Source organism: Pseudorca crassidens, chromosome 11, assembly GCF_039906515.1.
Source record: "Pseudorca crassidens isolate mPseCra1 chromosome 11, mPseCra1.hap1, whole genome shotgun sequence".
NCBI classification, from domain to species: domain Eukaryota; kingdom Metazoa; phylum Chordata; class Mammalia; order Artiodactyla; family Delphinidae; genus Pseudorca; species Pseudorca crassidens.
The window spans coordinates 43,935,067-44,056,962 of record NC_090306.1 but is presented as its reverse complement, the minus strand read 5'-3'; the positions used below and the strand labels follow the sequence as shown (position 1 = coordinate 44,056,962).

The 121,896-nt window shown below is 37.9% G+C and overlaps 1 protein-coding gene across 6 annotated transcripts; it reads right to left on the bottom strand.

Annotated features, from left to right (window-relative positions):
• Nucleotides 1-6,574: 6,574 nt before the first annotated feature.
• On the bottom strand, nt 6,575-73,056 carry LARP4 (La ribonucleoprotein 4). Of its 6 annotated transcripts, XM_067696515.1 has the most exons (18): nt 72,882-73,046; nt 64,118-64,166; nt 59,112-59,215; nt 55,828-55,975; nt 55,058-55,204; nt 52,275-52,356; nt 48,730-48,866; nt 47,151-47,254; nt 46,165-46,275; nt 45,337-45,390; nt 24,436-24,648; nt 23,799-23,926; nt 19,724-19,933; nt 19,028-19,076; nt 16,320-16,481; nt 12,470-12,594; nt 12,186-12,354; nt 6,575-11,037 (listed from the first exon to the last, which is right to left on the bottom strand). In XM_067696515.1, the coding sequence occupies exons 5-18, from the start codon at nt 55,179-55,181 to the stop codon at nt 10,699-10,701; spliced, it is 2,007 nt and encodes a 668-aa protein (XP_067552616.1). In that variant the 5' UTR covers nt 55,182-55,204; nt 55,828-55,975; nt 59,112-59,215; nt 64,118-64,166; nt 72,882-73,046; the 3' UTR covers nt 6,575-10,698. The 6 variants fall into 6 exon arrangements, with proteins under 6 accessions (XP_067552616.1, XP_067552615.1, XP_067552617.1 ...); XM_067696514.1 differs by lacking the exon at nt 59,112-59,215; XM_067696516.1 differs by lacking the exon at nt 59,112-59,215 and having other exon boundaries at nt 55,828-55,972.
• Between the last annotated feature and the right edge of the window lie 48,840 nt (nt 73,057-121,896).

The window sequence follows — 121,896 nt, the reverse complement described above, 5'->3', positions numbered from 1 at the left end:
AAGTCAAGAAAAATTAAAAAATTTAGAAGAGGAATTTGCCTGAGCAGATATCAAAACATACTAAAAATCAACAAGCCTCAAAACCAAAAAGTCATGAAGGAATACTGATTGTGAATAATGAAAGATAAGACAAACATGCATGTTCTTTAGTGGCAAGACTCATAATTTTTGTCGAGTCAGTTCTCCCAAAATTTCTTGTAAGTACAATGCAATATCCATAAAATCTTCAACAGAACGTTTTGGTTTTTTTTTTTTAACAAAATTTGTTAGGTGATTCTAAAGCTCATATTAAAGGAAAAAATTCACAAGAATGGCCAAACATTCTAAATAAAAAAACTATGGGAACAATTTGTCCTTTCAAATAACAAAATATGCTAAAAAGCTACTGGAGTTAAAATAGGGTGTTATTAGTGCAGGAAGAGGATAGAAGGAATTTGATAAATACTGAAGAAACAGACTTACGCGTAACTAGGAATTTCCTTTATGATAAAGGTGGCACCTCAAATCAAGGAGAAAAGATCAAGTATCTAACAAATTGTTTTTTAACAAATTACTATTTAGAAGAAATAAGAGTGTCACTTCATAATGCACCAAAAGAAACTGAATGTGTTTAAAAGTTAAAATTTAAAGAAAAAAATTAAGGTATTAGAAGAGAGGAAAAATATTTAATAACTTCAGCATAGGCAGGGCTTTCTAAGCAAGTTGTACAGGTGAATGTTGATAGATATGGCCCCCAAAACAATTAAAATGCAAGAAACCATATACAACAGGTGTCCCCAAGCTGCGTGAACCATCCCCCCCACCCCCGCCACAGTCCGTGGAAAAATTGTCTTCCACGAAACCAGTCCCTGGTGTCAAAAAAGGTTGGGGACCGCTGATATAAACGTTAACATTTTTTAAATTACAAATAAGAATGTATTTCCAGTATATTTAACAGACGGTGAAATATCCGCAACATAAAAAAGAGCCCTGGACGTCCCTGGTGGCGCAGAGGTTAAGAATCCGCTTGTCAATGCAGGGGACACGGGTTCGTGCCTTGGTCCTGGAAGATCCCACATGCCGCGGAGCAACTAAGCCCGTGAGCCACAACTACTGAGCCTGCGCTCTAGAGCCCACAAGCCACAGCTACTGAAGCCCGCGCTCTGCAACAAGAGAAGCCACTGCAATGAGAAGCCCGCGCACTGCAATGAGTAGCCCCCACTCGCCGCCGCAACTAGAGAAAGCCCGCGCGCAGCAGCAAAGACCCAACACAGCCAAATATAAATAAGTAAATAAATTATAAAAAACAAACAAAAATAGATTATAAAAAAAGAGCCCTACCAGTAAATAAAAATTGACCACCTAATGAAAAAATAAGTAACAAATAATAAATGGCTAATAAGGATACAAAAACATTTAAAAACTTACCAGCAATCAAAGAAATACAATTTTAGCAATAACAGATAAGAAGTACCTAAATGATATATAGATACTGGGTGTATCCCTTCCCTTGATGGCTGAGGACCATAAGCTACAGAATCATAAAAGCCCAAAACTCTTGAGGGTGATTTGTCCTGTTGTGTGAAAGATTTGGACACTGGGGAGGAGAATTCTTTCCTCATCTGGAAATTGCTGCAAGGACCTCGTAAACCTGTAACTGCTACTGACCAATCTTTCCTGTCACATAGAGAACGCACCTGAGGAAGAAGCCAACATACAGCTAGTGGATTGGGCATGGGAGGGAAAGGTGTGGAAAAAAGGTGAGGGAAGAGGAGAGAAGAGGGATTAGATTAAGATTGATTATGCACTTGGGTCCAGCTCCATCACTGAACGTTTAAAGTAAGCCACTGGCTCCCCTCTACTTATTCTCCAACCTATTCTCAACCCTCTCTTATCAGGCCTCCATTCCTAGTCTATTGAATCAGTTTGGTAATGGTTACCAGTAGCCGTCCAACTGTCAAATCCAATGGACTCGTCATCTCACTTACGTGGCATTTATACTTTACATCTTGAAATTTTCTCCTTTAATTTCTTTAACATCTCTTTCTCCTGCTTCTCTTGTTAGAACATTTAATGCCAGTATTGTTTGGGAACTCCTTTTCCTCTGCCTTCTTTTACATTTTTAAAAAGTGTTTTTACTTGAAAATATTTCCAGGTATAGAGAATTATACCTATGTACCTATCTCACCATCTATTTCTGCTTCAGAACTTTAAAGACATTATAGATACATTTGAAGGCCCTATACATGCATCCCTAGTATTATTTACCTCCCTTCCTCCTTCCCAAAACATGGTTATTTAAAAGGTATCCACCATCTTGCAGCCAGTATCATTCCCAAGTATATTATTACATTTTTATACTTTTACTAGATGTATCCATAAACAATAAATAGTAATTTAAAAACTATAAATAAAAGGTATCAAACTCTATATGTCAATCTAACTTGCTCTTTCAATATTTCTTTTGACACGTAAGAGCTGTTTCCAGTTCATTCACTTTAAGTGATATATAGTATTTCATCACAAGACATACTATAGTACTACTGACTCATCTCCTGCCTCCCTCTTAGACTTGCCTTTGTGAATATATTGGGCCCACCTGGACAATCCAGGAAAACCTCATTCCAAATCTTTAACTTAATGACATCTGCAAAATCCCCTTTGCAGTATCAATAACTTTCACAGGTTCTGGAGATTAGGATGTGGACATCTTTGTGGGAGAGATTATTCAACCTCTCATACTGTTTTAACTACTGCTCCCTTAATTCCAAACATCTTTCTCACCTGGACAATTCCCAAACTATTCACATAGCCACGAGCTTTGTGTTCTCAATTTCGAATATAACCATAATCCTCTCCTTAAGACTTTCGGTGGTTCAGCATTCCCTACAGAATCAAGTGAAGTCATTTTCTTAGCATACAATTGGTCATGATTTGACTGCAAAGTAAATTCAGCTTTTCTCTTGTCGTACTCTACTGAAACCTACACTCCACCCATTCCAAACTATTATACTGAATTTGCCACATGGTCATGCCTCTTTGCCCTTCTTTACTTGCACTCTGTCAGTATGCTGTTCATTCTTCCTTTACCTACCTAGCCAACACATATTGTTCATGAATCCATTTGGAAGTTAATGCCTATCCCCCCAACCCCAGCAGAGCTGACCACCATTGAATGTGTATTTCTAACACCATCAAAACATTCATAACACTTCATAGTAATATTTTGGCTTATAATGCTCCACTCTAGTTATTAAGGGTAGAAATTTCATAATTTTAGCATTCTGTGCACCTAGTGTCTTGGCTTATAGTAGATATGTAAGATCAAAATGGTCATAAATGAAACAATTAAGGTCATGGAGTTAGTGTGTGGGTATTTCTAAGATTTGAATACTGATGGAAAGTGGCATGCTACACAAACAGCCATACATCCACAAGAAAACAAGTGGTGAGACACAATAAAAAATTTTTTTAACTTAGTAAGTTAAATCTGGAATCTTGAAGAGTATGTGCTATTACTCCCTAAATTTTTGGATGAGTAAACAAGCTGAGAGAAAGAAATGATTTGCCTAAATACACCAAGATTAATAACAGAGTTGGCTGTAGCTATGGGAAGACTATAATGTTACTCAGGGTTGGGGGGGATTTGATAGACATTCAAATTTTATAACCTTCTAGCCGTGTTTATGAGTGTGTTACTTCATTTCTAGGACACAGCTGGTTTGCTGAGGCATGTGTGAATTATGTTTTTTAGGGATCTTCACATAGAAAAATGGCAAGTTGATAATAAAATTTTTTTTAGCAGTGATAACAGTCACAACAAGCTTAATGCTTTTAATTCCTCTCCAATCTGACAATTTTATTGGTGAGGACTGGAAACATTAAAACTTGAATGAACTCACATGAGAAGTGCTTAACAGTAGTTGGCATGGAGACTGTCCAGGTGGGAAGAGAGGATGATGATTAGGATTAGGGTAGCAACAATTAAGACAGAAATAGGGGTAGATATAAATTAAATAATTTTTAGCCCTATCCCTAAGTAAGCTGAAAGAAAATGTAATCTAATGAAAATCACCATAATGCTAGAGATGAACTGTTTTTTAGAATTAAACGGAATGATTTTAGTTCGGTATTTCTTTTTGCAGTCCCCCCACCCCCATCTTGCCATTGTTAGGATTATCAGAAATCCTGCAAGAATAAGCATAACCATCTCAAAACCGTACTGATATCTCCCTGCCCACAAAAGGTTCTTTGCCAATGTATTCAATCATAGTGAATGCCACAATCTTCCATCCAGTTCCAAAGTCATAAATTCATGAGTCATTTTCTATGCCTTCCTCTTACCCTCTATATCTAACCCATTCATGTCTTTTCCCCAAATGTTTCTCAAATCTACCACTTTGCTCCAACTGTATCATCACCAGGTAAAATCTATCTCGTCTCATCTGTTCTCCATAATGCACAAATTTCAAACCCAGGAGTCTGGCTCTTAACCTCTTTCTCTGTCCTCAGCTTGGAAGATGGAACAAGGTCCCCCCCATACTGTATCTGCAGGACACTATAATTCTTCCAATGCATCACAAAGATGTACAGTTTGCTCCTTCATCTGGAACACTCTCCTCTGGGCTCACCTAATTAACTCCTACTCCTTCAGATATCTGTCCTCGGTTTCTCAGGAAAGCATTCATCCCTGTATCACACCCCACTCCAACTGCATGGACTCTGCCTGGTTCTGGCTTTCACATTTACTGCTGGTCTAATTTTGCAATTACTTATGATTATTTCATGCTAAGCACCATAAGGGTAGGAATCCAATCTATTTTTTGCTGTCTAGCACAATGCCTGGAACACAGCATGCAATATATACTGGCTAAACAAATACCCCACCCATCACGATTAGGTCCAATGCTAAGTCAATACCCTCAGTTTTGACATGTCGAGGTCATAGTTATTTGTATAGGCAGAATTTGGAATGCAAAAGAGCAAAATTAGAACTTAGATGCATCATTCAAAATAAATATAAAACATACGTTAAAGATAAATAACAGCCTACATAAGGTTATAGGGAGGCTGGAGTTCTACTATGGTTCATTAAGTCTGATACAGCAGGTATGCAGAGGAAACAGGAGAGACGTACAGCAGCTTCAAAGATTTGCAAAACAGCTACCAAAAATGAATTTAAGAGATAACATTTAGGAAGCTTGTTCCTTCCCACAACACCAGAAGAAAATGGAGCATTATGAAGAAAGTGAAAACATCTCAATTCCTTTAAACCCTCATACAAACTAAAGACATCCTTGATAGTTTTCATTCCAGAGATTTTTTAAGGAAATTCAGTCCTCTAGTAGTGTTAAACTTTTTATAAAAACTTCCAGGCATAAAACTGAAATTTAAACTTGGAGACATACTTTGGTTAATATTTTCTAACAAGGCATAAATACATAAAGTATCTCAGTGATAAAAGACTCTTGATAAATCCATTCATTTTTAATACAACTCAAAAGCCTACATAACTAAGTTTATCAATTGGTCATTAGTCCACCTAATACACAATTACAGTGTGTTCCTGATATGGTAAAGAAGAAATTTAAGTTATGCACCTCCTCTCTTGGCCAAATAAACTCACTAACACATTGATAGAAAGCCCTAAGGCTTTGTTAGCATGTTTCCCCTGTAAACCTGTTATTACTGGGATGATTTTGCTCACTGATATCAGCTATCTTCATTAAGATAAATGTTCATTAGCAAAATAAAGGTTTTAGCTGTTGAAAGAGCAATGCTACTAAGTCATCATCAAAGTGAATGTTCACATTAAATGTTACCTTTATATGTATTATTTATAAACACACTCATAACACATAACTTGTGGAATAAATATTTCTGAATATATGAGAATTAGAAAATCTAATTTGAAATTAGCCTATATTTTAAAAGACCTAGATTTCTACTATTCAAGAATAAACTGTGGCATAACAGCTATGTAACACTTCAGGGTTTTTTAGCAATGCTATATTCAATAAAAGTTGAGCTGTCACATTAATTTGCAGATACCAGCTGTTAAAAAAAGCCAGAGATTGCTCAGCTTTTCCATTTTTGCCGTTATCATAGTTTAAAAAAAGATTAAAAGACTCACTTAAATTTCCCAGTAAACCTTCCCTTAAAAAGCTCCCCCAAACCCTTTAGCTCTAGGGTTTGCAATCAAAGATGTGGTTGAAAAGGTAAAGGTAACCAAGGGGCTTTCTCTTGGAAACAGAAGTTTAAAGACCCAGAATTTACACACTCAAATCAGGCCATAATCTGACCCACGAAGGCAAACCCTTAAGCTGCACATTGCCCTGTGATTTTTCTCCCCTTCAATAACTGCTTCTGACACTAAAAGAATTTAAGAAAACCCCAGAATCACAGAGCTGAATCTTCTAGCTCTCTACCCTCACTGTGCAGATGAAATATCACACAATCCATACCCCGCTCCCAAAAACAAAATAATAGCTGAAACCAGAATAGAACTAGAGAGTGGGCAACATAAAAGCTAATCAGAAAGTAAATACAAGTAGCCATTTAGAGATAAGCCACCTGGAGAAAAGGAAACCAGTCCTGCTTTTTAATAATTTTATTTTTTCTAATTTTGTGTTAATTTCCCATAGCACCTTGGCAATGTTGAAAACAAAAATACAAATACAACGATGTACTCATTATAACATAATATGCATGAGCATGTGTCACACCATTTGCGGGGGGGGGGGGGGGGGGGGAGTGGTTTTGACAACAAGAACAAACCTAAGCAATGGACAAGAGAAGCCAGATAACTGGTTCTGACTCCCAACCCCGAACATTTAAGAGATATCACTCACACCTGAATCAGGCAAAAAACAAAACCCAATAATGATGTGGATTGTTTCTTACACTAATCAGTGTTTTGTGCTTCAAAACTGAAAATAAAACCATTTCATTGTATACACAGCCTGTTGATATCTCACTCATACTTTCAGGAACCGTCTACTCAACAATTCACAGCTTTTAAAAATAAAATTGAAACTATTTAATAATTAGGTGGAATTTAAAAAAGAATACACTCTCAACTTGAAAACAAATTCTCTTTCAACTTCTTAAAATGTCCTCAATTAATGAGGACTGAAATGTCTATGTATCTTCTTGAAATCTCAGACTAAATTAGCATACACCAAAAAGCCCAAAGTTAAATTAATGGCCACCAAATTGTAAGGAAATATAAAAACTTAGGAAAGAACACCGTACACTGTAGTTAAGAATTTACAAAAACTCCTCTTTCGCATTTTACCCTTCCTGTAAAAACAAAACAGTACTTTTAAAATATGGTTAATATACATGGCCAACATAAATAACAGACTTAACCCCAGTGCTGCTCAACTGTATCAAAGTAAAACCAATGGACATTTAAGCCAAAAGACTAAATATTTAAGGCCATAACTAATAAAACTATAAAGTGTTCAGTAACTTTTAAATATTAGTCTCTGCTCCAGCAGATGCTAATACTCCCTCATTACGCCTTCTCCAAAGCCAACCTGGTATTTAAAAAGAAAAAGGAATGTACAACAATATTCAAGATACCGTAATTTTAGAAACCAAAAATAAATAAATCTGCATGTCATCTGATCACATGCAAATAGAGCACATAAGATGATAAGAACAATAAAACCATATCACTGAAAGATCTTATCTTCTTCCAAAATCCAGTTGAAAAAAATTTAGATGGATCATTCCTTTGAATGCCAGTGTCTATATTTGCAAAAATGAAATTACTCAGATTAAAGACAGGCCTAGATACCATGAAAACCTTAATTATCTGGATAGAAAATGGAGGCAGGTTTTGCCATATCTCTATCTATATACCTTCTCTGTGAAGTGCAAGGTGATGAACTTGTGTGACTCTTGTTCTCATGCATTTAAGAAGTATGGCAGAAGATCACTGAACCATACACTCAGGATCATTTGTATCTACTTTTACCCTCCAACAACCCAAGGACACGTTAAGTCATAAGGATGAAGAGAACAACTTGACATTTAAATTCCTCGTTCTAAAGAACCAAATAAATAGTTAAACTACAATGAATGCCCGACCCTCATCAGTTACAGAGTAATGCTGGACAAAAAAGCCATCAGTTTCACACAACTCACAGGCATCATTTAGATACAAACCTTAAATCTGATATAATAAAATAAATGCTAAATACATATTGTGAATATATATATTATATATATATATATATACACACACACACACACACATACACCCACACATTATTCTTCCCTATACATCCCATCAAAATGGGAACTATTAGCTGTAATGAGGCAAATTAACTGAAAAACATTATATTTAATATGAAATTTAAAAATGGTCATGTCTTTAAATTTCTACTTTCAATAACACCTTCTGGGAAAAAGCAAGAACACACTTGCTTTCTTGAAAAAGAACTCTTTTCTTGTGTATCAATTAGAACATTTAGTTTTTAGAAGTTGGGTAGACTAACAGCAAGTCATACAAGGATACAAGTAATATAGGCCTATTTCTGTGACACATTGTAAAAAAAAAAAAAGTATTGTTTCATCTAAGTGCAATAATTAAGTTTATAATCCTTACCAAGCGATTTTTGTAAAATGTTTATTCTCTTAAATCCAATACATTCACAGAGTGTTAACACTTTAAACGTTTATCATTTCCACCAGCTGCAGCATTATCTAAGTAAACCAAAATAAGCACTTTTATCATAGATGTAGTCAGTGATTATTAATACTTTTTTTTTTTAAAGGACCTAAACTTCCCCCAAATTTCAGCACAGGTAGTTTTATGGTATGTTTCATTTAGTAGAAAATAGTGAGTAGAAATGAATAGTTTCAAACTGCTTAAATATATCATGTTATCAATCCACCAAATCAAAAGCAATTGCCAAGCTGAATAATAAGTTACAAAGAAATGATAATTCTGGCTTGTACAGAAATGTGCGGTGTTTTCAAAGCTCTGAACAGTTACCTACTAATACAAATCTCCAAAGTTTAACTTAGAGTTGGAAGATGAGTTTCACAGTAATGTAATTTTAACCCTCATTTACATTCATTTTAATATATTACTAAGATGTTTACTCTATGTCACAATGGTGCTTTCCAGTGTTCACAATTTACAGTTTCAATTTGTACATATGTAATTCACTAACATAAGGGACAGTTATTACTATCACAAACTATCCCTAAAAAGAAAACAAAACCCCACCTTACATAGAACTCTGAAAATGGTATGACTTAAAACAGATTAATGCAACATGGTTTTTAATTTTTTAGCCATTTTCTAAACACCAGCATGTAAACTTGCCTATTTAATGTGAGAGCTACAACTTTATTCACTGAGAAATTATATGTTAATTTTAACTATCTTTCTAACCTCAACTCAAAAATTTTGTGACTTGCTGGTTCTGTTTCTGTGAATTCCAAACTGCTTTTTTTTTTTTTTTGAGAAAGGGAAAGAAGGAAGGTGATAAATACATTGTAAACAGAAAAGGTTGTCCCCAAATTAAACCTTTAAAAAGAAATTTCTTTTTACATCTATACTATTTAACACTTTAAGAGTCAGCTACAATGTTTCATCTTTAACACTAACACAAATAAATTACTGTAGGGTCGGTCTGCCCTATCATTCTGGGATCTAAAGTTCTAAATACATGACCAGAAGAGTAAAATACTTTAATGTTCAAGTCAGAAATTTAGAACAGTTATATGATTTGACTAGACTGAGCGAGGCAGCTAGAAACATACAATTCTGTAGGTGATTGGTTATTTTGCTTTGGGGGGTGGATAATCAAAGAACAGAGTAATGAAGAAAGTAACAAAAAAAAAGAAATCGTTTCCTATTTTGGGGGGGGAAGAAAAATCACAGGGCAGCTTAAACCTCTGAGCTCCATTTGACCCACCCCCTCAGATATAACACAAAATTTTAATTTTTCAAATAACCCCCATTCTTTCCTTGAGTATCAAACTGATTGGTAGTCACATCCCCAAGTACAATCAGAGTTTAACAGCTTGTTGAATGAAATATTAGTAAGGTCAAAAAGACAGACTAAATTTCAAACTGGGAAAAAAAAAATCTACTCAAGTATTACATTCAGTTTTCAAATCATTTACTAACATGACAACAGATTTGGCTTCAATCATACTTGCACACACTCACACCACAACAGTCACCCCCAGCCACTGATCTGTTTTGCAACACAAGGCCATATAGGCAGAAATGGCATTCTCCAAGCCAAACTTTAAATAGATTAAAAAAAGTAATTTCTAATTTTACAGAAATGTTTCTTCAAAAAATATTTTCTCTCACTCCCTCATCTCCTATACTGAAGGATGTATAATGTGTTTTTCTCCCAAGCTAAATCTGAACCCTCAAAATTGATTCCAGGCAGAAGATCTCTGCAAATTAAAATCAAAAACAAAAATAGAAAAATTATATTTTTATATATGTATACATATATATATATATTTATACTGATTGGAATCCTCCAGCATTTTAAAATCGCTTTAGAGATGGATTTTGGGATTCTATAGCTCACAACTCCAAAATCCATAATGATTTAAGGATGTACTTTCTCTTGTTTCCTTCCTGGCCACGCCCTCCCCTCCAAAACAGTTCAATATAGCCAGGCTCAAGTTTAATGGGAAGAGAGAGAAGTTTCTGAACAGTTTTTTTGTTTTTGTTTACTTTGGTGATCTGGGTGGCACGTATTGCTCTTTGCCATTACGTCGAGTCACTCCCTGAGGTATAGCCCTATGGCCAAACTGGCGTCTCTGTTCCCTGATTTTTCCAGCTGCTCCCCTGGGAATGGCATTGCCTCGGAAGCCAGAGTAATCCTTACTAGCCCTTGCTTCTGGCTTCTCATGTTGTTTCTCGAAGGACTTCTCAGGAGCTCCATTCTCTTCATTTTTGGTGGGAGATACTGCATTGGAGCGAAGTTCTCGCAGTGGCTGCACAAGAACTGGAGATGGCTCTTTAGGGGGCTTCTGGCACACTTCAGCATAACTTAGCTTCCGAGGTTCCTTTGAAGTAAAGATAAGAAACAAAAACATTTATGGTACATACATATTCTCTAAATAATGAAGTACAGAAAGAATAGTGTTAACCACAAGAAATCAGTAAGTTATCTTGTAGGAAAGGGCACTAGGCAGTCTCTTATACACTGCTATTAAAGTGTACAGGTACAATCTTTAAAAATAAAATTTGTTGAATATAATTAAAAAGTCTTAGCAATTTATGTATGATACAATAATTTCACTTGAGATATTTATTTGAAGGATATACAAGTCAGCAATGTTTATAATGATGCAAAAAAACCTGGAAACCTAAATGGCTAACAAGGAAGAACAGATTAAATTAATAATGGTACATCCACATGATGAAATAAAATGGTTCCATTCTCTCTTCCCTGACTACAAAGAACCCTAAGAGAGATACAAGAATCTCAGCAGAGCAGTTGGAAACCAATAATATAAACTCTTAATTACCTCATCTGAAAAGGAGGAGAATAGGGATGCTGTGAGAATGGGCTAAAGCATAAAAAAAGTCTTTAGTACTGGTCCTAGCATATAGTAGGCATTTCATAAGTGGTAGGTGCTATTCTATTATTATCATCGTTATTATTAAAAGACAAGATAAAATGTTCTTAACCTGGAAAAAAAAAGAGCTGTACCAAAAATGCACTAGTTATATCAATGAATGAAAGACTTATAGGTAAATTCTGTGGCTTTTTTTCCCCTGCTTTTCTATATCTTTCAAATTATAAAAATGATTCTGGAAATTGAATAAAAATGGCAGTGGCTCCTCATGGGTTTCATAGATTTGTTAAGCATTATACAAAAAAGAATTTCAAGAGCCTCAAAGCCTCTATACCCTAGCCCAAAAAAAGGTACAGACATCATAATGAGAAGGAAGCTTCACTTAACCACAATCTGATTGGAAATAAAGCAATCAAAAGAAACAGAATAAACAGTAATTTCTTCATTCCCTCAACAAGGCTAAAATTTCCAATTTCTTCAGAGTGACTTTAAATTCCTTTTTCAATGCGGGCAACCAGCCCCAATTGGGCTATTTCCAAATGACTCTGCTCTAGCAGAGTTATGTGAAAAATAAAATTTCTCATTATTTAACCTATTGTTTTATTCTCGCTAAACTAAATTCATCAAGTTACCTGTAGGGCCACAGCTACAGCTGCACTTATGTTACTATTACATGGTGAAGCAGTATTTGTTCTCGATGGCTTTGCAGTACTCGGGGAAGAAACTGGTATAGTTGTCTGGTTGGGAACATCTTTTTGAACAGTTGAATCCTCTATTAGATCCTTTTCTTGCTGAGTTGTGCTATGGAAAAAAGAACTTGACATTAGGCTTAGTATAGAGCACAAAGAAACACCTGAGAAATGATCAGAAGAAAAAGTAATCTTAATGTGAAAGATCATCTACTTTGAAATTGTACCTTAATGCAGAAAGCTCAGCTGTACATGGAGGACTGGTGCTCATACTGAGTTGCTGGGCAGAGGTGCAGTCTGTCTGTTCATCCTCTGCAGTCACTGGGCAACTAACTCTCAACTCTTCCTTATCCTTAAAGTGGAAACATATTTCAAAATTGAACTTATATAGATACTTCTCCAAAGAAGATAAACAAATGGCCAATAAGCACATGCATGAAAAGCTCAACATAACTGTCCATTAGGGAAATGCAAATCAAACCCACAATGAGAAACCGTTTCACACTCACTAGGATAGCTATAATCAGTAAGACAGACAATAATGAATGTTAGTGATGGTATGTAGATATTGGGACTCTCATACATTGAGGGTGGAAATGTAAAATGATGCAGCCACTTTGCAAAAACAGTCTGGCATGGGGATTCCCTGGTGGCGCAGTGGTTGAGAGTCCGCCTGCTGATGCAGGGGAAACGGGTTCGTGGCCCGGTCCGGGATGATCCCACATGCCGTGGAGCAGCTGGGCCCGTGCGCCATGGCCGCTGAGCCTGCGCTCCGCAACAGGAGAGGCCACAACAGTGAGAGGCCCGCGTACCACAAAAAAAAAAAAAAAAAGTCTGGCAGCTCCTCAAAAAGTTAAATATAGAGTTACCATATGACCCAGCAATTCTGCTTAGTTATAAACCCAAGAGGAAACACGTCTATACAAAAACTTATACACAAATGTTCACAATAACATTATTCATAATAGCCAAAAAGTGAGAACAAGCTAAATATTCAGCTGGTGAGTGGATAAACAAAATGTGGTGTAACTATCCAGTGGAATATTATTGCACAATGAAAGGAATGAAGTACTGATACACACTATGACAAAGAATGACCCTTGAGGACATTATGCTAAGTGAAATAAGACAGTCACAAAAAGACAAATACTGTTTGATTCCACTTATATGAGATACCTAGAGCAGTCAATTTCAGAGACAAAGCAGAATGGTGGTTGCCAGGGCCTGAGAGAAGTGGGGGAATGTGAGCTGCTATTTAATCGGTAAACCATTTTAGTTTTGCAAGATAAAAACAGTTCTGGAGACTGGTTGCACAACAATGTGAATGCATTTAACACTACTTAACTGTACATGCTTAACATGGTTAAGATGATAAATTTTATGTTATGTTCATTTTACCACAAGTAAAAAACGAATATCAAGAAAGAGCCCTAGGGCTTCCCTGGTGGCGCAGTGGTTGAGAGTCCGCCTGCCGATGCAGGGGACACGGGTTTGTGCCCCGGTCTGGGAGGATCCCACATGCCGCGGAGCAGCTGGGCCCGTGAGCCATGGCCGCTGAGCCTGCGCGTCCGCAGCCTGTGCTCCGCAATGGGAGAGGCCACAACAGTGAGAGGCCAGCGTACCAAAAAAAAAAAAAAAAGAAAGAGCCCTAGAAATTAAAATCGACCGACAAAATAAAAATTTCAATAGGTTTTTAGGGGTATGGGATTAAAATGTTTTAAAATTTCAATAGGTTTAAAAGGTAACATTCAGGATAACTCTGTAGAAAATACAGACAGGTACAAAGATAAAAATTAGAAAAACCAAACAAGAAAATCAGAGGTTCAACATACAAGGTCCAATATCAAATTAAGTGTTCATCCCATATTTGTGGGTTGGAATTATAAGAAGTACACTTTATTATTATTCTTTAAAAATGTATCTATGGGGGGCTTCCCTGGTGGCACAGTGGTTGAGAGTCTGCCTGCCGACGCAGGGGACGCAGGTTCGTGCCCCGGTCTGGGAAGATCCCGTATGCCGCGAAGCGGCTGGGCCCGTGAGCCATGGCCGCTGAGCCTGCGCATCCGGAGCCTGTGCTCCGCAGCGGGAGAGGCCACAGCAATGAGAGGCCCACGTACCACAAAAAAGAAAAAAAAAAAAAAAAATGTATCTGTGGGGACTTCCCTGGTGGCGCAGTGGTTAAGAATCCGCCTGCCAATGCAGGGCACACGGGTTCGAGCCCTGGTCCGGGAAGATCCCACATACTGTGGAGTAACTAAGCCCGTGCACCATAACTACTGAGCCTGCGTGCCTAGAGCCCGTGCTCCGCAACAAGAGAAGCCACTACGATAAGAAGGCTGCACACCGCAATGAAGAATAGCCCCTGCTCGCCGCAACTAGAGAAAGCCTGTGCACAGCAACAAAAACCCAATGCAGCCATAAACAAACAAACAAACAAATAAATGTGTCTGTGTATCACACCTCACCAAATCTCAGAAGCCATCAACTTTAAAACACACCATTATTTTATATACTAAGAAAAAACACTGCCACTAAAACTACAATAGTTTTTTAATTATAACACAGCCTGACTTTCATGGGGAAAATGTAATAATAATAATTTTTTTTTTAAAAAAAAGGTCTTAGGGGCTTCCCTGGTGGCGCAGTGGTTGAGAGTCCACCTGCTGATGCAGGGGACACGGGTTTGTGCCCCGGTCCGGGAGGATCCCACATGCTGCGGAGCAGCTGGGCCCGTGAGCCATGGCCGCTGAGCCTGCACGTCCGCAGCCTGTGCTCCGCAACGGGAGAGGCCACAACAGTGAGAGGCCCGTGTATCGGGGAGGGGGGGGGGAAGGTCTTAGAAGTGGTGAAACAATTACAAAATTGCATAATTTTTTTAACAAGGGAAGACAGTGAAATACCTTCAAAATTCTGAGGGAAAATGATTTCTAATAGAGAATTCTACAGAGATAAGCTACTGATCAAGTGTGAGAACAGAAGAACATTTCAGAATGCAAGATCTCAAGAAATTTATACTAAAAACCTTATACAGGAAGCCTGGGAAGATGTGACCCACCATAATTTGGGAAAGTCATACAAGAGTAAGAAAAAGAAGGGATCCACCAAAGAAGAGTAAAGAAAATTCCCAGGATGACAGTGAAGTCCCAGGAACACAGCTGTGCAGAGTATAAGAAAGGAGACATAATAATAATATACCATAAGCCTCAGTTATGGAAAAAAATGATGCAATATTGAGATGTGACATACAAATGATGGCATAGCCTAGTCTAACTGGCAGTGTCTTTTACTTTCTTAGTGACACCAAAATAATGGGGCATCTTGTAATTGATGGCAGCATAGATATGATGAAGTACAATATATTGAGAGGATGAGAAAAGTATATTGGTTTAAGAGAGCTAATCCCTCAGCTTCTAGAATGTAAAGTTAATAGACAACGTCTAAAACTGAAAAATCTAAGAAGGAGCAGTATAAACATGTTAATTAGATATACAGGGATAAATGTCAGGAGAAAAAGCTAGAGTTGAAAGTGGTAGCAGGGGACTACTATTTTTCATTATAAGCCTAGATATACTATGTACATGTACCCTTGAAAATGAAGCTGAATTAGAAACAAAAGGTAGAAAATGAGAAAAATTTGTGGGGCATGAGGATTTAGCATATAAAGAGGTCTACACTTAAAAAAACATTGTAGGATGGGTCATCCCAACCTTTTGACATCAACTCTCCATTTATTTGGAAGACTGAGTTTACCAGAGTAGCTTAGAATTCATTCGCGTTATCACTTAATTATCGATATATGCACTTAAGTGGAAATGACACTTTCCATTCACCTTTCATAAATTAGTTCTACCAAGCTGGGTTGACTGATACAAAGACAGGCAAAGGTGAAGAAACATTTTATTGACCTTGTGTAGCTTTATCACAAATCTTTTCGTAATACTCAGAGTATGCTAAAAACTCATGAATAAACACTATGATAGAAATAAACATTGAGTGCAAATAAACTGTTAAATAACCCTGAAAACAAAGGCAAAAGATTGGTCCCATAAGATAAAGATTGGATGCTTCAGTGTTTACCTTTTCTTTGCAGACACCTTTAACAACATCAGACAACCTACTCTCCAAAACAAGTTCACCTGGCGTTCTTGATGAACTTCCAGGTAAAGGAGGAAAGTTTGAGGCTAATAAGTCAAACTTTGGTGTTGGAGCCTTTGCTTCAGCTGTTGAAGGATGGGGTCTCTAAAAGACACAAATCAAAAAACAGGTTACATGCTCATCTCATTCTCTAATCCTGTACCACAGAAGCTGAAAGCTCTAAGAAACAAACCAAACTCCACCTAATGAAGAGAACTGTTCCTCTATAAATTCCTGGATTCTCATTTTAGTTCTCATTAGTATTGATCAATCTGACCTATCTTTAGTCAGCTCCTTCTATTGGTTCTTTTGCAAACTCTGCCACACTCTTTAAACCTTCTAATCAATCTCCACTATTCTTTGCTTTCTAAATTTGCTATACCCTCTTCCATAACAAAAATAAACACAAAAACCCCTACACTATCTAAATTTGCCATTATTTTTTCTCCTTTTATAGTCTCAAGGGAAAACAATATCCTTCCTTGAAAATCTTTTCATCTTTCTCCTCCACCTACCACTCTCTATACCCTCTGACAAGCCTCTCACTTGTATCTTCTTCTCTACTCCCTCACCGCACCACTAAAATTGCTTTGACAAGTCACCAATGCCTTCTTCCACAATGCAAAATCTGACAGACTTTTTTTTCTGACCTCACTCTAGCATTTGGCATGGTAAACATTCTTTCCGGTGGGAGCTCATTCTTCCATTAGCTTCTGATACCTCTTTTCCTTCATTCTCAGATCTAACAAGCATGTGCTCTTCTCCCCCTGACCACCTCTTTGGATGGTTTTGGTTTCTATATGATTGCCACTCTTTCTCCCTTTCCATACTCTCCCTGTGTGATATCCATTATCCACAGCTTCAACTACTACCTACATGCAAACAACTCTTAAAACAATCTTTTTCACTTTTTGGTGAATTTTTGGCTGCACAACTCTGAAAATTTACCAAAACTCACTAGGCTGTACGCTTTAAATATTTTCAGACCAGATCTTTGCCTGAAACCCAGATATCAATTTGCCTATTAGCTATCTCCACTTGGATTTCTCTTGGATACTTCAAACAACAAAATGAATAATCACATTTTTCAGCCCCACAGCTACTATGTTCCTCAAGTTCCATTCTCGGTCCTTTTTAAAATCACTTACTCTACTGAGAGTCCCCTGCATGATCTCATCTACTCTTGTAACTTTAATTACTACATGTAAGCTTACAAATTCTAAATTGTACCTCTAGCTAAGATCTCCTCACTGCACAAGGGTACCCCCACCCTGCCCTTTGTACTAATAAGAAGCATGCCGGTCTCCTGTTTCTTCAGTCCTACTCTTCAGTCCTCAATCCAGGTATTTTCAACATATTAAACAGACCTCTAACCTAATCTCTCCTCTCCTCAATTGTTCAGGGCCACTTGAGGATTCACATAGACTGCTACAATGGTATCCTAAAAAAGGTGTTGCCTAAAGTCTCAAGGCTGCCATGGTATAGAAAGCTATAAATGAAAACCCAACACTTTTAAAAGGTTCACAGTTTGCCCCAAGGACTATTCTTTTTGTTATAATGCAATATTTTTCTTCTTTGAAAATCTGTACCTTTTCACTGCTTAAACATGTGATATCCGTATACTTATATGTATATGTACACTATATAGTATACTATTAAATACGTATATAATTCACTACTTATACATGTAAAGTGAGTATTATATTTCACATTTATGATATAAATGTAAATTCCAGGCAGGGTTTTCTTCAGACCTCCATGTCTTCCTGTACTATTTTTATTCCTCAACTCCTTTTGACCACAGTTAAGAAATGGGAAACATTCACCATGAACAAACCACACACACAAAAAAAATATGAATAATTTGAAGCTAGGTAAGTGAGGATTCAAATAAGAACCTGCTTAGAACTATAAAAATTTTTTTAAAAATCTCGAAGTGGTTTTACAGGATTGGCAAACATAAGAATCAGCACTAGGTAGAAAACTGCCCCCAAGTAACAATTAATAAATAGTATAACAGTTTCCAACACCATCCAACAGAGCTTTAAAAGTGAATCACATATGCTACCAGACTGGCAAAAAATCATATACCTTGTAAGGCTTATGGATAAACAGAAACTTTTTTTCAAAGAGTGAAAATCAGCACAACCCCTATAGAAAGCCATTAGGCAGCAACTTACTGAACTGTGACTCAGAAATCCCACTTCTAGGGATTCTCCTTCAGATACTACTGCACACATAGGAAGTGATGGTTGTATGAGGTTATCATTGCACTGTCTGTGGCAGCATTGTACAATCAAAAGATTGAACCTCTTTAAATTTCCATTAATAAAGCAATAATTAAACTTTCCATGGAATATTTTCATATATTTTATTTTAAACCATGTGAACAGATTAGGTATTCAAGTAATTTTTTTTAAAAGTGAGCAACACAGGTCAAAGCTCTAACTATATGTGTGCTTTAAGGGTGAGGGGTAGTGATGATGGCGGATATTTCAGGGTAAGAACAGGCTCTAATTATAATCAATATTATAATCAATAAAACAAAAACCCGGAAAGATATACCAGAAGTCAACGCCATAGTAAATCACAGAAGAAAAAAAAAAAATTGAACGTATGTAATTAAAGGTTAAAAAAAACAAAAAACTTACTGGGATCCTTTCATCTTCCCGACGTCTTCGACCTCTGAAGAGAGTTCTCCTTTAAACAATGACAAAAGGGAGTGGGGGTGGGGAAGCAGGTGGGAGGGACAACTCATAAGTTTCTTCAAATGTATACATTCTATCAAAGATGGGTGAACTTCTATTTTAAGTATCTATACTTCCTAAATCTCCTTTATTATTAAAAGATATATTTTCTTCTGAAGAGATCCTGAGCTAATCTACCAAAAACTTCACCTACTACCACCACCACCACTAAGTAAGCTGGGCCCATTTTTATTAGCAGTGCTCCCTCCAAATCAGAAGCATATTAGGGTTCATTTTTTTTGTTTTGTTTAGGAAGGGTAGATAACATATAACCCCATTCCCACAGTTTAGATGTTGCTAGAAATTAAAACTATGATGCAGATGGAATCTTATCTTTCTAAGCTAATCTTTCCTTAGTGAACTGTAAAGAACTTCAGAATAACTTTTATAAACCTCTGACTCAGAGCTATATGGGCATTCTGAATTTCTTAATTATGAAAAACTAGTAACACATATTACATGAATAAAGTATTTATTTAGCATAACTATATACCAATAATTAAATTTAAAAATCACTAGATCGTGGTCTTCAAACATTCATATTATGATTAAAGAATTTTCATATACCTTATTTCCATATTTATTACCATATTTCCTTACCTGCCCCTACCATAGTCCCCATTCTGTTCCATCTGCAAAGTGGGAGTCTCTTTTGGAAGGTAGCTTTGCTCCTGGTGCCCTGTTACTGTAGGGTTATGTCGTTCAGTTGGAAAGTTCCTTGAACCAGATCTGTTCAATGGTCCATCCCCCAATGACACAGAGCCCTCTGTTGAGTGTTCTGAACCACTTGACCTAAAATGAGGCTTCACACTATAAGAAATATAAGACCATATATGTGAAAGGATAAATTAAAATGGAAAATATTTTCTCTTAATGGTAGAGACTCTTAACAGGCCAAGTTAAAAATTGCCTTCTGCTGTATTCTGATTTTCCATAAACTGGGTTGGACACAGAAGCATTGTGTTGTAAAAATGTAAACCCTTTAATGTCTCAGACATATTATTTTTAAAAGGCAAAGAATTTTTACATTAAAAAAAAGCTGTTTGGAGAGATTTGGGAGGTGATCCAAAGTTCTTCAAGATAAGGCTACTTCTACCCCCAAATTTAGGATATAACTAGGATTTTAGCTAATTTCTTTAACACGAACTGCAGTTCTGACACATCTAAATCAGCCAGGCTGGAAGCTTATTGAGTCTATGCCATACATTCTCAATGGGGCAACAATACCCACAAAGGGAGTAAGAACTGGCATACACTACACAAATAGATATACAATAATCTCTAGTATTAAATTTTCATATGGGGGAATTGGGGGAAAAGTCTAAAAAAACTCTTTAGGGGACTGATAATTTTTTTTTAAAGTAAGGAACAGTGGAATATATTAAAATCCCAGCTTCCTACTAAGCATCCCTCTCCAAATGAAATCAGTTGTTCAAAGATCCAACAAAGATGTGAGACCAAAAAACTAGAAAAATATAACGCAACTAATAGCCTGGCATGACTTCATGAATTAAGGTATGGAATCTGGTAAAAAACAAAAAAACAAACCAAACCAAAGACAAAGCAAAACAAAACAAAAACAAAAACCACCTACATCTAACAAAAGTAGCTTTTATCTTGGATGATGGGTATAAGTACCCAACTCTCTTAACAATTTGTAAGCAGATGAAGCTAAGGCAGGGTAAAGGAGAGAGGATGCAGTTTAATCAATAGTGAAAACATCTAAAGTAAGCCCAAGAAACTGAGGACCCTGGCTCTACAGGAGATTAAAAAAGGAAGTATTAGATTTCTATTTAGCCCCTTGCTTGAACTTTATATACTCCATTTTTTTACAGTCTATTTTCATAGTTACAAATTTATAATATTAATAACACACTGTAAATTCCTGGTTCTTTGCATAGGGATTTTAAACCTCATAATTATGAACAATTAAACATTAATTCCAATAGCATCTCCAGCTATCCTACTAACTCTTTGGAGAGTATAACAAATTAGATTACTACTACTAAAACTTAAACATAAAAATTAGGCTATAATGTTGGGCTAAGTCTCATATACAATACTTTTCCAGATAATTACTTATGCGTTACAAAATAGTTTCTGAATAGCAATGAAATTTACAGTATGTCAACTAACACAAACTAATTTACATTATCCATCATATCTGAAAACGACCTCATGAGGTAGATATTGCTGTTTATGTATCTGTTCAGAAACTATCACTCACTGAAATTCTCTCATTGCATTTCAATACACCCAGTAAACAAATTATTAGGTTTAACAGCCCTCAGATCTCATAATCTTACCCTTCACAGAGAGGGACTTAACAATCGCAGTCTTGGCAAAAGAAAAAAGGATGATGAAAGAAAGAAGTGATAAAAGATGTAAAGGAAGAAGGAAAATGACAGAAAGATAAAGTATGAAAAGTAGAAAATTGCCCAGACTTCTGAAAGTTAGTCCTATTCTCTCTCAGTAGGTCTAGTGATCATCACTGGGCTGTTACAAGGTTAATGTAATAAACTGCTCTTGACTGATAACTTAAATAAATAAAAATAAAGGCCTGGCAGTGGTCACTTCTTAGAAGTAAGAAGGAAGCAAGGATTTGGGTTGGTGGTCAAAAGGTTCTAGTTCATCTGCAATATCTGCATTTTTATAAGGAAGTATTCGTGTATTATTTCTGTGACTAAAAATTAACAACCTGTATTGGTCAAACAAACGCAAAAAAATGTACACAAGTAGTTTTGAATAACAAGCAAAATTATACTAAACCTATCCTGTATCTTCAAAACCAGATATATATCCTTATAAGCAAGAATGACTTGGGACTTCCCTGGTGGCGCAGTGGTTAAGACCCTGCGCTCCCAATGCAGGGGGCTTAGTATCGATCCCTCCTCAGGGTACTGGATCCCACATGCATGCCGCAACTAAGGCGCCCACCTCCTGCAACCAAGGAGCCCACCTCCCAAAACTAAGACTGGGTCCATCCATCCATCCATCCATTCAACCAACCAACCAACCAAGTAAGTAAATAAATAAATATACTTTTTTAAAAAAGCAAGAATGACTTGACTGTCATTCTTGGCTTTCTTATTGTATTTTTACCTCTTATTGTATTTTTATCTCTTTTTTTACCTCTTGAAAGCACAGCAGTGCTCTCAAGTGACAATAAAGGAACACCATAAGCCCACTTAATGTATTTTTAAGTCAAGCATTTGCAAACACCAATACTTTTTGTTGTTATTAAAAATTGTTTTTAGTCTCTTATAACCAAGACATCTACTTCACGTAGACGTAACTGTTTAAAGCAAAATTTACCTCTTCAAAGAAACGTGAAATCAACAGATACATATTTTTACAAAGCTACTATTTCTAATCATGAGAAATCTGTATCTCCTCACAAGGGAAGTTATAAACTGTCATTTGTATTAACTCAATTATTATTATTATTATTTTGGGGGGTTCGCGGGCCTCTCACTGTTGTGGCCTCTCCCGTTGCGGAGCACCGGCTCCGGACGTGCAGGCTCAGCGGCCATGGCTCACGGGCTCAGCTGCTCCGCGGCATGTGGGATCCTCCCGGACCGGGGCACAAACCCGTGTCCCCTGCATCGGCAGGCGGACTCCCAACCACTGCGCCACCAGGGAAGCCCACTAACTCAATTATTTTTAAGAAAAAAACTTTACTAGCTATAGTAGAAGAAAAGAAAATGTGCTAATCTCAGGTCTGCTGATGATGAAAAGCCATGTAACCCTAGCAAGGTATTCATCCTCTTCAACTTTCACTTTCTTCAATTCATCTGTAAAATGAATTAAAACTACATCATAACAAACGTCTTTCCAGATTTAAACATTACTGTCTCTGTGTGCACATGGAAATTAAATAATCTTTTTGGAACAACAGGATGGAGGTTAGAGGACAGTGTGTGTTTTTAAAGCTCACTGTACTTCTACTCATATGTCCTAGCAATACTTCAATTTTGCTGTTATTACTGTATCACCAAACTAAGGGTCATCTACAAGAGCACAAGTAATCTTTTGTTTATAAAGAATCCTTTATTCTTACAATATGAAGAGTTCTCATTCGAAACTTCATAAAGCAATTAAGAATGTGTATATGTAGTAAAATTTTCTGTACACTTAAAAATGATCTTCAGGGAATCCCCTGGCAGTCCAGTGGTTAGGACCTGGTGCTTTCACTGCCGTGGGCCCGGGGTTTGATCTGGGGAACTCAGTCAGGGAACTAAGATCCCACAGGCCGCAAGGCAGGGAAAAAAAAAAAAGATATTCAAATGCTTTAACCAATTGTGTCAGTTAAAGTGAGTACATGGCTTCCCTGGTGGTGCAGTGGTTAAGAATCCTGTAGCCAATGCAGGGGACACGGGTTCGTGCCCTGGTCCGGGAAGATCCCACACGCCGCAGAGCAACTAAGCCTGTGCTCCACAACTACTGAGCCCGAGTGCCACAACTACTGAAGCCCACGCGCCTAGAGCCCGTGCTCTGCAACAAGAGAAGCCACTCAATGAGAAGCCTGTGCACCACAACGAAGAGTAGTCCCCGTTTGCCGCAACTAGAGAAAACCTGCGCACAGCAACTGAAGACCCAACACAGCCAAAAATAAAATAACTTAAATAAATTTAAAAATAAATATATAAATTCCAGCTATCGTTTTTTATCTTACCGATTTTTTTGGAATGGTCGACCCATATTCACAGCAGCAGCAGCAGCAGCAGCAGCAGCAGCAGCATTTGTTTTATAAGATCCTGGTGAATTAAAGCCATTCACAAAACTACCATTGGGAAAAGGAGCCTAAAAGAAAATTTTAATGTTTAAAAGCTATTCATAGTAAAGACAAAAACCTGGTGTGAAGGTCATACGAAACTTCTAATGAACTAACCTAGCATCAATTTCTTTGATAAGCCAAAAATAATTTTAAACATTTGCAATACTCACTCCAAGTTATCACTTGAATTACAGAACAAGGAACAACTGGTTCAACACTTAATAAAGAATATTTCTCTCTGAAAAAGTTTCACAAAACTAAAATCATTTTAAATCATTCAGGATTTTTCCAGTCTATTAATTTACCCAGCAACATTTAAAGAATAAAATGATAGGAACCAATAGCTCAACTCTTAGACTTAGTCATATGCATATATTTGATATGGGGGATTAAATATCCTTATCACCATTTACAAGCCAGAAAGTAACCAATATCAACACAAAACAAAATAAAACATGAACTCTAATTCTAGCTGATTTCTTCAAATTTCAGCTTCAGTGAAAAAATTGTATTATTCTGTGAGGATCTCACTTACCAGTGGTGTTTCAAAGTAAGGTGTGGGATTTGGAGACCAAGACTGAGGCACAATACTATAAACAGAGTACTGTTGGTGAGGATTATATACAGGCTGCATAAAGACCGGTGAGGCATACTGTGCTTGAGTTTGAATGGGCGGACTATACATACTAGAATCCATTAATCGATAACCATTCTTAGCAAAAAACGTATTGATGGCTTTTATCCTTGCCTAGAAGCAAGAAGAACACAAAGGATATAATCACAAAGGATAAAGTGTATATTTTCACAAATACATTTGGAACATATTTTCCATGACATTATTTCCATGTACTATAGTTAGTAGAGCAAAAGAAAAGGAAATGATTGATAGCTGTACTTTTAAAAACTTTTACATGGCAAATACAATTAATACAATAAACAAAGTAAAACAGTGAATGTCAAAATATTAAAACTAACTGCAACTTATCACAAGGGGGAAAAAGAAAGGCAAATGGCTCTTATATGAAAAGATGCTAGACCTTGCTCATAAGAGAAATGCAATTAAAATGGGATTAACATTTCTCACTTATAAAATTGGAAAAAGTCTAAAAATTTGACAACATACTCTATTGATAAGGCTGTGGCAAAACAGGTACTCTGATACATTGATGATGGGCATTCAAAACAACACAACCCTTAAAAAGGAAAATTCAGCAATGTCTTCCAAAATATCACATATGCATATTATCATATTCTTATCAACCCCACTTCTAGGAAACTTTACCGCATATACACAGACCAAAAAGAGGTTTTTTAAAAAATGATGCATACGGCTACTCACTGACACTTACTATGATAGGAAGTGGGGGGACGTGGGGGGTGAGGGGGCTCAGACCCACATCTCTCCCAAACACACACTCACACACACGAGACAACCCAAAAGTCCATCAATGATTGAAAACAATGTGGTATATCCAAACAATTATCAGATGTAAGAAAAAACAAAAAAAGAAAGAAACCTGAGGAACTGCTCTAAATATTATAATGGAGTGATTTCCAGAAAATACTATTTAAAAAAAAAAAAGAGGCAATGCAAGGAGAAAGGTATGTAGAGTAAGGTGTTGTTTAGATAAGTTAGATGTGGATATGAAGATATACTTGCATTCATACAGACACGTGAATATGAATTTAATATACTGCTTTAGATATTTTACTTTTAAGCCATGCACACACTGAATAAAATTTTTAAAAATCAGTTTGTAAAAGTTCAATGCAAAATGAACCTAAATGTGTATCCAACTAGAGGAATAACACAGAGAAACTCTAAATGACTTTTGGTATTGTTATTCTGAGACTTCTGTCTCTGATTTTGGATACAGCAAATCATAAATTATATTGGGGTCACTGACATCTGAGATTTTCACGTGGGAGAAAAGAGATGCAGACAGCAACTGAAGAAGTAAAAACCATGTAGCCTGAATTTAAATCGAAAGCATCTATATAAACTCATGATATATACTGTCATTAAAAAAAAAGTATTTAATAGCTCTGTTCAAAGAAAAAGCTTAGAAATAACAAACAATTAGCCAGAAGCACTCCTTGTGCCTAACCAGTGGACTGCAAAACATTACTTTCCCATAAAAGTAACATGGCAACTCCAGAGCCTTGTGACACAAAATGTACAAGAGCCTGGAACATCTTGTCACACTAGAGAGCAAGGAACATTGAAAATTACCATTACAAAAGGACTCAAAGAGGCCGTACTTCATCAGTAAGGACAACGAACACACCAAATATGTTTAAATATTCAAAACCAAAAAATATCTGAATGGTCGTTTTTGAAGGTTGCCAGGGAACCGACACATTATTTTGAAAACTGGTAGTAAAAGCTAGAACCAAGCATTTATCACACATTGTATATATGAGCTGTACCTCAGGGTAATGAAGATGAAGGAAAGCTTTTCTTTATGGAAGTGTTTCAAATAATAAATGGAAAAAAGCACAGAAATAGTACCACTTTGCAACCATTAACAAATCAATATATCTAGTCAATGATCAGCAGCAGCTAGTATAAGAGAGACACACAAAGACAGATACTACATGTTTTTGTTCTCTTTGCTGCTCCAAAATAAAATCTAATTCTGATTAAGCCTCTAGATCTAGCTACCAATTTGCATGAAATACAGAGGTCAGAGGATCGTGTTAAACTACACTCAAGAATATAACTTGGGACTTCCCTGGTGGCACAGTGGTTAAGAATCCGTCTGCCAATGCAGGGGACATGGGTTCGTGCCCTGGTCCTGGAAGATCCCACATGCTGTGGAACAACTAAGCCCATGCACCACAGCTACTGAGCCTGTGCTCTAGAGCCCGCGAGCCACAACTACTGAAGCCCATGCACCGCAACAAGAGAAACCACCGTAATGAGAAGCCCGCGCACCGCAACGAAGAGTAGCCCCCACTCACTGCAACTAGAGAAACTCCACGTGCAGCAATGAAGACCCAACACAGCCAAAAATAAATAAATTTATATTAAAAAAAACTTATTAAAAAAGAGCTCGTTTTTAAAACAAGAAAAGAATATAACTAGTCAATTCAAAAGTGGGCAGAGAACTTGAATAGGTATTTCTCTAAAGAAGATATATAAGTGGCCAATAAGTAGGCGAAGAGATGCTCAACATCACTAATCATTGAAGAAATGCAATTAAAACCACAAAGAGATATCACATCACATTCATTAAAAGAGCTACTATCAAGAAACAGAAAACAGCCAAATGTTGGACAGGATGTGGAGAAACTGGAACCCTTGTGCACTGTTGGTGGGAATATAAAGTGGTATAGCCACTGTGGAAAACAGTATGGAGGTCCCTCGAAAAATTAAAAATAGAATTACCATATGACCCAGCAATTCCACTTCTGGGTATATATGCAAAAGAATTAAAAGCAGAATCTTGAAGAGAAATCTGTATACCGATGTTCATAGCAGCCTTATTCACAAAAGCTAAAATGTGGAAGCAAACCCAAGTGTCCATCAATAGATGAATGGATAAACAAATTGTTGTATATACATACAATGGATTATTCAGGCCTTAGAAAGGAGGGAAATTCTGCAATATGCTACATGGATGAACCTTGAAGACACCATATTAAAGTGAAATAAGCAAGTCACAAGGAGACAAATACTATATGATTCCATTTATATGAGGTAAATGGTCAAAAATCAAAAAGTATGGGCTGAAGGAGGGGAAAGTGGAGAGTTCCTGTTTAATAGGCAGAGTTTCAATTTTACAAGAAAAGAGTTATGAGAATGGATGGTGGTGATGGCTGCACAACAATGTGAATGTGTTTAATATTATGGCACTGATAAATGAAATTAAAATTTAAAATGGTTAAGATGGTAAGTTTTATATATGTGTATTTTAACACAATAAAAAAACACATAGCTAACGAAATGTATAATGTGAGAAACTTTGTAAGACAAATAACAGTGATTTCAAAAACATACTTCCAAAAGTAAAACTAAAGAGGTAGAGGACAAAATCATAAATTGTATTTTATATTTTTATTATTTTGCCGCTCCCCGCAGCTTGTGGGATCTTAGTTCCCTGACCAGGGATCGAACCTGGGGCCCCAGCAGTGAGAATGCCGAGTCCGAACCACTGTACCACCAGGCAATTCCCCAAATCGTAAATTTTAAAAAAGAAAAAAGAGAAAGAAAAAATGTGAATCGGGAAAATGTGAACAGTGCCTGATGTTTAAGAAATTATTGTTTATTTTTCAAAAAGTGTGATAGTAGTGTGGCTATTTTTTTTTAATCCCTTTCTTTTAGAGATACCAGTATTAGTTTATTTACATACAGATGAAATTAAGTTTCAAATTTGCTTCAAAAAACCTGGGGACATCGGGAAGTAGGTGGGATTAAGATGAAACAAGAAGAGCCATGCTCTACTAATTAATCTATTAAAACCAAATAAATATGCTATGGATAAAAGGGAAATAATGTTCTTAAAGACTGAATAAAAGAGGAAATCTCAGCAGAGAAGGAATATATTGTTTAAAATAGAAATGCCAGAACCCAACTTGAAGATGAATTCAAGTCCACAGAAAGTATCCAATCTGAAGAAGAAAGAGATGGAAGAAAAACAGAATCGCAGTGAATCAAGCAATACTACATATGTGTAACTGAAGTCTCAAAAGGAGAGGAGAAAGTGAGGCAGAAAATTTTTTGAAAAACTAGAGGTTGAAATTCCCCCAATTTGGTGAAAAGCATCAATTTACAAACAATAAGTTCAGAACACCCCAAGCAGTATAAATAGAAAACCATAGCTAGACACATTAGAGTCAACCTACTGAAAACCAAAGAGAAAACAAAACAAAAAATATCTTGGCGGCAGGCGGAGAAAAACAACATATATTACAAGAATGACTCACTAGAAAGAACAGAAGCCAGAAAACAATGCAATCTTAAAAGAAGGAAAAAAATTAAAACTATCAACCCAGAATTCTGTATCCATGTACATGTATCAATGTACAGAATTCTGTACCCATCAAAAATGAGTGTGAAATACAAGACAGCTTTAGATGAGGAAAAACTAAGAAAACTCATCCCTGGTGGGCACTGTTATAACATCAAAGGAAGTTCTTTAGCCTGAAAGGAACTAATACCAGGTAGAATTGATCTATGGAGGAAGAGCAATAAAAAATGCGTTCTTGGGCTTCCCTGGTAGCGCAGTGGTTGAGAGTCCGCCTGGCAATGTAGGGGACACGGGTTTGTGCCCCGGTCCGAGAGGACCCCACATGCCGCGGAGCGGCTGGGCCCGTGAGCCATGGCCGCTGAGCCTGCGTGTCCAGAGCCTGTGCTCCGCAACTGGAGAGGCCACAGCAGTGACAGGCCCGCGTACCGCAAAAAAAAAGAAAAAAAAAGCGTTCTTGCTTATTTACAAGAGAAACAAGATAAAATGTGAAGCAACTTATTAGCACACACAATAAATGTTTCACTGGACTCCTTCACAAGCATATCTCTAGGCCAAAGTCTGCAAGGACCCTTGACCTTGGATGTCCACTGCACAAGAGTGAGAGCTCTCCCAAATTATCATGGGTGATTTTTATTAATTTTTGAATCATGAACACTATAATTTTCCAATTAATTGGGCACAAAGATACTATAATAAAATATAGCACTATGGTATAATAGCTTTTATAACTATTTTAAATTTTTGTGAAAAACGTAAATAACTATGATTTAGAGGAAAACACATGCAAAAGCATCTTTACATAAAATAGATAAAATCTAAGAAAAATGATAGGTCTAAATTGGAGTTTAAGCATTTAAAGCCATTTTATTAAAAAAAATTGTCAGAATCTAATTTCACATCAGATTTTAAACTACTTTAAAATAAATAACTCTCCATTAAAAAAATCTTTCTTAGGTTAAGAACAGAATTACTAATATTTATATTTTGTATTTGTATATGCTGTACTATAAAACAGAAATCAGTATGTATTAAATTAATTTACTTCATCAAAGAGCAAGTAGTAAAGAAATCATGTTAATATGCTGCAAGGAGTGTTTACATTCAATACAATATGCTTTATGGATTCAGGAAAGAGATTCTGTATTAGGTAGGGTAGAATACATTACTGTAATGAATATACAAATGATTTAAAAGGCCCAAACACAAAAAAATTACATTTACCTTGTTAATACATTTAACAAAACACGTTTAAGACAAGTACGCCGAAAACTACAAAGCAATGAGTAGAGAAACGAAAAGCCTAGATAAATGGAGATACCATATTAGAGGACTCGATATTAATAAGGTGGCAATCCTCTCAAATTAATGTATAGTGTCAATGCAATCCCAATCAAAATACCAGCAAATATTTTTGTAAAATCGACACACTGATTTGAAAATTTATATGAAAATGTTAATGACTTGGAATACCAAAAATAATTTTGGAAAATCAAAACAAGTTTGAGAACTTACATATTATCTGATTTTGTAACTTATTATAAAGCTACAGTAATCAAAACAGCAGGGAACTGACTTAAGGGACAAACACAGATCAACAGAAAAGAACAGAGTCTAGAAATAGACCCAAGCACATATATGCTTTAATAGTCAACAAAGGAATAGTCTTCAACAAATGGTGCTGGAACAAGTATTATACTTCTTTTAAAAAAAGAATCCTGACTTTTCCTTCCAAAAAACACAAAGTAACTTGATATAGATCATAAGACGTAAATATAAATACTAAAACTATAATACTTCTAGAAGAAATCATGAAAAAAAATACTCATGACATTAGGAGGGGTTGATTTTAGAGAAGACAAAAATAATGAACCCTAAAAGAAAAAGGAGATGAAACAGACTTCATCAAAATTAAAAGTCTACTCTTTAATATACACTGTTAAGAAAGCAAAAGGCAATTCACAAACTAGGGCAAATATATTTGTAATACACATCTGACAAAAAACTTGTAACCAGAATACATAAGGAACGCTTACAAATCAATAATCAGACTAACAACCAAATTTTTAAAGATAGAAAAAAGATTTAAAAAGACAGTTAACTAAAACAGATGTATGGAAAGAACGAAGATGTCTAAGAACAAGTGACTAGATAATCAAATCGCACTACAGGCATACCGTATTTTATTGCACTTTGCTTTATTGTATTTCCCAAATATTGCAGTTTAAAAATTTTTTTTATGTATTTATTTATTATTATTTTTTTTGGCTGCGTCAAGCCTTTGTTCCTGCATGCAGGCTTTCTCTAGTTGCAGCAAGCGGGAGCTACTCTTCATTGCAGTGCGTGGGCTTGTCATTGTGGTGGCTTCTCTTGTTGCAGGGCACAGGCTCTAGGCACGTGGACTTCAGTAGTTGCAGCACACAGGCTCAGAAGTTATGGCTCACTGGCTCTAGAGCACAGGCTCAGCAGTTGTGGCACATGGGCTTAGTTGCTCCACGGCATGTGGGATCTTCCCAGACCTGGGCTCAAACCCATGTCCCCTGCACTGGCAGGCGGATTCTTAACCACTGTGCCACCTGGGAAGTCCCCACACAGTATTTTATTAGTTTCAAGTGTACAAAATACTGTCCAATATTTTTATATCAACAGCATTTAATAACTTTGTGTCTCTGTATGACATTCTGGTAATTCTCGTAATATTTCTCACTTTGTCAAAATTATTATCTTTGTTATGGTGATCTGTGATCTTTGATGTTACTAATGTAATTGTTTTGGGACACCACAAACCATGCCCATATAAGGCAATGAACTTAATCAACAGATGTGTGTTTCTGACTCCACCAATGGGCAGTTCTCCCGTTCTCTATCTCTCCTCGGGCCACCCTATTCCCTGAGACACAACAATATTGAAACTGGGCCAATTTGGCCCTAAAATGGCCTCTAAGTATTCAAGTGAAAGAAAGATTCACATATCTCTCACTTTAAATCAAAAACTAGAAATGATTAAGCTTAGTGAGGAAGGCATGTCAAAAGTCAAGACAGGCTGAAAGCTAGGCCTCTTGTGCCAAACAGTTAAGCCAAGTTGTGCATGCAAAGAAAAAGTTCTTGAAAGAAATGAGAAGGACTACTGCAGTGAACACACGAATGCTAAGAAAGCCAAACAGCCTTATTGCTGATGTGGGAAAGTTTTAGTGATCTGGATAGATGACCAAACCAGTCACAACATTCCCTTAAGCATAAGCCTAATCCAGAGCAAGACTCTCTCTTCAATTCTATGAACGCTGAGAGAGGTGAGGAAGCTGCAGAAGAAAAGTCTGAAGCTAGCAGAGGTTGGTTCATGAGGTTTAAGGAAAGAAGACGTCTCCACAACATCAAAGTACAAGATGAAGCAGCAAGTGCTGATGCAGAAGCTGCAACAAATTATTCAGCAGATCTAGCTAAAATAAGTAATGAAGATTTTCAACGTAGACAAAACAGCTTTATATTGGAAGAAGATGCCATCTAGGACTTTCATAGCTAGAGAGGATAAGCCAATGCCTGGCCTCAAGGCTTCAAAGCTTCAAGGACAGACTGACTCTCTTGTTATGGGCTAATGCAGCTGGTGACTTTAAGTTGAAACCAATGCTCATTAGCCATTCCAAAAATCCTTTGGCCCTTCAGAATTATGCTAAATCTACTCTACCTGTGTTCTGTGAATGAAACAACAAAGCTCAGATGATAGCACAACTGCTGACAACATGGTTTACTAAATATTTTAGGCCTACTATTGAGAACTACTGCTCAGAAAAAAAGATTCCTTTCAAAATATTACTGCTCACTGACAATGCACCTGGTCACCCAAGAGCTCTAATGGAGATGCATGTTAAGATTCACGTTGTTTTCACGCCTGCTAACACAGCTTCCATTCTGCAGCCCATGGATCAAGGAGTAATTTCGACTTTCAAGTCTTATTATTTAAGAAATAGATTTCCTAAGGCTATATAGTAGCTGCCATGGATGACGGATCTGGGCAAAGTCAATCAAAAACCTCTGGAATGGATTCACCCATTCTAGACGCCATTAAGTTCATTCATGATTCATGGAAAGACAAAATACCAACATGAAAAGGAGTTTAGAAGAAGTTGATTCCAACCTTCATGGATAACTGAGCAGTTCAAGACTTCAGTGTAAGAAGTAACTGAAGATGCGGTGGAAATAGCAAGAGAACTAGAATTAGAAGTAGAGCCTGAAGATGGGACTGAATTGCTACCGTCTCATGATGAAACTTAAACAGATGAGGAGTTACTTCTTATAGATGAGGAAAGAAAGTGGTTTCTTGCGATAGAATCTCCTTCTGATGAAGATGCTGGGAAGAATGTTGAAATGACAACAAAGGGTTTAGAATATTACATAAACTTAGTTGTTAAGGCAGTGGCAGGGCTTGAGAGGACTGACTCCAATTTTAAAAGAGGTTCTACTGTGGATAAAATGCTATCAACAGCACTGTGTGCTACAGAGAAATGGTTTGTGAAAGGACAGAATTGATACAGCAAACTTCACTGTTGTCCTATTTTAAGAAACTGCCATGGCCACCCCTACCTTCAGCCACCACCATCCTGATCCATCAGCAGCTATCAACATCAAGGCAAGATCCCCCACTAGCAAAAAGATTACAACTGGTTGAAGACATGGATGATGATTGCCACTTTTTTTTTAGCAATAAAGTATTTTGAAATTAAGGTATGTACATTTTTTGACATAATGCTATTGCACACTTCACAGATTCCAGTAGAGTGTAAATGTAACTTTTATATGCACTGGGAAACCAAAAAATTCGTGTGACTTGCCTTACTGCAGTGGTCTGAAACTGAACCCTCCATACCTCCAAGGTATGCCTGTATATTCCTACACTGGAATACTACTTGGCAATAAAAAAGAGTGTATTACCAATACATGCTACAATACGGTTTACTGAAAATAATTATGGCAAGTGAAAGGAGTCAGGTACAAGAGAGAATATACTATGTGGTTTCATTCATATGAAACTACAGAAGAAAACAAACATATAGCAGCAGAAAGCAGATCAATAATTGCCAACACTGGATGTTGATGAGGGGAGACTGAGTGAGAAACAACAGTGCATAAATTTGCAAAAACTAATAAAAATGTATGCTTCAAATAAGTACATTTTATTGTATGTAAACTATAAGAATGTTGATTAAAAAAGAAAATTTTTCTTAGAGAGGGCCTAGCAAAACTACATTCAAATCCAAAGGCATAAAGAAAAATATCAATCTTGTAATCTTGCTACAACAAAATGGATTTCCACACAAATACCACAAACATAGTAACAATACAAATAGTTAATTTGACAAGAAGATTAAGCTCCTCTAAGAACTCATACAGATCAATAAGAAAATCTTCACAGAAAAATAGTCATGGGGACTTCCCTGGCAGTCCATTGGTTAAGACTCCATGTTTCCACTGCAGGGGGCACAGGTTCAATCCCTGGTCAGGGAACTAAGATCCCACATGTGTAGTGTGGCCAAAAAAAAAAAAAAAAAAGTTGGAAAATCAGAGAATCAACTACAGGAAATTTTAAAGAAATAAAAAATACTGTAGGGACTTCCCTGGTGGCGCAGTGGTTAAGAATCCGCCTGCCAATGCAGGGGACACGTGTTCAAGCCCTGGTCCTGGAAGATCCCACATGCCGTGGAACAACTAAGCCCATGCACCATAGCTACTGAGCCTGTGCTCTAGAGCCCGCGAGCCACGACTACTGAAGCCCGTGCACCTAGAGCCTGTGCTCTGCAACAAGAGAAGCCACCACAGTGAGAAGTCCGTGCACCACAACCAAGAGTAGCCCCCGCTCACCGCAACTGGAGAAAGCCCCCGTGCAGCAATGAAGACTCAACACAGCCAAAAGTAAATAAATAAAATAAATAAATTAAAAAAAATACTGTAAGAGTGTAAATTGGTTCTACCTAATAAGTAAATGGATATACTCTTCGATACAGATAATTTAGTTCTAGGGTATTATCCTAAAGTTATAATTGCATATATAAACAGAAAAACAGTGGTATAACAGCAGAATAGGCTCTATGCGTAGGTACCTCCACTGCATCAATAATTAAGCAAGAAAGAGTGCTTGTACACTTATAACTAGGTGAGTGCTTGACAAAAGGAGAGGCTGCTGATCTTTTCTAAGTGAGCAGTACATAAAAGTAGCTACCATCCCTGCCCCTCAGTAGCTCGTGTTCCTGGAGTGGCTGGCTGGTGCCAAGGCATGTAGTGGGGACTTTGTTCTCCAGAAATTGAGGGTGCACTGTGGTTGGTCTGGTGGATTCCTGAGAAATCAGTGCCCATGCTCGCCTTAGTTTTTATTCACAGCAGCACTGGTGACTGACTTAAAAGGACAAAATCCTTTGCCACCAGCATTACCCTATTCAGAGCCAGACATTTAGGGAAATCTTTTTTAGGTCACATGCCAAATGCAGAGATAATGGAACAGAAATTTCAGTGACCACAAACAACAAGGAATATATATTTTACGAAAATAATTTGGAAAAGTCACAAATGAACAGCTATAGCCCTCAACAAGCAAAGAAATCAGTAATATATGAGGAGCAGGAGAATCAGATTTCCAGAGTTAACACTTTACACTACCTTGGCATGTCTAATTCTCAAAAAAAATTACAAAACACACAAGGAAACAAAAAACTATGGTCCATTCACAGGAAAAACAGAATTTGATAGAAACCATCCTGAGGAAGCTCAGACATTAGAATTACTGGCCAAAGACGTTAAATCAACTATCTTAAGTATACTCAATAAGTAATGAAAACCATGGACAAACCTAATAGCGATCAGGAAAAAGATGTATAAACAAAATGATAAAAGGTAATCAGTACACCTACCCTTCAAGAAATGCTAACGGGAGTTGTTCAAGGTGAAATGAAAAGACACCAAACAATCAAAGCCATAAGAAGAAATAAAGAACACTGGTAATTACATAGGTAAATTTAAAAAATATTATTGTACAGTTGTCCCTTGGTATCCACAGGGGACTGGTTGCAGAACCTAGAAATACAAAGGGCTGACTGCACCTTTGGTATGTGACTCCTCTTTTTTCCTTATATGATTCAAAAGAGAAATGAACAAAACAATATAAAGTGATACCAATGGGCACACATATAAAGATGTAACCTGTGACAATAAGAATATAAAGGGGGATGGACAGAGAAGTACAGAAGCCGAGTATTTGTACACTACTGAAACTAAATTGGTATTATTCAAATGAGGTTGTTATATATTTAAGATGTTAATTGTAACCCCCAAGAGAACCACTAAAAAAAAAACAAAACAAAACTTAAAAGTATACAGAATAGGAAAGGATATCAAAATAGTTACATTACAAAATTTCAAAAAAGGCAATAATGGAGGAATTCAGGGGGAAAAGACATTTAGGACACACAGAAAACAAATACCTAAACGGCAGAAGTATTCCCTACTTATCAGTAAGAACTTTAAATGTAAATGGCTTAAACTCTCCTCTTAAAAGGCAGACACTGGTGGGTTGAAAAAAAAAACAAGATTCATCCATATGCTGTCTATAAGAGATTCCTTTTAGATTCAAAGACATTGAAATTAACAGAACTGAAAAGGGTATTCCAAGCAAACAGTAATCAAAATACAGCTAAGATGACTATATTATTATTATGCAAAACAAAGTCAAAAAAGGTTATCAGAGACAAAGGAGATTATATATTGATAAAAGGTTCAATCCAGCAAAAAGATAAAACAATTATAAACATACATGCATCTACCAAGAGAGCCACAAAATATGTAAAGCAAAAACTGACAGAACTGAAAGGATAGACAGTTCTGCAATAATAGAGACTTCAATAACCCACTTTCAATAATGAATAATAACAAAACAGAAAAGCAATAAACAGGGACTTCCCTGGTGGCACAGTGGTTAAGACTCCATGCTCCCAATGCAGGGGGCCCAGATTCGATCCCTGGTCAGGGAACTAGATCCCACATGCATGCTACAACTTAGAGTTTGCATGCCACAACTAAGGAGCCCTCCTGCCACAACTAAGACCCAATGCAACCAAATAAATAAATGAAATAAAAGCAATAAACAAACAGGGAACTTGAATAACACTACAAACACTGACAGACAGTACTCTAAACACCAGAGTATATATTTTTATCAAGTGTACATGGAACATTCTCTATGAGAGACCAAAACTGGTTTTAATAAATTTCAAAAGACTGATATCTTACAAAGTATCTCCTCTGTCCACAATGGAATGAAACTAGAAATCAATGACAGAAGGAAAACTAGAAAATTCACAAATTAAACAACACACGTTCTTAACCAATGGGTCAAAGATGAAATCGCAAGAGAAATTAGAAAATAATTTGAGATGAATGAACACAAAAACACAACATATCAGAATTTACTGGATGTATTAGCCATAAAAAGGAACAAAACTGGGTCATCTGTAGAGATGTGGATGGACCCAGAGACTGTCATACAGAGTGAAGTCAGTCAGAAAGAGAAAAACAAATATCGTGTGCTTCCCTGGTGGCGCAGTGGTTGAGAATCTGCCTGCCAATGCAGGGGACATGGGTTCAAGCCCTGGTCCGGGAAGATCCCACATGCCGCAGAGCAACTGGGCCCGTGAGCCACAACTACTGAGCCTGTGCGTCTGGAGCCTGTGCTCCGCAACAAGAGAGGCCACAACAGTGAGAGGCCCGCGCACTGCGATGAAGAGTGGCCCCCGCTCGCCACAACTAGAGAAAGCCCTTGCACAGAAACGAAGACCCAACACAGCCAAAAATAAATAAATAAATTTTTTAAAAATCGTATATTAATGCATATATGCAGAATCTAGAAAAATGGTACAGATGAACCAGTTTGCAAGGCAGCAACACAGACACAGATGCAGAGAACATACATATGGACACCAAGGGGGGAAGGGGGGTGGGTTGAACTGGGAGATTGGAATTGACATATATACACTAATATGTATAAAATAGATAACTAATGAGAACCTGCTGTATAGCACAGGGAACTCCACTGTACAGCAGAAATGAAGACAACATTGTAAAACAACTATAACCCAATAAAAAAGAACTTACTGGATGTTATAAAAACAGTGCAAAGAGGGAAACTTATAGCTATAAGCACCTATGTTAACAAAGAATGATCTCAAAGCAATAACCTAAGCTACCACCTAAAAACTAGAAAGAAGCAAACTAAAACCAAAGATAGCAGGAGGAAATAATAAAGATTAGAATGGAGATAAAAAGAACAGAAAAATGACAGAAAAATCAATGAAACTGAACGCTGGTTCTTTGAAAAGATCAAGAAAATGAACAAACCTTTAGCTAGACTGACTAAGAAAGGTTAAAGATTCCAATTCCTAAATCAGAAATGAAAACTAAAATCAGACCCAAATACTGATTTTACAGAAATAAAAAGAATACAAGAGAACAGTGTAAACAAAGGCAGATCAACATGTGGATAACCTAGACGAAACGGACAGATTCCTAGAAACACACAAACTACAAAAACTGACCCGAGAAGGTGGAAATTTGAATAAACCTTTAAGAAGGAGGTTGAATCAGTGATTTTAAAATTTCAAAGAGGCCATATGATCCAGCAATCCCACTCCTGGACATATATCCAGACAAAACTATAATCTGAAAAGATACATGCACCCCTATGTTCATAACAGCACTATTTACAACAGCCAAGACATGGAAACAACCTAAATGCCCATTGACAGATGAATGGATAAAGAAGATGTGACACACACACACACACACACACACACACACGGAACATTACTCAGCCATAAAGAAAGAATGAAATAATGCCATCTGTAGCTACATGGATGGACCTAGAGATTATCACACTAAGTGAAATCAGTCAGAAAGAGAAAGACAAATAGCGTATGATATCACTTATATGTGGAATCTAAAATATGACACAAATGAACTTATCTATGAAACAGAAACAGAGTAATATATGTAGAGAGCAGACTTGTGGTTGCCAAGGGGAGGAGGGGTGAGGGAGGGTTGGATTGGGAGTTTGGGACTAGCAGATGGAAACTATTATATACAGAATGGATAGACAACAAGATTCTATTGTACAGCACAGGGAACTATATTCAATATCCTGTAATAAACCATAATGAAAAAGAAAAGAAAAAAATTTCACCAATCCTTCTCAATTAACACCAATCCTTCTCAAACTCTTCCAAAAAAGTTGAAGAAGAAACACTTCCTAACTCATTCTAAGAGGCCAGTATTACTCTGATAAAACAGACAAAGACACTACAAGGGGGGGTAAAACCTACAGGCCAATATCCCTTATGAATATAGATTTTAAAAATCCACAAAAAAATACATCTTGACCAAGTGGGATTTATTCCAGAAATGGGAGTGGGAGGGTGGGGAGGGAGGATGGGAGGTGGGGTGGTTCAACATAAGAAAATCAATGTAATATGGCACATTAACAGAACAAAGGAAAAACACACATGATCATCTCAATTGATACAGAAAAAGCATTTCAAAGAATTCCACACTTTCAAGGTAAGAATACTCAAACTGGGAAGGGAAGGGAACTTCATCAACATGACAAAGGCCGTATGTGAAAAGCACATAGTTGATATCACACTCAGTGGTAAAAGACTGATGGTTTTTCCCCTAAGATCAAGAACAAGACAAGGATGCCCACTTTTGCCATTTCGCTCAACATAGTATTGGGAGTTCTAGCCAGAGCAATTAGGCAAGAAAAAGTAATAAAAGACATCCAAACTAGAAAGGAGAAGTAAAATGATCTGTTTGTAAATGACATGATCTTACATGTAGAAAATTCTTAAAGAATCAGACCCTCACCCCCACCCCCCAAAAAAGTTAGATCTAATCAACTAGTACAGCAAAGATGCAGGATATAAAATCAACACTCAAAATGGTTGTATTTCTATACACTAGGAATGAACAATCTGAAAAGGAAATTAAGAAAATTCCATCGACAACAATATCAAAAAGAACAAAATACTTAGGAATACATCACCTATACAATGAAAACTATTACAAATTGCTGAAAGAAATGAAAAACCTAAATAAATAGAATGAAACCCATGTTCATGGATTGGAAGACTCAATATTGTTAAGATGACAACAATATTCAAATGATATACAGACTCAGTGTACTATCAAAGCCCCAATGGCATTTGCTTGGAGAAACAGAAAACTCCAACCTAAAATTCATATGAAATTTCAAGTGGCCCTGAATACCCTCAACAGTATTAAAAAAGAACAGTAAAATTGAACAGCTCATACTTCTCGTTTTCAAATCTTACTACAAAGCTACAGTAATTGAAATAGTGTGGTACTGGCATAAAGACAGACATACAGATCAATTAAATGGAAATAGAGAACCCAGAAATAAACCCAGCTCCTCCCATGGACACACCAAATTTACAAGTACTTACAGAACAAGTATCTATGACAACAACCTGAAGACTAGCAGAAAAGATTTTCCACAACTAAAGACATGAAAAAGGAAGCACGAGATGGGTAGAATGGGTGGAAATGAGACATAGTCAGGACCCAAACCCCCTGGTTGGTGACCCACAAACAGGAAGAATATCACAATTGTAGAGTTCCTCCCCCAAGGAGCAAGGGGTCCAAATGCCACATCGGGCTCCCCAGGCTGAGGGTCCTAAAACAAGAAGATGAGGTGCCAGGTCTGGCTTTGAAAATCAGTGGAGCTTGCATACTGGACACTGAGAAGATTGTAGGAAACAGAGAATCTGCTCCTAAAGGGTGGACGCAAAAATCTCACCCACCCAGGACCAGACAGACGGCTACATAGGGGAATTCTACAAAACATTTAATGATGCATTAACACCTATTCTTCTTAAACTATTCCAAAAAATTGAAGGAGGAATGCTTCTGAGCTTATTCTATGAGGCCAGCATCACCTAGATACCAAAACTAGACACAAAAAAAGAAAACTACAGGCCAATATCACTGATGAACATGGATGCTAACATCCTCAACGAAATATTAGCAAACAGGATTCAACAATACATTAAATAGATCACACATCATGATCAAGTAAGATTTATCTCAGGGATCAAGGATGGTTTAATATCTGCAAATAAATCAATATGATATATCACTTTAACAAACTGAACATAAAAATCATATGATCATCTCAACAGATGTAGAAAAAGCTTTTGAAAATTAAACATTTAACATTTATGACAGGTATGTTCCTTATATACCCAATAAGTGGGTATATAAGGAACATACCTCAACATAATAAAGGCTATATATGACAAACCCACAGCCAACATCATACTCAATGGCGAAAAGCTGAAGCATTTCCAGTAAGTTAAGGAACATGACAAGGATGCCCACTCTTGCCATTTTTATTCAATATAGTACTGGAAGTCCTAGCCATAGCAATAACGAGGAAGAGAAATAAAAAGAATTCAAATTGGAAAGGAAGAAGTAAAACTGTCACTGTTTGTAAATGACATGATACTATATACAGAAAAGCCTAAGGATGCTATCAAAAATCTATTAAAATAAATGAATTCAGTACAGCTGTATGATACAAAACTAATACACAGAAATCTGTTGCCCTTCTATACATTAATAATGAACTATCAGAAAGAGGTTTTAAGAAAACAATCCCATTTATAACTGCATCAAAAAATAAAATATCTAACCAAAGAGGTAAATGACTTATCCTCTGAAAACTATAAGGCATTGATGAAAGAAACCAAAGATGACACAAACAAACGAAATGGTACACCATGCTCATGGACTGAAGAATTAATATTGTTAAAATGACCAAACTAAGCAAGGCAATCTACAGATTCAAAGCAATCTCTATCAAAATATCAAGGGCATTTTTCACAGAAATAGAACAGTAATTCTAAACTCTGTATGGATACCAAAAGACCTCAAATACCAAAGCAATCTTGAGGAAGAAAAACAGAGCTGGAGGTACTTCGCTCCCAGATTTCAAACTATATTACAAAGCTTCAATAATCAAATAGTATGGTGCTAGCTCAAAAAGAGACACACAGATCAATGAAACCAAAGAGAGAGCCCAGAAATAAATCCACACATATTTGGCCTATTAATCTATGGCAAAAGAGGCAAGAATAAACAATGGGGAAAAGACAGCCTCTTAAAGAGAGCTGGGAAAACTGGATAGCTACATGCAAAAGAATCAAATTGGACTACATTCTCACACCATATACAAATGGGCAGAGGACCGGAATACAGACTTTTTATTCCCCCAAAGAAGACACACAGATGGCCACAGACAGAAAAGATGCTCCACATCACTAATAATCAGAGGAATGGAAATCAAAACCACAGTGAGATACCACCTCAAAACCGTCAGATGGCTATCATCAAAAAGACAACAAATAACAAGTGTTGGCGAAGATGTGGAGAAAAGGGAACCCTTGTGCACTTGTAGGATTGTAAATTGGTGCAGCCACTATGGAAAAACAGTATGGAGCTTCCTCAAGAAATTAAAAATGGAACTCCTATAGGATCCAGCAATTTCACTTCTGGGTATTTACCCAAGGAAATCAAAACTACTAATTCCAAAAGATATATGCACCCTTATATTCACTGCAGCATTATTTACAACAGCCAAGATATGGAAGCAACCTAAGTCCCCATCAATAGATGAATGGATAAAGAAGATGTGATATATATACACAGTGGAGTATTACTCAGCCATAAAAAAGAAATCTTGCCATTTGTGACAACGTGGATGGATCTAGAGGGTAATTATGCTAAGTGAGGTAAGACAGAGAAAAGCAAATACCACATGATCTCACTTATATGTGGAAACTAAAAAATAAAACAAACAAAACAAAATGAAAACAGACTCATAGATACAGAGAACATTTGGGTAGTTGACGGAGGGAAGGGGGTTGTGGGGCAGGTAAATAGGTGAATGGAATTAAGAGGTACAAGCCTCCAGTTATACAATAAATAAGCCATGGGGATGTAATATACAGCATAAAGAATATGGTCAGGGAGTTTCCTGCTGGTCCAGTGGTTAAGACTCCACGCTCCCAATGTAGGGGGCCCGGGTTTGATCCCTGGTCAGGGAACTAGATCCTGCACGCGTGCCGCAACTAAGAGTCCACGTGCCGCAACTAAGAAGCCTGCATGCCGCAACTAAAGTCCGCATGCCACAATGAAGATCCCACGTGCCCCAACTAAGAGCCAGCACAGCCAAAATAAATGAATGAATGAATGAATGAATATTTTTTAAAAAGAATATGGTTAAATAATATTGTATTAACTTTGCATGGGGACAGATGGTTACTAGACTTAACACGGTGATCATTTCATAATGTATGCAAATGTCAAATCACTATGTAGTATACCTGAAATGAACATAATATTGTACATCAACTATATTTCAATTAAAAGGAAAGGCTAATATTATAAAACCCTTAGAAAACATAGGGGAAACATTTCATGATCTTGGATTTGGCAACAATTTATGAAGTATGGCAACAAAAGCACAGATAACAAAAAAATTAATTGGACTTCATAAAAATTAAAAGCTTTTGAGCCTCAAAGACACTTCAAGAGAGTAAAAAAGATAACCCACAAAATGGGAGAAAATATTTGCAGATCATATATCTCACAAGAGTTTAATATCCAGAATATATAAAGATCTGGTACAGCTCAACAACAAATAACCCAATTTAAAAAATGGTCAAAGGATTTGAACAGACATTTCTCCAAAAAAGACATATAAATGGCAAAGAAGCACATGAAAAGATGCCCGATATCATGTGTCACTAGGAAAACGAAGCAGAAAACCATGATGAGATACCACTTTCTACCCATTAGGATGAGGGCTTTATCCAAAAAGCAAAAATAACAAGTGTTGTTAAGGATGTAGAAAAATTTGAATCCTCCTCCATTGCTGGTGGGAATATAAAAGGATACAACTGCTTTGGAAACAGTTATGCACTCCTCAATATGTTAAACATATAATTATCATGTTACCCAGTAATTCCTAGTATATACCCAAAAGAGTTGAAAGCAGGGACTCAGATAGTTGTGCAGCATTATTCACAGTAATCCAAAGACGGAAGCAACCTAAGCATCCTTCAATAGATAATGAATAAACAAAATGTGGTATATACCTACAATGGAATATTATTCAGCCAATAAAAAGTAATGAAGTTCTGACACATGCTCCACATAGATGAAGCTGGAAAATATTATGCTAAGTGAAATAAGCCAGATACAAAAGGACAAATATTGCATGATTCCATTTATATGTGGTATCTAAAATAGGTAAATTCAGAAAGACAGAGACTAGAAGGGAAGTTACCAGCAGCTGGGAAGAATGGGAAGTTATGGTTTCATGGGTATAGAGTTTCTGGGGATGCTGCAAAGTTCTGGAAATAAATACCGGTGATGGTTGCATAGCAATGTGAATGTACTAAACACCACTGGGTTAGCTGTACACTTAAAAATGGTAAATTGTATGTATGCATATTTTATCACAATAAAAAAAACTTTTAAAGAAACATATGTTACAAATTATTTGTAAATAGAACAACTTAATAATTAAATCACGGAACAATATTAAATGTATACCTGTAACAATGGTGAATGAAAATATCTATTATGAGAAAAGAATAGGCGTGTATATACTATATATTTCCATCATGTAAAGACAGAAAGAAAATTCTTAGATAGGTGCAGAAAAAACTGCTCTCTCTCATCACCTCTAGGGAAAATGACTGGAGGAATCTGGGACAGGGAGATTTAATTAACTTATTTACTATAAATCATTTGACTTTCTTACCACATATAGGTATTACTTTCACACTTAAAATAATGTGGAGGATGGACTGTAAGGAGGGGAAAGCTGAAGGCCTAACAGCTAAAAGGCTATTCCAATTGCTCAAGCCTAAACAATGGTAGTAATGATTGAAAGAAGTTTTGAAGGCAGATTTCATAGGATGTGAGAACAGATTAGACATGTAAACTGTGAGCAAGTGTCATCAACGACAATTTCCTGGTTCCCAAATGGCTATTAATGCAGTGATGCAGTTAATTGAAATGAAAGTACTGAGAATGTTTTCCACCTTTGTTACTAAAAAATTATTCCTGCTCCTAAGAGCAGGATTGAGATCTATGATTATCTTACACATTGTCAATCAGCATCTAACTTAAACTTCATGCTGTCTGAAGTTATACTTCTAGAAGAAACTGCTGTTTACAAAGTATTTTGACATTCTATCACTAATTTCCTGAAATAGCATTTCATATGAGCCAGAAATTTCTTTAAAATCATTATGGGTTTTATAAAATGTTATTCATCTTTGTTTGTTAATAGACAGACAACAAAAACCTTCTTGTCTCATGATGGACTAACAAATGTTTCTTACCATGATTGGCTTGCCCTGAAATGTCTTAACTTCTTCTCTTAAGTATTTAAAAGCCTGTTAACAAAGCAGGAAGGAACTTTCATTAGCATTCAAACATTTCATTAAAGCCATCATTATTCTATCAAGAGAGTTTTGGTAATTGCAACTATCTCTAAACTAAACAATAAAAAATTCTGAAGGTGATCCCATTATGCAGGTGACAGGGAATGAAAAAGTAAAAATTTAAGACTTCAGCTACAGTTCACATTTATTGTATATTAAACTACTATGGATTACTACTGACACATACTCACAAAATTCAAAACAGACCCAAAATATCACTACATATCAATTTTAAAATGGGTTCGGAGGGCCTTCTAAGATGAAGAATTAAAAAAAAAAAATCAGTACAAGGTTTTAAAAGGCTATTATAGAAATTTTTGTTTCAAAGGAATATTACTTTTCTTATCTTTAAATAGGCCATGATAACAATTAAGAGTAAAATCATTATGTCAAAATACCAAGAATCAGAACGGAAGTTATATATATTGCGGGCCTACTCTGTAATAGAAATACTAACTACTGAGTACATAGTCTCTGATCCCCATGTTAATTTAAAAATTGTTAATATTTTTACTGATAGGAAACAAACTGTTCTTAAATTGAAACAAAAAAGCTTTAAGAAGATCATCAAAAAGGAAACCAATTAATAAGCAACACCAAAAAGGTGAACAAGGTTCTCCAAAGTCTTTACAAACATTACTGTAAGCACACATTTTTCTCAATTAAAATATACACTACTGCTTTTATCACCAGGACTTCAAATCAGAAGAAAAGTTTTCTTCTCACCTGCTGTGCATCTGTGTCTGACTGGAAAGTGATATACCAGTTGCTATTGTGTGCAAATTCACAGCTTATCACCTTGGGGCAGTTTTCATTTTTAAACAAAGCTTTTACTTCCTAAAAAAGAAAATCTTCAGTTAACTCTAAAAATATATCAAAAATGGGCATTTTTTTTCCTCTTCATGTCTTTTGGTCTTTTCTATTTCTTTACTTAGTAACTGTTTACGCCTTCTGCCCATTTTTCTGTTGAGTAGAATTATACTCTGAAACAAGAACATGCATAGTTATAGTGCAAATTTTGTGCATGATTTAGGGATGGAAGCTTATTTTATAATCAGCAAAACTGAAGTATTATTTCAATCCTAGTGGCAAGCTAAATTCTGCTTAAGAGTACAATCTTTCCAGTCCTGTCATTGTCCAAAAAAACAGGTGTGGGTGGGTGGGGGGACTGTCCTACATTAACATTTTCTAGGTGCGAAGTATTTTATGCATTTTCATTTACTCCAAATGCTCTGTCTACAACAGTCATAGACATGAACTGTGCACAGATATCTTGTTTTTCATAACTGATTTAATTAAAAACTAAAACTCAAAAAAATATATGGATTTAGAAAAAGATGATTATCAAAACTCAGAGGGACTTCCCTGGTGGCACAGTGGTTAAGAATCTGCCTGCCAATGCAGGGGACATGGGCTCGAGCCCTGGTCCGGGAAGATCCCACATGCTACAGAACAACTAAGCCCGTGTGCCACAACTACTGAAGCCTGCACGCCTAGAGCCTGTGCTCCACAAGAGAAGCCACCACAATGAGAAGCACATGCACCACAACGAAAAGTAGCCCCCACTCGCCGCAACTAGAGAAAGCCTGCGCGCAGCAACGAAGACCCAATGCAGCCAAAAGAATAAACAAAAATAAATAAATCTATTAAAAATTACTGAAAATAAAATAAACAGTTAAGAATATTTAGCTTTAACAATACTAATGATTTACCTCTACTGGTGTTGTTTCTGGAATCTCTCTAAGAATTACAATACAACGCTTATGACTTGGTCTCACTTTCTCGCCCTTCTCATCAACTTGCACCATGGGAGAAGCTGAAATTTTAAAGAAGTTTCATTCAAAAGTGTAAAAATAGTGATATTAATAATTCCATTAAAAAACTATTCATTTCAATTTCCAACTGAATAAATTAGCAGAGGCTAACATCTTAAGTTGTAGAATCAAAGATCACAGTTACAATAAAGTATCTTGAGACTGATATGCAAAGAACATTGTCCAATGTTATTCATTGCACAAATACTCAGTGTACTTATTTTGTGACGTGGCACAGTGCTGGAGTTGAAAAGAAGCCTTTAAGGAGTATACAATATTTATATCTCATAGGGCACTTCCCTGTATACAATTACCAAATTCTTTATTTCAAGTAAAATCAATGTACTGCATTAGCCAAACACTACTCTAGGGAATGTATTGAGCTTTGATATGTGAAAAAATTCTCCTTAAAATTAAAGTCTGAGAAACACTTAAAACCAAGAATTATATATAAATGATTACAATCTTTCTTTCAGATGCTGGTTTTGAGTTAATATAGAATGAAGGTAGTACCACAAGCCAAAACTTTTATTTCTAGTCCCTTCAAAGGATAATATGTCACATCTTCCTGTGCAGGTAAGTAGAGAGAATAAAAGTAGTTGTTAAGGAAGAAGGCCTGTGTATAAGTGCTAGGTTTCAGCCCTTGGAGGTAGGAGATTCTGTCTCTTGGCAAATTCTTTAAATGTTGACAAGACTGGGTCATTTTAAGATCTGGTCAAACCAGATCAAGACTGGTTTGATCTGTACAAACCGATCAGAGATTTCATAAATGTTTTTATCCCTCTGACAATGGAAATCCCTACTCCCATGTAAGTCTACTACTGGACTTGCTTTATTTAACTTTCAAACATTTCAACGAATTTCAAAAAAAAAGTGAAGATCCACCTTTACTCAAGTAGTTAACAAAACCTGTATAAGAGAGGTTACCAAGAAATGCTGATATAAGACACAAACACCACTAAAAATTCTTAAGCCTCAATCTAAAATATAAATTCTTTACCAAACTTTGGAGCAGTGTTTGTCAAACTGCAGGTCGCAACTCTTTTAATAGGTTGTGAAAACAATTTTATAATAAAAGAAATGAACTCATTTCAAGCATTTAGTATTAATCTACTATTAACGTTTCAGTTGTGTGTATGTGTGTATTGGGTTGTGATATAAAGTTTACTTATTACTTTTGTTCAAAAGTTTGAAACAGATTGCTTTACAGGGTGTAATAATGACACATATAGCTTTCTAATAGCCCAGAAAACAGAGGTTTAATTGCTTATACTTGAGTAAATGGGTATCAAGATGAACAACCAAGGTACAGAACTGATATACAAGCTATATATGTACCAGTCAGTAAAAACAGATAAATTATTAGCACAGAATAGCAAAAAATATGGAGTTAAAAACAATTTCCTGCATGATCAGAAGTCAAAAGAATATTTAATCTTTGATTTTAAAAGTAAGCTAAAAGGTACGATTTACATACATCTCAACACTTCAAGAATTAGGTCAGGGTCTGTGGTCAGCTTTTTTATTTCTTCCATGTTGGCAACTGTCCAAATTGGGATGAACTGATCACTGTCCATTTGAGATATCAGGTAAAGATCCTTTGACAAATTTTCTCTGAAAGGAATAAGAGAAGCAACAGTCCTATAAAACAAACAAATCTTAAAAAGCACCTAAAGAAAAGAGATGCCTTATTAACTTTTGTCACTAAACCTAGGAAAACAAAATTATGCTATCAGGAATAACACAGTGAACTATGAAAATACGTAATATACAACAGATACATTCTAACAACTTCTGGAAAGTTTCTGAATCCCCAAATACATTGTGCCCAACAGTTTTGAACAAGGAATTTATGAAATTATATTGATGTGGAAAGAGGCTTAATATTAAAGTATATTACAAAATATTACATACAGTTTTGTTCCATCTTATAAATACCTTAGCACTGATGTTAGAATATGCATATGGAGAAAATTGTAATGTAAACCATGAGTTGGATCATGGAGGATTTTCAGTTTCTTAATGTTTGCATTTTTTAATAGGTATGTTTGACTTTTTATTTAAATTTAAATAATAAAGTTAAAATAATAAATATAAAACATTTTAAATTAAGACAAAAGACTAAGATACATTTTTTAAAAAAGAAGATACAAATGCTCTATCTTACACATAAAATCTTGTTCAACAAACTGAAGGAGAATCAAATTCATGTCTTGTTATTTACATCAAACCTTTGAAGCAGTCTGGTTATAAACAGCTAGAAATCTTTGCTTAAAAGCCACCTTCTCAATGACCACCCTATTCTGAAACCACCCAGGTACTCCTGATTCCCCTCTTCCCTTGCTTATTCCGCTCTACTTTTTTCCTTAGCGCTTATCACCTAACACGCTTCTAAGCTGCTTATTTATTATGTTTATTGTTTTGTCTCCCCCAGTCAGAATACAGGTTCCACAAAGGATCTTTGTCATTCAAAATGACAAAGCCTTAGTACTTGGCAAAGAGTAGGGTCCAGGCCTTTACATTCAAATTATACTAAAATAGAGTAGTAATTACCTTTTTAAGGTTACAATTGTCAACAAGTGGTGGTTATTTGTCTTGGGGGAAAAAAGAATAGAGAGGATACCAGTAACAGTTAAACTCACTTCTTCATAAAAGAAAGAACAGGGCTTCCCTAGTGGCACAGTGGTTAAGAATCCACCTGCCAATGCAGGGATCACGGTTCGAGCCCTGATCCGGGAATACCCCACATGCCGCAGAGCAACTAAGCCCGTGTGCCACAACTACTGAGCCTGCACTCTGGAGCCCACAAACCACAACTACTGAGTCCGTGTGCCACAACTACTGAAGCCTTGGTGCCTAGAGCCTGTGCTCCACAACAAGAGAAGCCACCGCAATGAGAAGCCTGCGTACTGCAACGAAGAGTAGCCTCCGCTCGCCGCAACTAGAGAAAGCCTGCGCACAGCAACGAAGATCCAAAAATAAAATAAATAAATTTATTTATTAAAAAAAAAGGAACATACTAGTCAACCAGATATTCTTTAAGAACTTGAAAATAAGACAACTGTAAACATAATATTGTACAACTAAAAGGCTGTAGCCTAAATCAACTCAGACTTTCAGCCAGTCTCTCCTTATAAAACAGTATGACACACCCTTAAAGAAACTACCTTGTCAGAAGTAAGTCAAATTAATAGATATATAACATCGAGGATTATGACTAATACCTATTATGTTCATGACTAATACCTAATATGTCTTAGTGGCAATTCTACTGAGCTACAAATGGCAATTACCCGGCTGGTTTGAACTGTATCGTAGTTCTGAGTAGGATGTGATAGATCATGATAAGCCAGAGCTCATGCTGCAACAACTAAAAAAACTTGGATAGATTACAAAAAAATCATGTTTTTGGAAATAAAAACTGTAGAAGCTACAAGGACAAAATGAAATTCCAGAAAGATAATCTTTCTTTTCCAAGGATATCTGCAGATCCTGGACCAGAAAGAAACTAGTAGAGCTTTATTTTAGGCAGTTGCACAAGACTGGTATTATGAATTGGAAGCTAAAGGAGCCCCCAATACACAGCTGATTTTCCTCTATATGACATTTACTGAGTTCTAAGGAGGAAGATGGAAGGCTGGGACCCTGAAAGATGGAAGGCTGAAAAAGGAGAGTAAAATCTTTGTGGTCTTGTGGAAGCCCCAGTAGAAGAAGCAACCTTGCATCAAACCTAAGACAGGTCTCCCTGACAAGACATTTGCCAGATTTTGAAGCTGTACAGGGTAAGAGGCTAAAGAGCTCATCTCAAACCTCTGAAGAACAGAACTAAATTTCCCTTGGTGTTTCACGACTGAGGTAACAGAAACCTGCCAACTTCTAAATCAAAAGCCTAAGAAGGTCATGCCTAAGGAACAGAGATAAATCAGAGGTCGATCGAGTCTAATTAAAGTTGCTGCTCAGCCCTGACTCAGCTCAATCCTTAACTGGATTGAAGAAATCAATCTGCTTCTGCTTACCAGAAGAAAGCTCAACTCTTGTCTAGAGAGAAAAATTATGACACTGCAGCTTTCTAGTTTCTTTTATTATGTAGTGCCCAGCATATGTAGTGTCCAAATTATAATCAAAATTTATAAGACATGCAAAAAGCCAGGAAATTGTGACAATCAAGAGAAAAAAACCCTCAAATATAAGCAGACACACAAATGATCCAGCTAGTCGGCAAAGATTTTAAAATAACTATGACAAGTATGGGAGACAAAATGAATTGCATCATAGGCACAACTGACTAGAAGGGTCTTGTTTTCATAAAACTAGGGCCTGTACTAGACTATAAAGGCAAAGAAGAAAAAGGTGGAGAAGAAAAGGGAGATATTCAGGATGAAGAATCAATTAAAACTGAGTCAAGACTGTATTATATGTAAGGAAATAAAGAAGTCTATGATAAAATCCAGGTTTCTAGCTTAAAAAATTGGTTTACTGGTCCTCCTCCAAAAAACAGAAGGTATTACATTTGCACACATATCCAAACTTCTGTTTATTTTGGAAGGGGCAGTTCTACATACTGAAGGTTTATACATCTAAGCTATAAATATACCTACATAACTCTTAATTCTTATCTGTAAATAAGGTATCTTGAAATGTTTGCCTGAAGGAACTCTTTATTTAATAGAAGAAACTGGTAATATAAATTCTATACCCATCCACATCTTATTAAAAATAACTCTATGCTCAAAGATTACAAGAGCAAACTACTAAAAACATAGAGAACCCTAAAAATGAATATGATTATAGGAAAAATATCCAAAAGAAATTTCATTATCTTTCTACTGGGACTAGACCCTTTACATAATCAACTGGAGACCACATCTTTAAATCTAGTTAAGAAATATACTGAAGAATGATACCAAAATACATCACCAAAGGAAATTAAAACCATTTTTCCATTCTATTTCATAGGTATTTCACATCTACTAATCAAACAATTCAAAACGGAGAAAGGTCAGTTTAAAAATGATAGTGTACCGTGAGAAACAGAATTCTAATTGTTTCTTCAAACACTCTTTTAGTTCTTCTGTAGAAATTGCTGAGTTGCTTTCTCCTGATAGTAGAAAACAAGAGGGGAAAAGTTAATATCTAATTACCATAGGTAGTAAACTTTACATATTGTTTTCAGAGTAAGCCACAAAGTATGCACAAATTAAAATCACCAGAAAACTGTATTTTTATTCTTTTTAGAATTCAGATACACACAAGGTCTACCTTTTAACCTATCTATTCTTCTTTCTTTAGACAGATTTCATATCAGTTTTTTTTTTTTTTTTTTTTTTTTTGCGGTACGCGGGCCTCTCACTGTTGTGGCCTCTCCTGTTGCGGAGCACAGGCTCCCGACGCGCAGGCTCAGCGGCCATGGCTCACGGGCCCAGCTGCTCTGCGGCATGTGGGATCTTCCCGGACCGGGGCACGAACCCGCGTCCCCTGCATTGGCAGGCAGACTCTCAACCACTACGCCACCAGGGAAGCCCTCATATCAGTTTTTAAATTACATATTTTATCAAGTAATTAACAAATCATCGGTAATACTAAAAGCACTTGGATACCATATTGTAAAACATTACCCTAAATACTTAAAAAAATGTGATAACTATTTATTCCTTTAATGAAAACTCAAAGAACAAAAGTAATAGTGGGGCTTCCCTGGTGGTGCAGCGGTTGGGAGTCCGCCTGCCGATGCAGGGGACACGGGTTCGTGACCTGGTCATGGGCCCGTGAGCCATGGCTGCTGAGCCTGTGCGTCCGGAGCCTGTGCTCCACAACGGGAGAGGCCACAACAGTGAGAGGCCTGCGTACCACCAAAAAAAAAAAAAAAAAAAAAAAGTAATAGTAATCTAGGGGCTTCCCTGGTGGCGCAGTGGTTAAGAATCCGCCTGCCAATGCAGGGAACACGGGTTTGAGCCCTGGTCCGGGAAGATCCCACATGCCATGGAGCAACTAAGCCCGTGCACCACAACTACTGAGCCTGCGCTTTAGAGCCCGTGAGCCACAACTACTGAGCCCTCAAGCCACAACTACTGAGCCCGTGAGACACAACTACTGAAGCCTGCACGCCTAGAACCTGTGCTCCGCAACAAGAGAAGCCACCGCAGTGAGAAGCCCACGTGCCGCAACTAGAGAAAGCCCACACACAGCAACGAAGACCCAAGGCAGCCAAAAAAACAAATAAATTTATATACATAAACAAAAGTAACAGTAATCTAAATTTGAAGACAGGAACTACACAAAGTGGGATATATATATGGCTCCACATCTGTACTATCGGTAGTAAATCTGATGTTAGTCACACTCCTTAAACCTCTATCTCTTAACAGACTTGTTGTTGCCAAGGGGGAGGTAGGGTAGGGGAGGGATGGATTGGGAGTTTGGGGCTAGTAGATGCAAACTATTATATAAAGAATGGATAAACAAGGTCCTACTGTATAGCACAGGGAACTATATTCAACATTCTGTGATAAAACATAATGGAAAAGAATATAAAAAAGAACGTGTGTGTGTGTGTGTATTACTGAATCCCTTTGCTGTACAGAAATTAACACATTGTAAATCAACTATACTTCAATTAAAAAAAAACCCACTTCTATCTCTTAATACTCTTTTCATTGCTTAATTTTAGAGCACTATATTTTCCTGTAAAGATAAATTTTGTGCATGATTTTACCACTACTTTGTCTTACTACTCAAGATTCAAAATATTAGATATTAAATTAATTTCATTAAAAATGAAATAAGAAGCATTCTATTTCTATGTAGTATATGCAACCCTTCTAATATAAAATTCATCCACCCAAATGCTGGCTAAATGAATAATAACTTCATTTAAGCTTTCAGTGTTATTACAGCAAACTTTTAAAAATACCAGTTGGTTGCCAATTCACTTAAACCAACTCTAAGTTCAAAGTAGCCAGGATAGGTATATTATAACAAGGAGGGAGCAAAACCTAACCACCTTAAATTACTATATGGAAATACCGCCCCATTCTACTTCAGAAATCAACTTACAAGCTGACCGACCTTAGAAATCTAATCCAGATATATATAATAAATAAACTGAGAACAAAGGTTTATATACCTTGACTAATGCCAGGGAACTAAGCAGTGACAGAGATGCCTACTCCCTATTACACTTATTTTCCAAAGAAACCCTTTAGAACTTAGAAAAATAAAGTTAGGTAATCAGGTTCTACAGTCTATCTTTAGTTTCTTTTAAATTTTATCCATTTTAAGTCCAAGCAATTAATAATCCATGCTAATTAAATGAATGTGAAAAAAAACATATCTCACAAGTTGAACTGTAGTAGAACTATGATATAACACAACCTTTTTCTCAAAATTAATCCCTGCAATCTCACATTTATAAATGCATTTCACACTGACAAAAGTGATGGGAAAATTGACAGAACTTGCGTTGATTCCAACTAATAGATCAAGAAACTTGGACTCTGAAAGATTGTAATTTAGGTCTCTTTTTTAACTATATTGACTGTTTTCTCCTTTCATCTCTAATTTCACACTTTCCTTTAATAAGATCTTTAAAATAAACTTTTTTTTTAAATTACAATGTTCATGTTTGGCCATTTGAAAACAGTATTTATAAAAGTCACCTAATATTTCATTAACATAAACTTCTTTTCAAATAATAAAATAGACCAATCAATGCCATGTTTACTAGAACAATGATAAAAAGACTGGAGGGGGAAAAAGACTAGCATACTGCATTCTCATTTTAACAATAAAACCATAAAGTTTACCAGAAACATATATTTGGTAACTCAGATCTTCTGGTCCCAAAATCATTCCATCAGTTGATTCCTCAATGCCTGTAGTAGTTCTTGTGGTTTCACAAGATGAATACATTACTTCATATTCCTTACACATATCATCTGCAAGTTCTCTATTACCTGTATTAAAGAAAACATACTGGAAGTGAATAGTAATTCTTTAAAATCCTATCTTTAGGCACTCTGGGCACAACAAGATTTTAAAGAATTCTAGCAATTGGGAAAATATCCACAAGATTTTAAGTAAGAGTCCAAAGGAGGTAAGTTTGACCATTATGGATAAGCTAAAATGATTAACAACAGCTTAAACTTACATAGTACTATCTATGTATAAGACAGCTTCATGTTCTTTGTTCACTTAATTCTCAGAAAAACCAATGCCAAATTAATTGCTATTGTTAATGTTTTACAGATGAAGGCAACAAGCATGGAGAGGTTAAGTCATTTGCCTAAGATCAAACAGTGAGTAAGTAACACTGGCAATGATGGTAGATCAAAACTAATTTAAAAATACCATATTGTACATGGGTTAAATGCTGAACCCAAAGATACAGCTACTGTCTGAAATTAGTGACAATCCATTCGTACTAGAAATAAACGAGAATGGTATACAAATTACATGTTAAACATTTATAAATATATTTTATCAAATAATCAAAGAATCTATTAAAAGTTCTATAAACTGGTTTGGCCGTATGTTTAACCAAAATGTGATTCAATCTGATGAAATATTTACGACTTACCCTCAGGATGAGACCCTGATGTGGCTGCTGTTTCATGCCAAGAGCTTTCAGTTCCATGAGTTACTGGAGTGGCATCAGTATTTCCTGGAGGTATTTCTTGCCATACTTTGGCATTAGGATTTAAGCCAGTTCCTTTAGATGTTACCTGCTAAATATTAAAAGGATCCATTTGTTAATTTTAAAGGTCAGAGCAGGGTTTCCCTGGTGGCGCAGTGGTTGAGAGTCCGCCTGCCAATGCAGGGGACACGGGTTCATGCCCCGGTCCGGGAAGATCTCACATGCCACGAAGCGGCTAGGCCCGTGAGCCATGGCCGCTGAGCCTGTGCATCCGGAGCCTGTGCTCCGCAACGGGAGAGGCCACAACAGTGAGAGGCTGGCGCACCGCAAAAAAAAAAAAAAAAAAAAAAAGTCAGTGCATTAAAATTATAAATTTAGACAAAACTTTTCCATTACTTAAATGTGAAGAAAATCCCCAATAATATTATGTAATCTAATAATAAATATTAAATAAACAATATTTTAAAGTTTTTGGCTCAACTTGAAAATATAAACCTTTTTAAGCAGATGAACTTGAAATGTTTATATGTAAAATTTAGCTACCTATACAATAAAAACATATTTTTATAAAATACTATTAGTATAGAAATACTGCTTTACCCCAACCTACTTGCAAGTATTGTTAAATTTATTAAAACTATTCACATATCTTTGATGTTAGTGTGCGTTTGAGTACCTAGAACAAATTTTTGAGTTATCTACAGCAATTTTCCACAGTACAATTTTTATTGCCATCTAAGCTGTGATAGAGGGTCTGAATGATTCTGTAAGTGGAAATTTTTTCCCAAGTCAAAAACCGCATTCTGCCTTATGTTACAATGCATTATTTCATTTGTCCTGAAAGTGTATTTTCTTTTTTTTAATTAATTAATTAATTTATTTATTTTTGGCTGCGTTGGGTCTTTGTTGCTGCCTTCAGACTTGCTCTAGTTGCGGCACGCGGGCTTCTCATTGAGGTGGCTTCTCATTGAGGTGGCTTCTCTTGTAGTGGAGCACAGGCTCTAGGCATGCGGGCTCAGTAGTTGTGGCACGCGGGCTCAGTAGTTGTGGCGCACAGGCTTAGTCGCTCCACGGTACGTGGGATCTTACCAGACCAGGGCTCGAACCCGTGTTCCCTGCATTGGCAGGCGGATTCCTAAACACTGCGCCACCAGGGAAGCCCAGAGGATTTGTTTTCTTTCTGCTGGATGACTGCACAGTAAGACTACCAATCTGGTATCACTTAAAATTTTCAACGTGGGTTTCTGGAGAACAAGTAGGGAATTTTAGCCCTACTTTGCATCAAAGAGGATTTGTGGTTAGAATAAGACCCCTCCTTCCACCAACCCAGAGCCAAGGCTAAAGCTGACAAGTTTTCCCTTTTCTCTGAGAAAGCTGTTTTTTCCCCTAGTTTATCTTTTGTCCTGTCTCTAAGCACTGCGATGAAAATCTAAGCTCTGGGCCACTAAGGATCAACAGATGCATTAGGGGCAGGACCTAAGTTTAACATCTGCTTCTTTCTCTGGATTAGTACTTCCTGATTTTTTTGGTCTGAAGATTTCATTTGCTTTCTTACCAGCTTAAAGCGCTGCTTAAAACATAATTTTTAAAAATTAACCACCTTCCCAGTTGTTTTCCAAAATCTCAAATTCATATTTCTTTAAAAGTACCAATACTGTCTTAAGAAAGCTAAATTGGGGACTTCCCTGGTGGCGCAGTGGTTGGGAATCCGCCTGCCAATGCAGGGGACACAGGTTCGAGCCCTGGTCCAGGAGGATCCCACATGCCGCAGAGCAACTAAGCCTGTGCGCCACAGCTGCTAAGCCTGTGCTCTAGAGCCTGTGAGCCACAACTGCTGACGCATGGGCGCCTAGGGGCCATGCTCCGCAGTGGGAGAGGCCACCGCAGTGAGAGGGCCGCCGCGCACCACAACGAAGAGTGGCTCCTGCTCACTGCAACTAGAGAAAGCCCGCGTGCAGCAACGAAAGCCCAATGCAGCCCAAAATAAATAAATAAATAATTTTTTTTAAAAAAAAGCAAAATTGAAGAGAAATTCCAACAATTGAGAGGCAACTATGGTATGACAGACAAAGATCAAGTTCACTCTTCCACCCAGTAACTGTGCAATCACTGACCCCAGTTTCCTTATTTTAAAAAATATAATGGGACTTCCCTGGTGGTGCAGTGGTTAAGCATCCACCTGCCAATGCAGAGGACATGGGTTCAAGCTCTGGTCTGGGAAGATCCCACATGCCGCGGAGTAACTAAGCCTGTGAGCCACAACTACTGAGCCTGAGCTCTAGAGCTCTCAAGCCACAACTACTGAAGCCGGCGCGCCTAGAGCCCGCATGCTCCGCGACAAGAGAAGCCCCAGCAATGAGAAGCCCACGCACCACAGTGAAGAGTAGCCCCTGTTCACCACAACTAGAGAAAGCCTGCGTGCAGCAACAAAGACCCAATACAGCCAAACAAAATAATAATAAATAAATAAAACCTTCATTAGGTAAAAAAAGTAAACAAGCAAGTTTTAAAAATATATATGTGTGTGTGTGTGTATATATATGTATAATGCCTATTCTACCAAAACTCCTTATAGTTTCTACACACCTTGGACACCTAACTTCATGTGTGTTGGTCACTACTTCCTCTTTCCCTCTTGTTATTTGTACATACTTCTATTTTGTTACCACTGTAATAGTTTATTTAAGTAAGTGTTCTTTGCAACCAGGCAGTGGGCTCAATGAAGAAAAGGTAGAAACTGGGTCTTCCTCTTCTATTTCAGCTATTAATATAAAACAGGCCAAGAGTACACTTTCAACTGTCTATTTGAATGGAACAGTAGAGGCATAGGTGCAAAACAAAACAAAGAACCCAACTAATGTTTAACTACTGTATTTACCCTTCTGATGTGCTAGAAAATCAGAGTTGATACAATCTTCCTTGTTTTCATGTGCCTGTTTAAAATGGAAGTCTTACATTGGAGTGGTTCTTGGCTTTTTGATTTCAGGGCTGCTAAAAGCTTTTACAATAAACATCAAAACCAATAACAAAATGTCAAACGTAGCAAGGGAGCAAAAGCATCTTTAAAGTAGCACCAAAGATGAATAACCAAAGCAACATCTTCGCTTAGAGATGTTAATTCACAACTACTTCATATCATTAATTAGCTCAGGGAATAAACAACCAATTTTCTTATAGTACCACCAGGTAGCCCCACCAGGACAGGTACCCAGGTATTATTTAAAAACCTCTAGGTATGTAATTCCTTGGCGCTCCAGTGATTGGGTCTCCACGCTTCCACTGCAGGGGGTAGGGGTTCAATCCCTGGTCGGGAAACTGGGATCCTGAAAGCCTCACGACGTGGCAAAAGAAACAAACAATCAAAAACACCTCTAGGTACCGGTTTTTTCTTTTTTTTTTTAATATTTATTTATTTATTTATTTGGCTGCACCGGGTATTAGTTGTGGCACACGGGATCTTCTTCTCAGCATGCAGGAACTTTAGTTGCAGCATGCACGAACTTTAGTTGCGGCATGCAAACTCTTAGTTGCAGCATGCATGTGGGATCTAGTTCCCTGACCAGGGATCAAACCTGGGCCCCCTGCATTGGAGAGCGGAGCCTTAGCCACTGGACCACCAGGGAAGTCCCTATGTAGCAATTTTAGAATGCAAGTAAACTTTACATTTGCCCCTATGTAGACATGTAAACAGGGCATGCTTATCAGTTAGAATTCAGAATCCACTCTGGCTAAATTAAACAGAAACGTAATTTATTAAAAGATAGTGTCAGGCTTCCCTGGTGGCACAGTGGTTGAGAATCTGCCTGCTAATGCAGAGGACACGGGTTCGAGCCCTGGTCTGGGAGGATCCCACATGCCGCGGAGCAACTAGGCCCGTGAACCACAACTACTGAGCCTGCACGTCTGGAGCCTGTGCTCTGCAACAAGAGAGGCCGCGATAGTGAGAGGCCCACACACCGCAATGAAGAGTGGCCCCCGCTTGCCACAACTAGAGAAAGACCTCGCACAGAAACGAACACCCAGCACAGCAAAAATAAATAAATTAATTAATAAACTCCTACCCCCAACATCTTTAAAAAAAAAAAAAAAAATGTTCCGGAAGTGCCCTGATGAGGAAATCACTAACCCTGCCACCACCAAGCAGTAAATGACAAAATTCAAATCCATTACAACTTTTATTATTACCAGCACCAATGTCACTTCTCCATTAGGAACTAACTCAACCTTGTATTAACTCCACTTTAAGCTGACCGCCTCTACTGCCACTTCTGTCTATGAAATGGAAGTTATGAATAGAACCCTCATTTCCCTACATTGTATATTTTCAAAAAGAAGACATCTGTAGGTGTGGTCTGACTAGTGGCTCTTAGTAACATGCCTGCATCCATCCAGATACAAGGGAATCTGGGAATTTGCGTTTTGACTAGTACGTTCACTGGAGAGGCCTAACTCATAATATGGGCATTTCTGCAAATGTAGAAAGCTACTGAAGAATTGGGAGGTCCCAAATATGATAAAGAGATTAAGGCTAATATTTAACATACAAGATATATTATGCCACGTATACTTAATTTATAAATAAATACCCAATATTGGGGAATTACGATTAAAAAAACTTAACTTTTACTTACTGACGGGATGTACTATTTCACTAAGCATTAAATAATGACTCAAAATAATTAACTATATGCCTTTCAGCAGCATACTACCCATAAATCTGATGTCTCCCTTGCTAATGGTGCCAAGAATAATCAAAGTGTGAGGTCTATGGCATATAGACAAGCAGTACTCCTGGGCATGTTTATATTTTTCTCCAGACTAGTTAAGAGTATGCACTCTAAAAGCCATTAATGTACAGAAGAAGACATATACAAGAATGTATATTGCAGCCCTGACCCCATTAGTGAAAGACTGAAAATAACCTAAATATCCATCTATAGACAAATGGTTAAATAAAATGTAGTATATTTCATAACATAGAATACTATAAAAGTTTAAAAAAAAAGGCCTACATACACTAATGTGGAAAGTGCTCCAAGGTATATTATTCAGTGAAAAAATTCAAGTTGCAAAACAATAAGCATTTTGGTTTTTACTCATATTAACAAACATAAAATCATTGTACAGATAAACATATTGGCATGTAAAAACAGAGAAGGTTTGGAAGGTTACTATTAACAATAGAACTGGGGACTTCCCTGGTGGTGCAGTGGTTAAGAATCCGCCTGTCAATGCAGGGGACACGGGTTTGAGCCCTGGTCCAGGAAGATCCCACATGCCGCGGAGCAACAAAGCCCATGTGCCACAACTACTGAGCCGGCGCCCTAGAGCCCGTGAGCCACGACTACTGAAGTCCACGCACCGTAGCGCCTGTGTGCCGCAAGTAATGAGCCCACACACCCCCACAACTACTGAAGCCCACACACTCTAGGGCCTGTGTGCCACAACTACTGAGCCCGTGTGCTGCAACTACTGAAGCCCATGCATCTAGAGCCCGTGCTCCACAAGGAGAAGCCACCGCAGTGAGAGGCCCGCACACCACAATGAAGAGTAGCCATTTCTCCGACTGGAGCAAGCCCGCCCACAGCAACAAAGACACAATGCAGGCAAAAAAAAGAAAATAAAACAATAGAACTGCAAACTAGTAAGAGATCTACCAAACAGGGAAAAGGTACAAAAACAAGCAGGAATAATTAATTGCAAAATGTCAATTTTAGGGAATTTCCTGGTGTCCAGTGGTTAGGACTCCACACTTCTACTGCAGGAGGCACGGGTTCAATCCTGGTCATGGAACTAAGATCCCGCATGCTGCGCAGCATGGCCCCCCACCCCCCAGCCAAAAAAAGTCAATTTTACCAGGACTCCCCTCGTGGTCCAGTGGTTAAGAATCCGCCTTCCAATGCAGGGGACACTGGTTTGATCCCTGGTCGGGGAACTAAGATCCCACATGCTGCAGGACAACTAAGCCCACGTACCACAACTAGAGAGCCCACACACCGCAACTACTGAGCCCGCGTGCCACAATTGGAGAGAAGCCTGTGCGTTGCAACTAAGAGCCAATGCAGCCAAAAATAAAAATAAATTAAAAAAATTTTTTTAAATGTCAATTTTACCTATTGAACTACTTAGTGCCATTTTGACAAGTATAAAAAGAAACAACTCACTGCTGTAATTCATATAACTTTGCTAAGAGTTGGCAATGTTTATCAAAAGCCTTAAAATTATATATTCTTTGGTCCAGAAATTCTACTTGTCAGATTTGCTCAAAAGAAAGATATACAAAAATATAAATACAAAGATGTTCATCACAATTTTATAATAGTGAAAAGTTAGAAACTTTCAACTGCTATGGTCTGAACATCTGTGTAACTCCCAACTTCATATATTGAAATCCTAATGCCCAATGTCATAGTACTGGGAGGTGGGGCCTTTGGGAGTTGCTTAAGTCATGAAAATGAATGAGATTAGTGCTCTTCTAAAAGAGAGTCCACAGACCTCCCTAGTCCCTTCCACCACTGAGGATACAGTGAAAAGGCACTATCTATGAACCAGAAAACCCTCACGAAATACCAAATCTGTTGGCACCATGATCCTGGGCTTCCCAGAAATAAATTTCTGTTGTTCATAAGCTACCTAATCTGTGATATTGTTATAGCAGCCCGAATAGAACACGACACCAACAAGAGAGTGAGGATTTGTTCAGTAACTGTAGTCCAGCCACATACAGAATATCCTAGAGCCTTAAAACCAGATTGTATATAAAACTGATGAGACCTGAATAAGTTCTGTGGACTGTATCAACGTAAATTTGCTTGTCTTTACATCATACTATGGTTAAGCAAGGTGTTACTACTGGAGGGACCTGGGCAAAAAGTACACGGTACCACTCTGTACATTCTGGAGACAACTTCTTGTGAATCTATAATTATTTCAAAATAAAGTTTTTAAAAATGGAGAAAAAAATATAGAAGACATGGAAAATGTTCACATTTTGAAGACACTTGGAAAAACAGTAAAGCAAGTTGCTATCTTATGGAAATGATTCAAGTGTGTGAAATAATGCACAAGCACAGAAAAAAGTGGAGAGGGAATTCCCTGGTGGTCCAGCAGTTAGGACTCCATGCTTCCACTGAGGGGGCATAGGTTTGATCCCTGGTCTGGGAACTAAGATCTGCTTGCCGCATGGCACAGCAAATAAATAAACAAATAAACAAACAAATAAATAAATAAGGTCATAACACCTTTGTAAAGCAATATGTCAATACTGATGTGAAAAACTTTTAAAACATTCACTATTCGAGCTACCACAGAGAATATTAGCCTAACAGCTTTATACATAAGAATGTCCTTTATAGAATTACTCAATATAAAGAAAATTTGGAAACTGAAAATGTCCATCAAAAAAACTTTTATGTGGGGACTTCCTGGTAGTCCAGTGGGTAAGACTCCGAGCTCCCAATGCAGCGGGCCTGGGTTTGATCCCTGGTCAGGGAACTAGGTCCCGCACACATACCACAACTAAAGATCCTGAGTGCTGCAACAAAGACCCGGCGCAGCCAAAATAAATAAATTTTTTAATTGAAAAAAAAATTAAAACGTTGATGTTTTCATATAACAAATAATCTTTAAAATGACACAATAATGAATCTGACAAGTCAGTTTAACGAGAACAAAGACTTAATTTTTCATTTAAATTCTAGATAACCATGTTTGACTCATCTTTTGACTAAGTTTAATAAAGAAGCCCATAAAAATCCTTATCTCATTAAAAAAAAATCCTTATCTCTCCCACAGAACTAGAAGTAAGCCCTTGAGGCTACAGTTATATAAAACATCTATTAAAGGATGTAAATTGTCCAAGTGCATGCTGAAACTATCTGCCAACATACACATATGCAGTATGTAAGCACAAAGATACTCTCAAATCACCACAAAAAAATTCAAATTGTCAGTCCATAAAACTAACAGATCAATACCTCTATCTCTAAGCAATATATGCCATTATCGAATAAGCCAAAAGCAGTCCTTATGATTGACCCATTTTATGCCAGTTCCTATCTGGGGAAAGATACAAATGAAAGGAAAAAACAGAAACATAAATTTCTTGGTAAAATGATATCTTCTGGTCATAAAAGAGCAGTTTTAAGGTAACAGAACCAAGAGTTAGGAAAAAGTCACCATAAATATGGCAAAACCATCTCTTTGGTCATATATAACTGTTTGTTTTACTTACCTATTTACTATCAGAAACAGAAATCCCATGCCACTTAACCCTACAAATGCTGAAAAACAGAAATAAAGTATAGAAATTGATTAAACTTATTTGCCTCATGGCAGATCAATCATCCAGGTTTAATTTTTACATCTCCAATACTGAGAGGACAACACCACAAGTACTTTAAAAAAAAAGTGGGGTGGAATTCCCTGGCAGTCCAGCGGTTATGACTCCGCAATTCCACTGCAAGGGGCACAGGTTCAATCCCTGATCAGGGAACTAAGATCCCACAAGCTGCAAGGCACAGCCGCCCCCCACCCCCCCCAAAAAATAAACACCTGTCATTTCATCCAGCATGAAACTTCAGAGTCCTACCAGAATATGCTTAGGGGCATTTTATAGAAAGTAAAAATGAAAAATGGGAATTTTTCACCCATTCTGACAAAGAAGGATAACTAACATTTATGGAACACTTAATTCATCTTCATAACAACTACATTTAAATTCTATCATCTACATTTTGTAGATAAGGAAAACCTTACATTACCTAAAGGTAATCTGCCCAAGGCTGCACAGCTAATAAAGACAGAGCCAGAATTTGAACCTAGGCACTCTGCAGAGTCTGCCACTATACTACAGTTGCCTCAGAGAAAACTTTAAGACAAGTTACATACTATTTAAGGAATATTACAAATCTCCTCACCAAGTCTGTAAAACAGTCCCTGGCCCCAGTTCCACCTACAGTGTCTAACAATACAGAAGAAATGGATATAGAAAATAGACACCAGATAAGAACTAGAGTACCCAGGGCAGAAGTCAATTCAGCTCTGCAATGATTTCTATCTTAGGGCCATGGTACAGCTAATTTTCAGCTATTAAAAAAAAATTTTTAAAAAAAGGTAAGATCCATGGTAATTTATGCAATAAAATTTACCCCCTATTACAAAGCACTTACCCTAACTTGAATTATTTTGTCTGCAAGCTCCACAGTGGCAGTGACCTTGTCTATGGTTTACTCTTCTCTAGCACCTTGAACAGTAACTAGCACACAGGAGACCAATAATAAAATTTATATGCTACATGAGAGTTTCTTAAACTTTACTGTGCATAAGAATCATCTAGGGATCTTGATAAAATGCAGATTCTGATTCAGCAGTTCAGGGACAGGGCTAGAGAGTTTGTATTCTAACAAGCCCTGGGTAAAGAAGTTACTGAGGCTCACACTTTGAATAGCAAGGTAACTGGACCAATCTAAGTCATTTGCCAAATTGTCAAAAATCAGGATTCACTTACTCCACACCTGGAAGGAAATCTTCAGTTTATTCATCAATAAAATTATTACTGCTGATCCTCTAATATCAGAGGGAAAGACAAGTTCCCCAAATTCCCACTTCCTCAGTCAGATGACAGATGATGAGTGCTTAAAACTCTGGGGGAGGGCTTCCCTGGTGGCACAGTAGTTAAGAATCCACCTACCAATACAGGGGACACGGGTTCGAGTCCTGGTCCCGGAAGATACCACATGCTGTGGAGCAACTAAGCCCGTGCACCACAACTACTGAAGCCTGTGCGCCTAGAGCCCGTGCTCCGCAAGGCGAAGCCACCGCAATGAGAAGCCTGCGCACCGCAATGAAGAGAAGCCCCCACTCGCTGCAACTAGAGAAAGCCCGAACGCAACGAAGACCCAACGCGGTCAAAAAAAAAAAAACCACCAACCACCTTTGGGGGAATCATGGATTGATCTGAAGATATAATCAAAATTAGACTTCTTCCTAAAAAGTTCTTCATATGAGATTCATAATCACCTTACTGTTAAAGACTAAGAACCCAATTAATAGATATTTAGCATTTAAATAGTCCTCAAAATACCAAGTCATTTTACTTCAAATTGGTCATCTGATAAAGCCAATAGCTAACTATACAAATGAACTCAAAAAACCTCAAACCTCAAATATCAGTACTAAATATCAAAATAATCCTTTTCAAAAAAGGGCACCTTTTAATTCCTAGTGTGTATAGCCAAGTCAGCAAACCGTTTGTTAAGAAAACTGAAATGAGATATTTCATAAGTATATGTGAAAGCAGCAACTCACTTATGTTTATTATGTACCAGACACTAGGTGCTTTACATTGACTGTCAATCCTCTTAACAACCCTTTGAGATAGATAATAATTATAATATCTCATATATTAGTATTATCCTCAATTTACAGATAAGGAAACTGAGAAACACAAGTTAAACAACTTGCCCAAGGTCATACAACTAGAAAATTGCCTAACCTGAGCAGGCAGCCTGGCCCCAGAGTCCATGTTCTTAACCATTCTTTTATGCAACCTTTCATATAAATGTATCTTATTATTACTCAATCACTGCCCTCCTATTTTTTTCCTTCCTCCAACTCAAAACGATAGAATAACCCTATTTCCCTTGGCTTGCTCAACTGCAAATTTTTGTAAATCCTATAAATTTACATTTCCCATAGCCAATTCAACAACAAATACTTTAGTACCAATTTAGTACACTATCTTCCCTTGTTAATGATATGGAAAAACAACAACCAGCCAAAAAGCACACAGTAAATCTCTGATCTCCTCTGAAAAATTATCATACAAACCAGGACATTTTTGAGAATAAAATGGGGTGCGACATCTGTTCCAGAAAACAGGTGTACACTATGACTGTCCAGGACAAAATGGGAGGTATGGTCACTCTACCCATTTTGTAGTTTGCACCACCTAGTGGTATGAAATACTGGCCAACTATGTACTATACAAACCCTGGATTACGCCTGACTTTTCTGCCCTGACAGAGAAAATGCTTTTCTCTTCCCTCAATAATATATAAATCAAACAAAACTTAATTCCTCATCCTTGGCTCTATGCCTATGTTCATACCATACTCCTAGTAATATTCATCTAAAGTACTCCTCTGTCTTTAATTTAGAGCCAGTCGTTTATAAATACAGAGATATTTTCTGAACTAAAGATTGGTTCAAATGTCCAGACAAGGCAACAGACGAGAGGAAACATGAGTATGTGATATTCAAGTTTCTTTTCCTTACATTTACTTACACTTATACATTAGAAAAAATATTTTTTTCCACAAGAGCAAATATAAAGTGCCGATTTGCACTTTATCATTTGTATTTCTTTAAATCTTGCATATAAATGAGTCTAAATTTTAACAGTCTGCAAGCTTCATTCTCATTTAAAAAGTTTTATTTGCCCAATTGATAATATGCTCAAACTATAAAAAATTTAAAGTAAGGTAATTAACCTGTTTGGCTTACAGCAAATCAATAACAATGCTGGGATTCAAACTCAAAGTTATACGTCTCTTAAATCAGTGCTATCTCACAGTAGCTTTTGCAATTAATAGTGCTACTATCATGTAGTTTTAATAAATTTCCCAGAAATACTTGCTGTGATGATCACATGATAGTGTCTGTCAAGCCTTTACCTAGACTGTATTACAAACAAGGCTTAATACATAAGCACCACGAACACAGGGCTTCCTTCCCTGGTGGTGCAGTGGTTGAGAATCTGCCTGCCAATGCAGGGGACACAGGTTCAATCCCTAGCCCAGGAAGATCCCACATGCCGCGGAGCAACTAAGCCTGTGTGCCGCAACTACCGAGCCTGTGCTCCAGAGCCCATGAGCCACAACTACTGAAGCCCACGCACCTAGAGCCTGTGCTCCACAACTAGAGAAGCCACCGCAATGAGAAGCCTGCGCACTGCAACGAAGAGTAGCCCTGGCTGGCCGCCACTAGAGAAAGCCCGCGTGCAGCAACAAAGACCCAACACAGCCAAACAAAACAAAAAAGAAAACAAAAAAACCCACCATGAACACAACCTAAACTGTCAGAAGAATCATTCTCAAATTACAGATAAGAAGTTGAGGATCAAAAAAAGTTGTCACTTCCCTCGGGTCATAGCTAACATTTGAACCCAGGATTCCAAAACCCTTACAGAAAACATAGCGCAAAACACAAAAGTTTACAATGTTTTCAAGACTGGAAACCTCCCTCAAGAATTGAACTTTAAAGAAAACACAACTTAAGCAAAACACAGACTATAGGAACAATAAATTAAAATCCTACAAGCACTATCAGAGCTAAAGAGTCACTTTCCATTTTCACTTAAGGATATTCGAAGTGGAAGTTTAAAAAAATTTTTTTAAGACTTCACAATGATAGCTGCATTCGTTTCCTAACTTCCTCTACTTTCCACTCCTCTGCAATACAGACACGGACCCCATCTCTACCTACAGGGCCTAAATCTTTTTTTAAGCTCTTAGGGAGAGACCAAAATTACAGATTTCAAATGTTCATGTCTAGTACTAAAGATCACTTCCATTAGCTGACAAGTAATATGGAGCTGACAGACAGCCTGAATTGATAGAAAATAGTTGAATATCAATATTTCTAGTTACTGGTTTTTCACATACTGTAATTTGAAGCACCATGAGGTACTTTTACATCTTTATATTCACTTCTGAGCATTTTATTCCACTTTTCACACTTTGAAAATAATTTCTACTTCATTTTCAGCCCATTATATTTGAAAATATTTCTTTGAAAATGTTTATCCATTTTAAAACTCTGTATCCAGCTCCAATAAATATTCCAAAATCAAATTGTTCAAAAATCACTCAGCTATTCACTTATTTATAATTCTTCTTGGCAATAATTTCACAATTCGTTAAGGCACTTTCTTCTTTTCAGTCATTTTTGAAAAGTCATTTCAACTAAGTCATATCTAATAACTTTTTATAAATATGTGATTATTTAAGCTAATGGGAAAAAACTGAGTACTATACTTGAGGTAAAAGGCACAATACTTCCCATGATTACTGAAATATAAAATCAATGAAAAATTATCTAGGCAAATATCTCACTTACTTCAGATTCTAAAGCTAACCTAAAATTTAAAACGTTATCACCTAAAAAAGCAGAAAACTTTAGGGACTTCCCTGGTGGTCCAGTGGATAAGACTCCGCGCTCCCAATGCAGGGGACACGGGTTTGATCCCTGGTCAGGGAACTAAGATCCCACATCCCACATGCCACACGGTGCGGGCAAAAAAAAAAAAAAAAGCAGAAAACTTTAGAAGTCAGATAAATTACTTTTAAAATTGTATAAGATCTGGGGGAAGAGGGATTTACTGTTTAATGTGTACAGAGCTTCAGTTTTGCAAGATGAAGCTTCTGGAGATGGATGGTGGCAATGGTTGCACAACAATGTAAATGTACTTAATACCACTGAACTGTACATTAAAAATGGTTAAGATGATACATTTTGTTATGTGTATTTTACCATAATTTTTAAAAATTATGTTAGAGTATGCATCCTAAGGTGCATAAAAGTCACTGCTACCTAAATAAGTAGTTATAAGTATTCATTTTTAGGGAAAAACTCAAATAGAGACAGAAATCCCAATTAAAACATTGCCAAACAACTAGAGCAGACATAATTGGCTGGAAATACTGGAGGGAGAAAATGATCTGAAAAATGAATAAAATACTGGCAAACCATAAAAACACGAAAAGACTGCAAACTGCCTCCTTGGCGCTCAAAAACTTAAATAACTCTCTAGCAGCCAGAAGAACACAGCAAATTGCTGTTTCAAACTTTCAGAATTTTTTGTAACCGAATTTATGTTGGAATATGTTTGACAATTTGGTATATTATCCAAACGTTTTTACCTCTTCCCAGAGAGACAGACACGGTATGTGTCTCCTTCAGAACAGAGGTGAGATAAAGACAATAAAACTACTGAAGTCAGTATAGCCCTTTGTCTGCAAGACCAAGTTTTTAAAAAGTTACATCTAAGTATTACCTAAAATAGGATTCCTAGTCTGCCTATATATTTCTATTGCAGTACACTGCAATTTAGAGTTCTAATTCCACCTTCAATATTCACTAGCTGTACGATCTTGGGCAAGTTTCTTAAACTTTCTGTGCCTTAGTTTCTTTATCTCTAAAATGGTGATAATAATGCTACTTACCTCATAGATAGGTTTGAGTTGATGTATATAAATGTATACATGCAAAAAGACTTAACAGGCCTGACATATCAATAGTGAGCACAATTCATGAGAACACAACTATTATTATATTATTATCATTACTATTATCTATCCCACTGATTCCAGTTATAAACTAGTTAAGCTGGGGTCTCTCCAGAAAAATGCACACAAATAAAAGATTTTGAACACAGCTGCAGAGGACTCATCAATCCCAGATTAGAGAAGTCTTACCAAAGCAACTTAGTTGGTAGTAAAGTGGTTATTAACCTCCCTCATGCCATGGACCTCTTCAGTAGTCCAATTAACCTATGAATCTCTTCTCAGAATGTTTTTAAGTATATGAAATACACAGGACTACAAAAAATCAATTATAGTATAGTTATGAAAGTATTTTAAAATTTCTAATTTAGTAATAAATGTTTCTTTACAAGTGCATTAAACAAGACTTTTTTTTACATATAATAAGGAGCAATGCACGTAAACATTTCAAGATATCTGCAAAAACTGTAATATGATATGAAAACACTTCTCTTGTTGCATCCATTGAAATGTCAAGAATTTTTAATTCTCTTCAATTCTAGATTTCAATTAGAAGCTAGTGAAAATAAACAGGCAAATTTTTTTTTCCTCAACCAAGTTCACGGACTTCCTCAATTCCATCTAGGGACCCAGATTAAGAACCCCTGGCTTATTGGAAAGTAAGTGCAAAAATAAGTTTTGGAGTCTGTGACTTATGTTCTAGAAGCCAGACTTCAGACTTTAGTCCCCACATTATTTACACCTGAATGACCTTAGACATCAAACTTCTGAACTTTGGTTCCCTCATTTAGAATAATTCCTACATCATGAGGTTACAAGGATTGAATATTAGTTAACAAAATGCCGAAAGACCAGTATGTTATATTTTATTGATTTTAATACCATATAATTAGACCCAAATATTTAATGCCATTGTTAATTTTCAGTAAAACTCATTATATGTGAAAAATTAAAAACCACATACTGATTTACAAAGAAAATGAAAATATTAACTATATGTAACATTTTAGTGAGAGCTATGATTTGGCTTCAGAATGACCTGTGTCTAAATCCCAGTTCCACTACTTTAGTCTTACTGAGTTAAACTCTCCACCTCAGCTTTCTCATCTATAGAACACTGAAAGGTTGTTTTAGAAACGAGAGGATCTAGCTTAAACGGTCAATAAATGGAGTTATTATTAAAGTTCACATTTTAACAAAGCCAAAGCAATCAATTTGGACCTCAAAAGTTTATTCTGGAATTCATGTTTATACAACTACAACTTCACAGTCCTTTGCCCGGCAAAACACATACACACTTAAAACCTGCAGCATTTGCTTGGCATAACACTCCTAACACAAACTGGCACTGCTTGAAATCAGATATGATTTCTTATTCTGCCTAAGGAAAACAACGAGGATAAAAAACGATCAACAGAATGGATTCAATAATTTTAAATCTCTTCATGATTTACTTGGAATCTTTACTACCAAGGTTGGAATACTCTATAAGGTAGCTGTCTCTTTAAAACCCAATATAAAGATATCAAATTTATCAGCTACATATTGTCGGTTAGATTAAAAAAAAAAGGCAGAAGCATGTGTCTACTTTATGCCGGAATACTATAGATTAAGATTCCCCCCTCCCCAAGTCCGTCTGAAAAAAACCCGCCATAGACTAGCTCCCGATCCATTATACAACCTGTAAATTCCTTCCCTCATTGAAAAGATTCTTTTTGTGGGCATAGTTAACAAGTGCCAAGCTGCGAAGTTGCAGCTTTGCTGGTTTGACGTTTTCACAATGCAAGAACAATATGATCTGGAATCTACTCAAAGCATTAGCCAGGCAGTCAGCTGATGCTCACTGCACACAAGAGAAAGACAGAAATAAGAGAAACTGAACCTCGTAAAACCACTACGTTTTAAAGCTAAAATAGGCCAACAGCAGATGTTCCAGTTAAAGTAATAAAAGTATTTCTATTGTTAAAATAACAATTAAAAAAAACCCAAACAACCGGCTTTCCCCGAACTAGGTTTCGCTCGTTCTTGAAATTTTCCTTGTAAAGGGCTCTTATCCGTTCATAAAATCAGCTCCTCACCACAGAGCGGCTGCCTGAGTTAACTTTATATAGCCAAACCCTATTGGCTTCTCCTCCGTTCACAGTAACTCGCTTGCCACCCACAGAACGTTCCAGAGATCTAGGGACGGGGACCAAACAAAATTTGGTGGGGGTTGCTAAACAGAAGCTTTCAACTTTCTTTCCCAAACACTTCTACCTAATTTCACCTTCCTGCCTCCGCAGCCCCACATGTTGCTCGCCTGCTCCCAGAGGGCCGCGCGAGGCCTCGGTTCACCCCGGAACGCGCCCACCTGATTACCCTTTTCTCCGCAGACTCCGCCCTCCCCGCCCCCCTCCCCCCCCCCTCGCTCGCCTCCTCTAGAAGGTCCATATGGGACGCTTTCCCCTTCCTCCGATCCTCACGCCGCACCAGAGAAGCCTCGATACTCCACCTTCGGTTCTCCCCCGCCACGGCGCTCGCCTCTCACAGCCTCCTAAAGTGCTGCGAGCGCGCAAATCGGAGCCGCGGGCCTGCACGGCCCAGGTGCTGTGTCAGCCTATCTGCCGGTTCCGCGCCGTGTACGGCCTGGAAAGTCACATGGCGCTGGAACCGGCCGGCGCCTTCACACTCCTGCTCTCCTCAGAGCAGGACGAGAATCCCAAGTCCACTCACCTCCACGAAGAGCAACATGACTTTCTCCGCTCGGCCCAATCGTTCTCGCCGACGCGACTCCAACTGGCTTACAGGCCGGAGCCCCAATAGCTAGGATAAGGACACTCGCCTGGCCCCTCCACCCGGCAGCGGACCCGGCTCCTCCCCCGCCGTCAGCCGCTGCGGCCTGACCCGCCCAGTCCCACCTCCCTTGAAACAGCAACTGTTTCCGGCTCTAGAGAACAATTGCTTCCGGGAGAAGAGAAAATCCTCGGCGCGCTCAACTTTTGCGCTACCTTTTCCAGCCGCAGTATGGACTGTACTATCATGTGGCCGGGGGGAGGGGGGGCGGGGGAAGCGATCAGAGGAAGGCACCATTCTGTGCCACGGGAGTATGTAAAAATTTTACAGGCGCATTTTATCCCTGGCGAAACGGATAGTTACCATGGCCATAATAACTCCGCAGTTCTCGTGGCCCAAGACCTAGATCTGATAAAAAGCCGAGCTTGTGCAAAATGTACTGAAAAACAACCACCCCTGCCGAAAAGGCGGCGGCTCTCAGGGAAAAAGTAGAGAAGGGAAAAAAGCAGCAGTAATAGTAAATACATTAACAGCAACTGCTGTACATTAAAGGCCTACTACATGCCTGGCACTATTCTAAGTATTTTACGTGAATTAATCTAAACAATCCAACGCAATAATACTATTATCCCTATTTTACAGTTGAAGGAGCTCTCTAGAACACACTTTGCCCCAAGTTCCCTTGAATTAGGTACCCACACCTCTGCTCAATATAATCCTATTTGGTAGTACTTAGCCTGGATAGCCTCTTCATTGATGTTCTGCCATTAATTCAAATGAAATACAACAAAAAAAATTTTAAATTATCTTTATAATTTTCTGTTAGATGATCCAAAATCCTTATTATCTTTAGCAACACTTACTAGGATTTATCCCTCCCTTATCAGTCCCACTTCTATATCCTAGCTCTGACACTCATCGTTTGAAACAGTCATGTCTTGATCTTCTCCAATGGATTTTTTCTATTCTATTATTTCAAAAAATCTTCCTAAATTGAAAGTTTCATTTTTACCAAACTGTTATTATTTGCTTTCAAGACCTTACCATTCTGATCCTATGTAATCTCCCTTAACCTCAAATGAATCCCTTCATTTTTCATTTAGATACCAAATTAATTTCCCCTTCGAATTGCTGATATTTCTGTCCCATACTCTCCTACTCTGATCTGCAGTAAACTCAACATTACCTCATCTCAATTAAACCAGTCTCCTTACTTTTTCCCTGAAATAACAAACTCTGCACTCACCTCCAAAGCCATGGCTCATTGAAAAGCCTATCTGAAATGCCTTCATTTGTCAGTCAGTCTTCTCGCTCCATAAGATTCTCCCAAAGACTCTGCTCCTCACAGGTCTCTTCTTCATGTCCCTTGTTAGCACTTGAATATTATATTCTATCTTAAATTTTTTTTTGTTGTTTTTTAGTTTCTTCACAGGTCCCTATCATATATTTTTCACAGTCTAGTATAATGGTAGCCACATAGTAGTATCTCAACAAATGCTTGTCAGATTGAAGAGATTTTTAAATTTGCTTTAAAAAGCCTTCATTTCCAGTTGCTGATGAATTCCATGCTGCATAAAAAAATATGAAGGAGAGAGAGAGCACAATAATACTAAATTAGTTTTGTTGACAAGTATGTAGGCTGCTTTGTGAATGTCCACTAGGGTAAGCAATATAAAGAAATCAAGAGAAATTAACAGTTATTTAAGGATCTCACAATATAGTATTATTATCAGCAAAGTAATTTAATAGATTAATTGATTATGTTGAGAAATGCTGGGTAATGATAGATATTTTAATGAAACCTCACATTTATATAAATAAATAATTCTCCTTAAATGTGGCCCTTTCACAGGAATGTGCAGTGGAGAAAGGACAGCCTCTTCAATAAGTGGTGCTGGGAATACTGGACAGGTACATGTAACTGTTGGTGGGAATGTAAATTGATACAGCCACTGTGGAGAACAGTATGGAGATTCCTTAAAAAACTACAAATAGAACTACCATATGACTCAGCAATCCCATAATTCAAAACGAGTCATGTACCAAAATGTTCATTGCAGCTCTATTTACAATAGCCCGGAGATGGAAACAACCTAAGTGTCCATCATCGGATGAATGGATAAAGAAGATGTGGCACATATATACAATGGAATATTACTCAGCCATAAAAAGAAACGAAATTGAACTATTTGTAATGAGGTGGATAGACCTAGAGTCTGTCATACAGAGTGAAGTAAGTCAGAAAGAGAGAGACAAATACCGTATGCTAACACATATATATGGAATTTAAGAAAAAAAAATGTCATGAAGAGCCTAGGGGTAAGACAGGAATAAAGACCCAGGCCTACTAGAGAATGGACTTGAGGATATGGGGAGGGGGAAGGGTAAGCTGTGATAAAGCGAGAGAGAGGCATGGACATATACACAGTACCAAACGTAAGGTAGATAACTAGTGGGAAGCAGCGGCATAGCTCAGGGAGATCAGCTTGGTGCTTTGTGACCGCCTGGAGGGGTGGGAGTGGGAGAGTGGGAGGGAGGGAGACGCAAGAGGGAAGAGATATGGGGATATATGTATATATATAACTGATTCATTTTGTTGTAAAGCAGAAACTAACACACCATTGTAAAGCAATTATACTCCAATAAAGATGTTTAAAAAAAATGTGGCCCTTTCAGAAAATATTATGAACTTCCTTGAATAAATAGACTTAATTGTGATTTATAGGAAAGGAGGGAGTGATATTTTATGACTGGGGGGGAGGGTGCAGTCTAACAAAGAAAGTATGAAAGTATTCTGGGACTTAGAAAAGTTTCCATGAGGAGAGGAGTTTTAAACTATAATGAATATCCAAATTTTAGACAGTTTCCATGGAGGTACTGAGGAAGAATATGCCAAATGTTAGATAAAGAAACCTAAAGTACCGCATCTGGTTTTGAGAGGTTCACCAACTGGTGGATAGAAACAAATAATAAATAGTTACACTCAATGAGATAAGTGCTATAATACAAAGTTTACAAAATGATTTGGGAACACAGGGGAGGGAGTAATTTAGACAACAGGATCTTAGAAGGGAAAATATTTAACTTGCTCTTACATATTGATTAATATTTTTAAAAGACAATTACATTATGATCCCCTGTATCCCTTTCTCTGAAGGACTGAAACAAATTGTTTAAATTTACAAGTTTACAACAAGCACTCAACATAGGACTAAGTTACAATAAGGACTCAACATAGGAAGTTCTCATAGAGAAATTGTTATACATCCACAATTTATATAAAATCTAAAACATACAAAATGATATTACATAGTTTATGAACACATACACCTGCAATAAAAGTATATAAACAGAGACTAGACACAAATACATCAAATTCATGCTTGTTATGGCCCTCTGAAGAGGGAAAAACAGGAAGGAAGGAGTCTGGGGAGAACACCAAAGGGGACTTCAACTTTATCTCTAATGCTTTCTTTTATTTAAAAATATCTGAAGCAAATATGACAAAATGTTAATATCTGTTCATTCTGGGTGGTAGGCACATGGCTATTTGTTATATTTCTTTCTGTACTTTTCACATTTTTTTAAATTAAAAAATAATCTACACAACCAACAAAACCATCTGTCCTTTTAATTGCTCTAGTGTCCTAAATCCTTTCACCACCTCTACAATCAGAGGAGCTGCCCAAAGTACTCTTCTTTCAGTTAGAAAGCAGCCTCTAAGCGGTCCCTTCAATTTCCCAGCCAACTACAGAATGTCAAAGCCTTCTTCAGTCAGGCTTCTTGAAAAAATGAGCCACTAGGCAGTGCAAAGAGTGTGATCTTCATGCAAATACTATCTTCCAAGTTACTACAAGTCTAGGAAAAGTTGAAGGGCAGCTGAGGAAGTTGTAACACAATTATTCCATTACAAGCTTAAACATTCTTAAGCGAAACCTCAGGAGGAGAGAAGAACCAGAAATTACATTTGATACACTGGATCTTGAATTCTAACACCTAGATTTTAAGCTCATTTAAAGCAGGGCTTTAATTTCTTTTAGCGTTTCTTTTTATTTCTTTTAGCGTTCCTGTTTATTCTTTCCTTCCCTCCCTCCCCCCTTCACCCACTACCATCACAGCATATAGAATGCCTAATTCTCTGCATATAGTAAGCACTCTTTAAATGTTTGAGTCAATGATAACGTCACAATGGGTCTATTATGACATCACCCGGACTGAAACACCACGGCTAGTATCAGGGTACACCACAGATTCTTAACCACTGTACCGCCAGAGAAGTCCCGCAATACCACAGTATCTTGATTACTGAGGTTTCATAATAATTCTTGAAATCATGTAGTTTTAATTCCTAAACTTTGTTCTCTTTCAATTGTGCCCAACTTCTCTCATCTTCCTTTTACTTCCTTTTCCTCTTCTTGGGCTTTTCTCTCAAGACTCAAACACTCATAATCTGAAACCTGTCTTTGAGACTTCCCTGATGGCACAGTGGTTAAGAATCCACCTGCCAATGCAGGGGACATGGGTTTGAGCCTCGGTCCGGTAAGATCCCACATGCCACGGAGCTACTAAGCCCATGTGCCACAACTACCAAGCCTGTGCTCTACAGCCCGCGAGCCACAACTACTGAGCTCACATGCCACAACTACTGAAGCCCGCACACCTAGAGCCCGTGCTCCGCAACACAAGAAGCCACCACAGTGAGAAGCCCGGGCACTTCAATGAAGAGTAGCCCCCGCTCGCTGTAACTAGGGAAAGCCCACGCACAGCAAGACCCAAAGCAGCCAAAAATAAATAATAAATAAATTTATTAAAAAAAATAAAAACTGTCTTTATCCACACTGCTTTCTCCCTTTGCTTTTCCATAGGATATTTAGAATCAATCTGTCAAATACTATTGGGGAAAAAAAAAAGCCTACTGGTATTTTGACTGGGAATGTATTTAATTTGTAGATCAATTTGGGGAGAATTGAAATCTTAACAATATTGAGTCTCTGACCCTTGAATATAGCATATATCTCCATTTATTTAGGTCTAATTTTTCTCAGAAGTGCTTTGCATATCTTTTGTCAGATTTATCCCCAAGTAGTTCATATTTTTTATATTATTGTAAATAGTATTGTTCCTTAATTTCTATTCTCGAGTGTTCACAACTAACAAAGAAATACAATAAATTTTTGTATATTGATCTTGTATACTGAAACCTAATTTATTAGTTCTCATAGATATTCTTTGTACAGTCTTTGGATTTTCTACATAGACAATCCTATCATATACTAATAGAGACAGTTTTATTTCCTCCTTTCATATCTCTGTGCACTTAAACTTGGTTCTTGACTCATTGGTTAGGCTAGGACCTCCAATATCAAGTTGAATAAAAGTGATGAGACAACCTTGCTTTTTTCTTGATGTTAGGCTTTAGCGGAAAGCATTCAGTCTTCTACCATTAAGTATGAAACAGCTGTATATATTTTATGGCTCTTTATCAAGTTGGGAAATTCCTTCTTTTCCTAGTTTGGTGAGTTTTTTTTTTTTTTTTTTTTTTTTTTTTTTTTTGCTGTACGCGGGCCTCTCACTGTTGTGGCCTCTCCCGTTGCGGAGCACAGGCTCCGGACGCGCAAGCTCACCGGCCATGGCTCACGGGCCCAGCCGCTCCGCGGCACGTGGGATCTTCCCGGACCGGGGCACAAACGCGTGTCCCCTGCATCGGCAGGCGAACTCTCAACCACTGCGCCACCAGGGAAGCCCCTGGTGAGTTTTTAATCAGGAATAGGCATTGGGTTTTATCAAAAGGTTTTACCGCATCTAAGGAGATAATCATGATTTTTTCCCCCTATTTGAATCTGGCAATATAGTGAATTACATTAATGTTATGAATGTTAAACCAACCTTACACTTTTAGAGTAAATCCCATTTACTCATGATGTAGCATTCTTTTTACTACGTTGTATTCGATTAGCTACATTTTTGTTAACTAAACTTTTTCATAACTAACTTTTTCATCACAGCAAACAGAAACACTGACCCGTTAAACAGTAACTATCCATTCCCCTTTTCCCCCAAACCCTGGCAACAACCATTCATCTTTCTGTCTCTATGAATTTGCCTACTCTAGATACCTTATCTAAGTGAAATCATAAGGTATTTGTCCTTTTGTGCCTGGTTTATTTCATTTAGCATGTCCTCAGCGTTCATCACTATTGCAGTATCTGTTAGAATTTCCTTTCTTTTAAAGGCTAACTATTATTCCATTGTATGTATATATCACGTTTTGTTTATCCACTCATTCATCATTGGACACGCAAGTTGCTTCCACCTCTCTGCCGTTGTGAATAATGCTGCTATGAACATAGGAGTACAAATATCTGTTTAAGTCCCTGCTGTCAATTCTTTGTATATCCAGGAGTAGAATTGCTGGATCATATGATAATTTTATTTTTCATTTCTTAAGGACCTGCCATACTGTTTTCCGTATGGCTGCACCATTTTACATCCTTATCAGCAGTGCACAAGGGTTCCAATTTCCTCACACTCTCACCAACACTTGTTATTTTCTAGGTTTTGGCTTTTTTTCTCATAATAGCTATCCTAATGGGTCTGAAGTATCTCACTGTGATTTTGATTTGCATTTCCCAAATGATTAGTGATGTTGAGCATCTTTTCATGTGCTTGCTTGTCATGTGTATATATTCTTTGGAGAAATGTCTATTCAAGTCTTTTGCCCATTTTGGAACTAGGTTTGTTCTTGTTGAGTTGTAGGAATTCTTTATATATTCTGGATGTTAATTACTTATCAGACATGTGATTTGCAAATATTTTCTCCCATTCTGTGTATTGCCTTTTTACTCTGTTGATAGTTGTGCCAATCAATTTTATGTGTCAACTTGACTGGGCCACAGGGAGCCCAGACATTTAGTCAGATATTCTGGGTATGTCTGTGAAGATGTTTCTGGATGAGATTGACACTTGAATCAGTAGACTGAGTAAAGCAGAATGCCCTCCCTAACGTGGGTGGGTCTTATCCAATTAAAGACCTGAATAGAACAAAAAAAGTCTGAGTAGAAGGGAACTCCACCTGTCTGACTGCCTTGGGCTGGGACTTTTCAGTCTTTAGGCTTGAACTGAAACATCAGCTCTTCTTGGGTTTTGGACCTGCTGGCTTTTAGACTGGAACTATACCTTGGGCTCTCCTGGGTCTCTAGCTTGCCAAGTAGAGATCATGAGACTTCTTAGCCTCCACAATCATGTGAGCTGATTCATTATAAGAGAAAAAAAAGATATATATATCAACTGAAAAAAATGCACAACCTAAAAGTTGAGAATTATGTTTTATTTGCTGCACTTGCTGAAAACTTAAGCCCAGGAGACAGCCTCTCAGATAGCTGTGAGGGACTGTTCCAAAGAGGTAAGGGAGGACCAAGGATATATAGGATGTTTTGCATTAAAAAAAAAACCAACAACAACAGGTAGCTGGAACATCAAAAAAGATTATTGTTAATTAAAGAAAACCAGATATTTCAAGTTAATGAATTTCACACTTCTCTAAATTCATTAACTGGGAAGATGCAAGAATCTGGGCTCATTGAAATCATTCCTTTGACATGCACCTTAACTACTTAGAGCCAGTATCCTGTTTATCTCCATCCCTGGCATGATCTGGCAATTAAGATATGCAAAATGTCACCATTGGATATTCCTAATGCACTGCTTATAAGAAGCAAGAACCTGGGTGACTGTGTATATGACACTTTCAAACATTTTTGGCAAATTAACAAATATAATGAGATTGGTTGGTTGCTCCTAATGTCACTGAACAAAGTGGGGAAAGAAAAGGATGAGCTCAGGGAATCAGATTCCCAGCTCAAGTGCCACATAAATGACCTGAAAGCTTCTGTGTATGCCTTAAAGGAGACCCTTAATCTCCTGTAGCTCCAGGCTAAGACTGATGAAAATTAAACGAAGAATCTCATTCTCTGACTAACTGAATTACAAGTTGATCTCCCAGCCTCACTGGGTGGCTAATGTTAAAGTGAGGGCATTGGGACTACCCTGGTGACGCAATGGTTAAGAATCCTCCTGCCAATGCAGGGGACACGGGTTTGAGCCCTGGTCCAGGAAGATCCCACATGCCATGGAGCAACAAAGCCTGTGTGCCACAACTGCTGAGCCCGCGTGCCACAACTACTGAAGCCCACGTGCCTAGAGCCCGTGCTCTGCAACAAGAGAAGCCACTGCAATGAGAAGCCCGCACACAGCAACGAAGACCCAATGCAGCTAAATATAAATAAATAAATTTATAAAGTAAGGGCATTGACTGAAAAGGAATGGGATCCTGAAAGTTGGAATGGGGATGTGTGGAAAGACTTCGTTAAAGCTTGGGATGTTGAAAGCTCTAAATTCTGATGAGTGTTCTTTGCCAGGGGAGCGGCCTCTTCACCCAACACCAGTGGGAATGGCCACTCCACCCCTGTCTGAGAGTATTAACCCTGCATTGCCTGAGGAAACTGTACTGACCTCTCCTGCGGCAGTTGTCATGCAAGACAAGGCTGAGTTTCCTCAGGAACCACTCCCACAGTATTTCTTTGTTTCTAGATCTATAACTAGATTCAAATGCCAGTAGGCCACTAAAGGTGAGTTACAAAGAGTGACTCATGAGGAGGTACACTAGACTCCAGAAGAACTACTTGAGTTTTCTAATTTTTACAGGCAGAAATCCAGGGAATATGTGTGGGAATGGATGTTAAAGATGTGGGATAATGGTGGAAGGAACATAAAGTTGGATCAGGCCACCTGATGTAGACTCACTACGCTGAGATTCAGTATTTAACATTTCAGCTTGGGGAATCAGAAAAGGTTCTAACAGTTTGGTTGGTTGACTGAAACATGGACCGAAAGGTTACTCACAGTGAATAAGTTAGACATGCCAGACTTGTCTAATGTAGGGGAAAGAATTAAAAGGCTTAGAGAGATTGGAATGTTAAAGTGGATTTGTCATTGAAGATCTGCTCATCCAACCTGGGAGAGTCCAGAAGACATACCTTTCATCATGACTGTGAGAAACAGATGTACGAGAGGAGCCTTGGCATTCTTGGAGAACTCTGTTATCACTCTTCTCTGTAGACCAGACCTTACAGTGGGAAATCTAAAAACAATGGGAGTGATTGGATCCTGAGATGCCAAGGACCAACTGGTGGCAGTCAACCATCAAAGGCCAAGTGGGCATGGTTACCATAATGGACAGCAGAGTCAAAGCATCAATGAGAATAGTCTGACTTATGAAGAACTATGGCATTGGCTAGTCGATCATGGTATTCCCACTAAAAGTAAAATAGTTAGGAACCTACTAAATTCTTACCTGATCTGTATAAGTGGAAAACTTCTAGGTCAAGTGAACAAAAGTCTAACCTGAATCGTAACAACAGAGAGTCATGGCCCCTCAATCAATTCCCAGACTTAAGCCAGTTTACAGACCCAGAACCCCTTGAATGAAGGGGAGGTTGGGTTTCCTTGCAGAAGGACACTGTCAAAATTTTATACTATTAATCCTTCTCCAAGCCTTCTCTGAAGAGAACTGGCCTTTTACCAGGATAACTGTGCATTGGAGAAAAGGAAATAACCAGACCTTTTGGGGACTACTGGCTCTGAACTGACACTAATTCTAGGAGATCCAAAGTGTAATCTATGGTCTACCAGTCAGAGTAGGGACTTATAGAAGTCATGTGATTAACAGTTTTAGCTCAGGTCCATATCACAGTGGGCCCACTGGGTCCCTGAACCCATCCTGTGGTTATTTTGCCAATTCTGGAATATGTAAAAGGAAAAGACATACTCAGCAGCTGGCAGAATCCCCACACTAGTTCCCTGACCTGTGGAGTGAGGGCTATTGTGGTGGGAAATGCCAAGTGGAAGCCACTAGAGCTGCCTTTACCTAGGAAAGTAGTGAACCAAAAACAATACTGCATTTCTAGAGGAATTGCAGAAGTAAATGCCACCATCAGGGAAAGATGCAGGAGTGGTAATTCCCACCACATCCTCATTCAACTTGCCTATCTGGCCTGTGCAGAAGAGAGATGGACCTTTGAGAATGACAGTGGATTATTGTAAAATTAATCAGGTGGTGACTCCAATTGCAGCTGATGTACCAGATGTGGTTTCATTGCTTGAGCAAATTATCACACACACTGGTACCTGGTATGCAGCTACTGATCTGGCAAATGGCTTTCTCCATACCTGTCAATATGGACCACCAGACGCAATTTTCTTTCAGTGGGCAAGGCGAGCAATACACTTTTACTGGTCTACCTCAGGACATACCAACTCTCCAGTTTGGTAGAATTCACCAGTGAAGCCACCTGGTCTAGGACTTTTCTTTGTTGGGAGGTTTTTTATTACTGGTTTGTTCTCTGTTCTAGTTATGTATCTATTCAGATTTTATATTTCTTTGTTATTCAGTTTTCATATGTTTTGTGTTTTCAGGAAGTTTTCCATTTCATCTAGGTTAACAATTTGGTGGCATACAATCGTTCATAGTACCCTCTTGTAATCCTACTTTTTTCTTTAAAAATTTTTAAAATTGAAGTATAATTGATGTACAATATTTTATGTTATGGGTGTACAATATAGTGATTCATAATTTTTCTTCCACCCACCCAACCAGCTATCCACCCATCCATCCACCCACCCACTCATTCATCTACCCATCCACCACCGATCCACCCATCCATTCACCCACCCATTCCGTGATTCACAATTTTTAAAGGTTATACTCCATTTATAGTTATTATAAAATATTGACTATATTCCCTGTGTTGTACAATATATCCTTGTAGCTTCTTTTATACCTAATAGCTTGTATCTCTTGTTCCCCTACTGCTATACTGCCCCTCCCCCCTTCCCTCTCTCCACGGGTAACCACTAGTTTGCTCTCTATATCTGTGAATCTGCTTCTTTTTTGTTATATTCACTAGTTTGTTGTATTTTTTAGATTCCAGATATAAGTGATATCAAACAGTATTTGTTTTTCTCTGTCTGACTTATTTCACTAAGCATAGTACCCTCTAGGTCCATCCATGTTGTTGCAAATGGCAAAATTTCATTCTTTTTTATGGCTGAGTAGTATTCCATTGTGTGTGTATGTGTGTATGTGTACATTTTCTTTTCTTTTTTATTTTTTTTGGCCACACCACGTGGCATGTGGGATCTTAGTTCCCTGACCAGGGATCAAACCCACACCCCCTGAAGTGGAAGCACAGAGTCTTAACCACTGGACTACCAGGGAAGTCCCTATGTACATCTTCTTTATCCATTCATCTTTATCCATTCATCTGTTGATGGATGCTTAGATTGTGTCCATCTCTTGGCTATTGTAAATAATGCTGCTATGAACATTGGGGTGCATGTATCTTTTCGAATTTGTGTTTTTGTTAATCCTGTTTATTTCTGTAGAATCAGTAGTAATGTCCCCACATTGATTTCTGGTTTAAGTAATTTGAGTAATCTCTTTTTTTGTCAGTCTAATTAAAGGCTTGTCAATTTTGTTGACTTAGGGGGAAAAGTCAACTTTTTGTTTCATTGATTTTCTGTATTGATTCTCTAAACTCATTTATTTATTTATTTATTTGGGACTGTGCCATGGGGCATGTGGGATCTTCGTTCCCTAACCAGGGATTGATCCCGTGCCCCCTTCAGTGGAAGCTTGGAGTCTTAAGCACTGGACCACCAGGGAAGTCCCTATACTCTTTTTTTTTTTTTAAGTCTGCTCTAATTTTTCTAATCCTTCTTTCTGCTAGCTTTGGGTTAATTTTTCTTTCTCTAGTTCATTCAAGGTATAAAGTTAGGTTGTTGACTTGAGACCTTCTTTTTTTCATGTTTATTCCTATAAATTTCCCTCTTAGCACTGCTTTTGCTACATTCCATAAGTTTTTTGTTTTTTGTTTTGGCTGCGTTGGGTCTTCGTTGCTGCACGAGGACTTTCTCTAGTTGTGGCGAGCAGTTCACAGGCTTCTCATTGCAGTGGCTTCTCTTGTTGCAGAGCACGGGATCTAGGCGCATGGGCTTCAGTAGTTGCAGCGCATGGGCTCAGTAGTTGCAGCATATGGGCCTTAGAGCATGTGGGCTTCAGTAGTTGCAGCACATGGGCTCAGTAGTTGCAGCATATGGGCCTTAGAGCACACGGGCTTCAGTAGTTGCAGCACACAGGTTCAGTAGTTGTGGTGCACAGGCTTAGTGGCTCCGCAGCATGTGGGATCTTCCTGGACCAGGGATTGAACCTGTGTCCCCTTCATTGGCAGGCGGATTCTTAACCACTGCACCACCATGGAAGTCCCCCCATAAGTTTTTTTTTTAATTAATTAATTTATTTATTTATTTTTGGTTGCGTTGGGTCTTTGTTGCTGCACAAGGGTTTTCTCTAGTTGCGACAAGCAGGGGCTACCCTTCATTTTGGTGCATGGGCTTCTCACTGTGGTGCCTTCTCTTGTTGCAGAGCTTGGGCTATAGGAACGCAGGCTTCAGTAGTTGTGGTTCACGGGCTCTAGAGCTCAGGCTCAGTAGTTGTGGTGCACAGGCTTAGTTGCTCTGCAGCATGTGGGATCTTCCCAGACCAGGGGAAGAACCTGCGTCCCCTGTGTCCCCTGCATTGGCAGAAGGATTCTTAAACACTGCACCACCAGGGAAGTCCTCCCCCCATAAGTTTTTGTATGTTGTGATTTCATTTTCATCTCTTAGAATTTTTTAATTTCCTTTGTAATCTCATCTTTGACTCACTTGTTTAAGAATGTGTTAATTTCCACATATTTGTGAATTTTCCAATTTTCCTTCTGTGGTTGATTTATAATTTCATCTCACTGTGGTTGGAAAAGATACTTTGTATAATATATTTTTAAATACATTGAGATTTATTTTGTGGCCTATCCTGGAGAATGGTCTATCCTGGAGAATGCCCCACATGCAGTTGAAAAAATTGTGTATTCTGGGTTTTTTTGTTTGTTTTTGGCCACATGGTAAGGCATGTGAGCTCTTAGTTCCCTGACCAGGGATCAAACCCATGTCCCCAGCATTGGGAGTGTGGAGTCTTAACCACTAGACCACCAGGGAAGTCCCTTTTCTTGTACTCTGTTATTTGATGGAGTATTCTGTATACATCTGTTATATCTAGATGGTTTATTGGTTGTTCAAGTCCTCCATTTCCTAATTTATCTCTGTCTAGTTGTTCTGTCCATTACTGAAAGTGAAATCTCCCCTTATTGCTGTAGAACTATCTATTTCTCCCTTCAAGTCTGTTAATTTTTGCTTCTTATATTTGGAGGGTATGTTATTAGGTGTGTACATTTTTATAATTGTTATATCTTCTTCCTCTGTTGAATCTTTTTATTACAGTCTCTTGCAATCTTTTAAAAAATTTAAAGTCTATTTTGGGGGACGGAGTCAAGATGGCAGAGTAGAAGGACATGGAGTTCGCATCTCCTCACAACTAGGGCACCTACTAAGTGCTGGTGGGGACCTCAGACACCTAAGGGGACAGGAGGAATCCCCACGTGACCAGGTAGGATGTGGGAGGGAGAGGGGAAAGAAAAATGGAGGTGGGGCTGTTACAGAGGAAGAAACAGAGAGAAGTTAGAGTTTCACAGAGACCAGAGTGAGTCATTCTCCCAGTCACTGCTTGGACATTTGCCCAGGAAACAAACTTAAAGACAAGCGAAAGGGGAACCAAGATGGCAGAGTAGAAGGACGGGCTCTCATTCCCTCTTGAGAGAACACCAGAATCACAACTAGCTGCTGGACAATCATCGACAGGAAGACACTGGAACTCACCAAAAAAGATACCCCACATCCAAATACAAAGGAGAAGCCACAATGAGACAGTAGGAGGGGCACAATCACAGTAAAATCAAATCCCATAACTGCTGGGTGGGTGACTCACAGACTGGAGAACACTTATAACACAGAGGTCCACCCACTGGAGTGAAGGTTCTGAGCCCCAGGTCAGGCTTCCCAACCTGGGGGTCTGGCAACGGGAGGAGGAATTTGTAGAGAATCAGACTTTGAAGCCTAGTGGGAATTAATTGATTGCAGGACTGGGAGAGGACTGGGGGAAACATAGACTCCACTCTTGGAGGGCACAGACAAAGTAGTGTGCACACGGGATCCAGGGGAAGGAGTAGTGACCCCAGGGGAGACTGAACCAGACCTACCTGCTAGTGTTGGAGGGTCTCCTGCAGAGGCGTGGCGTGGCGGGGGGTGCTGTGGCTCACTGTGGGGCCAAGGACACTTACAGCAGAAGTTCTGGATAGTACTCCTTGGCGTGATCCCTCTGAGTCTGTCATTAGCCCCACCAAAGAGCCCAGGTAGGCTCCAGTGTTGGGTTGCCTCAGGCCAAACAACCAACAGGGAGGGAACCCAGCCCCACCCATCAACAGTCAAGTGGATTAAAGTTTCACTGAGCTCTGCCCACCAGAGCAACAGTCAGCGCTATCCACCAACAGTCCCTCCCATTAAGCCTCTTAGATAGCCTCATCCACAAGAGGGCAGAGTGCAGAAGCAAGAAGAATTACAATCCTGCAGGCTGTGGAACGAAAATCACATTCACAGAAAGACCAAGATGAAAAGGCAGAGGGCTATGTACCAGATGAAGGAACAAGATAAAAGCCCAGAAAAACAACTAAATGAAGTTGAGATGGGCAACCTTCCAGAAAAAGAATTCAGAATAATGATAGTGAAGATGATCCAGGACCTCGGAAAAAGAATGGAGGCAAAGATCGAGAAGATGCAAGAAATGTTTAACAAAGACCTACAAGAATTAAAGAACAAAGAGGGATGAACAATACAATAACTGAAATGAAAATTATACTAGAAAGAATCAATAGCAGAATAACTGAGGCAGAAGAATGGATAAGTGACCTGGAAGACAGAATGGTGGAATTCACTGCTGTGGAACAGAAAAAAGAAAAAAGAATGAAAAGAAATGAAGACAGCTTAAGAGACCTCTGGGACAACATTAAACACAACAACATTTGCATTATAGGGGTCCCAGAAGGAGGAGAGAGAGAGAAAGGACCAGAGAAAATATTTGAGGAGATTATAGTCGAACACTTCCCTAACATGGGAAAGGAAATAGTCACCCAAGTCCAGGAAGCACAGTGAGTCCCATACAGGATAAACGCAAGGAGAAACACACTGAGATACATAGTAATCAAATTGGCAAAAATTAAAGACAAAGAAAAATTATTGAAAGCAGCAAGGGAAAAACGACAAATAACATACAAGGGAACTCCCATAAGGTTAACAGCTGATTTCTCAGCAGAAACTCTACAAGCCAGAAGGGAGTGGCATGATATACTTAAAGTGATGAAAGGGAAGAACCTACAACCAAGATTACTCTACCTGGCAAGGATCTCATTCAGACTCGATGGAGAAATCAAAAGCTTTACAGACAAGCAAAAGCTAAGAGAAGTCAGCACCACCAAACCAGCTCTACAACAAATGCTAAAGGAAGTTCTCTAAGTGGAAAACACAAGAGAAGAAAAGGATCTACAAAAACAAACCCAAAACCATTAAGAAAATGGTCATAGGAACATACATATCAATAATTACCTTAAACGTGAATGGATTAAATGCTCCAACCAAAAGACACAGGCTCACTGAATGGACATGAAAACAAGTCCTACATCTATGCAGTCTACAAGAGACCCACTTAGGACCTAGGGACAGATATAGACTGAAAGTGAGGGGATGCAAAAAGATATTCCATGCAAATGGAAATCAAAAGAAAGCTGGAGTAGCAATACTCATATCAGATAAAATAGACTTTAAAATAAAAAATGTTACAAGAGACAAGGAAGGACACTACATAATGATCAAGGGATCAATCCAAGAAGAAGGTATAACAAATATAAATATATATGCACCCAACATAGGAGCACCTCAATACATAAAGCAACTGCTAACAGCTATAAAAGAGGAAATCGACAGTAACACAATAACAGTTGGGGACTTTAACACCTCACTTACACAAATGGACAGATCATCCAAAATGAAAATAAATAAGGAAACAGAAGCTTTAAATAACACAATAGACCAGACAGATTTAATTGATATTTATAGGACATTCCATCCAAAAACAGCAGATTACACTTCTCAAGTGCGCATGGAACATTCTCCAGGATAGATCTCCAGGATAGATCACATCTTGGGTCACAAATCAAGCCTCAGTAAATTTAAGAATATTGAAATCATATCAAGCATCTTTTCTGACCACAATGCTATGAGATTAGAAATGAATTACAGGGAAAAAAAGTAAAAATCACAAACACGTGGAGGCTAAACAATACGTTACTAAATAACCAAGATATCACTGAAGAAATCAAAGAGGAAATCAAAAAATACCTAGAGAAAAATGACAATGAAAACATGACGATCCAAAACCTATGGCATTCAGCAAAAGCAGTTCTAAGAGAGAAGTTTATAGCTATACAAGCCTACCTCAAGAAACAAGAAAAATCTCAAATAAACAATCTAACCTTATACCTAAAGGAATTAGAGAAAGAAGAACAAACAAAACCCAAAGTTAGCAGAAGGAAAGAAATTATAAAGATCAGAGCAGAAATAAATGAAATAGAAACAAAGAAAACAGTAGCACAGATCAATAAAACTAAAAGCTGGTTCTTTGAGAAGATAAACAAAATTGATAAACCATTAGCCAGGCTCATCAAGAAAAAGAGGGAGAGGACTCAAATCAATAAAATTAAAAATGAAACAGGAGAAGTTACAACAGACACTGCAGAAATACAAAGTATCCTAAGAGACTACTACAAGCAACTCTATGCCAAGAAAATGGACAACCTGGAAGAAATGGACAAATTCTTAGTAAGGTATAAACTTCCAAGATTGAACCAGAAAGAAATAGAAAATATGAACAGACCAATCACAAGTAATGAAATTGAAACTATGATTAAAAATATTCCAACAAACAAAACTCCAGGACTAGATGGCTTCACAGGTGAATTCTATCAGACATTTAGAGAAGAGCTAACACCCATCCTTCTGAAACTCTTCCAAAAAATTGCAGAGGATGCAACACTCCCAAACTCATTCTATGAGGCCAACATCACCCTGATACCAAAACCAGACAAAGATACTACAAAAAAAGAAAATTACAGACCAATATCACTGATGAATATAGATGCAAAAATCCTCAACAATATACTAGCAAACAGAATCCAACAACACATTAAAAGGATCATACACCATGATCAAGTGGGATTTATCCCAGGGATCTAAGGATTCTTCAATATACACAAATCAATCAATGTGATACATCATATTAACAAATTGAAGAATAGAAACCATATGATCATCTCAATAGATGCAGAAAAACCTTTTGTCAAAATTCAACACCCATTTATGAAAAAAACTCTCCAGAAAGTGGGCATAGAGGGAACCTACCTCAACATAATAAAGGCCATATGACAAACCCACAGCAAACATCATTCTCAATGGTGAAAAACTGAAAGCATTTCCTCTATGATCAGGAAAAAGACAAGGATGTCCACTCTCACCACTATTATTCAACATAGTTTTGGAAGTCCCAACCACGGCAATCAGAGAAGAAAAATAAATAAAAGGAATACAAATTGGAAAAGAAGTAAAACTGTCACTGTTTGCAGATGACATGATACTATACATAGAGAATCCTAAAAATGCCACCAGAAAACTACTAGAGCTAATCAAGGAATTTGGTAAAGTTGTAGAATACAAAATTAATGCACAGAAATCTCTTCCTTCCTATACACTAATGATGAAAAATCTGAAAGAATAATTATGGAAACACTCCCATTTACCATTGCAACAAAAAGAATAAAATACCTAGGAATAAACCTACCTAGGGAAAAAAAAGACCTGTATGCAGAAAACTCTAAGACACTGATGAAAGAAATTTAAAATGATAACAACAGATGGAGAGATACACCATGTTCTTGGATTGGAAGAATCAATATTGTGAAAATGACTCTACTACCCAAAGCAATCTACAGATTCAATGCAATCCCTATCAAATTACCAATGGCATTTTTTACAGAACTAGAACAAATCATCTTAAAATTTGTATGGAGACACAAAAGACCCTGAATAGCCAAAGCAGTCTTGAGGGGAAAAAACGGAGCTGGAGGAATCAGACTCCCTGACTTCAGACTATACTACAAAGCTACAGTAATCAAGACAATATGGTACTGGCACAAAAACAGAAACATAGATCAATGGAACAAGATAGAAAGCCCAGAGATAAACCCATGCACCTATGGTCAACTGATCTATGACAAAGGAGGCAAAGATATACAATGGAGAAAAGACAATCTCTTCAATAAGTGGTGCTGGGAAAACTGGACAGCTACATGTAAAAGAGTGAAATTAGAACACCCCCTAACACCATACACAAAAATAAACTCAAAATAGATTAAAGACCTAAATGTAAGTCCGGACCTATAAAACTCTTAGAAGAAAACATAGGAAGAACACTCTTTGACATAAATCACAGCAAGATCTTTTTTGATCCACCTCATAGAGTTATGGAAATAAAAACAAAAATAAACAAATGGGACCTAATGAAACTTCAAAGCATTTGCACAGCAAAGGAAACCATAAACAAGATGAAAAGACAACCCTCAGAATGGGAGAAGATATTCACAAATGAATGAATGGACAAAGGATTATCTCCAAAATATATAAACAGCTCATGCAGCTCAATATTAAAGAAACAAACAACCCAATCCAAAAATGGGCAGAAGAACTAAATAGACATTTCTCCAATGAAGACATACAGATGGCCAAGAAGCAGATGAAAAGCTGCTCAACATCACTAATTATTAGAGAAATGCAAATCAAAACTACAATGCGGTATCACCCCACACCAGTTAGAATGGTCATCATCAAAAAATCTACAAACAATAAGTGCTGGAGAGGGTGTGGAGAAAAGGGAACCCTCTTGCACTGTTGGTGGGAATGTAAATTGATACAGCCACTATGGAGAACAGTCTGGAGGTTCCTTAAAAAGCTAAAAATAGAATTACCATATGACCCAGCAATCTCACTACTGGGCATATACCCAGAGAAAACCATAATTCAAAAAGACACATGCACCCCAATGTTCATTGCAGCACTATTTACAATAGTCAGGACACGGAAGCAACCTAAATGCTCATTGACAGATGAATGGATAAAGAAGATGTGGTACATATATACAATGGAATATTACTCAGCCATAAAATGGAATGAAATTCAGTCATTTGCTGAGATGTGGATGGATCTAGAGACTGCCATACAGAGTGAAGAAAGTCAGAAAGAGGAAAACAAATATCGTATATAAACGCATGTATGTGGAACCTAGAAAAATGGTACAGATGAACTGGTTTGCAGGGCAGAAGTTGAGACACAGATGTAGAGGACAAACGTATGGACACCAAGGGGGGAAAACCGCGGTGGGGTGGGGATGGTGGTGTGCTGAATTGGGCGATTGAGATTGACATGTATACACTGATGTGTATAAAATTGATGAGTAATAAGAACCTGTAGTATAAACAAACAAACAAACAAAAAAGACACTAATACTGAACTTTCTTTGGGTTATTTGTATGGAAATATGTTAATATAAATGTTTCAGACATTACATGAAATTTCTAAAAATCTTATATGTTCTGGTATAATGTTATAAGTCATAATTCTAGTTATTATTTTAAAATGTATATCTCAGAAATAACTAAATTTCCTTGTCAATTGCATTATTATGAACTTTCATCAAATCTTTATCCATGGTCATTTTTAAGTCTTTTGTCATTTACAGACAGTTCTCTGATACTTTTGCAAAAATGTTCCTATAAAAGTGTTTCATCTTCAAGGAATTCATGGAAAAGACTGACAAATACAGGTTTCTGGTAACTGACTATACTGCTGAACTGAATGAATAAGCATTTTCAGAACTCTAATGGAAAACTGATGAATTCATAAAAGTGTTAACAAAGATCAAGATGAAAAAAAATTAATTACATGGGACTGAGTGAACTGATGAGGATGATTATAATATTTGTGACTTTCTGTTTCAATAAAAACAAAAAAAATCCCACAAGGACTCAGAGGCAAAAAATATACAAATCAATTTTCACTGCAAAGTAAAGGAGCTGTTACAGTGGAGGATTACTGGACTGAATGTCAATATTATGACATAGTATGAGTGTGCTTCCTGTTTGGTAATTGCAATCATTGTTGCTTTTATTGTGGTCATCCATTTACAATGCTTGGTGTCAGTTTATTTATATCTTGTAAAAATAAAATACAGTGTTGTGAAAAAAAAAAAGCAGAGGTGGGATGGGACCAGCACCCCTGAGGGGGGATGGGGGATGGGAAATGTTCCCACGCTCAGAGGTGCCCACTCATGGACATGGGACAGTGGGGACGAAGAGGGACCTTCAGGGGATTGGGGGATCGGAGGGGAATACTTCTCACCCGCCTGCTCAGGCCCCAGCAAGCCTGCTGGGGTCCCAGGCCTGAACCCCCACCCATCTGAGGCCCCCTCCGGCTGTGCTGGTCCTGGGCCTGAGCCCCCCCCAAGCCTCTTCTGAGTGCGTGGGTCCTGGGCCTCAGCTGTGCCCCAGCTGGGGCCTCCTTTGGTTGCTTGGGTCCTGGCAGACCTGAGTACCGCCCCCAACAAGGCTTCTGTGGATCGTGCTGTTCCCAGCGGCCTGAGCACAGCTCCCCCACAAAGCCTCCATGGGCCACACAGGTCCTGACAGACCGTGAACTGTCCCAACAAAGCCTCTTCCAGACGAGGGCGTCCTGGGCCTGAGCCCCACCCCCACCAAAGCCTCCTCTAGCCACGTGCGTGCACACAGCCCGAGTGCCGCCCCTGACAGGGCCTCCTCTGGCTGTGCAAGTCCAGGCGGGCCAAGCACCGCCCCCTTCCAAGGCCTCCTCTGGCTGCACCAGCCCCTGTGGGAGAAGAACACATACAGAGGTGGGGCTGATACAGCAGGTCCAGAGACCTACCTAGAGGTCTTGGAGGCCTACTGGGAAGGTGGGAGGAAGCTGTAGCTCACCATAAGGGCAAGGACACTGACGAGGAGGCATCAGGGAATTTTTATTTTTTTAATTTTTTTATCTTTTATTTTTAAAAATATTTTTTATTTTCTTTATTTTATTAAAAAATTTTTTTGCTGTTGTGGTTCTGCTTTGTTTTGTGGTTGTTTCATTTTTATTGTTATTTTTTTCTAATATATTTTTTATTTTTCTTATTTTATTTTATTTTATTTTATTTTATTTTTGTGTGTGTGTGGTATGCGGGCCTCTCACTGTTGTGGCCTCTCCCGTTGCGGAGCGCAGGCTCCAGACACGCAGGCTCAACGGCCATGGCTCATGGGCCCAGCCGCTCCGCGGCATGTGGGATCTTCCCGGACTGGGGCATGAACCCGTGTCCCCCTGCATCGGCAGGCGGACTCTCAACCACTGCGCCACCAGGGAAGCCCTAATTTTATTTTATTTCTTAGTCTTTGCTATTGTTCTGCTCTTTTCTTTTTGTTGATTGATTTTTTTTACCATGCTGCACAGCTTGCAGGATCTTGGTTGTCAGGCCTGAGCGCCTGTTGTGCAAGCGCCAAGTCCCAGCTGCTAGACTAACAAAGAACTGCAGGTCCCAGGGAATATTACTTGGTGTGAGGTCTCCTGGAGGTCCTCATCTCAGCACCAAGAGCCGGCCCCACCCAACTGCCTGCAAACTCCAGTGCTGGACACCTCAGGCCAAACAACTACCAGGACAGGAACACAGCCCCACCCATCAAAAAAAATAAGATAACAAAAAAATGTTACAGACGAGGATTAAGGTAAAAAGTATAAGACCAAATAAACGAAGAGGAAATAGGCAACCTATCTGAAAAAGAATTCAGAGTAATGATAGTAAAGATGATCCAAAATCTCAGAAAGAGAATGGAGGCACGGATCAAGAAAATATGAGAAATGTTTAACAAGGACCTAGAAGATGTAAAGAACAAACAAAGAGTGATGAATAACACAATAACCGAAATGAAAAATACACTACAGGAATCAATAGCAGAAAAACTGAGACAGAAGAACGAATAAGTGAGCTGGAAGATAGAGTGGTGGAAATAACTGCTGAGAAGCCGAATAAAGAATAAAGAACGAAGGGACTTCCCTGGTGGCATAGTAGTTAAGAATCTGCCTGCCAATGCAGGGGACACGGGTTCGATCCCTGGTCTGGAAAGATCCCACATGTCGTGGAGCAACAAAGCCCATGTGCCACAACTACTGAGCCTGCGCTCTAGAGCCCGCAAGCCACAATTACTGAGCTCACACTCCACAACTACTGAAGCCCACATACCCTAGAGCCCATGCACCACAACTACTGAGCCCACGCACCGCAACTACTGAAGCCCACACGCTAGGTCCCACATGCCGCAACTACTGAGCCCGCATGCTGCAACTATTGAAGCCTGCGTGCATAGAGCCTGTGCTCTGCAATAAGAGAAGCCACCACAATGAGAAGCACATGCACCGCAACGGAGAGTAGCCCTTGCTCGCCGCAACTAGAGAAAGCCCACGTGCAGCAATGAAGACCCAACACAGCCAAAAATAAATAAATTAAAAACTAAAGAAATAAAGAAAAAAGAATGAAAAGAAATGAGGACAGCCTCAGAGACCTCTGGTACAACATTAAATGCACCAACATTCAAATTATAGGGGTCCCAGAGGAAGAAGAGAAAAAGAAAGGGTCTGAGAGAACATTCAGAGAGATTATAGTTGAAAACTTCCCTAACATGGGAAAAGAAATAGCACCCCAAGTCCAGGAAGCGCAGAGAGTCTCATACACGATAAACCTAAGGAGAAACATGCCAAGACACATATTAATCAAACTAACAAAAGTTAAATTCAAAGAAAAAAATATTAAAAGCATCAAGGGAAAAGCAAAAAATAACATACAAGGGAATCCCCGTAAAGTTATCAGCTGATTTTTCAGCAGAAACTCTGCAGGCCAGAAAGGAGTGGCAGGATGTATTTAAAGTAATGAAATGGAAAAACCTACAACCAAGATTACTCTACCGAGCAAGGATCTCATTTAGATTTGATGGAGAAATCAAAAGCTTTACAGACAAGCAAACTCTTAGAGAATTCAGCACCACCAAACCAGCTTTACAACAAAATGCTAAAGGAATTTCTGTAGGTGGGAAACACAAGAGAAGAAAAAGGTCTACAAAAACATACCCAAAACAATAAAGAAAATGGTAATAGGAACATACATATTGATAATTACCTTAAATGTAAATAGATTAAATGTTCCAACCAAAAGACACAGATTGGCTGAATGGATATAAAAACAAGACTTGTATATATGCTGTCTATAAGAGACCCACTTCAGACCTAGGCACACGTACAGACTGAAAGTGAGGTGATGGAAAAAGATATTCCATGCAAATGGAAATCAAAAGAAAGCTGGAGTAGCAATACCCATAAGAGATAAACTAGACTTTAAAATAAAGGCTGTTACAAGAGACAATGAAGGACATTACATAATGATCAAGGGATCAATCAAAGAAGAAGACATAACAATTATAAATATTTATGCACCCAATATTGGAGCACCTCAATACATACAGCAAATGCTAACAACCATAAAAGGGGTAATTGACAGTAACACAATAAAAGTGGGGGACTTTAACACCCCACTTACACCAATGGACAGATCATCCAAACAGAAAATAAATAAGGAAACACAAGCTTTAAATGACACATTAGACCAGATAGACTTAACTGACATTTATAGGACATTTCATCCAAAAGCAGCAGAATACACTTACTTCTCAAGTGCACACAGAACATTCTCCATGATAGATCACATCTTGAGTCACAAATCAAGCTTCACTAAATTTAAGAAAATTGATATCATATCAAGCATCTTTTCCCACCACAACACTATGAAATTAGAAATCAATTACAGGAAAAAAAACTGTAAAAAAAAGCAAACACGGGCTTCCCTGGTGGCACAGTGGTTGAGAGTCCGCCTGCCGATGCAGGGGACACAGGTTCGTGCCCCAGTCTGGGAGGATCTCACATGCCGTGGAGTGGCTGGGCCCGTGAGCCATGGCCGCTGAGCCTGCGCGTCTGGAGCCTGTGCTCCGCAACAGGAGAGGCCACAGCAGTGAGAGGCCCACGTACTGAAGGCCTCCCCAAGGTCACTGGGCCCACCCGGGTTGCCCTAGCTGCCACCAAGGGTATCAAAGTTTTAGAAGTTATCAAACCTTTCTGTGCAGTTCTACCAGATACTCAGAAACCTGAAAGGAAAATCCAGTTTAGAAAAAAGGTACTATGGACTCCTATAACTTTCTTCATCTTCTTAGTATGTTGTCAGATACCACTATTTGGAATCATGTCATCAGATTCTGCAGATCCTTTCTACTGGATGGGAGTTATTCTTGCATCCAACAGAGGAACTTTAATGCAATTGGGTATCTCCCCAATTGTAACATCTGGTTTGATTTTGCAGTTGTTAGCTGGAGCCAAAATCATTGAAGTTGGAGATACACCCAAAGTTAGAGCCCTATTCAATGGAGCCCAGAAAAATGAGCTTCAATAAAATTAAAGACCCTTTTCCAAATTTGAAAAAAAAAAAAGAAACAAATGACAATGAAAATATGATGACGCAAAACCTATGGGATGCAGCAAAAGCAGTCCTAAGAGGGGAGTTTATAGTAATTCAATCCTACCTCAAGAAACAAGAAAAATCTCAAATAAACAACCTAACCTTACACCTAAAGCAACTAGAGAAGAAAAAAAAACCAAAAGTTAGTTAAAGGGAAGAAATCATAATAACCAGAGCAGAACTAAATGAAATAGAAATGAAGGAAATAATAACAAACATCAGTGAAACCAAGAGCTGGATATTTGAGAAGATAAACAAAACTGATAAACCTTTAGCCAGACTCATCAAGAAAAAAAGGGGGGAAAAAAAGGAGAGAATTCAAATCACTAAAATCAGAAATGAAAAAGGAGAAATTACAACTGACACTGCAGAAATAGAAAGGATCATAAGAGACTAATATAAGCAACTATATGCCAATAAAATGGACAACATAGAAGAAATGGTCAAACTCTTAGAAAGGTACAACATTCCAAGACTGAACCAGGAAGAAACAGAAAATATAAAGAGACTAAATCACAAGTAATGAAATTGAAACTGCAATTAAAATCTTCCAACAAACAAAAATCCAGGACCAGATGGCTTCACAGGTGAATTCTATCAAACACTTAGAGAAGAGCTGACACCCATCCTTCTCAAACTCTTCCAAAAATTGCAGAGAAAGGAACACTCCCAAACTCATTCTACAAGGCCACCATCACCCTGATACCAAAACCAGAAAAAGATACTACGAAAAAAGAAAATTACAGACATATATCACTGATGAAAATAGACGCAAAAGTCCTCAACAGAATACTAGCAAACAGAATCCAACAGCACATTAAAAGGATCATATACCATGATCAAGTGGGATTTAACTGAGGGATGCAAGGATTCTTCAATATATGCAAATCAATCAATGTGATACACCATATTAATAAATTAAAGAATAAAAACCATATGATCATCTCAATAGGTGCAGAAAAAGATTTTGACAAAATTCAACACCCATGTATGAAAAAAACTCTCCAGAAAGTGGGCATAGAAGTTATGCCCTACCTCAACATAATAAAGGCCATAAATGACAAGCCCACAGCAAACATCATTCTCAATGGTGAAAAACTGAAAGCATTTCCTCTAAGATGAGGAACAAGACAAGGCTGTCCACTCTCACCACTATTATTCAATAGAGTTTTGAAAGTCCTATCCACAGCAGTCAGAGAAGAAAAAGAAGTAAAAGTAATCCAAATTGGAAAAGCAGTAAAACTGTCACTGTTTGCAGATGACATGATACTATACCTAGAAAATCCTAAAGATGCCACCAGAAAACTACTAGAGCTAATCAATGAATCTGGTACAGTTGCAGGATAAAAAATTAATGCACAGAAATCTCTTGCATTCCTATACCCTAACAACAAAAAATCAGAAAGAGAAATTAAGGAAACAATCCCATTTACCATTGCAACAAAAAGAGTAAAATACCTAGGAATAAACCTACCTAAGGAGGTAAAAGACCTGTACTCAGAAAACTATAAGACACCAACGAAAGGAATCAAAGATGACACAAACAGATGGAGAGATACACCATGTTCTTGGACTGCAAGAATTAATATTGTGAAAATGACTATACTACCCAAAGAAATCTACAGATTCAATGCAACCCCTATCAAATTACCAATGGCATTTTTCACAGAATTAGAACAAAAAATTTTACAATTTGTATGGAAACACAAAAGACCCTGAATAGCCAAAGCAATATTGAGAAAGAAAAATGGAGCTGGAGGAATCAGGCTCCCTGGCTTCAGACTATACTACAAAGCTACAGTAATCAAGACAGTATGGTACTGGCACAAAAACAGAAATATAGATCAATGGAACAGGATAGAAAGCCTAGAGATAAACCCACACACCTATGGTCACCTAATCCATGATAAAGGAGGCAAGAATATACAGTGGAGAAAGAGAGTCTTTCAATACGTGGTGCTGGGAAAACTGGACAGCTACATGTAAAAGAATGAAATTAGAACACTTCCTAACACCATACACAAAAATAAACTCAAAATGGATTAAAGACCTAAATGTAAGACCGCACCCTATAAAACTCTTAGAGGAAAACATAGGAAGAACACTCCTTGACATAAACTACAGAGAGATCTTTTTTGACCCACCTCCTAGGGTAATGAAAATAAAACCAAAGATAAATAAATAGGACCCAATCAAACTTTTGCACAGCAAAGAAAACCATAAATGAGACAAAATGACAACCCTCAGAATGGGAGAAAATATTTGCAAATGAAGCAACTGACAAGGAATTATTCTCCAAAATATACAAACAGCTCATGCAGTTCAATATCAAAAAAACAAGCAACCCAATCAAAAATGGGCAGAACACCTAAATAGACATTTCTCCAAAGAAGACATATAGATGGCCAAGAGGCACATGAAAAGCTGCTCAACATCATTAATTATTAGAGAAATGTAGATCAAAACTACAATGAGGTATCACCTGACACCAGTCAGAATGGCCATCATCAAAAAAGCTACAAACAATAAATGCTGGAGAAAAGGGAACCCTCTTGCACTGTTGGTGGGAATGTAAATTGATACAGCCACTATGGAGAACAGTATGGAGGTTCCTTAAAAAACTAAAAATAGAACTACCATATGACCCATCAATCCCACTACTGGGCATATACCTTGAGAAAACCATAATTCAAGAAGAGACATGTACCACAAGGTTCATTGCAGCACTATTTACAATAGCCAGGACATGGAAGCAACCTAGGTGTCCATCGACAGAAGAATGGATAAAGAAGAAGGGGCACATGTATACAATGGAATATTACTCAGCCATAAAAAGAAATGAAATTGAGTTATTTGTAGTGAGGTGGAGGGACCTAGTGTCTGTCATACAGAGTGAAGTAAGTCAGAAAGAAAAACAAAAGAAACAAATACCATATGCTAACATATATATATATGGAATCTAAAAAAAAAAGGTTCTGATGAACCTAGGGACAGGACAGGAATAAAGACGCAGACGTAGAGAATGGACTTGCGGACACGGGGGGGGGAAGGGTAAGCTGGGACGAAGTGAGAGAGTGGCATGGACATATACACACTACCAAATGTAAAACAGATAGCTAGTGGGAAGCAGCTGCATAGCACAGGGAGATCAGCTTAGTGTTTTGTGACCACCTAGAGGAGTGGGATAGGGAGGGTGGGAAAGAGATACAGGAGGGGGATATGGGGATATATGTATACATATAGCTGATTCATCTGTTACACAGCAGAAACTAACAGAACATTGTAAAGCAATTATACTCCAATAAAGATGTTAAAAAAAAAAACCCAATCAAAAAATGGGCAGAAGACCTAAATAGGCATTTCTCTAAAGAAGATATACAGATGGCCAACAGGCACATGAAAATATGCTCAACACCATTAATTATTAGGGAAATGCAAATCAAAACTACCGTGAGGCATCACCCCACACCAGTCAGAATGGCCATCATCAAAAAATCTACAAACAATAAATGCTGGAGAGGGTGTGGAGAAAAGGAAACCCTCTTGCACTGTTGGTGGGAATGTAAATTGATACAGCCACTATGGAGAACAGTATGGAGGTTCCTTAAAAAACTAAAGATAGAACTATCATATGACTCAGCAATTCCACTACTGGGCATATACCCTGAGGAAACCGTAATTCAAAAAGACACATGCACCCCAATGTTCATTGCAGCACTATTTACAATAGTCAGGACATGGAAGCAACCAAGTCCTGATGGATGGAAACATGCATCCATTGACAGATGAATGGATAAAGTAGATGTGGTACATATATACAATGGAATGTTACTCAGCCATAAAAAGGAATGAAATTAGGTCATTTGTAGAGATGTGGATGGACCTAAAGTCTGACTTTACAGAGTGAAGTAAGTCAGAAAGAGAAAAACAAATATCATATATTAATGCATATATGTGGAATCTAGAAAAATGGAACAGATGAACCTATCTGCAGGGCAGGAATAGAGACGCAGACGTAGAGAATGGACATGTGGATGGGAGTGGGGAGGGGAGGTGGGATGAATTGGGAGATTGAGATTGACATATATACACTACCATGTGTAAAACAGATAGCTAGTGGGAACCTGCTGTATAGTTCAGGGAGCTCAGCTCAGTGCTCTGTGGTGACCTAGATGGGTGGGATGGGAGTGGTGGGAGGGAGGTCCAAGAGGCAGGGGATATATGTATACATATAGCTGATTCACTTCATTGTACAGCAGAAACTAGCACAACAGTGTAAAGCAACTATACCCCAGTGGGGAAAAAAAGTCTATTTTTTCTGATATTAATATAACGCCCAACTTCTCTTTTGGGTATTACTTACATGGATATCTTTTTCCATCCTTTCAGTTTCAACCTCTTTGGGTCTTTGGACTAAAGTGAGTCTCTTACAGAGGGCATGGATCATTGGTTTTTTATTTATTTTTTATTTTTTATTTTATTTATTTTTGGGGTACGCGGGCCTCTCACCGTTGTGGCCTCTCCAGTTGCGGAGCACAGGCTCTGGACATGCAGGCTCAGCGGCCATGGCTCACGGGTCCAGCCGCTCCGCGGCATGTGGGATCTTCCCAGACCGGGGCACGAACCCGTGTCCCCTGCATCGGTAGGCGGACTCTCAACCACTGCGCCACCAGGGAAGCCCCATTGGTTTTTTAAAAAATCTGTTCTGCTAATCCCTATCTTTTGATAAAATGGTTTAATCCATTTACATTTAAAGTAATTACTGATAAGGAGGGTTTAACTTTTGCCATTTTGTTATTTGTTTTCTATTTGTGTTATAGCTTTTCCCCCCTCATTTCTTTCATTGCTGTCATCTTTTGTGTTTTTTTAAATTTTTTTTTTTAGTGAAATTTTAAAATTCCCTTCTCATTTCCTTTTGAGTGTATTCTATATTTATTTTCTTTGTGTTTATCATGAGAATTACACATAACTTTGTAAAGTTACACACTCTTAACTTGAATTTATACCAGTTAAACTTTAATAGCATATAGTAACTCTGCCCCTTACTGCTCTGTCCCCACTCCTTTCAATTACTGATATCACAAATTATATCTTCATATAGCGTGTGCCCCCAAACAGACTTGTAATTGTTTTTTAATGTATTTGTATTTTTTAAATCTTTAAAAATTTTTTTCAATTTATTTATTGTATTTTTGGCTGTGTTGGGTCTTCGTTGCTGCACGAGGGCTTTCTCTAGTTGCGGCGAGTGGGGGCTACTGTTTGTTGCAGTGCACAGGCTTCTCAGTGCGGTGGATTCTCTTGTTGCAGAGCACAGGCTCTAGGCACGCAGGCTTCAGTAGTTGTGGCTCTCAGGCTCAGTAGTTGTGGCGCACAGGCTTAGCTGCCCCGCAGCATGTGGGATCTTCACAGTCCAGGGATCGAAGCTGTGTCCCCTGCATTGGCAGGCAGATTCTTATCCACTGCGCCACCAGCGAAAGCCCTGCATTTGTATTTTAAATCACGTAGAAAATAAGAAGTGGTGTTATAAACCAAAATTACATCAATACTAGCTTTTATAATTTCCCATGTATTTGCCTTTACCAAAGATTTTTATTTCTTCACACAACATCGAGTACTTTCATTTCAACCTGAAGGACTCCCTTTAGCATATCTCATAAGGCAGTTCTAGTGGTAATGTACTTTCTCAGCTTTTATCTGATAATGTCTTAAGTTCTTCCTCATGGTTTCTGTAATTTTTTTTCCTTTGACTGGGACATGCTTTCCTATTTATTTGTATGCTTTATGATTTTTTTTTTGTTGAAAACTGGACATCTGAATCTCATAATGTTGTAAGTCTGGAAATCAGATTCTCCTTCTCTCCCAGGGTGGGTGGTTGTTTTTAGTGTTGTATGGTGTCTACTATGTGCCATGGATCGGCCTGAGGTGTAAATTTCAGCTCTTCTCAGGTGTTTTCCGAAACTGCATCTTTTTATGGGCATGCTTGGTGACTTTCTAAGTTCCCTTGAAAATACAGTTGCATTTGAATGCTCTAATCTTTAAATGTCTGGCTCCCAAAAGGGGAAAAAGGAAAAGTAAGGGGAAAAAACCCTGAAACTGTCTGTTTAAATCCCCTGAAAGAAGCTTCCACCCAGTGCAGGTTAAAATGGTAGCTTGCCTTTGTATCTGCACCTCTGTGATTTGAAACAGCAGTTCATAATCAGAACACAGATCTCTCATATTTGGAGGACAAGATTCTTATTGCCCATCCTGGCTCTTGTAAGCTGCTCTAGGAACACTTCCTGTCACAGGCATGGAGGGTAGGAAATGAATAGCTGCTACCATGTTAAAGGCTGCAATTGAATGAAATTGCCCATAGTTTACTGGCCAAGTCTTCCTTTGAAAGATGGAAACCATTGAACAGACTCCAGAATTCCAAAACAGTTAAATCAGACAGATTCTGCCAACACAGTTGTTGTCTAGTTGGAGAGATAGATTCCTCATGCTTTCTACTCAGCCATCTTCCTTGGTGTCACTCCTCCTGCGTGATATTGTTTGATCGAATATCAGATATTGTAATTTTTATCTTGTTAGGTGCTGGGTATTTTTCTAATCTTATAAATATTCTCAAATTTTGAGAACACAGTTAAGTTATGCAGAAGTAGTTTGAGCCTTTTGAATCTTCCTTTTGTGCGTTGTTATGTGAGACTATAACAGCATTTACCCTACGCTTAATTTTGTTCCCACTACCACTGAGGCAAAAATCCTTCTGAGTACTCTACCAGTTGTCCCAGGAGCTAAGCTTTCTACTCCAGCTGAGAACAGAAAATACTCCTTCTCCCTATGTGACCTCTGGGGATTGTTTCTATTAACGCTTTTAGGTGGCCCTCTTTTAGTTGTTTCAGATAAGAGAATAAATCTGGCCCATGTGTCTTTATCTAGGGTAGTAACATAGGTTAAATTCTTCTTTTGAAAACTTTAAAAATTATAATAAACATAAGTGAGAACTCACAGTTGAAAAACTCAACAATTATCACGAAGTGAACAAACTCTGAAATTAAAAACAAAACAATTATCTGCATTACAGAAACCTCCTGATTTCCTCTGAAGACAACTATTATCCTGATCTTTAACATTCTAGGTTAGCTTTTCCTGATAAATAGAAGCACACAGTACATATTTAATGTCTGGCTTCTTTTGCTTAATACTCAGTTCATGAGATTCTTTATATGAAGCTATAGTTTATTTTTATCACTGTCATTCTATTTTATGATTTTATCCATTCTGCTACTTTTGTCTACTACAAATAATATTGCAATAAACATTTTTGTGAACATCTTTTGATGCATGTAAGCATGCATTTCATCTACGAATGAAATTGCTGGGCAATCAGTTATGTATAGACTCAACTTTAGTAAATAATGCAAAATAGGTTTTTTTCTTTAAGCTTTTTACTTCAAGTTAATTTTAGATTTAAAGAAGAGCCCCAAAAATAGCACAGAGTTTCCATGTATCTCTAACCCAGCTTCCCTTAAGGTTAACATCTTATATAACCATAGTAAAATTGTTGAAACCAGGAAATTAAAATTGATAAAATACTCTTAAAGATCTCATTTGAATTTTACCAGTTTTTCCACCAATATTCTTTTTCTGTAACCAGATCCTATCCAGGGTCTCATATAACGTTTACTTGTTTCTCCTTATTCCTCTGCAGTCTTTACTATTTCCTTAGACATTTACTCATTGTCCTTCATGACCTTGATATTTTCAAAGAATATTACTTTTCTGAATGTCTATCAATTTTTGGTTTCTCTAATATTTTTCATGGTGGGACTGAGGTTATGCATTTTGGGGTCAAGAATATACACTAGAAATGATCTGTGTCCTCAGTACATCATATTACAGTGTTTTGTGGTATGACTAATGTTGAACTTGGTCACTTGGTTAAAGTGGCTTGTTCACTGTAAAGTTACTATTTTTCCCTTTGTAGTTAAGAAATATCTTGGGGCACTTCCCTGGTGGCACAGTGGTTAAGAATCCACCTGCCAATGCAGGGGACATGGGTTCGAGCCCTGGTCCAGTAAGATCCCACATGCCGCAGAGAAACTAAGCCTGTGAGCCACAACTTCTGAGCCTGAGCTCTAGAGCCCACGAGCCACAACTACTGAAGCCTGCATGCCTAGAGCCTGTGCTCCTCAACAAGAGAAGCAACCACAATGAGAAGCCAGCACACTGCAACGAAGACCCAATGCAGCCAAAAATAAATAAATACATTTATAAAAAAAAAAAAGAAATATCTTGGGGAAGATTATGCACATTCTGTACCTTCTCAAACTTTTGTCCACTTTTTGGAATCCACTGATAAATATTGTCTGCAACAATTATTACTGTGGTGTTTACCTAATGGTAATTTTTAAATTTCCTTCTTTCATATTTATTAATTGGAAGTCAATTGCAAGGAAGAGCTACCTCTTCCATTTATTTACTTACATATACTGATAGGTTGATAGATATTTATTCTAGCCTGTGGGGTTATTATTCAAACTATGTGTGTGTGTGTGTGTGTGTGTGTGTGTGTGTGTGGCTTCAATAGTTCCAGATTGGTCCATTAGGAGCACCTTCAGATTGATTCCTGTGTCCTTTCAACAAGTGGCTAGCTATCTATTTATCTATCTATCTATCTATCTGCATTTCATTACTTTTTGGAAGCATAACTTTTACATTCCCAGCCCAGCCCTGGAATCAATGACTTTTCCAAAAGCCCTGGTTCCTTTTACTGGAGAATGATGTTTAGAAACCAAACCTCTGGCTAGGTGTGTTCATTACTATCCAAGTGTCATTTCTTCTAGGCCCTCTCAGCAAGAAAAGAGCTAGGAAATATATGTATGTGTATTAGCCCATGTATATATAGATATTTATATTTATATAACTATCTCTCTCTGTATATATATTTAATATATGGTTTTATACTGATAGTTCAGATTCCAGTCCTGTACCACAGGGTTTATGTTACTCTTTTCTTGTTCCTTATTTGTTACTTCTTTCCCCAAGAGTTAGAATCCCAGTTCTAGTTATCTACAGTATATTTATTTATTTGTTCATTCCTAGCGTATACATAGTTTCAGAGTTGCTAACTCATAAGCCTACAAGAAACACGTTTACTGACTAGTACGGCATATATGTATCATTCTTTAACATTACATTATTCAGCCAAGATATTGTTTTCCAAAGTTACTAGCTAGTTCTTTTCTTCTCAGTGTGGTTATGTTATTCACTTGTATACAATTAGGTTCAATTGTTAGTATTTGTATCCATTCCTTGTCACCCCATATACTGGTTGGTTTTAATAGTTTTTTTTTTATCAAGTATGTGAAGGGTATGTGAATACATACTTTTATCAAGTATGTGAAATATTACTATGGTGATACAAGGCAGAGCTATACAAAAAGATATACTCAGAAAAATGTCACTTCCTCCTCATCCCTGTTGCCCCATTCTTATTCCTCCTTTCCTTCCACCCATTTCCGACATATATCCTGTATATAACCAATCTCTTTAGCATCTAGCTTATTCTTCTTGTATTTCTTCCACATAAATGAGCAGATTCCTGTGTAATTTCTTATATTCTCTCTTTTCTGCACAAAATGCAGCATACAATAGTTATTCTTGTTTGCTTTATTTTTTTCACTTTAACTCTGTGTCCTGGAGATCATACCAATTCAAAGAGATCTTCCTTATTCTTTTTTATAGCTGTATAATAATCCATTATGTGCGTAGATGGTAGTTGATTCAATCACTCTCTTGTGTATGGATATTCAGGTTGTTTGCAATATTTTGTAATTCAAGCATTGATTCAATGAATAACCTTGTGTATATATATTTTCATGTGGTTAAATGTATACCTTCAAGGTAGATCCTTAGAAGTGGGGTTGGTGGGTTGAAATGTAAATGCATGTGTAGTTCTGTTAAGTAATAACAAAGTTTCTTCCATAAAAGTTGTACCAATTAGCATTTCCACCAGCAGCATGTTTTGCAAATATTTATTCCCAGTCTGTGGCTTGACTTTTTCTTTTCTTTTCCTTTTTTAATAAATTTATTTATTTATTTTTGGCTGCATTGGGTCTTCGTTGCTGTGCACAGGCTTTCGCTAGTCGCGGAGAGCAGGGGCTACTCTTCATTGTGGTGCATGGGCTTCTCATTGCGGTGGCTTCTCTTGTTGCAGAGCACAGGCTCTAGGCACGTGGGTTTCAGTAGTTGTGGCATGCGGGCTCAGCAGTTGTGGCTCACGGGCTCTAGAGCGCAGGCTAAGTAGTTGTGGCACATGGGCTTAGTTGCTCTGCGGTATGTGGGATCTTCCTGGACCAGGGCTCGAACCCATGTCCCCTGCATTGGCAGGTGGATTCTTAACCACTGTGCCACCAGGGAAGTCCCTGACTTTTAATTCTCTTAACAGTGTTTTCAAAAGAGCAGAAGTCTAAACTTTTTGTGAAACCCAAGTTATGAATTTGTTTTTTTATCAATTGTGCTTTGATGTCATATCCAAGAAATCTTTGCCTAACCCAAGGTTACAAATATTTTCTCCTTTGTTTTCTTAGTTTTATAGTGTTGATTTTACATTTGGGTCTATGGTCCATTTGACTTAATTTTTTAATATTGTATGAGATATGGATAAACATTTAAAAAATTGTTTTTGGTCATATAGATATCCAATTATTCCAAAACAATGTGTTGAAAAAACAATCCTTTTGGGAGACTTACGATTTCTGTTTCTGTATATGAGGAGCTTGGAAGTCACCATTCCATCCTAACAAGTAAAAAGCTGAAAAATCAACTCTTCTTGGATCCGTAAGAGAGGTGAGGACGTGGGTCAAACCACTGCACTCAAGACTGGAGAGACAGGGGAGTACAGGGAGTCAACGGATTACTGGAGGAGAGAACTCACAAGCAGAAACTGCTGTGGGAACAAGTGCTGGAGTAGGAAAACCTGAATTGTGATTAACAATTGCTGCAGGCTCAGTGTAGGTGAGTCTGGGAGTTTAAAATTCCAGGGAGACCCAATCATAGGGGGGACCCCGTCACTTTCATGAATTTTACCTCCAAGAGCTTGAACAGGTTCTCACAGTAAATATCCGAGAAAAATCCCCTTGTGATTTTGGCAAGGGGAGGAAAAAAGTATACATTTTGAAATATGCCAGAGCACTCTGTTCTACTTAACAAGGGCTGCCCTCAGGAGAAACTATTTAACCACAGCCAGATCTGCTGGGATTTTATCAGAACCTAATATACTTGGGGGAAGGATAATACCTAATTCCAACTTGCTTTTGCCATTGGGTCCCACCTAAGTGGGGGAAAAGCTAAGAAGCACTGAGGAAGTTCACAGTCCAGAGCATAGGCTCTCCCAAAGACTGGACTATACAATGTTTCCCCTTCCCCCACACCTTACCACCACGCCACTAAAGACCTGTTTACCAGAATTCTTCTCACACAGTACATCATGTATAAATTTCAACAAAAAATTATAAAGCATGCTAAAAGGAAAAAAGCACAATTTGAAGAGACAGAGTAAGCATCACAATCAGACATGGCAGGGATTTGGAATTATAACACTGGAAATTTAAAATAATAATGGTTTATATGCTAAAGCCTCTAATGGAAAAAGGAGACAACATGCAAGGACAGACGGATAAGCAACTATACTCAAAAAAACAAAAAAACAACAAAAAAACAGATGGATAATGTAAGCAGAGATGCAAATCCTAGGAAAGAACCGAAAAGAAATGCTAGAGATCAAACACACTGTAACAGAAATGGAGAATGCCTTTAATGGGCTCATTAGTAGATTGGAGATAGCTGAGGAAAGAATCTCTGAACACAAGGATATGAAAATAGAAGCCTCCAAAACTGAAAAGCAAAGAGAACAAAGACTGGGAAAAAAAGAAAAAAACAACAGAATATCGGAAGACTGTGGGACAACTACAAAAGGTGTAATCGATGTGTAATTAGAATACCAGGAGAGGAGGGAAAGGAACAGAAGCAATATTGGAAGCAATATTTACTGAGACTTTCCCCAAATTGATGTCAGACATCAAACCACAGATCTAGGAATCTCAGAGAAAACCAGGCAGGATAAATGCCTCCCAAACTACACTTAGGTATATCATTTTCAAACTTCATAAAACCAAAAAAATCCTAAAAGAAACTGGGGAAGGGGGGCAAGAATCTTATCTATAGGGGAACAAAGGTAAGAATTTTACATCTATTTCCCAGAAACCATTCAAGCAAGAGAATGGAGTGTAATATCTAAAGTGTTTAGAGAAAAAACCCACCAACCTAGAATTCTGTACCCTGCAAATGTACCAATCAAAACGGAAAGAGAGGGCTCCCCTGGTGGTGCAGTGGTTGAGAGTCCGCCTGCCAATGCAGGGGACGCAGGTTCGTGCCCCGGTCGGGGAAGATCCCATGTGCCGCGGAGCAGCTGGGCCCGTGAGCCATGGCCGCTGAGCCTGCGCGTCCGGAGCCTGTGCTCCACAACAGGAGAGGCCACAACAGTGAGAGGTCTGCTTACCGCAAAAAAAAAAAAAAAAAAAAGTGAAGGAGAAATACTTTCTCAGACAAACAAAATTTGAGGAAATTTGGTGCCAATAAACCTGTCTTGCAAGATATGTTTGAAGTACTTCTTTAGAGGGAAGGAAAATAATATAGATCAGAAATTCTGATCTTTTTTTTTAATAAATGTATTTATTTTTGGTCATGTTTGGTCTTCATTGCTGCACGTGGGCTTTCTCTAGTTGCGGCAAGTGAAGGCAACTCTTTGTTGCGGTGCGCGGACTTCTCATTGAAGTGGCTCCTCTTGTTGTGGAGCACGGGCTCTAGGCATGTGGGCTTCAGTAGTTGTGGCTCGCGGGCTCAGTAGTTGTGGCTCGTGGGCTCTAGAGTGCAGGCTCAGTCGTTGTGGCGCACGGGCTTAGTCGCTCCGCGGCATGTGGGATCTTCCCGGGCCAGGGATCAAACCTGTGTCCCCTGCATTGGTGGGCAGATTCTTAACCACTGCACCACCAGGGAAGCCCAGAAATTCTGATCTTCAGAAAGAAAGAGCATTGTAGAAGGAATAAACAAAGATAAAATAGAAACCTTTCTTTCTTTTTTTTAAAAATAAATTTATTTATTTATTTACTTTAGTTTTGGCTGTGCTGGGTCTTCATTGCTGCGCGTGGGCTTTCTCTAGCTGTGGCAAGCAGGGGCTACTGTTCGTTGCGGTGTATGGGCTTATCGTTGCAGTGACTTCTCTTTGTTGCGGAGCATGGGCTCTAGGCGCACAGGCTTCAGTAGTTGTGGCATGCGGGCTCAGTAGTTGTGGCTCGCGGGCTCTAGAGTGCAGGCTCAGTAGTTGTGGTGCATGGGCTTAGTTGCCCCGTGGCCTGTGGGATCTTCCTGGACCAGGGCTCGAACCCATGTCCCCTGCATTGGCAGGTGGATTCTCAACCACTGCACCACCAGGGAAGTCCCAAAATTTTTATTTTTCTTATTCTTAATTGCTCTAACAGATAACAGTTTGCTCAAAATAATAGCAACAAATGTATTTGACTACGTGTGCTTGTGTATATATTGTATATATATGTGCTTATGTGTCCTGGTATAAAAGGGAAATGAATGATAGCAATAATACAAAGGATGAGAGGGAGGAATTAGGATTATTTTGTTATTATAAGGTACTCACACTACATGTGAAGTGATATAATGTTACTTGAAAATGGACTTCAATTAGTTTTAAGAATATATTGAAAACTCTAAGGCAATCACTAAAAAAAAAAAAAAGAAAAAAGAAGTATAGGTGATATACTAAGGAGAAATGAGCATAATATAAAATGCTCAATGAAAACCACAAAAGGCAGAAATAGAGTGGAATACAAATATAGAAAAAGGAGGGCAAAAAATAGAAAACAGTAACAAACATGATAGATGTTAACCCAACTAGCACTAGAAAAAGATCTAAAATCAATAACTTAAGTTTTCACTTTGGGAAACTAGAAAAGGAAGAGCAAATTAAATCCAAAGAGAGCAGAAGAAAAGAAATAAAATTAGTACTAAAATCAATAAAATTGGAAACAGGAAATCAATAGAGAAAATCAATTAAACCAAAGCTCATTTTTTGAAAACAATAAAATGGATAAGCCTCTAGCCAGGCTAACTAGGGAAAAAAAAAAAAGAGAGAGAGAGGACACAAATTACTAATATCAGAGATGAAAGTGGTAACATTCCACTACAAATTACATGAACATTAAAAGGATAATAAAGGAATAATATGAATAAATCTGTGCCCCCCCCCCCAATTTGATAACCTAGATGAAATGGACCAATTCCTTAAAAGACTTATTTTTGACGTTATGGTGAAGAGTATTTTTTGAAAGACTTTATATTTTTTGGAGCAGTTTTAGGTCCACAGCAAAATTAAGAGGAAGGTACAGAGATTTCCCATATACCCCCCTTTCAAAAATACATACCCTTCTCCATTATTAACAACCCCCAAGAGAGTGGTACATTTATTACAATTGATGAACCTACATTGACACATCATGATCACCCAAAGTCCATGGTTTACATTAGGGTTCATTCTTTGTGCTGTACATTTTATAGGTTTGGACAAATATATAATGACATGTATCCATCATGATAGTATCATACAGAGTATTTTCATTGTCCTAAAAATCCTCTGTGGGCTTCCCTGATGGCACAGTGGTTGAGAGTCCGCCTGCTGATGCAGGGGACACGGGTTCATGCCCCAGTCTGGGAAGATCCCACATGCCACGGAGTGGCTAGGCCCGTGAGCCATGGCCGCTGAGCCTGCGCGTCCAGAGCCTGTGCTCTGCAACGGGAGAGGCCACAACAGTGAGAGGCCCACGTACCGCAAAAAAAAAAAAAAAAAAAAAATCCTCTGTGCTCCACCTATTCATGCCTCACCATCCTCCCTGACCCTTGACAACCACTGATCTTTTTACTGCCTCCACTTTTGCCTTTTCCAAAATGTGATATGTTGGAATCATAGAGTATGTAGCCTTTTCGGATTGGCTTCTTTTACTTAGCAACATGCATTTAAGGTTCCTCCATGTCTTGATAGCTCTCTTTTTTCAGTGCTGAATAATATTCCATTGTCTGGACAAACCACAGTTTATTAATCCATTGACCTATTGAAGGACATCTTGTTTCCAAGTTTTGGCAATTATGAATAAAGCTGCTATAAATATTGGTGAATGTTATTGTTTTTCAATTTCAATTTCCAGTTATTCATTGCTAGTATATAGAAATACAATTTAAAAAATTTTTATTGTTCAGAGATTCTGAAAATATGAACATTACTAATTATTTGCTTATCTTCAATTTCATCCACTTTTTCTCTGGCCCTTTTTGACTTTTCTCTTATGTCCTTCATCATTTTGGTTATCTTCTTGACTTCAATGACCCTTATTAAATTGACATTTGAGTCTATTCTCCCTTGGGGCACCTTGTAATTTATAGTTTATTTCTGAGACAATTTTATATTTTTCTTTCTTTTTTTCCCTGATGAGCCAACAGATATCTTTAGTTTATTTTTTAATAATCTTTCTGTCTAGTTTTATTAAGATATAATTGATATATAACATTGTATTAGTTTAAGATGTGCAACATAATGATTTGCTATATGTATACATTGTGAAATGATTACCACAATAAATTTAATTAACATCCATCATTTCACAGTTACAAAATTTTTTCCTGTGATAAAAATTTTTAAGGTCTACTCTCTTAACAACTTTCAAATATGCATACAGTACTGTTAACTATAGTCGCCATGCTGTACATTGCATCTCCAGAACTTATGCATGTTACAACTAGAAGTTTGTACCTTTGACCACCTTTACCCATTTCATCCACCCCCCAACCCTCACATCTGGCAACAACCAATCTGTTCTCTGTATTTATGAACTTAGTTTTTTTGGATTCCACATATAAGTGAGATAATACAGTATTTGTGTTTCTCTGACTTATTTCACTTAGCACAATACCCTCCAGGTCCATCCATGTTGTCATAAATGGTAGGATTTCCATTTTATATGGCTGAATAATATTACACACACACACACATATATATGTATATATATATGTGTGTATATATATATATACATATATATGTGTATATATATTCTACATCTTCTTTATCCATTCATCTGTGGATGGATACTTAAGTTGTTTCTAGTTTTATTTTTCTTTCATTTCTTTCCCATTTCATCATTTTTTTCAATTCTCCCTGTTTTTGTCCATATTTGTTTTTAGTTTTAAAATTTATGATTCAAGGTGGTTTTTCATATCCTCAGATACTTGTTTGAGTGTATTTAATTCTGTTTGGAGTTGGATTTAAATTTGTCTGTGACTTCCTGATTGTTTTTGGAGAGAGAGATTTTCCCCACTTGATTTATGTGCAAACTTATTTCCTAATCTTCTGCAGTAATTTATTATAGATTTCCTTTTTCTCTGCCTCTCTCTCTCTCTCTCTCTCTCTTTGGTCCATGCCTGTGCAGCTCCCTGACCAGGGGTTGAACCCAGGCCCTTGATAGTGAGAGCACAGAGTCCTAACCACTGGACATCCAGGGAATTCTCTCTCATTTTATGATAGATTTCCAGTTTAATTGTGCCCTTTTCTGTCAGGATAGCAAAATCCAGGTATTTTAAAGAATTTTAGTTTGTTTGCATTGGTGGTGAGGGGAGGGATTATGAGTCCTGTGCTATTGTAGTTCTCTTTGGTTTTGCAGAACCCTAAATTTATCTCCCCCCACCCTTTACTACCCAATCACTAACAGATGCTTCTTTCTTCCTGTGGGTTCCCCCTCTCCCCCTAGAAGACTGCCCTTTTAAGTCATACCCCTTTAAGTAGAGTTCCATGCCTGGCCTGCCGTATGGTATCTGTCTCTTTGAATCCCATACCTGGAAAAGGTGTTTATCTTTTTAAAACCCCGCTTTGACTCTTTATAGCAGCTGGCCTTCAGGATGCCCAAACTTTGAAATCTCTTCTATGAAATTTAGGATCTCATCTGCCCAGTTACTACTTTTTTAAAGTATTTTCAGACTTAAGGTGAATTTAATTTTTCTGGATTGTTCCAATTCATTCTAAGGTATCTTTGCTAGCATCCTTCCTATGTGTTCCCTGTAGTTGTTTTTTTTTTTTTTTTGCGGTACGCAGGCCTCTCACTGTTGTGGCCTCTCCTGTTGTGGAGCACAGGCTCCGGACGCACAGGCTCAACGGCCATGGCTCACGGGCCCAGCCGCTCTGCGGCATGTGGGATCTTCCCAGACCGGGGCACGAACCCATGTCCCCTGCATCGACAGGCGGACTCTCAACCACTGCGCCACCAGGGAAGCCCTTCCCTGTAATTTTTTGTTTATTGATTTTTTTTTTTTTTTTTTTTTTTGCTGTGTTGGGTCTTTGTTGCTGCGTGCAGGCTTTTCTCTTGTTGCAGTGAGCGGGGGCTACTCTTCATTGCTGTGTGCGGGCTTCTCATTGCAGTGGCTTCTCTTGTTGCAGAGCACGGGCTCTAGGTGTGTGGGCTTCAGTAGTTGTGGCACGTGGGCTCAGTAGTTGTGGCTCACAGGCTCTAGAGCTCAGGCTCAGTAGTTTTGGTGCACAGGCTTAGTCACTCCACGGCATGTGGGATCTTCCCAGACCAGGGCTTGAACCCATGTCCCCTGCATTGGCAGGCGGATTCTTAACCACTGCACCATCTTCTCTGTAGTTTTGATCAGTCTCCCTTTGCTCATTATAAAGCTCTGCGGCAGGGCAGGGATGGACTGGGAGTATGTGCGACTGGGTAACTGGTATTTGGTTTTTTCTTCTCTCTTTTTACTTACAGTCATCTTGCATTTTCAGAACTCTCTTTCAGCGATGTATGTATATATTTGCATTGAATTTTCATACATGTGATGTTATTCTGTATCTTTTAGGAAAGAGATTTAGAAAGATTATTTGCTACATGACCTCCATTGTTTGCAGTTACCCAGAAATCCCAAAGAGTTCTTTTTTAAAAAAAATATTTATTTATATATTTATTTGGCTGTGTCGGGTCTTAGTTGCTGCACTTGGGATCTTCGATGTGGCACACAGGATCTTTTGCTGCAGAGCATGGGCTTCTCTCTAGTTGTCGTGCACAGGCTCCAGAGCACACGCGGGCTCAGTAGTTTCACCACATGGGCTTAGTTGCCATGAGGCGTGTGGGATCTTAATTCCCCAGCCAGGGATCGAACCCACGTCCCCTGAATTGGAAGGTGGATTCTTTTCTTTTTTTTTTTTTTGGCTGCGCTGGGTCTTCATTACTGCACACGATCTTTCTCAAGTTGTGGCGAGCGGAGGCTACTCTTCGTTGTGGTGAGCAGGCTTTTCATTGTGGTGGCTTCTCTTGTTGTGGAGCACAGGCTCTAGGTGTGAGTGTTTCAATAGTTGCAGCACTTGGGCTCAGTAGTTGCGTCACATGGGCCCCAGAGCACACAGGCTTCAGTAGTTGTGGCACATGGGCTCAGTAGTTGTGGTGCATGGGCTCTAGAGCGCAGGCTCAGTAGTTGTGGTGACCGGGCTTAGTTGCCCCTTGGCATGTGGAATCTTCCCGGACCAGGGATCGAACCCATGTCCCCTGCATTGGCAAGCAGATTCTTAACCACTGGACCACCAGGAAAGCCCCCCAAAGTTTTTTTAAGTGGTTGTACCAAATAGACTTCCACGAACAATCTATAAGAATGCCATGACTCTGTAGCATTACCAGTACTTCATATTACAGTCTTTTATTTTTAGCCATTCCAATGGGTATATGATACTATGTTATTATGGTTTTCATTTGCATTTTATTAGTTACTAATGAAATTGAACACATTTTCTTGTGATTTTTGATCATTTGGACATTCTCTTTATTGAAATACCATTCATGTCTTTTGCCTAGTCTTTCTATTAATTTGTAAGTGTTCTTTATATGTTCTGGATTCAAGTCCTTCACTAATAATATGGCCTGCAACTATTTTCTCTTACTCTGTGGATTTCCTTTCATGCTCCTAATTGTGCCTGTTGACTAATGCAATTTCTTAAATTTTAATGTAATCCAATTTATTTCTCTTTTACTTTACGCTTAGTGCTTCTTGCATTTTATATAAGAAAAAAGTAATGAAAATATATTTATATGTTGTGTTTACCTTTCACATTTAGATCTACAATCCACCTGGAATTAAATTTTGTTTATGATGTGAAGTAGAGATTAGAACTTGAATTTTAACTAGACACAAGCTTGGGGGAACGAGACAAGTCCAGGGTTCAAGTAAGGTGGGAGGTCAGAACACAGAACTTTGCATGTAATTGGGACCTTTGATAGACAATATCCTCAGTAAATTAACTATATTCCACTGCCCAATACTACCAAAGGTAATAATAAGAAAGCTTACTGGTTCAGTCTTGGGCCTGGAAGGTAGAGAAGAAAAGAAAATCTCTTAGAATGCCTACCAATAGATTGGTGCTCATATGAGTTTGGAACTAGAATTCATGCTAACTCTGTATCCCCCTAAAAATCAAGCTGGAATTTTAAAGAAATCACAAGGGATCTTGCCAAAAATGAATATATAGATCTATAGATCCTGCCCAAGGGGAATTATTTTAAACACAAGACAATGTATTTTCAGCCATGAAGTTTTTTTGTTTTGTTTTGTTTTTTATTTGGCTGTATGCAGGGCAGGTGGTATCTTAGTTCTCCAACCAGGGATCCAACCCACGTCCCCTGTATTGGAAGGGCAGAGTCTTAACCACTGGACCACAAGGGATGTCCCCAGCAAAGAAGTTTTATGGAAGAGGAAATAGGCTACAATGATCAACATTTAGCAGAAACAAGAATCTAAGAAATCACACCCACCAACACTGGATTTTTAAAATTGTCAGATGTAGAAGTTAAGCTCATTTACCATGTTTAAAAGAATAAAAATGACCAGAATACGATAAGATTAAAATTCTCTCAAAGTGAGCAGGAAGTTTTGAAAAATACCAAATAGAATTTCTTTTTTTTTTTTAATAAATAAATTTATCTATTTTTGGCTGTGTTGGGTCTTCGTTGCTGTGTGTGGGCTTTCTTTAGTTGTGGCAAGCGGGGGTTACTCTTTATTGTGGTGCGTGGGCTTCTCATTGTGGTGGCTTCTCTTGTTGCGGAGCACAGGCTCTAGGCGTGGGCTTCAGTAGTTGTGGCACATGGGCTCAGTAGTTGTGGTTCTCAGGCTCTAGAGTGCAGGCTCAGTAGTTGTGGCGCACGGGCTTAGTTGCTCCGTGGCCTGTGGGATCTTCCTGGACCAGGGCTCGAACCCACGTCCCCTACAATTGGCAGGTGGATTCTTAACCACTGCGCCAGCAGCGAAGCCACCAAATAAAATTTCTAAACATAAAAATATTAAAATCACAAACTCAATAGACAGGTGAAATAGCAGATTAAACACTAAAGAAAGAGTTAATAAACTGAGAAAATTGTGAAGAAATTATTAAGAATGCAGCTCATGGGGAATTCCCTGGTGGTCCAGTCGTTGGGACTTGGTGCTTTCACTGCCACCATGGACCTGGGTTCAATCCCTGGTCGGGGAACTAAGATCCCACAAGCCACGCAGCATAGCCAAAAAAAAAAAAAAAAAAAAAAAAAGAATGCAGCTCAGAGAGATGAAAAAATTGAAACCACAAAAGAGGGGTTAACCAACATGAAGATCCAATATATTCTAGTCAGACTTTCAGAAGGAGAAAATAGAAAAGACTGGAGAGAGGTAATACATAAATAAATAATGGCTGAGAATTTTACGTATTAGATAAAAACACCAATATTCAGATTCAGGTATCCCAAAGAATCCCAAGCAAGGTAACAAAAATCAAGTCAATATTTAAATACATAGTTGTGAGACAGCAGAAAACCAATGACAAAGATTGCATCTTAAAAGCAGGCAGAGAATAAAGTCAGATTCCTACAAAGTAATGGCATTTATTCTCCCAGCTATCTCAAGAGTAACAATGGATACCAAAGATAATGGGATAACAACTTCAAAGCTTTGAGAGTAAACAGCTCTCAACCTAGAATTGTATATCCAGCAAAAAATCTTTCAAGTATGAGGGTGAAATAAAGACATTTTCAGACAATGAGAAATTTAGAGGGTTTGCTACTAATAGACCCTCACTTAAGGAACTTCTAAAGGATGTTTCTGAGGAAGAAGGAAGGTAATTACAGAGAAGTTTAATATGAAAAAAGGTGTAATGAGAAAATAAAATTGTACACATAGGCAAATATAAAGAAATCAGGTATATAAAACAATAACAATAAAACAGTAATAATGTCTAATTTGTGGAGCTTTACAAAAATAGAAATAAAATACTGGACAACAATAACATATTAAAAAGAGATTGATCAGAGTTAAAGCATTAAGATACTTGTACTATCCAAGATGCGTATTGATATTGATTTACCTTAGACTGTGTTAATTTATAAATATATGTGTTGAAATTTTTAAGGAAGCTATTACTAAGAGAAAAAAATCAATTCAAAAGTCAGCAAGAAAGGTGAAAATCTTAGAACAGTAAGTATTCTAATCAGTCTTATTTAGTGCTTTGTAATCATTCTAATTAGAAATAACGTGAATGATTATAGATGGTAAAAATGAAGCAAATATATCAATCTGCTGGACCTGGATCTGTTTACCTTTCCCTTAGTCTTCTCTGAATTATGTGGCATGGGAAGGAATGGAGGAGAGGTGGACAGACCCCTGCATGCTGCCTTTCCCAAGCACCTATGCCAGCAGGCTTCTGGGTTTGGACAAAGGAAGGCAAAGCAAAAGGCTGTAAGGCAGGAGGAAGGTAGACCCCCTCCCTGTTTCGCTGAGGCAGTGTCTCTGGAGTATCTCCTTCATGGATCCAGTTCATGACAGGCCTATTATACCAGCTTCCAAGCACCTGAGCTTCAGTAACACAATCTCCTCTCTTTGTTCCTGCTGTTACTAATCTCTGGTTGCCTCACTTTCATCCCCTGTTTGGCCTTTTGGCTCTTCTATGACATATGTAACAAATTCTCTACTTTAAATTTTTTTAATGCTTTACGTATGCAATGCTCTCTCTTTTTCTGGTTAGACCCTGACTGATATATTCAATAGCTATGCAAAAGTAAAAATTAAAATACAAAGATTGTTAGACTGGATGAAAAAAATTCAGTAAATTCTCTTTAGAAGATATCTAAAACAAGAGACAGAAAAATTGAAAACAAAAGGATGGCAAAACATATACCAGACAAATATTAACTGTTGGTGCAATTGTTTTAGTATCAGACAAATAGACTTTAAGTCAAGAAGTATTACTGGAGGGCTTCCCTGGTGGTGCAGTGGTTAAGAATCCACCTGCCAATGCAGGGGACATGGGTTCGAGCCCTGGTCCAGGAATATTCCCACATGCCGTGAAGCAACTAAGCCAGTGAGCCACAACTACTGAGCCCACGTGCCACAACTACTGATGCCCACGCGACTAAAGCCTGTACTCTGCAACAAGAGAAGCCACCACAATAAGAAGCCCGTGCACTGCAACGAAGAGTAGCCCCTGCTCGCCGCAACTAGAGAAAGCCCACAGGCAGCAACGAAGACACAACGCAGCCAAAAAAAAAAAAGAGTATTACTGGAGAGAAAGAGGGTTATCAAGCAATAAGATTCAATTCCATATGTGATAATTCTGAACCTGCACGCATGCCTATGCCTCTAGTAACAAAGCTTAAAAATATACAAAGAAAAAGATTTCACAAGTACAAGAAGAAATAGAAAAAAAATCTATTATTTTGATATAATTGGTTGATTAAGCTAACAAAACCACATTGAAGATGTAAAAGGTTTAAACAACACAATAACAAGCATCATTTAATGGACAAATTCAGGAATCAACATTAAAACTGGAAAATACATATTCTCTAAGCACAAATGGAACATTTCCCAGAATTGGCCACATTTTAGATTAAAGGTTTTAAAATTTTCAAAGAATTGATATCGTACAGACCACAATGTAACCAAATTAGAAATTAGTGGACAAAAGTTGGCTAAAAAATAGAGAAACAAATTGGGGAAAACTCCAAAATAATTCATAAGTCAAAGAAGTCATAGTAGAAATTAGAAAATGCTTAGAATAACATACTTAGAATAACAATAAATGCACTATATTAAATGCATATGAGATGTAATGAAAGTAGCACTTACAGGGAAATTTATACCTTATATTAGAAAAGAAAGTTAAAAATGCATAAGTTAAACAGACAACTTAGAAGTTAGGGGGAAAAAAAAAACAGATTAAGCCCAGAGAATGTAAAATGAAGGAAATAACAAAAATTAAGAGTACAAATTTAAAAAATAGAAAAAAATACAATGAAGAGGCTTAAGAAAGGTAAAAAATGATTCTTTGAGTAGTCTAATTGAACAATCTTTGTAACAGTTGATCAAGAAAAAAAAAGACAAGGAGCAAATAAACACTATTAAGAATGAAAAGGGTGGACTTCCCTGGTGGCGCAGTGGTTAAGAATCCACTTGTCAATGCAGGGGACACAGGTTCGAGCCCTGGTCTGGGAAGATCCCACATGCCGCGGAGTGACTAAGCCCAAGAGCCACAACTACTGAGCCTGTGCTCTAGAGCCCATGAGCCACAACTACTGAGCCCACGTGCCACAACTACTGAAGCCTACGCACCTAGGGCCCATGCTCTGCAACAAGAGAAGCCACTGCAATGAGAAGCCCGCACAGTGCAATGAAGAGTAGCCCCCGTTCGCTGCAACTAGAGAAAGCCCGCACTCAGCAACAGAGACCCAATGCAGCCAAAAAATAAATTAATTAATTAATTAACAAAAAAAGAAAACTCATTTCTACCTTTAAAAAAAAAAAAGAATGAAAGGGGTAGCCACAACTAAGAAGCCCACCTGCTGCAACTAAGACCCAGCACAACCAAATAAATAAATAAATATTAAAAAAAAAAAGAATGAAAGGGGTGATATAACAGTACATGCAGCAGAGATTGAAAAAATGATAAGAGGATATAGAATATATTGTACAACTTGGGGACAGTAACTTAGAAAGCTTAGGTGAATCGGGAAATTTTCTAGGAAAATTAAACTTACACAAATTTTTCAGAGAAGAGAAAAATGGAAAACTCTTTATAACATATTTTTATAATATTAATATCATATAACCCTCATACTTTTGAAAGATAATTTTGCTGGATATATAGTTCTAGGTTGAGAGCTATTTACTCTT

Coding starts and splice junctions, on each gene's coding strand:
- LARP4 (XM_067696511.1), bottom strand. Junction 45,391..46,164: donor CAGACACAGATGCACAGCAG/GTGAGAAGAAAA, acceptor CTTTGTTAACAG/GCTTTTAAATACTTAAGAGA. Junction 12,355..12,469: donor GCTGAGCTTTCTGCATTAAG/GTACAATTTCAA, acceptor TTTTTTCCATAG/CACAACTCAGCAAGAAAAGG.